The 144,179-nt window shown below is 44.7% G+C and overlaps 1 protein-coding gene across 4 annotated transcripts; it reads right to left on the bottom strand.

Annotated features, from left to right (window-relative positions):
• Positions 1–49,645: 49,645 nt before the first annotated feature.
• CENPC (centromere protein C) lies at positions 49,646–138,731 on the bottom strand. Of its 4 annotated transcripts, none has more exons than XM_066574293.1 (26): positions 138,649–138,731; positions 133,062–133,105; positions 132,087–132,160; positions 125,549–125,640; positions 124,337–124,397; positions 122,783–123,074; positions 119,504–119,683; positions 116,518–116,648; positions 114,482–114,572; positions 113,164–113,282; positions 102,731–102,824; positions 101,985–102,151; positions 99,421–99,514; positions 97,070–97,212; positions 94,517–94,610; positions 91,121–91,263; positions 86,488–86,578; positions 83,196–83,303; positions 80,726–81,420; positions 74,717–75,047; positions 68,562–68,633; positions 67,131–67,213; positions 65,280–65,351; positions 57,818–57,969; positions 53,293–53,383; positions 49,646–51,368 (listed from the first exon to the last, which is right to left on the bottom strand). In XM_066574293.1, the coding sequence occupies exons 1-26, from the start codon at positions 138,667–138,669 to the stop codon at positions 51,280–51,282; spliced, it is 3,624 nt and encodes a 1,207-aa protein (XP_066430390.1). In that variant the 5' UTR covers positions 138,670–138,731; the 3' UTR covers positions 49,646–51,279. The 4 variants fall into 4 exon arrangements, with proteins under 4 accessions (XP_066430390.1, XP_066430392.1, XP_066430391.1 ...); XM_066574295.1 differs by having other exon boundaries at positions 91,142–91,263; XM_066574294.1 differs by having other exon boundaries at positions 101,985–102,148.
• Between the last annotated feature and the right edge of the window lie 5,448 nt (positions 138,732–144,179).

Raw genomic sequence — 144,179 nt, 5'->3', positions numbered from 1 at the left:
AGGGAGAAGCATTTTTGAGACCTCTTGTGCCACTAGTGTCGCCTGCGTCATTTCTGCACTGTTCGTTGGTTGTTCGTTAGTTTGTATAGAAGAAGTGTCCATTGCTTCGTAGTCAGAGCTTGGTGAAACCGCAGCGCGTGGTGGAGTATTTTTTAGAGGGGTTGCAGATTGATGCGCGGTCTTACTCTCTTTTTCCTTGATGTTTTTGACGGGTCTACTTTTTTGTTTTCCACCTGTGGTTGTTTTGTCTATGTCTGACTGGCGGGTTGCTCGTGCTGGGGTGCCTGCACTTCTTTCGTTTAGATATTTGTCCATTTTTCTTTAATGACTTCTCGGTGTCAAGTGTTTTTGCGAGTTTGTTGTATTAGAAGTTGTTTCCTGTATCCGGGTTGTTGGTGTTTTGTTGCGGTTTATTTTTTGTTGTGGATGTGGCTTTTTGTCCTAGATCTATTTATTCATGTCTTTTTTGTTTAGTGTCTTTATGTCAGGTCCCGGCTTTTCCTTTGTTATTTCTGTCTTGTTTTCCTTCTTTCCCACTTTCCCAGTGTTTTTTGTTTTGTTTGGGTATTGTTTGTGCTTAGAGTGGGCTTCGGGTGGGTTTCGGGGGAGGGCTATGTTTTCCTGTAGTTTTTTGTTTGTGTTCCCGGTTTTGGGACCCTTTCTGTTATGCCTGTTATGGTGCTTGGGGTTTTCCCCTACTGTGGCTTCTGTTCGGCTCCTCCCCCTGACTTATGGTGGGCGGGGTTTGTCCCTGACGTCACGGCCACAAATCTAGGCCGCGGCTTCAAGCGCCGCTAGGCCGCAATGTTCCGGCTGTTCCCCTGCAGGGTCGCCGCTGCCGGGATGTCTCTTGGGCCGTTCGGAAGCCTCCCAGGGCTTCACTTCCTGCCTGGCGCTGAGTGGGGGCCTTGTCTGTTGGGGTGTGGGGTCGCGGCCTCTATCGCCGTCTGGCCTCTACCGCCGTCTGGCCCCGGCTCTCTGGCGGCCCCCCGATGTGTCACTTTACCCTCGGTGGGGCTCCCGTGCCTCTCAGCTGCTCCCCAAGGCTCTCACCCTCCTTGCGGCCCGGTCGGCGGTGGTCGCGGCTCTCGCGGCCGGAAATCTAGGCCGCGGTCTCAGGTGCGGCCTATGTCGCGGCGTCACGAGTGCTCCCGGTGCGTCTCTGGAAGAAGTCGGCGGGTCTGCGCGCCTTACCGGATACCTTCCAGGCAGGTAAGGGCCCGGTGGCTTTTGGGGTCGGGATCCCACTGTTCTTCCCGGCCGCGTCCCGCTCCTTCTTTCTTTTCCCCGCGGGTCAGATCGGGTGGTTCGCCGGGGGCTTTCCGAATACCCCTCGGATGTGGGGGTCTTCCGCCTAGCAAGCGGGGGTGAGGTCTGTTCCCCGCAGCTGCTATTTTTCGGGCACTAGAGGGTCCCGATGGCTCTGGGATGTAGTGTCGGCAGGAGCTCTTTGGGGCACGTCCTGCTCCCTCTGTGTCTTGTGCGGAAGTCCAGATTTGAATTTTTTTTTTAAAGTTACTCAGGGGTTCAAAGAAGAGCGACTAAACTAATACATGGAATGACGGGACTGGAATACCCAGAGAGGCTATCCAAACTGGGATTATTTACTCTAGAAAAAAGAAAGTTAAGGGGCGACCAAATAACCACGTATAAGTACATGAGGGGACAATACAAGGATCTCTCCCAAGATCTGTTTATACCCAGGACTACGACGGTAACAAGAGGGCATCCGCTACGTCTAGAGGAAAGCAGGTTTCATCACCAACACAGAAGGGGGTTCTTTACTGTAAGAGCAGTGAGACTGTGGAACTCTCTGCCTGAGGATGTGGTGATGGCAAAATCCATAGAGGAGTTTAAAAAGGGACTTGATATCTTTCTGGAGAGGAAGGATATTATAGGTTATAAATCTTAGGTTAATTGTTAATCCGGGTATACAGGCAGGTAGGAACTATTAGGGGTTGATCCTGGGAACAGTCTGATTGTCATTAGGGAGTTGGGAAGGAATTTTTTTCCCCAAAAGGGCTAATTGGCTTCTGCTCTTGGGGTTTTTTTGCCTTCCTCTGGATCAACAACATAGGAGAATAAACAGGCTGGACCAGATGGACATTGTCTTCATTCGGCCTTACAAACTATGTTACTATGTACCGGTGAATGGGAACGACTGACCGATCACTTTTTATACGTAACTACTTGTAAACGACGGAACAACGGTTTTTATGTCTGCAGAAAATTAACAATGAGCGAATTATCGTTCATCATGCAATCATTGGCCACGATTAGCGTTCAAATTCGCCCGATTCAATGATTTTTTTGAACGATAATCGTTCTGTGTAAAAGGGCCTTAGGACCATGAGACAAGCGTGTACAATAAGCGACACCACAGAATTCATAGACTATAATGCTATTACTGTGAGTTTTCCGATAAAGCAATGCAAAGTAGTTGTACAAGTTTAGTTCACAAATGACCTTGCTGTTTTTCAATGGGCTTCTCCTGTGATCGCAGGATTAGACCATTATTACAGTTCATCTTGGAACAAAAGGTTTCAATGAAATGCTTGGCTGAAGATGCATAGATAAATTATATAGGATTTGGAGCAAGAAATTACTTTGCTGCAGAGTCGTTTCTAGGGTGTATTGCAAAATACGGTCCCATTTTTCAACCTTTGACTGCCTTCGCCCATCTTGAATGCCATCAGTGAGCAGTCCATGAAGCAGCAAAAGTGAGAAAGAAACCATATAAAGGTCATGAGAAGAACATAATTTTCCTTCTTATCGTTTCGGCACTTGACTGCACAGAATATTTACACATCAGTTGGTGGTGCGTGCCAACTTCTGGCAATAAAAATAAATTTTAAACCACTGTAAAGCTTAACAACCTGCTGGATAAACGTTCCAACGAGCTCCTAACTTCTGACCAAGAAACGCATTTTAATCCTTTACTTTTCACAAAGTGCATTTACCATTCTATAAAGTAAAATAAAGATAATAAAATAATAAAAATTACATTAATCTTTAATTCCTGAACAGAATAGACTAACTATATGAATATTTATATGTACGTTATTGCAATGGCAGAGGACACATAAGCTGGAAATATACTTCTAATATTATTACCAATAGCATTTTTGAATGCATTACCTTAAAGGGGTTATCCAGGCAGCACCGACTTTCAGTAATGACAATCACAAAAAACGGCCGTTACTTACTGACTGACTTTCAGTAATGGAATACACCAGGGTTGGAATGGAAGACACTTCTCTGACCCATGTGTAGTGGCCAGCACTTGTAACTGCAACCTGGGGTGCCATTGATTTCAATGATAGCTGCGCCTGCAATTACAAGTGCCAGCCACTGCACAGGGGTCGGAGCAGCATCTTCCGCCCCAAATAAGATGCACCCAATGATTTCAACAATAGCTGCACCTGCAATTATAATGCTGGCCACTACACAGGAGTCGGAGCAGCGGCTTCCACTCTAACCCCGGTGCTCCCACTGATTTTTAATAACAGTCTGCAATTATAATGCCAGACAGTATACAAAGGGTCGGAATAGCGGCTTCTGCTCAGACACCGTTGTATTCTGGGTCTGACAGTGGCTGCTGCTTGGAAAACCCATTTAAAGTGCCAGGATTAGCAGATACTACAGTATTGTTCACTATTCAGATGGACAGTGGCAGCAGTAACTCTCTAGTGGACCCTCATTTTAAATGGGGCGAAGATATTACAGCTTCTTTCATTTACTATGTTGCATGATGCAATCACGTATAGGAGGGCTTCTCTTGAATCCTACATAAAGACTATAGCAGCTACTGAACACATCAGTGACTGACAGGAATGAAACCATTATAATGAAACCATTATAATTATATTGATTTGTATTTTTGAAGTATTAGTATAATTATATATTACAGTAACTACCCTGTTTCCCTGAAAATAAGACATAGCATGATTTTCCAGAATTTTTGAGGATGCAAAAATGATTTTTCAGGCTTTTTGAGGATGCTTGAAATATAAGCCCTACTCCAAAATTAAGCCCTGCTAACAGTTAATTTAAAAAGTCAATTTAAATAGTGTCCAGGCGGCTACACATGTAAAAAAGTTAAACCTTTTTGAACAAAAATTAATATAAGACACTGTCTTATTTTCAGGGAAACACGGTAGTAGTGTGAATTTCTTGTACTCAATTTAACCATTTTTTTCTCTCGGCATATGCATCCTAATATTTTATGGTTTTCTTGCTGCTTGTTCTGACTGTTACTAGCCCCCCCCACCTGTCAAAGTTATAAATGAGATAGAGGTTGTCCTTTAGCATCAAACAATGAAAATGCTTTTGTCTCCATTAACCATAAAGGACTGTATTCATTGTAGCTGTGTTCAGGAACCATACAAGCACTGCTTGGTTTAATGAAACCACTCCGTTATTCACCATACCCACTGTCCTTTCTGCTAGATGAATTAGCGAAAAAGTGACGCAAACACCACTACAGCCATAATCAAAAAGGGGGAATGGCTATTACACATAACACATGTGTAACTCATTACACATCATATAAAAATAACCAACTGATTTTAAAAAAATGTTAAGCATTTTAAACATTTTGGGTGATTTTTTTTTATTTTCGATCCAATCGATATAATTTTTTTAATCCTACAATCCTGCATTTTTCACACTTGGCAAGTAATTTAATACTAGTCTGTCATTTTCTGATCTGTAGAGAAAGTTTTGCAGCAGTTATCTCATTAACAACGCAGGCCAGATTATACTGAAAGGTAACTACTATACGTAGATAACTAAAGATCCACCATTCACAATAGGGGAGCTCTGGGAACCCCAAGTTGGAACTCATTTCATGATATTGGCTCATTGCCAGAAGGGAGGAGGGGCTGGAGCAGAAAGATCAACCTCCCAATCTGACAGGTCTGGAGGAGTAAGATCCAACACTGATTAGAAGGAGCGTAGGCCTGCATAATGTTATCACTTTGCTGAACGACCATTTTTCGAGACAGTGAGGGCGAATGAAATATCCCAACAATAGGTGAAGCTGTGCACATTGAGGGCAGTATGGAGGGGTTTTAAATGTTGGCATTTCTGAAGAGACACCACAAAAAGTCAGAAAACAATTTTATTGGAAGATCCTTTATATTCAAATTGCCGAATCTCTCGGGCTTTCAGCATTATATTTCTTCTTTCAGTACAAAGTCATGGAGAAAGCATATTGATGTCCCTAGGTTGTGGCAAGAACCCTTTAGGACGTAAAGCTCAATGAGCCCTGTCAAATTTAATGTGGTGACAGAAAGGTCTACCCAATATCTGAATATCTGGTTGAAAATAGATTAAAGCACAGCTTTTAAGTCCCCCATTTTGGCCACCTCAGGGAAAGTGCAGAATAATGTTATTCCTGTGGCTCCTATTGTCCATGTCACCTCTGATGTGTTTCATGCAGTGCCTTGGCATAAGTGGAAAGGAAATATTGGTGAATATTGTCGTGAGCTTCCTACAGTAAGCCAACACACTCTGCCAATTATTGTAGATCCTGCCGAACCATGGCTATCTTCTGCAAGAATTTTTGATCTCCCAAATAAGAGCTTCGTAGTCTGCCTTGGAGGGCAAGTGCTATAAGTAACTTCTGTAATGGAAATCCTACCCTGGGGAGTGTATTCGTGGAAACCCCACATCTTGAGACAAATCAGAAGATGAATACCGGGAATCTCCAGGACATGGGTCTCCTGTTAATAAAGCTTCTGAAGTACGGACAAAGGGTTTAGTCCAGTCAACCATGGTGGAGTTGCTAGGAATTATGGTGCTTCTCTGACAGGCTCTGAGTCATTGGGAGTTAATAGGAAGAGGCAGGAAAGATTCAGGCACACTACCAAGAAGTACTGATCTTCATACTCAACAATCAGCCACAGAGTAAGACTCTGCAGGAATTAAAGGAGGGAGCATCTTCTGATAGCTCAGATCATGAGTGTAGGGCATCACTATCCGCAGAACTCACTTGCAGTGAAGAGGTGTGCAGAAGATGGTCACTATGCTAAAGTACAGAGGGGACCAGAATCACTGACAGTGCACCTTCCCCCTCAGCTCTTCAGGCTACCGTGTGGGGAACTCATTGCAAGAGGAGCATCTGGAGGTCACCAGATTTTTGCAGCAGTGATGAGGTATGTTGCCTACCCAATTAGCAGGAGCGGACCAATGTTACGTTCAGAGGAAGCAGGGGCTCTGTGGAAGAGCACAACTACAGAGAAGACTGCACCACCAGGTTTGATAAGAAGCCTCTTAGAGAAGTTTGTTGCAGGGAGGCCTTCACAAGGTCCTAAGGATCTCTGCTGGCTTTTTTCACCCCCCAACTCGCTACTGAGTATGGTAGCTTCTCCTACTTTTGGGTGGAGGCGCACAGGAGTGCTGGGCTTAAGTACTCATCCTGGGTGCAATCCAGGACATGCCCCCATTTACTAAAAATCTAAAACATTTCTAAGTGAAGTGAAATGTAAAAAAACCCCTGCAATTTCAACATCGTTGGGGAGGGAAGGTTTACGGCAAATATGACATGATAACTTTATTCTTAGGGTCAGTAAGATTATGACAATACCAAATAACTGGCAGAGTTATATGGCCAACTTAACGTCATCTCACGATCTTATTCGCAACCCCCAAATTCCAGTCGGGGCATTTAAAGGATTAACAGCCGCAATCAGCAGGAATGCTGATTGCTGCTTTTGCAGTCACATGTCAGCTGTCAAAGCTATCTCAGTACTCGGCCCCCCTCACCGATCAAAACTTCTAACATGTCATTATGACTTGCCAAAAGTTTTTAAAAAGTTTAGTTACTCTTTAAAAATTTGCACTGTAGAAGCATAACATAATTTGCTAACACTGGAATACCACTTTAAGCAGAGTTTGAAGCATTCTTATAATATTGTTTCAGATTTGCAAAGCTAGTTTCCCCATTGTAGTACTGTTTTCTTGTTTATATGAAGTACTCTTTTCCTTGACCTAACTAATGAAGTGCTTTACTCTTTTCATATTTAATGCTGTATAATCAGTGCATAAGAGTCCTACAAAACCTACGATTTAAAACCTCTTATATAAGAACCTCGGTGCTACTGACACTCTGCAATCTCATAAAGTCAACGACTGTTTACATTATTTACACATATGTCCGATGTAATTAAGAAACGCTACAGAACAGATTTATCATTAGTAAGCGTATTTTGCGGGATGTGAATTTTAATAATTGCTGATCCTAGGGTCTAATGAAAATCATAGATATTTGCGATGGAGCAGATATGTGCAAATAGATAGTCATGTGATCTCAGTGCTAGCATCACACAATACTACTACTAAAGCTTTATATACTGTAGCCACATTCTGTAGCGCTTCACATTTCAGAGTGTAGATATATAAAGAAAAGTTGTACATTACAAATTAAACTAGTATTTCAAACAAAGGTCCTACTTGCAAGCTTATGATCTCGAAGAAAATAGGTGATACAATGTAAAAGTCCTTGTTCTGTACAATGGTCCAAACATCTTTAACACTAAATAGGGTAGTACACAAAGTTGTATGATGTGGTTACCAGGGCTGCAAAAAGGCCTATGCGTGCCATATGGTAGTGACTGCGGTGCACGACAGGGTAAGGGAAACACCCTGTGCAGTTCTATAGCTTGTGAAGTTTTGGCCACTAGGCATAATTGATAGAGAGGGACAATGTATGTATAGTAACAGGCCAGACGACCAGGGTTTAGTTTTCCTTTTTATGCACTGTGTTGATGTAAAGTGCCATGGAGAAATGTTTGCTGCTAAGCACAATTTGGCCGCCTGCAGACGAGCGGGTCGGATCCGACGGCGAGAATTCTTGCCGCGGGACCCGACCTGAGCGCCTGCAGAGACGAGCGCGTACTCACCCGCGCCCGGCGGCCCCGACTCTTTCATGCGCAGACCGGAGGCGGCGGCCGGGTGAGTGATGTATCTGTGCGAGGCTCTGCGAGCCCCGCACAAAAATAGGACATGCCGCGCGGCCAAACCGCAGCCGCCTGCATAGGAGTGCGTATTGTAATGCACTCCTATGCAGGCTTTGAGCGGCGGAAATCCTGCGGGAAATCCCGCCGCGGGATTTCCGCCCATGTGCAGGCGGCCTACGGCTGAGAGGAGCCAGATTTGAAAAGACACTTGTGTGGAAGTCAATTACTTTGTGTGTCAACTGACTTATGCAGGAAGAGGGTGATCCCATGAGTGACTAATCCCCCAACTATCACAATACATACACACACAAATACATTATGGAAATCAGCTAGCAGTTTAACAGTTTTCCCATCTCATGTATGTGGTAAGCTTAATATGAAATAATATTCTCACTGATCCAACAGTCCATTATCCATGTCAGAGTAACTTTTACCCCCAATATCAAACTCCATAGGCAGAAATGGTAGTCTGTTACCATTAGAGATAAGCGAGTATACTCGCTAAGGCACATTACTTGAGCGAGTAGTGCCTTAGCCGAGTATCTCCCCGCTCGTCCCTAAAGATTCGGGGGCCAGCGCCGGTGACAGGTGAGTAGCGGCGGTGAGCAGGTGGGGGAGAGGGAGAGAGAGATCTCCCCTCCGTTCCTCCCCGCCCTCCCCTGCCGCTCCCCGAATCTTTAGAGACGAGTGGGAGGATACTCGGCTAAGGCACTACTCGCTAAAATAATGTGCCTTAGCGAGTATACTCGCTCATCTCTAGTTACCATCACTTAATAGTCTGAGACTAGCAGTTCCACAGGCACAGAAAATGTAAGTACACAGCATCCAAGTAGTTTCAAGATACATCTCCATCACTTGGTTGGCCTGGGGCTTGTAGCTCGACAATCAAGAGTTGTTAGAAGTACATCATACCTTATAATATTCCGAGATAGATGTGTTGACTCCAAACAAAAAATTGACATACTGCAACACCATGAAGTTGGTAAACCACAGAAAGCACTTTAATGTTGTACTCTCGATAAAATCCAGTAAAACCATGTAATTGATAAAAAATTATGTGGCCAAACTCATTGCCTGATTCTCGGTTTTGCCTGTCTGGCTTCTCTTGGGCAAAGTAAACACATTCTTACTACACTGATCAGTTGTAGATGAATCCAACTGGTTCTAGACAAACAGATCCACAGAGCCATAAGAATTCCAAGGAGCAGCCTCTTGGATTAGAAGACAGAGAACAGCAGGGTGCCCCTAGTGGTCACAAACAACCCCCAAAGGAGCATCATGAATTGCTGCTGAGCTCAATTTTCCACAAAGTTGAGACTGAAGAAACATCCTCTCATACAAACAGCCTTCCTCATATTATTCTTCTTTTTTTTTTTTAAATACATTACAAGGTTTTTTCCAGTTTGGAACTTTAATTTTGCAGTTCAGTCAGCATATTTCTAGAACATTTTCTTGTTCTAGAACAGTAACTGCTTTACTATAATTTCATTTTAAAAGCAGTATACTAATACATGGCTGAACAACATCAGTTATGTGTCTCGACATAGCCAGAGTCAACAGAATATCGCTAAAGGCAAAAAATAAGTATGATAATGAGAAAAATATTAATATTTACAACACTTGCAAGAGTGAATAGTGCAGATACAAAATGTATTTATATGACATAAACAGCACTATCATTAAAGGGGTTGTCCTGCGGCGAAATCGAAATTTCTTTTTTTCCACTTACCCCCGCATTCTGCCCTGTTAAAAAGAAAGCATTGGTTAGTTTTTAAAAATAACATTTCGCTTTCCTGCATCAGCGTTCTGCAGCTTCTTCTTTTCTTCTTTTAAAGATGGCGCCGCTGGTCTTCTCCCACGGTGCACCGCGGGTCTTCTCCCATGGTGCACCGTGGATTTTCTTCTCCTTCCTTTCGTTCCACTGCCGATACAGCCACCTAATTGGCTGATCGGCACCACGTGACGGAGGCAGAGCTACGATGACGACGCGCAGACCAGCTCTCCCCATTCACCAGGCAGAAGCACGGACTGCGCAAGCGCGTCTAAAAAAGCCAGAAGACACCGAAATTAGACGGAGCCATGGAGACGGGGACGCTAGCAACGGAGTGGGTAAGTGAATAACTTCTGTATGGCTCATAATTAATGCACGATGTATATTACAAAGTGCATTAATATGGCCATACAGAAGTGTATAACCCCACTTGCTGCCGCGAGACAACCCCTTTAACTATATGCTGGCTGAGGTCTGATCTACATGTAATAATAATCTTTATTTATAAAGCGTCAACATATTCTGTAGCGCTTACAAGACAGGGGGAACAGATACAAAACCACAGTTACATGAAGTATTCAGTTTATGAAGACAGTAGGGGTGAGGGTCCTGCTCCAACAAGCTTACATACTACAGATAATGGGGTTATACAGGAGGTAAAGGAGCTGGAGATATGCACAGTATGGTGAGGTGGAGAGTGTGGGAACCTATACACAAAAAGACAATGGTCAGGCCGTATAGTGGCTGAATCGGTGTGACTGCTGGGGGCGGTTGATTGCAGCTAGCAGGGATTGCAGTCCATAGGACAGGGAGCATGTTATCAGGCGGAGTACAGAGGCGTTTGGTTTAGGGGATATGGTATGCCTTCCTAAAGAGGTGCGTTTTTAGAGCACGCCTGAAGTTTTGTGTATCAGTGATTGCCTAGATAGTTTGGGGTAGCGCATTCCAGAGGACTGGTGCTGCTCTGGAGAAGTCTTGGAGTCAGGAATGAGAGGTTTGGGTTAAAGGGGTGCTTAATCTGATTCTGTTAGCGGAGCAGAGGGCCCGGGCTGCGGGGTTGATTGAGATGAGGGATGCAATATAGGGTGGCGCGGTGCTATGGTGGACTTTGTGGATAAAAGTGGTGAGTTTAAATTGAATTCTGTATTTAATGGGCAGCCAGTGCAGTGACTGGCACAGGGCAGAGGCGTCCGAGTAGCGTCTGGACAAGAAGATGAGCCTGGCTGCTGCATTCAAGATAGATTGGAGAGGGGAGAGTCTGGTGCAGGGGAGGCCGATCAGCAGCAGGTTGCAATAATCGAGCCGAGAGTGGATGAGGGCAACAGTGAGCGTTTTTAGTGTGTCCACGGGGACAAAAGGGAAGATTCTTGCGATGTTCTTGAGGTGCAGGTGACATGTTTGGGCAAGAGATTGGATGTAGGGGGTAAAAGAGAGATCAGAGTTGAATATAACCTCAAGATAGCTGGCGTGTTGTTTAGGAGTTATGGTGGTGCCACACACTGAGATGGAGATGTCAGGATGAGGTTGGTTAGCAGAGTACTAAACTATTCAGCATACCAATGCATGCACTACATATAAAAGCATGCAGCTTTTCAGGGGTCGTATTCGATTATTCCCAGCTGAATAATTCAGCCGACCGGTAGAGCAATAGTGGCTTCCATCTTGTTGGTACTGATAATAATTACATATTTTAGTGTACAGCTGAGGTAGGAATAGAGCCGACTATAGAACACAGCATCCCTACAGGGCTGGGGACAGAGGAGCAGCAGGCACATATCCTTGGTGGAAGCAGGCCAGCTGAGATCCACATACTCCCGGACTGATTTTGGACTGATTGATGAGGCCTTTACTTGTGATCATCTTTGGTAATTCCTGACAAAGATGAGTGGTATAGCCAGAAACTTGCATTTCTAACACTTTGAAATGGTCAACTGAAAACATATGAATGAAGCCTTTCCATACTTCTGATTGAGATGAGGAGGAGTTCAGCCTTTTAGTACCTTGAATATCCTTTTCATTGCTATCTCTTGTCTCAGAAAATACTAACTTTTCCACATAGCTGTTGTCGCTTCCACTTTTGTTCTGTGGCTTTACCTTTGTCCATTGGCTATTATTCGTATCTGAAGGTTTGATTTTGCCCATGGAGGCAAAATTCAAGGTGGAGGGGCGGAACCGAGCCTGACCATGGGCCCGCTAACGTGTTTCCCACACAGACCATAGCGGGTCCTGGTCATGGTGTCTTGGCCTTGTAATGCCACCTCCTCCTCTCGCTTGGGGTCAGGGGATCAGCAATGCGCATCATATATTTTCTCTCGTGTTACCATAGCTATGGGAGAAACTAGTTTGGGCTAAAGGAGAGGAGTGTAACTGCATTAATGTTACAGGGGTCTGCCTATACTTCAGCTGCAAAAATGTTACAGGGGTCTGCCAATACTGCTGCTACATAAATGTTTCTGGGGTCTGCGTATACTTCTGCAACTAAAATGTTACTGGGGTCTGTCTATACTGTTACTACTGAAATGTACCTAATACTGGGCTCTGCCTATACTGCTGCTACGGAAATGTTACTGGGGTCTGTCTATACTGTTACTACTGAAATGTTACTGGGCTCTGACTATACTGCTGCAACTGAAATATTACTGGGATCTGTCTATACTGTTACTACTGAAATGTTACTAATACTGGGCTCTCCTTTACTGCTGCTACTGAAATGTAACTGGGCTCTGCCTATACTGTTACTACTGAAATGTAACTGGGCTCTGCCTATACTGTTACTACTGAAATGTTACTAATACTGGGCTATGCCTATATTGCTGCTACGGAAATGTTACTGGGGTCTGTCTATACTGTTACTACTGAAATGTAACTGGGCTCTGCCTATACTGCTGCAACTGAAATGTTACTGGGGTCTGTCTATACTGTTACTACTGAAATGTTACTAATACTGGGCTATGCCTATATTGCTGCTACGGAAATGTTACTGGGGTCTGTCTATACTGTTACTACTGAAATGTAACTGGGCTCTGCCTATACTGCTGCAACTGAAATGTTACTGGGGTCTGTCTATACTGTTACTACTGAAATGTTACTAATACTGGGCTCTGCCTTTAATGCTGCTACTGAAATGTTGCTGGGCTCTGCCTATACTGCTGCAACTGAAATGTTACTGGGGTCTGTCTATACTGTTACTACTGAAATTTTACTAATACTGGGCTCTGCCTATACTGCTGCTACAGAAATGTTACTGGGGTCTGTCTATACGGTTACTACTGAAATGTTACTGGGCTCTGCCTATACTGTTGCAACGGAAATGTTACTGGGGTCTGTCTATACTGTTACTACTGAAATGTTACTGGGCTCTGCCTATACTGCTGCAACTGAAATATTACTGGGGTCTGTCTATACTGTTACTACTGAAATGTTACTAATATTGCGCTCTGCCTATACTGCTGCTACTGAAATGTTACAGGGCTCTGCCTATACTGCTGCTACGGAAATGTTACTGGGGTCTGTCTATACTGTAACTACAGAAATGTTACTGGGGTCTCCCTAAACTTCTGCAACATAACTGTTAGTGAGGTCAGCTTATACCTTTGCTACAGGAATATTACAGGGGTCTGTGCATAGTATGGGTGCACTAAGTTTTCCCATCACGGTGTTCTACGTATCTGGCCCTAAAAAAAAAAACAGACTGACTATGGCATGGAGTGTGGGCCGAAGCCAACCTGTATTTTATCTCACGTTAACTCAGCTGTCCGGGGCACTGCAATGGGATTTATTAATGTACCGTCAGTGGCTTCCTGGGACCTACCCATGCTGTGGGTCCACACAGACTTCCCAGAGCGGAGATGTACCTGCCTGTGACTATTAATGAAAAAAACCCAGTCTGACTCGGGCATGCAGTGTGGGCCAAAGCCCACCTGTATTTTATCTGACATTAGCTCAGCTGTCCGGGGCACTGCAATGTGATTTATTTATGTACCGCCGGTGGGTTCCAGGTAGCCACCCATGCTGTGGGTGCACACAGACTCCCCATAGCGGAGTTGTACTTGCCTGTGACTATAAAAAAAGGCCAGACTGACTCTGGTATGCAGTGTGGGCCGAAGCCAACCTGTATTTTATCTGATGTTAGCTCAGCTGTCCGGGGCACTGCAATGGGATTTATTAATGTACCGTCGGTGGCTTCCTGAGACCCACCCATGCTGTGGGTCCACGCAGACTTCCCAGAGCGGAGTTGTACCTGTCTGTGACTATTAATAAAAAAAAAACAGTCTGACTCGGGCATGAAGTGTGGGCCGAAGCCAACCTGTACTTTGTCTCACGTTAGCTCAGCTATCCGGGGCACTGCATTGGGACAAACAGGAGGAGCGATACAGCGCTAATGAGACGCTCACAGCTACGCTAGCATTGGAGTCCGCTATAGGCCCGCGATTGCTGAGGGTTTGTGCAGAGGCCTATGTCCTGGGTGCATTGAAAGTCCGCTTCCTGCCTACGATTGCTGAAGCTATTGGCCGAGGCCTATATCCCAGGGGAACTGCAACTGCACCAGGTTGGGGCTGTGGAGCTTTTTCCTGGCTAATCCATTCATTGGAGCGGGGAAAGGAAAGGTAACTGATTTAGTGAGCCCGTCGCAGATGAACTAGCATCGAAGTCTGCTTCATGCCCGCGTTTGCTGAGGGTGTGGGCTGAGGCCTATGTCGTCGGCGCGGTGCAAGTCTGCCATGTTTGGCCGCTCTGTTTTATTTATTGTTCATGTCTTGGGTTGTCTAGGACCCACCTATGCTGTTGGTGCTCACTTAGTTCCCATCGCGGTGTTTCACCTGTCTGGCACAAAGACACTGACTGACTTGGGTAGGGGGCAGAGTGCAGATGGCTTTCCCCTTGCGGTGTCGATTGAGCTATGCGACACCTAGACAGAATGAATACTGTGTGGGCACATGGATTCCCCATTGCTATGAAACTCATGCCCACGTTTGCAGCTCCTGACGGAGGTGGCACAGGATTGGAATGAAGATCGAACGTCAATTTCTCATTGCTTCTGTACAGCATTGTGGGCTATCGCCCCGCCCCTCCCTTTTAAAGAGAGTCGCGGCCTGGCCCTGCCAACCCTCTGCAGTGTGTGCCTCCTGTTCCTCCTCATGGCAGACGCATTTATAAATAGACATGAGGGTGGTGTGGCTATGCAGCCAGCATGTGGCATGAGGGCAGCTGAAGGCTGTGCAGGGACACTTTTGTGTGCGCTGCAGACGCAGGGTCGTGCGGGGGGGTTGGGCAGCATGTAACCCAGGAGAAGGGCAGCGGTGTGTCCCGCAGGCAGTGCTTGTGCTTGGTTGGAGGTAGTGTGGTGCTTAGCTAAGGTGTGCCTTGCTAATGAGGGTTTGTCCGAAGTAAAAATTGTTAGGGGGGGGGCTCACTCTTGCCGCTATTGTGGCTTAATAGTGGGACCTGGGAGCCTGAGATGCAGCCCAGCATGTTGCCCCTCGCCTGCCCTATCCATTTCTGTGTCGTTTCCATCACTTTCGTAGGTTTTGCAGATTTGCACAAATAAAAAACTTAGCGAGCATCGGTGATATACAAAAATGCTCGAGTCGCACATTGACTTCAATGGGGTTCGTTACTCGAAACGAACTCTCGAGCATCGCGGAAAGCTGGACTCGAGCAACAAGCACCCGAGCATTTTGGTGCTCGCTCATCTCTAGGAAGGAGTTTCCCTGTGTGCAAGATGTCATGGGGCCACGGAGTATGAGAACTCTTACAGATCTAAAGGGAGAACACAGATTGCCAGTGGGATCCTGGTTACTATACTTACAATTATATAGCTACATCACTGCGCTTGCCCACCATCTCACCTAATAGCAGAACTTCCGTTTGATAGACCATGTATAGTGCATGAGGCACCTACGCACATGATCTCGCTGGTGTATGTGATCCTAATGGATGAGCAGACAGGGAGGTTTGACCCGAGCTAAGTCAGAAAGTGGGAGTAGACCTATTCCCGGAGAGCTGTGGTCTAGATCCCATGCCCTCACGCACAAAATGAATGTGTAACTTAGACTTCAGGAGCTCAAATAATCTCACAATGGTACAGAACACTAGTCAAACTGCACTAAATATACCCCTCAATTTTTGAATAGTGCTGGAGGTGTATGTCCAATATGGGCTCCATGCTGCATATATGCTGGGACTATCCTCTCATGGCCCCTGTGGCAGGATGTATCTTGATTTTATTGAGCTATATGTGTATCTTCCCTCCATTTCACGCTCGAGCAGGCGCTCCTGTCTATTCCCCACCCGGTCCAATATCTCAGCTCAACAGGGTCTGCTCCGCCATTTTATTATGGCAATGAGACACAGCATTCCTAGATACTGGAGACAGAGTGTCATTGCAATCTCGAGAATAGTGTGGTTGGAGGCCATTGGAGTTCAAATGTAGTGAGCTTGACATGGAATACTCAAAATTTTATGCTACCTGGTCTGTATGGGTGGAGTTCTGAGATTTTCCTTCTCTCCAGTCTTGGCTGGAGTGGAACGGTCTCATAAGAAATAAATCAAGTGGCTCTATATGGAAATTTGGAGAAACCTACATAACTAAGTATGGTCGATGATCTCAGGGTACTTTCTCCCCTTTCTCTTCTTTTCAATTTTCAATTTTCTTTTCAATTTATTTAGCTTTCTTAGCTAATCTAATACATTTTTGGGATGTTTTGGGATTGAATAAGTACTTGAAAAGTGATAGTGTCGTATCCACTGGTCGCTGTCCGGAGAGTCCTCACAGCCTGGGAGAGGTTTATTTCTATATATACATATACAGGAAAGTGAAACATTTATTGCGATGAAGAAGATATCAATCCAAGTACTGTTATATATGACTGTAAAATGCTCTTCTGTTGATGCACACGGTTCAATTCAATGTTCTGTAATTTTATTTTTTTGTCTTTCTCTCACGAAATAAATAAAATCCTTTTGACCATAAAGCATGCAGCTGCCACCTTTTATGATGTTCTTTAACCCCTTAGTGGCGTGGCCTATTATGGCCATAAGGACGCAACGATTTTTGGAGGATTTTCATCTCCATACTTCAAAAACCATAACTTTTAAAGATTTCCATCAACATGACGGTATGAGGGCTTGCTTTTTGTGTGGCGAACTGTAGTTTTTATTGGTACCATTTTTGGGTACTAATGTGTGTTTTTTTTTTTTTTCAAAGCAGAGAGAGAGAACACGAGGTCTGCCTTTATTATTTTTTACAGCGTTAATCATACAGCATAAATGACACTATACATTCTTTTTCTGCGGGTCAGTACGATTATGACCGATACAAAATTATAATTTTTATTTAGGATTTTGCACAATAAAACCCCTTTTTCTTGGAAATTATTATTTTTATATTGTTGCATTCAAAGTCCTTCATCTTCTCTCCGTCGCGGCCGGATCTTTTTTCTTCAGGCCGGCCGGCGCCGGCTAAAGCCAGTACTGCATGAGCTGACACGTAGGATAGGCTCCGACAGCAGAGAGGCTGGCAATATACAGTAAGAGAACCCCGACGGACGTCTACCAATAACGGAGCTGTACAGCCTTAAACCCTAATGTCTTCACAGGTCACACAGTGGACTGGAAAGGGTTAATGCAGGTGGGTTTCGGCCCACACTGCATGCCCCAGTCAGACTGGGGTTCTTTACAAGTGGACACATGTAGGTTAAACTCCCTGTGGACCCACTGCCTGGGTGGGTGCCAGGAAGCCACCGGCGGTACATAGAAATATCCCATTGCATTGCCCAACACAGCTGAGGTAGTAATGTCGTGCGTAATACAGGTGGGCTTCGGCCCACACTGCATGCCCCAGTCAGACGGGTTCTTTAGAAGTGTACAGATGTATTAAAAACTCAGTGTGCACCTACAGCATGGGTGGCTCCCTGGAACCCACCGGCGGTACATAAAAATATCCCATTGCATTGCCCAACACAGCTGAGGTAACGTCAGCTGTAATGCAGGTGGGCTAAAAATTAATTTGATTACACTGTAGGCGAGGGCCCACAAAAATTGCTGTATCAACAGTACTAATGTACATCCCAAAAATTGGCCATGGCCAGCCAAGAGGGCAGGTGAAACCCATTAATCGCTTTGGTTAATGTGGCTTAAGTGGTAACTAGGCCTGGAGGCAGCCCAGTGTAACGAAAAATTGGTTCAAGTTAAAGTTCCAATGCTGTTCCAAAATTGTTCTGAAAAATTATTTGAGTGAGCCTTGTGGCCCTAAGAAAAATTGCCCGTTCAGCGTGATTACGTGAGGTTTCAGGAGGAGGAGGAGGAGGAGGAATATTAGACACAGATTGATGAAGCAGAAATGTCCCCGTTTTGGATGGTGAGAGAGAACGTAGCTTCCATCCGCGGGTGCAGCCTACGTATTGCTTACGTATCGCTGCTGTCCGCTGGTGGAGAACAGAAGTCTGGGGAAATCCAGCCTTTGTTCATCTTGATGAGTGTTAGCCTGTCGGCACTGTCGGTTGACAAGCGGCTACGCTTATCTGTGATGATTCCCCCAGCCGCACTAAACACCCTCTCCGACAAGACGCTAGCCGCAGGACAAGCAAGCACCTCCAGGGCATACAGCGCTAGTTCAGGCCACATGTCCAGCTTCGACACCCAGTAGTTGTAGGGGGCAGAGGCGTCACCAAGGATGGTCGTGCGATCCGCTACGTACTCCCTCACCATCCTTTTACAGTGCTCCCGCCGACTCAGCCGTGACTGGGGAGCGGTGACACAGTCTTGGTGGGGAGCCATAAAGCTGGCCAGGCCCTTAAAGACTGTTGCACTGCCTGGGATGTACATGCTGCTCGATCTACGCACATCCCCTGCTACCTTGCCCTCGGTACTGCGCCTTCTGCCACTAGCGCTGTCGGCTGGGAATTTTACCATCAGCTTGTCCGCAAGGGTCCTGTGGTATAGCAACACTCTCGAACCCCTTTCCTCTTCGGGAATCAGAGTGGGCAGGTTCTCCTTATACCGTGGATCGAGCAGTGTGTACACCCAGTAATCCGTCGTGGCCAGAATGCGTGCAACGCGAGGGTCACGAGAAAGGCATCCTAACATGAAGTGAGCCATGTGTGCCAGGGTACCTGTACGCAACACATGGCTGTCTTCACTAGGAAGATCACTATCAGGATCCTCCTCCTCCTCCTCCTCAGGCCATACACGCTGAAAGGATGACAGGCAATCAGCCGGTGTACCGTCAGCAGCGGGCCAAGCTGTCTCTTCCCCCTCCTCCTCATCCTCCTCATGCTCCTCCTCCTCCTCCTGTACGCGCTGAGAAATAGACAGGAGGGTGCCCTGACTATCCAGCGGCATACTGTCTTCCCCCGCCCCCGTTTCCGAGCGCAAAGCAGCTGCCTTTATGGTTTGCAGGGAATTTCTCAAGATGCATAGCAGAGGAATGGTGACGCTAATGATTGTAGCATCACCGCTCACCACCTGGGTAGACTCCTCAAAATTACCAAGGACATGGCAGATGTCTGCCAACCAGGCCCACTCTTCTGAAAGGAATTGAGGAGGCTGACTCCCACTGCGCCGCCCATGTTGGAGTTGGTATTCGACTATAGCTCCACGTTGTTCATAGAGCCTGGCCAACATGTGGAGCGTAGAGTTCCACCGTGTGGGCACGTCGCACAGCAGTCGGTGCACTGGCAGCTTAAAGTGATGTTGCAGGGTGCGCAGGGTGGCAGCGTCCGTGTGGGACTTGCGGAAATGTGCGCAGAGCCGGCGCGCCTTTACGAGCAGGTCTGACAAGCGTGGGTAGCTTTTCAGAAAGCGCTGAACCACCAAATTAAAGACGTGGGCCAGGCATGGCACGTGCGTGAGGCTGCCGAGCTGCAGAGCCGCCACCAGGTTACGCCCGTTGTCACACACGACCATGCCCGGTTGGAGGCTCAGCGGCGCAAGCCAGCGGTCGGTCTGCTCTGTCAGACCCTGCAGCAGTTCGTGGGCTGTGTGCCTCTTATCGCCTAAGCTGAGTAGTTTCAGCACGGCCTGCTGACGCTTGCCCACCGCTGTGCTGCCACACCGCGCGACACCGACTGCTGGCGACATGCTGCTGCTAACACATCTTGATTGCGAGACAGAGGAGGAGGAGGAGGAGGAGGGTGCTTTAGTGGAGGAAGCATACACCTCCGCAGATACCAGCACCGAGCTGGGGCCCGCAATTCTGGGGGTGGGTAGGACGTGAGCGGTCCCAGGCTCTGACTCTGTCCCAGCCTCCACTAAATTCACCCAATGTGCAGTCAGGGAGATGTAGTGGCCCTGCCCGCCTGTGCTTGTCCACGTGTCCGTAGTTAAGTGGACCGTGGCAGTAACCGCGTTGGTGAGGGCGCGCACAATGTTGCGGGAGACGTGGTCGTGCAGGGCTGGGACGGCACATCGGGAAAAGTAGTGGCGACTGGGAACTGAGTAGCGCGGGGCCGCCGCCTCCATGATACTTTTGAAGGACTCAGTTTTCACAACCCTATACGGCAGCATCTCAAGGCTGATGAATTTTGCTATGCGGACGGTTAACGTTTGAGCGTGCGGGTGCGTGGCGGCGTACTTGCGCTTGCGCTCGAACACTTGCGCAAGCGACGGCTGAACGGTGCGCTGAACTACACTGCTGGATGGGGCCGAGGACAGCGGAGATGAGGGTGTGGGTGCAGGCCATGAGGCGGTAGTGCCTGTGTCCTGAGAGGGGGGTTGCATCTCAGTGGCAGGTTGGGGCACAGGGGGAGAGGCAGGGGTGCAAACTGGAGGCGGTGAACGGCCTTCGTCCCACCTTGTGGGGTGCTTGGCCATCATATGTCTGCGCATGGTGGTGGTGGTGAGGCTGTTGGTGTTGGCTCCCCGGCTGAGCTTTGCGCAACAAAGGTTGCACACCACTGTTCGTCGGTCGTCAGGCGTCTCTGTGAAAAACTGCCAGACCTTAGAGCACCTCGGCCTCTGCAGGGTGGCATGGCGCGAGGGGGCGCTTTGGGAAACACTTGGTGGATTATTCGGTCTGGCCCTGCCTCTACCCCTGGCCACCGCACTGCCTCTTGCAACCTGCCCTGCTGATGCCCTTGACTCCCCCTCTGAAGACCTGTCCTCCTGAGTAAGCGTTGCACACCAGGTGGGGTCAGTCACCTCATCGTCCTGCTGCTCTTCCTCCGAATCCTCTGTGCGCTGCTCCCTCGGACTTACTGCCCTTACTACTACCTCACTGCAAGACAACTGTGTCTGATCGTCATCGTCCTCCTCACCCACAGAAAGTTGTTGAGACAGTTGGCGGAAGTCCCCAGCCTCTTCCCCCGGACCCCGGGAACTTTCGAACGGTTGGGCATCAGTGACGATAAACTCCTCTGGTGGGAGAGGAACCGCTGCTGCCCAATCTAAGCAGGGGCCCGAGAACAGTTCCTGGGAGTGTTCCCGCTCCTGAGCAGGTGTTATTGTAGTGGAGTGAGGAGGCTGGGAGGAAGGAGGAGCAGCAGACAGAGGATTCGGATTGGCAGCAGTGGACGGCGCAGAACTGCGGGTAGACGATAGGTTGCTCGAAGCACTTTCTGCCATCCAGGACAGGACCTGCTCACACTGCTCATTTTCTAATAACCGTCTCCCGCGTGGACCCATTAATTGGGCGATGAATGTGGGGACGCCAGAAACGTGCCTCTCTCCTAATCGCGCAGCAGTCGGCTGCGACACACCGGGATCAGGAGCTCGGGCTGTGCCCACACCCTGACTTGGCCCTCCGCGTCCTCGGCCGCGTCCACGTCCTCTAGGCCTACCCCTACCCCTCAGCATGCTGTATTACCAGTGATTTGATTTCACAGGCAGGAAATAAATTGGCGCAAGACTGCAGGCCAAATATAATTTTTGCCCTTTTTGGAAAACGAAAGGCCCCACTGCCTCTAGTGAATGAATTATCTAAGTTTAATAACTGTGCTGTGTCCCTGCTAATGTGTCACAGAACGTGAAGGTAGCAGAGTTATTATAACTCTTGGAGAGCAGGTATTTTTTTCCCAATTAAGGAAAGCAAATGGCGAAGCCAGCAGTAAAGCGTAGCTGGGTGCGTCTGATTTAGCAATGTTGTTCACGCAGCTCACACGTGTCCACCGCCCTTAGGACGGACAGAGGCTGGACAAATAGATTTGTTTTCAGTTTTTTTCCACCAAAAGGCAGCACTGCGTATATTCAATGAACATGAGAAGTTTAATAACTGTGCTGTGTCCCTGCTTATGTGTCACAGAACGTGAGGGTAGCAGAGTTATTATAACTCTTGGAGAGCAGGTATTTTTTTCCCAATTAAGGAAAGCAAATGGCGAAGCCAGCAGTAAAGCGTAGCTGGGTGCGTCTGATTTAGCAATGTTGTTCACGCAGCTCACACGTGTCCACCGCCCTTAGGACGGACAGAGGCTGGACAAATAGATTTGTTTTCAGTTTTTTTCCACCAAAAGGCAGCACTGCGTATATTCTATGAACATGAGAAGTTTAATAACTGTGCTGTGTCCCTGCTTATGTGTCACAGAACGTGACGGTAGCAGAGTTATTATAACTCTTGGAGAGCAGGTATTTTTTTCCCAATTAAGGAAAGCAAATGGCGAAGCCAGCAGTAAAGCGTAGCTGGGTGCGTCTGATTTAGCAATGTTGTTCACGCAGCTCACACGTGTCCACCGCCCTTAGGACGGACAGAGGCTGGACAAATAGATTTGTTTTCAGTTTTTTGGCACCAAAAGGCAGCACTGCGTATATTCAATGAATAACAACTGTGTTGTTGCCCTGCCTATACAATTCTTTCCCTGCAGTATCAATGGAGGGTGCAATGGTCTGCAGAGGCGATTTTGAGAAGCAAAAAAAAATGCAGCACAGCTAACAGCAGCCTGGACAGTACTGCACACGGATAAATATGGCCCTAGAAAGGACCGTTGAGGTTCTTGAAGGCTACACTCACTCCTAACACTCTCCCTGCCTATGCAGCACTTCTGTCCCTAATGCCGGGTGCAACGCTCTGCAGAGGCGATTTTGAGAAAAAAAAATTTGCCACTGCTAACAGCAGCCAACACACAGCTATCAGTGGCCCTAATAAGGACCTTTGGGGGGTCTTGAAGCCTACACTAACTACCAATTCTTTCCCTACAGCAGCTCCGGTACAAACAGCACTGTCCCTCAGCTAACTCACACCGCATCTGAGGCGAACCGCGGGAGGGGCCGACTTTTATATTAGGCGAACACCTGATCTTCCCAGCCACTCACAGCAGGGGGGTGGTATAGGGCTTGAACGTCACAGGGGGAAGTTGTAATGCCTTCCCTGTCTTTCAATTGGCCAGAAAAGCGCGCTAACGTCTCAGGGAAGGAAGTGAAAATAACCAGAACACCGCATGGTGTTCGTTACGAATAACGAACATCCCGAACACCCTAATATTCGCACGAATATCAAGCTCGGAAGAACACGTTCGCTCATCTCTAATAAATACCTCATTCACATGCACTCAGGGTTCACTTACATGTATTCCTTTATACATTTTTTTTCTTTTGGATGGGGGGGTGGAAAGTTGAGCTGTCTCCAGTTTCTTATTTGTATATCCTGTTAGGATCTTTTCATCTTACGTGTCTTCCATAATGATATATTTCTTGATATTTTGGATGTCTTTTGATAACTTGCGTATTATCTACATTTACCACTTGAAGTAAACTTGGTTATTATATTTGGCCTGTGTGTATGTGGACCCATTTATTCTCACTGTGGAACCCGCCATAAAATAGCGGCTCAGACGTTAGTGCCATTGCCTTGCCTTGCAACGCTGGGGTCGTGGGTTCAAATCTGATCCAGGGTAAAAACTAGAGATGAGCGAGCATACTCGTTAAGGACAAATACTCGAGCGAGTATTGTCCTTTTCGAGTATCTGCAAAGATTCGGGTGGCGGCAGGGGGCGGCTGGGGAAAGCGGGGGGGGGGGATCTCTCCCCCCCCCCTTCCCATGCTCACTCCCGAAGACCCACCGCTCACCCCCGCCGGCACCCGAATCTTTGCGGACGAGCTGGCAGATACTCGAAAAGGACCATACTCGCTCATTTGTCCTTAACGAGTATGCTCGCTCATCTCTAGTAAAAACGTAATAGGCAAAAATAGATTACAAGCCTATAATAAATTAAGATAATCTGTGTACTGTACAATACGTATATTTCACTATAAAAATTCTAAAAACTAAAAAAAAAAATTCATTTGCATGAAATTTTCCATAGGAATGTGAAATACTGAACAAGAAGTTCACGATTCCCAACGATAACTTGCCGGTCTGAACAGGTTGCACGAACGCGATATCTGTGACATCACCTGCTCATTCGATCGGACAAACAAGAATTTTGAGGTTCTCGTTCAGTGTTAAAGGGCCATAAGGCCATTCCAGATGCCAGGAAGATGTAGTAAGTTCATTTCCTAGAGTTTTTTGGGATGTTGGGGGTGGGAGCATTCAGCAAGGCTTGTGTTGGATGCCCTCTTCTTTTTAATGTGTTGATTATAAACTTTGTTAGCGGACTTCCAAAAAAAAGCAGTGTTTCCTAAAGAAACCAAACTAGGTAAAGTAATCAATACAAAAATAGACAATATTACATCAGAGGAAAATATTGAGTTGTTAGAAGCTTGGGTAAAGAAATGGGAAACGAAATCTAATGTGGATAAATATGAAGTTAAGCACTTGAAATAAAATAATGTTACAATAACGATAAAATACTGCGTAAAGTGGACCCTGGATGGAACTTTAGAGTATTGATAGACAGTAAGCTACTTTAGCCAGGCACTTGCCAAAACAAATATAACAATATGCGTCAAATTAAGTAATTCTGTTGTTTTCTTTTGTGTATTCAGCCCTTAATTTGAAGGAAGGTGAGGAATTTGTGGAGGGCGGTGTATGTGACATCATGCGACTCCTTCACATAAAGGATATCATCATTAGCAATTCTAGTTCATTCTGGTCCTTCATGTTGAACACTTGTACTTTGCTGAGTTATACTGACACTATGTGGTCAATTTGGGTATTGCATCAAAGTAAGTCTCTTTCTTAGGGATTTGTTCTGCTTTCTTAACTTGTTTTCTACTAGATATTCAGCATTGATTCTGGTCAGATTTCAAAGAAGTGCTCTGGGAGGAAGAAAAGAGGAATCACCCTGCAGAGCTGCGAGACCCAGCTCTCTGATAGCGATGAACCCATATACTGCAAGTACTGAGATTCTGATGAGCTCTGTTTGCTCTCCCTCCACTAGGAATGAGATAATCTTGCTCAGTGATTGCGTTTATGCCCCTCCATGCAAAAGCTTAAGGATCAATTCAGTTTTGTTTTTTTTTCAATCAGATGAGTTGCTGGGGGTCTTCTGTGAGAAATAAGGTAAGTCGAGTGGGATGGAAGTTTTCCTTCTATAAGAAATCCATATCTTGCAGTTCAGATAGGACACAAGGCAGAATTCTCAGACAGATGCAAGCGCTCTCTTGGAGTTGAGGCCACAAAGTTGCATTTCTAATGCTAGAAGGGCTCGATTGGGAGGTTGTGTTCAAAGTTTTCTATGGCTGGCGGATGTACCAGTTGTCTGGATTTTTAATCAAAAACCCCCCAAACTATCAGTTATGCTAGCCAGGTTCTGTATCTTCTTCTAGATGACTGATGGCGAACCTTTGGAGTCTGAATGCCCAAACTGTAACCCAAAACTCACTTATTCATCAAGGCCATTTACACCGGATGATTAGTGCTCAAAATTAGTTCCAATGAATTTAAAGGGGTTGTCCCTCGCCGAAACAGGTTTTTTTTTTTTCCAATAGCCCCCCCGTTCGGCGCGAGACAAACCCGATGCAGGGGTTTAAAAAAAAACGGATAGTACTTACCCGAATCCCCGCGCTCCGGTGACTTCTTACTTACCTTGCGAAGATGGCCGCCGGGATCTTCACCCTCGGTGGACCGCAGGTCTTCTGTGCGGTCCATTGCCGATTCCAGCCTCCTGATTGGCTGGAATCGGCACACGTGACGGGGCGGAGCTACGAGGAGCAGCTCTCTGGCACGAGCGGCCCCATTCAGAAGGGAGAAGACCGGACTGCGCAAGCGCGTCTAATCGGGCGATTAGACGCTGAAAATTAGACGGCACCATGGAGACGAGGACGCTAGCAACGGAGCAGGTAAGTGAATAACTTCTGTATGGCTCATAATTAATGCACGATGTACATTACAAAGTGCATTAATATGGCCATACAGAAGTGTATACCCCAACTTTGTTTCGTGGGACAACCCCTTTAAGCAATAATTGTGCAGTGTAAAAGCAAAAAAAAACAGATGGATGTGAGTTATCGGTTTATTGATGGGCATGCAGAGCAGAGCCACCAAATATATGTGCCCCGGCCCGCTCCACCTCAATCCCGGTAGCGCTTTTAGCGATACTCACTCAGAAGCAAGCATCACAGGGATGCGCTGTAGGGCATTGTTTACTCATCGGCTCATCTGATCTAAAAGTTGGGCAGACCTCTGTCTGTGTAAGCGCTCTACTTGAGCATCGCTGCCCTTAGTGGTAATTTCAGCACTCATGCAGTCGTTTACCTGACTGTTGTCTGTGCTAGGGTGACAGCACACTTGCTATAGGTTCATCCCCACTGCTCTAGGCAATACATAAAAACATTCCTCGCATTAATACTATGAAACAATGTTGCTTAGAGGCCATAGTTCCGGTTCTAATCTCCATAAATGCCTTACAAAATAATGTTTTCCTAGCTGAACAGTTTGGGTGTCTACACCTCATTCTAAAACCATCAATTGAATAATGGATTATTGTTGTTTATTCGTTCAGTCACTTCCAACTCTTCGTGACCTCGTGGACCAGCCCACGCCAGAGCTTCCTGCCGGCTGTCGCCACCCCCAACTCCACCAAGGTCCAGTCCGTCACCTGAAGCATATCATCCATCCATCTTGCCCTTGGTTGGCCCCTCATCTTTTTGCTTTCCACTTTCCCCAACCTCAGCATCTTCTCCAAGGTATCCTATCTTCTCATTATGTGGCCAAAGTATTTCAGTTTTGCCTTTAATATCCTTCCCTCCACTGAGCAGTCTGGCTTTATTTCCTGGAGTATGGACTGGTTTGATCTTCTTGCGGTCCAAGGCACTCTCAGCATTTTCCTCCAACCCCACAGTTCAGAAGCATCTATTTTCCTTCACTCAGCCTTCCTTATGGTCCAGCTCTCACATTCATAGGTTACTATGGGGAATACCATTGCTTTAACTATGCGGACCTTCATTGTCAGTGTGATGTCTCTGCTCTTACCTATTTTATTGAGATTGGTCATTGCTCTCCTCCCAAGACGTAAACATCTTCTGATTTCCTGGCTGCAGTCCGCGTCTGCAGTAATCTTTGCACCTAGAAATATGAAGTCTGTTACCGTCTCCACGTTTTCTCCCTCTACTTGCCAGTTGTCAATCAATCTGGTTGCCATAATCTTGGTTTTTTGATGTTTAACTCCAACCCATCTTTTGCACTTTCTTCTTTTACCTTGGTAATAAGGTTCCTCAGCTCCTCCTCGCTTTCAGCCATCAAAGATGTATCATCTGCATATCTAAGATTGTTAATGATTCTTCCAGCGATTTTAACTCCAACCTTGGATTCATCAAGCCTCGCTCGTCACATGATGTGTTCTGCATATGAGTTGAATAGGTAGGGTGAGAATATACACCCAATCTTAAACCAATTTGTTGTTCTGTGGTCCCTTCTTACTGTTTCTACTTGGTCGTTACACAGATTCCTCAGGAGGCATACAAGGTGACTTGGTATCCCCATACCACCAAGAACTTGCCACAGTTCATTATGATCCACACAGTCAAAGGCTTTAGAATCAATAAAACAGAAATATGATTTTCTGAAAATCCCTGCCTGCCTCCATTATCCAGCGGATATTGGCAATTTGGTCTCTAGTTCCTTTGCCTTTTCTGAACTTGGCTTGTACATCTGGCAACTCTCGCTCCATGAATTGCTGGAGTCTACCTTGTAGGATCTTCTTGAGCATTACTTTACAGGCATGTGAGATAAGCGACATAGTTTTATAACAATCTATTAACTACATTTTCCACAGCGGGGCTTAATGGTGGCCTTGGAGCTCAAAGGCGCTGTTACACTTAAAACAATACACCAATCAAAAAGTTTTGGCAGTTTGAAAAACTTTCTAATAAGGTGTTCAGTCTGATTTTTCTTTTTTTACAGTCCGAGATCCAAGAGCCTGTCATGTGATGCATATAACAGCCGATTCCTGCCCTTCTTGTGATATACCATTCACTTAGTGCCATTAACGTCGGGGCAGAGCACTGTATGCAGCATCACTAGTGATAGAGTTTATTACCTGCTCAGTTGCACACATCTAGTTCCATCTGCACGCATTTGCAGTCCAGAATGGGAGCCACATATGCAGCATCTCAAGTCCCTTGATCACAATATAAATGTGTTGCGCATGCACTCAGCCAGCCGGAACTAAATGAGACTGCACAGTATGGCTGATTTTTGGTGGAGTGGGCGGGCTTAATAGGTAAGGTGGGCAGATGTAGTGCTGGCACAGAAGTCAGCGCTTTTAGAGATGGGTAATGACCTTGTTGGGTGCAGGAAGTGATGCAGCCAGAAGTCCAGGACAACAAGAGATCGATGACTGGAATTGCAGAACAAACAATATGGAGTGAAAGAAAATGGAAAAAGGTACAAAACAATTGTTAGAATTATATTAGGCTCAGTACCAGTGCCGAAAACTTCTTTAAAGGGGTTCTGTCAGCAAAACCCCTTTTTTATCTGTGCCCTGCATACCTGTACACAGTTAATAAAAAACAGTTAATAAACCAAAGTAAACTTACCTAATCCCGTTATATTTGTTCTCTCCTTTGCCATGTGAGGGCTCATCTCCCATCGGTACCTGTGCGCTGACGCTTCAAACTGGCCGGGACTGCCCTGTAATATGAAGCAGAGCCTATGGCAAGTGCGCAAGCGCCGGGAAGGGGGACAATTGCGCCCTCGCCGTCGACTCTCCGAGGACGTCAGAGGTTAGATGCAGCCAGGCCAGTCAGTGGGTGACTGACTTGTGACACATCGCCCACTGACTCAGGCGCCAGTACTTGCCATCAGGCAGTGGTCAAAGCAGTAGAGAAACTGGAACTTTGCCAGCTTCTGCACTGCAATAGAGAGGCTGGTGGAGGGACGTCAGAAGAGCAGCAGGTTCCTGGTAAGGCACTGGGGAGTATAGATTTTTTTATTTTGCTGATAGAACCCCTTTTAAGGATACCTTTTTAAAAAATTCCCCATCAAGTCTCACTACCGAAGGGCTAAGATGTATCATTTTTGTAGGTTTAGAAAATAAAACAACAGATAACATTACATATTCAGCACGTACTTCTAGCCTCTTTATGCTCACAAAGTTGGTAGCATTCATTCCTACCTCCTAGACAGAAAGAAGCATAATAAATGTTACTTGTCTTAATCCCTGGTTTATAAACACACCATTCCAAAGATCTTTTCTATCATCTTTATCCGGCTCTGAAAATCTTGTTATATATGGATCGATAATAAACTGGTAAAGATCCGTGATCCGATGCAAAACTGCTGACAGCGCTATGCAGGGGCAGGGGAGCAAGCGTAAAACATGTGAAGCGTGCTACTATCAGCAACAGTAATAAAATTAACTTTGATTCCACAATGAGCGGAGCTGGAGACATCTGGAGTGAGGCTTTTAATCCTTACCATACACTGCACACTGAATAAAGAGGCCTGTATGGGTGGAAGACCCCAGTGCGTAAGGAAAGGCATTTAAGAAAAAAAAAGCAGCGTGACTAGAGATGAGCGAGCATACTCGTCCGAGCTTGATGCTCGTTCGAGTATTAGGGTGCTCGAGATGCTCGTTACTCGAGACGAGCACCACGCGGTACTCGTCTCGATTAAACGAGCACTGACCATTTAATTCAATGGAGCCGGCAATACAGCCGGCTCCATTGAAAGCAATGGCCTGCCGGCAATCGCGGGATGAATTGTCGGGAAGGGCTTAAATATATAAGCCCTTCCCTGCAATTCATCCAGAAATGTGTAAAAAAAAAATATATATATATACTCACCTTGTCCCGGCAGAACGATGTTAGCCCATTGAATTCAATGGAGCCGGCAATACAGCCGGCTCCATTAAAAGCAATGGGCTGCCGGCGATCGCGGGATGAATTGTCGGGAAGGGGTTAAATATATAAGCCCTTCCCTGCAATTCATCCAGAAATGTGTAAAAAAAATATATATATATACTCACCTGGTCCCGGCAGGCGGAGCTCAGTGCGGCCAGGGGCAGTCCTCCTTAACTGCTCTGAACAGCTGTGAGTAGTATTCAGCAGCCGGGGATTTAAAATCCCCGCCTGCTGAATGAACTGCCTCTAATTGGTCACAGCCTGACCAATCAGAGGCAGATTCCACTCACACACTCATTCATGAATTTATGAATGGGTGTGTGACTGCTGCCTCTGATTGGCTCAGCGGGACCAATCAGATGAGAGGCAGCAGAGGGGGGGGGTCTCACTCTTGCCACCATTGTGGCTTAATAGTCGGACCTGGGAACTTGAGATGCAGCCCAACATGTAGCCCCTCGCCTGCCCTATCCGTTTCTGTGTCGTTCCCATCACTTTCTTGAATTTCCCAGGTTTTCACAAATGAAAACCTTAGCGCGCATCGGCGATATACAAAAATGCTCGAGTCGCCCATTGACTTCAATGGGGTTCGTTACTCGAAACGAACTCTCGAGCATCACTGCAAGTTCGACTCGAGTAACGAGCACCCGAGCATTTTGGTGCTCGCTCATCTCTAAGCGTGACTAAACTTTGCCAAAAATTACATAAATCGCAATTCTTCTGGGCAAATATTCTATGGACAGATGACACCAAACTAGAGCTCTTTGGAAATGTATCACCAGTGTTATTGTTATAGACAACAAAAGGAAGCCAAAAAGGAAAAAGTGTCCCCCATATACAGTGAGACATGGTGGAGAAAATCGACTGTTTTGCAACCGGCCAGCAAGGAATCCTGGTCTCAACCCAATTAATCTTTGGAGAGAGCTGAACTCAGCTATTGGGAAAAAGTAGGGTACAGTCAAATAGAGGGATCCAGCAGTAGATCTCAATATTCGTTTCCTATATGTAAGCAATAACATACTTGAATAGGAAGGCATCGATGTGCTACACGGAGGTACGGCACATGGGCCCCTGAGCGTCCCGGAACATGGATTCCAATTTTGTGTTTTGGCCCCTGTATGAGATGGAGATTAAAATCTAATCGTAAAGTTTAAGAGTATCACGTGAGAATCAATAATTCGCTTTCCGCGTTTTTCTAAATCCCATGGAACTGCCTCTATGACTGAAGTAAGGAAAGCATAGTTAAAGTAGGCGCCTCCTGCTACAATAGAGGCAGATCATCCAGGAAGTCACCCAGCGCCATCTGCAGGAAATTCGGGTACCTATCCGCATTGAGAGCCTCTAGAATGAACACAGGTACAAAGAGGCGACCGTGCCAAATTACAACCCACACGTTCACGCTGAAATCTGCACTGTCTTCCGATTGGGTTGTGCTTACTATTGATTTACATTGCATCTGTGCTGAATCAGATCTTAGCAGTTCACCAACACAATGATAGCATCAGCCCTGTCGAAAGGCTCCATGCATGTATGATAGCAAGAGACCACTCCCAGTACGCTTTCCTTACTTCAGACATAGCAGCGGGACCTAGAGAGACGTGGAAAGCGGATTTCTGCTTCTCACACGCTACTCTTCAACTTTGAAGTTGAGTTTTGCTTTCTCTTGCTGGGGCCATAACACAAAACTATGTTCTAGGGAACCCAGGGGCCCGTGCGTCATACCATCATATAGCATATCCATGCCTTCCTATTCCATGTAGGGCACCAGCATTGAGATATATTGCTGGATTAGTCTTTTTGACTATATCCTCTATATGCATACATATTATGAGGCAGATTCCGCAGCCTTTCCACAATAATGATTGCGGAAGGGCCATGGGACGGGTGGCTTCCATTGACTTCAATGGAAGCTGTCTGCACAGAATCCACTCAAAATAGAGCATGCTGCGATTTTTCTCCTGGAAGCAAGAAATCGCAATTGATTTCCACTCTTGGGCATGGAAACCCACTTTTACATTGCAGGCTATGGCCGGTATTTGCTGGGGAAACCACAGGTGGACGCCCGCTCTGAATTCCGCAATGCAAATCCAGCCATGTGCATTAGACCTTAGCCTCAGCTTCACACGAGCGTACATAGGTGCGCACCCATGTATGTGCAAAAACACGTGTGAATGCAGGTCCGTGCATTGTTTTTAATGGAGCGGCGGCTGCTGCCGGCAGCTCCATTGAAAATAATAGTCTGCCGACACCCCTGCATTCTTTTTCAGGGAAGAGCTTTACATATAAGCCCTTCCCTGAAAAAGAAAAATTTTAGTGTAAAAAAAAAATTATATATATATATACTTGCCTGTCCGCCGCTGCTGTGACAGATGCAGAATTTTTAAGTTTCTCTACTGCAGCTGTCACACATCGGCTGCGGTAGAGGATTCTGCTGCCCGCAACCCCTTCCATTGATTTCAGGGAAGGGCTTTAAATATAAGATCCAGAAAAAGTGGTTTAAAAAACAAACAAAAAAAATACATACTTACCTCCCTTTGGCTGCCGGGGCACAGCCTCGTCTTCTACTGGCTGTCCCCGGCTCTCCAGTGCTGATCTATCAGTATGCCTGGATTTAAAATCCCCGCCTGCTGAAAAAGCTGTTTGTGATTGGCTGACGTGCTCAGCCAACTATGTTCTTGTTATGAGCATCTATGCTCTGATGCATCCCATTATTTTTTTCCCCCTTGCAACAAATGCCTGGCACCGGTGATTAGAGTTAAGTTTACTGTTCCTGGCAATTTTACCCAGTGTTTTACCAATTTAATACAGAATTTACAGAATTTTTTACTTTACATCTTATTTTCTCCACCCAAACTCCGGCTTCCCTAAATCCTTCTATATTATCGTTCTGTTTCGATTACCTTACAGAGCTTAGTATTACACTCAAATATTGAAATTCTACCCTATAAGCCCTCTACAAGGTCATGAATAACCATAATGAAAAGTAAAGGGCACACTACTGACCCCTGGGATACCCCATTGGTAACTGTGATCTAATCTGAGGATGTACCATTAAACGGGTTGTACCACAATCACAAGTTATCCCCTGTCCATAGGATAGGGAACAACGTGCTAAATCGACAGGGGTGTCACGGCTGAGACCTTCGCCTATCTCGGTAATGGGAGTCCTGTGTCCCCATTTTCCTTACTGCACCCCTTGCAGTGGAGGAGAAGATTAAATAGAGCACTGGTCACGCAATCATACTAGCATTCCATTCACTTTCAAAGGGACTATGGCAATAACAGAGCTGCACCCACTTAGGTATTGCATTCAGCCCCTTGGAAATGAACGGAACGCTGACCATGCATGCGCGGCCAGCGCAAGACACAGAAGTCCTGCTCTGGAGATCAGCGGGGGTCTCACTGTGTATAGGGGATAACTTGTAATTGTGGAACAATCCCTTTAAATAATTACCCTCCGTTTCCCATCACTGAGCTAGCTGTAAACCGATTTAAACGTTTTACCCCAACCCCAGCATCCTAATTCTATATACCAACCTCTGGCACCATAGCAAACACCTTTGAAAAGTCTAGATACACAACAGCTACAACCTTGCGCAGGTCCAATCTGGAACTCACCTCCTCATAGGAGATGATCAAATTAGTTTGATCCTTTATACACCCATGCTGATGTTGTGTTACAAAATGATCATCGAGATACTCCAGGATAAGAAAACCTTAAATACTTTACCTACGGAGGTTAAACTCACTGGCTATGTTTTAAGGTTCTCTTTGCACTAGTCCTGTGTGACAGACCCTATAAATATGGAATACTTAAAGTGGTTGGCCCACACAGAATGAAGCTCTCTCCTATCCACAGACTAGGAGATAACTGGCTGATTGTTTGGAGTCCGGCCAATGACTCCCCCTTACAATCACAACAGAGATTCAAAGCGTAGCCGAACGGAGCAATGGTCACACATGCGCACCATTGCTCCATTCATTTCAATAGGCTCATTGGAGATAGTTGAGTGCTTGAACGCAACTGACTCTGGTGGTCCTACTGAAATGGAATGATGGTACAGATGTGTGACCATTGCTCTATTCATTAAGTGACGCTCCCAATCTGTTCGCCCGGTAAGTGGGGGTTCCCACAGATCAGGTTGCCAATGACTAGCGAGTTATCCCATTGTCTGTGGACAGGGAATAACTTCATTCCGTGGGACAACTCCTTTAACCCCTTGAGTGGCACGCCCGGAAAATTTCCGGGGCCGAGCTCCACTGCTCATAGCGATACTGCCCGGAAGATTTCCGGGCTATGTATCACTATGGGAGCTGCAGAGCACAATGCCACAAGCTGTGACAGTGTGCTCTGCCTGCACAGACCCACGGAAAACAAAGCAAGGGCTATGACAGAAGCAGAAGATATTGCCGACATGTCGGCAATGTCCTGCTTTGTTTACAGGTTGCCATAGAGACCATCGGCTTGTCAGAAGCAAGCCGATGGTCTCTGTGGCAGGGAGAGCTGGTTGTTAGCTGTCAGAGGACAGCTAGGTACCAGCTCTTACAGCAGAGATCAGAGAAAACCTCTGATCTCTGCTGTGTTAACCCTTTACATGCTGCAGTCTATGTGACTGCAGCATGTAAAGGGTTGTCACTGCAGCATGTAAAGGGCTGTCACCATCGGACCCCCGGAATGTGATCAGGGGTCCTGATGGGTCCCTGTGGAAGTCCCCTATAGGGACAAAAAAATAAATAAAAAAAAAAAAAAAATTTAAAAAAAAGGAAAAAAATTATTAAAAAAATAAAAAAAACACTTGTCTCCCTTTACTTTGTAAAAAATCAAAAATACAATCACACATGTGGTATCCATGCATCGTAATGACCCAGAGAAGGAAGTTAATACATTATTTAACCCCTTAATGACATGGCCCCTTTTTTTCTTTTTTCCCCATTTCTTTTTTTCCTCCCCCCTGTTTAAAAAATCACAACTTGTCCCGCAAAAAACAAGCCCTCATATGGCCATGTCAATGGAAAAATGAAAAAGTTATGGCTCTTGAGACGCAACTGCAAAACTAGTTGAAATTCAATGATTAGACCATTTTAAAAAACCTGCCCTGGTGGGCACGACAGGGTGATAGGAAACCTGCCACTCAAGGGGTTAAATATGAGAAATTACAGTCTATCGCTCTACTTAATCCCTTCAGAACTTGGGGGTGTATGCCATCCGGACTTGATTTGTCCATTTTAGTATTTTCAAGGAGTAACTGCACTTCTTCCTGCATTAAGCAGATGATGTTTAATTGATAATTTATATTATTCCTAATTAATTATGTAATGTGTCTGAATTTTCCTGTGTCAATACAGAACAGGCATTTAATGGATTGGCCTTTTCTTCATCCTCTACCATTACATCTAAATTATTTTTGAGATGGTCAATAACTCAGTTTTAAGTTTATTACTTATAATGGGCATTTACAGAATTTTAGTTACCCACATTGTTTTTCTCTTGCTTATAACATTTATTCTCATAAGGTATTTATTAGAGACTAGCTTACCCGTTGCGCGTTGCTGCGAAGACAGACAGACATTCATTCGTTTTTATATATCTAGATAACAACTAATCACAGCGCAGCTTTCATGTTACCTCAGTGGTATAATATATAACAACCAATCACAGCGCAGCTTTCATGTTACCTTAGCAGTAAGAGAAATAACAACCAATCACAGCGCAACTTTTATTCTGCCTCAGCAATATAAAAAATAGCAACCAATCACAGCGTAGCTTTCATGTTACCTCAGTGGTATAATATATAACAACGAATCGCAGCACAGCTTTCATGCAACCTCAGTAGTATAAGAAGTAGCCACCAATCACAGCACAGCTTTCATGTTACCTCAGCAGTATAAGAAATAGCAACCAATCACAGCACAGCTTTCATGTTACCTCAGCAGTATAAGAAATAGCCACCAATCACAGCACAGCTTTCATGTTACCTCAGCATTCTCAATATCCAGCAATTGTCTTGCGAAACGTTCGGCGGATGCATCATTTTCTGGTTGAACACGCATCCCATTGCTCGTAATGCCTTTTGCTTTCGTGCTTGAGATGGAAATCAAACGATCTTTGTCTGGGGGGCATAACTGTCGACGATGCTCGCACGCACGCCATTTATCGTAGGATAGTTGTACTATGCCAGTAATCTTCCCAGGAGAGTACTCAGCAACTTCCCAAAGTCTCATGGCAAATGGATGAATGGTGTAGTAATGCATAAAGGACAGACAGACATACATTCATTTATATATATCAGGAAGTGAGAGAATTAGATTCCATACGTAAAATTTGGGCGCTAATTCTTTTGCGCATAGAATTGAATAATCGACTTGGGACCCATTAAATTTTCCTATTTATGGCATAATCAATGCCCGTGCCAAATTTCAAGTTTCTATGTGAGAAAATTACATTCCGTACGTAAAATTTGGACGCTAATTCTTTGGCGCATAGAATTGAATAATCGGGTTGGGACTCATTACCTTTTCCTATTTATGACATAATCATGGCTCGTGCCAAATTTAACGTTTCTATGACATTGGGAAGTGAGAGAATTAGATTCCGTACGTAAAATTTGGACGCTAATTCTTTGGCGCTTAGAATTGAATAATCGAGTTGGGACCCATTAACTTTTCCTATTTATGACATAATCAATGCCCGTGCCAAATTTCAAGTTTCTATGACACCGCGAAGTGAGAGAATTAGTGGTAGTGATGGAAATCGAACGATCTACTTGGGGGGGGGGGGGGCGCAACTGTCGACGATGCTCGCACGCGCGCCATTTATCGTAGGATAGTTGTACTATGCTAGTAATCTTCCCAGGAGTGTACTCAACAACTTCCCAAAGTTTCATGGCGATCGAATGAATGGTGTAGTAGCGCATAAAGGGCAAACACACAGACAGACAGACACGCATACATTCAATTTTATATTTATAGATGAGCGAACGTACTCAGTAAGGCCGATTTCGCAATCGAGCACCACGATTTTCGAGTACTTCACTACTCGGGTGAAAAGTACTTGGGGGCGCTGTGGGTGAGCGGGGGGTTGCAGAGGGGAGTGGGGGGGGGGGGGGAGAGCTCCCACCTGTTCCGTGCCTCCCCCCGCCCCCCGGCGACCCCCGAATCTTTTCACCCGAGTACTGAAGTACTCGAAAATCGCGGTGTTCGATTGCGAAATCGGCCTTACCGAGTACGTTCGCTCATGTCTAGTATTTATCTTTCACAAGACAGATTTAAGACACTTTTAAACAAGCCCCATCTACAGTAGTTTGTATACTTTTATTTTTTAGGACAGTTAGAGTTAGCACCTATCCACAGGTTAGGTGATACGTGTCTGGTGGCCAAGGGCCCATGAGAACGGGAGTCCCTTAGTGCTGTACTCTTTTTTTTCTTTTGACAGTCCACAGAGCTGAATGGAGCAGTAGTGGACATGGTCAAACACCACTCCATGTAAACTGTAGTCTCGAGGACCCTGGTTCTTGTGATTAGTGGAGGTCCAGATGGTCAGACCCTCATACAAGACATCACTTATCCTATGAATAGGTCATAAGTTTTAGTCTTGGGCCAACTCTCTTAACTTTAGCATTTTTGTAGCTCCATATTAAACATCTTGTTACAAGAATAAGAGGCGACTTATGCTGCATTTACCATTACCTAGGTGACTCCAGAACAGTATTTTTGATCTTCCCTGTTCAATCTAATGGTCAGATCCTGCAGGATGTGACAATTCTCCCTCTCCTTTTCCCTTCCCCCTTGTCTGTCACTTTTCTTGGTCTCCTCCCATAGTCCAGGTTCTCCATGTTCTCCGTGCCTCTAACTCTTTCGAAGTTCTCTCTCATAGCCCCATCACCAATGTTGAACCATTATTGAGGAGGTCCAGGCATCATTCTCTTCTCGACAGTGATGGCCAAGTAGAAAAGGTTTGTCATAAAACTGTACACTGGACTGGCTAATAAATAGCAAATCAGCAGCAAAATCTGCATGTGTTACATGTTTATTGTTCTATGATTTTACCTCTTCTACACTGAAAGTAGTGAAATTCAAAGTAAAAATCCACAGCAGAATGAGCATGTTGTAGATTTCAAAATCCACGGCATGCTCGTTTTCCTGCACAGCAAGTCTCTGCAGCATGTCAACGAGATCTGAAAATTTCCATCCAATGGTCTGGTTCCAAACTCCTTAGCAGATTTCACCAGTACAAATCCACACCAAGCCTATGATAAAATTATAAATCAGCTTTTTTAAATAAATCGTAATTTGCAACATTCGAAATCTATTTCTACTGAGCCTCACCATCCAGAACATTGCGATGCCAGGGTCTCACTACTGATCATAGTCAATACCAAAATATTTAAACATTACCTTGGTTTAGTTTAAAAGGGTTGTATAGGAGTTAAAGAAAAAGGCACCATTTGCAGCATGTGAAAAACCCTTCCAAGAATGTAGCTACCAAGACAGGTTGATGAGACTTGAGGATGAAGGGGAATGTCAAAACATAAGATGATTAGTAGTTACATTCTAGGATGGGTTTTTCACAGGCTGCAGATGGCAACAAGGAACAGATAACATAAACCCAAGATTACAGGTGCAGGTTACCATAAATCAACTAAAGAAGGGCTCATGCAACAATAGTACTAATGATACATAAACCAACTTAGCTTACCCAATAGGTGTTTGGGCTCTCCCCATTCTCTTAGCTTTATCCTCTCAGGCTCCTCCCTCTCTGCCTGCTGGTCTATTTCTATCAGACAAGGATCTGCAAGCTAGAGATTGCAATCATAGGGCCTAGCATGTGAGAGGCCGGGGAAATTTGATCAGGTACACCTCCACTAAGTATATATGCCAAACTAGAAGTGCCAATTCCCTGGTGTCTAGCACATTATCTTTGGTGCCTTTAAAGAATATTTGGATGTACTTATTTGGTTTATTTTGCCCTCTGATAAACCAGCTAAAACTAGAGAAATATGTTGGGACATTATATTTTTTTCAGGAAGGACTGAATGGCCCAATAGACATTCTGTTCTTCTCTTTGAATTTTAGAGTGATTTTTGTTGCCATGAAATCCTCGGGCCTCAAATGTGCATTTCTTTGTGCTTGCATCTTGCAAGACTGATTACTGCATTTGACCCAATAATTTCATACTTGGGGAACACTAATGCATTCCAATGTGTATTCCCATAGAGATTGGTGTTATCTTGCAATTAAGAACGATAATTAACTGTTTTAATTGTTTTAAGTAGTAAGTATGATTCACGTCATTGAGTTTTGTGTTTGTTGGAACCATAGGGTGTACTAGGGTCCAATAGGAGGTTCCTGTGCAGGGTCACCCTTTTCAGGATAACTACTCTGCTTTATGTCCCATTTACAAGTAATGAGTGGCGCTCAACATTTGCTCACACCAACAAAAGTGAACGATTATAGAAAATCCGCTACATATCCTTAGTATATCTATAGTTTCTTAATCCCCTATTTAGTTAATTTACTGCATCTGTACCCGCGATCCTGAGTTTGTTAACAACAGTCTTCTTTGTTTTATCCATTATTGATTTATTTCAATGTTCCAAAGTACATTTTAAAATCAACAAAGTAGTATAAATACAGTATTCAATTTTTTTCTAAAGAAATGTTACGTTTCCGTATTGCTTTTTCTGAAAAATGTTTTTTGAAACTTCTGAACAGGAATTTACTAAACATTCAGTGACATCATGTGGCAGAAAGGAGTAATGCTACACCCTAGTACTTGAAGCAAACGAGAGGAAAGCAACTCTTTTTACAAAAGCTTCCAGAGAAAGTATGTAGCACTTCCTCCACAGAAGAGCCAAAAATGTCTACCAGGAAAGAAATTGAAGAGGCCCTTGTGTAAAAGAACAAACACAGAAGTCTGTAGTTTCAGAAACAGACATCCAAAAAAAAAAAAAACCCCACTACTGTCATCTTCTATGAGGAGGCAACTCTGGGATCCTTGCTTTCAAGGCAGAGTTTCAAAGTAAAAAGTCTTATCTGAGATTGCATAACAAGATTGAAATGGGCTAAAAACACAGTCATTAGATAGAGCATAATTGGAGACGTGTCTTATGGCCCTTTTACTTGGGCTAAGACTCTCACCAGCTCATTCATGCTCGGGTAGCCCGGTGAGAATCGGGCAGTCTTCGGGCACTTATCTTTCAGTGTTTAAAACGCACAATAAGTGCCCAATCTGGCGGTGATATTTATGCCCTTTTTTATTGACAGCCAATAGCTTATTGGATTGGAGAATTTACTTGGAAACACCAAGATGATGTCTTACATATTTTATTAAAATTTTGGTACTATCTTCTATTCCCAATGCTGGAACTGTGCAGCACAACCAGATGGACATTTCAACCCTACAGAAAAATATATCAGCCTGTGAGTCCCCTGGATCCAATTGGCCCCTGCTGTACTGGTTTCTGTATTACAAGCATACAGAATTTAGACCTCCTTTTTTCAGCATTCCTATGAACTTGATTAAAGAGAGGATTCCAAAACAAAAAAAAAACATACATCCTTATGACCAGTCTAAATGAAGGTTTTAGCTTAAACTGGAAAGTTAGGAGATTCATAGAAATAGCTTGAAACGCAAGAACTCCCAACTACCATTCAAAATATATGGTCTGACTAGACATTTAAGAGTGTAAGGTCACCTTACGACTACTCCTTCACATAAGGATATGAATTCAGAAAGGATGTTTCTTGTACCAGTTTTCCATAGGAGGGAAACATCCACCTGGCCTTACCCAATGGAACCTCCTCCTTCCTAAAACTGCAGCTCATGTTCTCCTCATATTGTTCTTATGCAACCATCAGAATAGTCTTAGGGTGGTATCACATCTGTGTCTGACCCTCAGTCTTTGTTTTCTGTTTCGTTTTTACTGAAGCAAACTAGAACCATAGAGAGAAATACATTTTTTGCTCTCAGTTTGGGGTCAGCTTGACTCCGTTCCGTTTGCTCATAAGTCTCAGAATGGAAAAATGCAGCGTACAGCGTTATTGTTCCTGTAATTTAAAAAAACGGAAAACGAACGGAGGGCATCGTTTCGTTTTTTGGATTAAAGTCAATGACACAAGGAAGCAAACTGAAGGGATCCTTTTATCAGAACACTGCAAGGCAAAACAATAGGTGACCTCAGAGAGAGGGGGAGAAGCAGAGGGAAAGTAAGGGAGAGGAAAGAGAAGGTAATCAAAGCCCTGGGAAGAGGAGGGGAGGAAGAGGCCCAGCCATCACCCACCAGCCAGGAGTGTGTGCATTGCACTGGCTTGGAGAAAGAACTCTGGCAGACTCCACAGACTGATAGTTGTGGTGTGCGCAACAACCTACATATTTAATCAGCTACTCTACCCCCAATAAAGGGATTTGCATGCATCAGTTCTGCTTCAGTTTGTAATAAGTCCTCATTCAGTTAAAAACTGATCAGTTTAAAAAGGGACTTTAAACGCAAGTATCCTTTAACTGGGGCTTAACTGAAAAGTGCATAATGAAGAAAGAGGCTTCATTCACTGAATTTTCTGCTGAAGACCACAGTTCATAAGCCAGCAGCTGAGGATATAAAGGGACAGGGCCAAAACCCAGAAGCTACAGCACAAGTCAAGCCAAAGCGTAAAGGCTATAGCATCCAGGCCACAAGTAACAGGCAGAGCCCCATCGGATATACACAAATTGCCGAGAGTGGAAAGGCTAATCAGCCGCAGACCATATACGCAGAGGGTATTGAGCTCTAGTGCACAGGCACAGAGTCTATTCAACCATAGGCGCAAAGGCTATATAGCCACTATGGGGGACACTATGACTACTGCGGCCACTATAGGGGTTACTATTAGGGATTCACAAGGGTTTAAGCGCATTTCAGTCGCACAAATATGCAGTGTATTTGCACAACTGAAAATTGCTTACGCCCGCAATTTTCGGCCACTCTGGTACAGTTGTGTGCCCAAATACACTGTGTATTTGTGAACACAAAAAAGAACGAAGACAGGCCCACTGAAATGGTGCACAAATATGCAGGTTTCCTGCATATTCCCTGCAATGGCCATCGGGTTGCATAAGACGCCCAAATAAGTCATTCCGCGTACTTTTTCACGCAATCATACATCATGTGAAAATATACGCTTATATGAACGAACCCAGTGAAATCGATAGGTTCTGTTCACTGAGTATTATGTGCGCAAAAATCGGGTGCATAAAAGTGCTCAAGTGAATAAGCCCTTAGTATACAGTCATCTAATTACAATCGGCCCTTTAAAGGCAGCCATAAGGCTGATGTGGCCCTCGATGAAAAGCAGTTTGACCCCCCAATCCTATACTTTCCAATCTTGTGGGGTTAAGGTGGAATGCAATCCCTAAATTAAAGGGGTTGTCCCGCGGCAGCAAGTGGGTCTATACACTTCTGTATGGCCATATTAATGCACTTTGTTATGTACATTGTGCATTCATTATGAGCCATACAGAAGTTATAAGAAGTTTTTCACTTACCTGTTCCGTTGCTAGCGTCCTCGTTTCCATGGAGCCGACTAATTTTCGCCGTCTAATGGCCAAATTAGCCGCGCTTGCGCAGTCCGGGTCTTCTTCTTTCCTCAATGGGGCCGCTCGTGCTGGATGCCGGCTCCTTGTAGCTCCGCCCCGTCACGTGCCGATTCCAGCCAATCAGGAGGCTGGAATCGTGACGCTCTGTCACAGGTTATTACAAAATCAAGAGTGGTCTGATGGAATGTGTAGTGAGAATGGGTCATGAGATTCCAGTGTAGAAGAGGCTCTGGCAGAACCAGTTCCATACTCCATCATGCAGTCTGGGAACTGTGATCTGAACGTAGCTGGAATAATTCTGCACGCCCTTGGTCCATTAAAAAAATAAATACATAAACCTGCTTGTCTAAATAGCCCTTCTGATTTTAATGGGTCCAAGTTCTGTCGAATACAACTCAGATACAATCGTCCGTGTGAATGGGCCCTTTTAGTATTGTTTGTTTAAAGTGGCAGGTCTAGTCCTCAACCAATGTTTTCGTTTTATTTTTCAAAGATAGTCCATGAAAAATAAATAAATGACAGTATCTCATTTTTGTCCAAATCTTGGGCAGGTTTAGGACAAGCAATGTCCTATGTCCCTCAAAAAATCACCAAAAAGTGCAGTGAGCATTTTGACCCCAAAAGCGTTTGGGTGTACTTTAACATTGGGCTGTAAGAATGAAATATTACTTTTTTTCACAAAGCACATAGGTTTAGCCCCAAATGTATTATTTTCACGAGGGGCCACATGAGTAAATGCATCCAATTTCTCCTGAACACAGAAATGTTGCAGATATGGATGCAAACTGCTGCAGGGTTCATATAGGTTTTTTTTGTTTTTTAAATTTCCATGACAAAATCTTGATTTTTCAATGACACGCGCAAAACTCGAAATACACTCAATCAAAAGGTTTAATTCTGCAAATCAAATCCGCATGCTTTAATTCAGGTGTGGACGCCTCTGCTTCCCTATGGGTAGCTTGAATTGCGAATCTTTCGGGCAGTTGCCCCCCGCAGATTCAGCAAATCAAATTCGCCGTGGACATTTTTTTTTCTTTTTATTGTATACAAAAATAATAAAAGACAGACAGACCCTGCTAAGTCAAGCGATTTCCAGTTAAATTTAAAAAAAAATCCCCAACCATGAGAGGTCGGTTGAGAACACAACTTGCACTTTAAAATCTGAAATATTTTTTTGTATTTTTAACCCTGATTATTGAGATTCTTGTGTTTTTAGTTATGTTTATCCAAAACAATTTCTTCATTCCTTTGGCCTCTAGTCTTAAACACAATACTGGATTGTAAAGGAATAAAGAAATGGTTTTGGACAGTCAATTAAATACAAGAAAAGGTAATCTCTCAGTGATATGGGTGAAAAAAGCACCGATTTGACTCTTAGCAAGGCTCAGAAAAAAAGGTCCATGGCTTTCATCAAACTCCAGGGTTTCCATAACCTGTATGAACCCTGTGCTGTTTGATGCACGGTAGGGCTCAGAAGGGAAATGGCCTTTGAAAATGATTCCAGCAAAATTTGCGCTAGGGCCCCTGACGTACTAATACCCCAATTTAGAAGTTACACTCTTTGTATTCTTCTAGGTATATAACTAATATTGAAGCAAAAGTCAGCTCACCCAATCCTGTAGTTCTTGATTGCAACTGGTTTCCAATTTTTCATTAAACCTTTTCTTGTATCGCCATATTCAGAGACCCAACTTACTTTTAGTCTAGGGAGCTGTGAGAAGCCTAGTTTCTTTTCAGGATAATCTGACATTCTCATTGGTCCCATTTTGAGGTGATGTGACTTTTTGATCTTTTATTGGATGGCTGGCTGTCCACGGGCGATAGGTCATAGCGTGATATTCATAGGATAACTATGGAAAGCACAGCCCGATGTACACGAGCAGAAAATCCATCATTTTCCCCTTGTGCCTAAAAATTGCTGCATGCCGTGACAAAACCTATCATATGTTCATCGCGGTGACTTTAAATTATGTCTCACGGCGGAAATCAGCTGGCAAGAATCCGCCTCGCCTGTGGACAGGCAGCCTATGTTGTTTTTGGAAGTTGTACTAATCAAAACACCAATTCTGACATTTTTTATTTTTAGTAAAGTATGAATGACCGGTTGAGTTTATTCCATGGGTTGATATAATTACGCTGGTGGGCAGCTTATATACTTTGTTTTGCTTTTGTTACTAAAAGCTACAAAACAAACTTTTCTAAATAACTTTTTGTACTGTATTTTTCCATCTACCGTATATACCGGCGTATAAGACGACTTTTGAACCCCGAAAAATCTGCTCTGAAGTCGGGGGTCGTCTTATACGCCGGTAATACAAAAAAAATAAAGTGTCAAAAAAAAAAAAATAAATCATTACTCACCTCCCCCCGGCGTTCTGCTGCAGGCTGTCGCTCCCTCCTGGTCCCCGGCAGAGCATTGCTTTCTGGACGCAGGGCTTGAAATCCCCGCCTGCAGAAAGCTAATACTGTGATTGGCTAACACACGCTGTCAGCCAATCACAGCCATTCAATGACATCATTGAATGACTGTGATTGGCTGAAGGCGCACGTGTGTTAGCCAATCACAGCCATTCAATGATGTCATTGAATGGCTGTGATTGGCTGACGGCCCTGCGTCCAGAAAGCAATGCTCTGCCGGGGACCAGAAGGGAGCGACAGCCTGCAGCAGCGCCGCAGAACGCCGGGGGAGGTGAGTAATTTTTTTTTTTTGCTCCACTGTATTCCCGGCGTATAAGGTGACAGTTGGGGGGTCGTCTTATACGCCCCGTCGCCTTATACGCCGGAATATACGGTACATAGCTGCACTCAGGCTTGTTTTTTGCAGGATGAGTTTATACTTTCACTGGTACCATTCTGGGTACAGTTGACTTTTTAATTGCTTTTTATTGCATGCTTTGGGAGCGGAGGTGTAAAAAAAACAAAAAAACCGACACTGTTTTGTTCATTTGCAAGCTCTTCATCATGCTGTATAATTGACATTGAGTGTATTCTATAGGACTGTAGGATTACGTTAGTACAAAAGTTAGTGTTGTTTTTGTTTTTTTTGTTTTTTAAGACTTCATTACTTTTCTTCTGTGAAAAACTTTTACAATGCAAACATTTGCATCAACATATTCAGTGAGCAATATCTATTTTTCCATCGATGAAGCTCGATGAGGGTTAGGTTTCTTTTGCGGGACAAGTTGACATTTTCCTTAGTACCACTTTGGGGTGCATACATTTGATTTTTTTTTTTAGAGGCAGAACGATCAAAAACACCAATTCTGGGACTTTTTAATTTTTTTTTTTTTTTTAAGGTGACCACCAGAGCAGATGAAGGGGATTTTTCGGGGCTTTAATATTGCTAAGTCATCTAAACGAATGCCAAGGCCTCTTTGCTGCACAGCACAGTACATTTCGTAGTGGCGGTGCAGGTATAGCAGCTGAAGGTCATTCACTTTAACCCCTTAGTGACCAAGCCTGTTTACGCCTTATTGACCAGGCCAAATTTTGGAAATCTGACATGTGTCACTTTAACATAGAATAGCTCCGTATCTGACATTGTTTTTTCGCCACATGTTATACTTCATTTAGCTGGTGAAAATAGTCCGATATAATTTGTGTATATTTATTAAAAGTGCCAAAATTGGGAAAATTTTTTTCCATTTTTTCACATTTTCAATTGTAATATATCAAATATGTCCAATATACTGTACAAACTTTTGATAAGATATATATTTCCATCTATTTACTTTATTCTGAACGCACATTTGAAAAACGTTTGCTTTTTTAACCATTTAGGAGACGTACAAATTTAACATTACTTTTCAGCTTTTTGAGGAACACTTTATTTCGCTGCACCAAGCCAAGATAGCAAAGGCGCATAGGTGTCAGAATAATAGATACCCCCACAAATGACACGGTTTTAAAAACTACACCCCTTAATGTATTCACTGAGGGGGTCAGGAGGATTTTAACCCCACAGTGTTTTCAGGAATTAATTCAATTTAGAGGAGAAAAATTAAAATTTCATAATTTTGCAAATATGTCATTTTAAAGACTTTTTTTTAATAGTTTACATGAAAATGAGGATTTACACCCCAAAATGGACGCCCTGTTTGTCCTGTGTTCAAAAATATACCCAATGTGGCCCTAATCTTATATCTGAGTGCACAACGGGGCCCAAAATGAAAGGAGTAGTCAGTGTCTTTCAGAACAGAAATTTTGCTTGAAGGCGTTTTAGGCCCCATAGCACACATGTAGAGTTCTTGAGCGCCCAAAACCATAGAAAACCCCCACAAATGACCCCATTTTGAAAACTAGACCCCTTAATGAATTTATCTAGGGGTGTACTGCCCATTTTGACCCCATGGTTTTTGAATGAATTCAAGCAAAGCAAAAGGAAAAAATTGTGATTTTCGTTGTTTTGGCAATTCTGTCATTTTAAAAACAGCTTTTTTTGTACAGCACACATATGAAGGAAGACTTTCACCCCAAAATGGATACCCGTTTGTGCTGTTTTCAGAAATATACCCATTGTGGCCCTAATCTTATGTCCGCATGCACAATGGGTCCCAAAATGAAAGGAGTAGTCGGTGGTTTTCAGAACATAAATTTTGCTTGAAGACATTTTAGGCCCCATAGCACACTTGTAGAGTTCTTGAGCGCCCAAAACAATAGAGAACCCCCACAAATGACCCCATTTTGAAAACTAGACCCCTTTACGAATTTATCTAGGGGTGTACTACCTATTTTGATGCCACAGTTTTTGAATGAATTCAAGCAAAGCAAAAGGAAAAAAATTGTGTTTTTCATTTTTTTGGCAATTCTGTCATTTTAAAAACAGCTTTTTTTGTACCGCACACATATAAATGAAGACTTTCACCCCAAAATGGATACCCCTGTTTGTCCCGTGTTCAGAAACATACCCATTGTGGCCCTAATCTACTTACAGGACACATGGCTAGGCCTATGATGAAAGGAACACTCGTTGGATTTCAGGGTACAACTGAATAAATTCCAGGTCCCATCGCCCACTTATAGAGCCATTGAGCGGCTAAAACGATAAGGAACCCTCTCAAATGACCCCATTTTAAAAACTAGACCCCTTAACAAATTCATCTAGGGGTGTACTGCGTATTTTGACCCCACAGTATTTGACTGAATCTTATCAAAGCAGAAGAAAAAAATTACAATTTTCAATTTTTTTGAGAAATGTTTCAATTTAAAAACAGTTTTTTGTACAGGGTACATAGGAATGAAGACATTCACCCCCAAATGGATCCCCCCATTTGTCCCGAGTTCAAAAACATACCCATTGTGGCCCTAATCTACTTACAGGGCCCATGGCAAGGTCTATAATGGAGGGAACACCCATTGGATTGCAGGGCACAACTGAAGACATTCCAGGCCCCATTGCCCACTTGTACGTAATAAAAATTGACTCCCTAAAAATATCACACACACACACACGCGCACCCACACCCCGCCCTTTTCGGCTTTCCCCAAATCTTAGATAAAAGTAATAATGTGAACTGTGTGGTATTACCGAACACAGGCATAATTACGCAGGCTCGTTGGGATGAGTACATGGGGCAAGAAAACCAGTATCCCCCCTCCTATGCTTTTGGGGGTCATTTCTTGACCGCAGTGGCGGGTATGGGGAGTAAAAAGTGGCGTTTCGTGAGTCTTCGTAAGCTCGCCGAGGTGCGGCGGTCTCACACAGAAGACGCTCAACAAGCTGCTCCTGGAACTGCATGAAGGCGAGCGTTCCCGGGGCTTCTTGTAAATTGCGTATTACAGGTAGCGGTCTGGATAACACCGGGCTCACGCAGCCGTAGGTGGAATCCGCTTGCGAAGGCCCGCAGCGGATCCCAGCTGTGAGCCGGCCGTGACCCTGCATACAGCCGCGTAATGTACTGCACATAACTGCCTACTCACAGAGGCGGTCATTCACAGTACAAATTATTTTTTTTCGTTTGTATTTCCCGCACCGCCGGCTACCGATGACGCGCGTACACGCAGCCCGTACACAACGTAGTGGCGTATGGGCTGCGGGTATATCCCCGACCACGGAGCACAATAGGCTCTATGCTGTGGATAGCTGCAGTAAAATAGAACCTGCTGCGTTCTCTTTTCTGCAAGTGGATTGCACAATTCCAACCCGCTAATGTGAGCGGAATTGTGTAATCCAATGCGATTGATCTGCGTAATACCGCGGATCAGATGCATGTGGAATCCGTAATTCCTATCCGGTCATGCGAGACCGACCTATGTTAGATCGCTACTTTTTAATTACGTGATCGGGGACCGCTCAACGAGGCCACCCGTCACTGCACCGCAGCCCAGGATGACAGCTCCATGCTGTCGGCTACCTCCAGGCACCGACAGCATGGAGCTGTCACGTCCATAGCCCACGGGGCTTTATTTTCTGTAGGACGCATGTTTTTACGTTCCTCAGAGAATAAAGCCCACTTGGGCAGGACGTAAAAAGACTATGGGCTGGTCGTTAAGGGGTTAAAGGAATTGAACTGCTATCAGGAAGGGTGACATCACTGGCCTGAGAAAAGAATGCAGCCCTCAGAGCTTGCAGTTTCTGAAGCTGAGCTCAGGAAAAGTTTATTTAGAAATTAAGCCTACACAGGCATATAAAACACCCATAAGGATAATACTGTAGTCATAGTTATTTGTCAATATCTTAGGCCTCATGGCCACGGGAGCCCGCAGCGGAATCAGACCCTCCCCACAGCCGGTGACCTTGCTTACCCATCCGTTTTTTGTTTTTTTTTCCTCTACTGCAGATGTGTGCGGAAGCGACGGCGCAGTAAAGGTTTTTCTCCAAACTTCTGCTTTCCTGTAGAAACCGCATCCCGTCCGCAATGTCAATTGTAGACGTGGCGCCGATCAGACGGCTTCCACTGACTTCAACGGAAGGACTGTGGGTGGAAACCGCACAGAAATGGAGCATGCTGTGATTTGATTTCTGCATCCAATAATCTTCAAATCAAATCCGCAGGCTTTATTTCAGTTGCGGAAGCCCATGTTTCCCTATGTGCATCCACAATTCCAAGCTGCCCGTGGACATTGGGCTATTCTAATAATTACTAGTTATCTTTTTTTCTTCCTTGTTATAAACATATCTCACCTTCCTAAGCAGACACATACTGTATGCACAGCTGAGTTCTATCGCTATATACAACACCAAGGCACATCATCTTTAGAAAGTAAAACCAACACAGAAAAGATTTATTTAACAGTACAAATATTACTATTAATTTAAATTGAAAATAGTGAGTTTGCACTAAATTTACATAGCATACATTTATACAACTGTACAGTGCATCACGGCCTTACTTTGTTTTTGGAAGGTTACAAAGAGATGAGATTAGGCCTTTATTGATCAAAAACAGAGCGACCGAGGCACACAGAGGAGATATACGTAGGAGAAGAAAAAAAAGTCCCTAATGACAGAAAATAACAAAGAATCTTACGCTCGCCTGTCGGAGCTCCGCCCTGCAACTCCCACTCTGGCAGCTCCAGCTCTCCGCTACGAGTGCGGAGGTCTCCGACTGGCTGCAGCAGCCTGGATATAGAGGATGCAGCTGTGTCTCTGAAGAGGCGGGGACTTGGGAGAGGCGAATATAAGCTTGTTTATTATTTCCTGCCAAGGGGGTATGTTTTTGAAAATAAAATAAATAAATTGCCTCTCAGCCAACATCTTAAAGTGAATTTATAGGAAGAAAACAACATTTTCAAAGCTGGTCACTGTGGTTACAAAAAGACAAAACATACTCGCCTCACCCGATCTTCCACTGCTCAGTAATTGCTGCTGCAGCAGTGATGACATCATGGACACCAAACACATGTGAATGCTGTAGCCCATTACTGGCTGCCCATGTCGGGGCATCATCAGCAGGAAGTAGAGAGCAGCGGTGGACTGCACATAGATGGCATAGAAGCAGCAAGGGATCGGGTAAGGCGAATTATATGGCGATTTTTAATGTTTTGCCACCACAGTGACCAGCTTTAAAACCTCTTAAAGACAACCCAAAAACCGAGACTATTTTTTATTTTGAATACGGCAATGAAAGAAAACTGGTTGCAAAGGAGTAACTTAAAATGTGAAACAAAATAACTGCAATATTCTCACCTTACTGATTTTGCTCCATTCCCAGTCCTCACGGCTTCCAGGGCTATCAAAATGTAAGGTCATATGACGCAGTCAAACAGTGCCTGTTAGGGTGCCTTTAGTAGAGCCGATTGTTTGAATGAGCATGTGACGTCATCGCCGGCTCGTTTGCTGCCGTTCCGCCTGTTTACACAGGCAGATTCATCGTTGGCTCATTCAGTCTTTCACATTGGTGCATAAACGAATGAGAAGAACTGAACAATCGCCGTTTTAAATGAACCATAAGTGAATGAGCCAACGATGATTTTTAGGCCCGCATAAAATGTACGAATGAAGCGTGAAAGATTATCTCTCATTTGCGCGCCTCTTTAAGACTGAATGATTATCGTTCGCCTGTTTGAGCGATTTTCTGAACAAATCATTCCATGTAAAAGCACCCTTACTGTGAATTTCTGCCCATGATGATTACTGGTCACACCGGCATTCTGCCATCACCTAGCCTTGGAAGCCAAGAGGATGGGGACCCTGCAGGGAGTCACAGAATAAGGTAGGTACATTACATTATTTTTTCTTACTCATTTTGAGACTCTTTCATATTGTTTAGAATATGGTACATGTTGTTAATTTAAGTGCAACATCTTTATATTAACATTACTGAGAAGACATATTATCAACACTGTCCCTTCTCTGCAACACAGAACAAAAACTGTAGAAAATTACTTTAACCTTCAGTGCATGTTGGAATTTTTAAGTAGCTGTAGACCAGCAGCGCTTCCTCGTCCTGAAGATTGGTCATAGTGCAGAGATTGCCTGAGAAGCAAATATGTTACAGTAAATTAAATACTCTTGTACAATCAAAGTATATTACATAAATCGCCCAAAAAGGCTCCGTCTCGCCATGTGGACACCAAGCCACAGGTAAACTCCAAAGATCATGGTAAAACGATCCAACACCCTACGAAATCTCATGAATTCAGACTACCCAAGCCATATAAAACAAGGTTGTTTCACTGGATGACGGAGACGTTTCAAGGCTCTTACTCATTGCCAACAATTTTCCATGTTAAACAGGTTTTAAAAACAGGAACAACCAATAATGATTCCCATTTAAATCGCGTGCTCTATTCCTCGTGAATACCTCATATCCTTATAATCGGTACATGCAGAGATTGTTGTTGAAAATATTCATTTCGAGGCGTTTTTGATACTAATGTAGGTTAGTGATTATCTTGTCTATTTATGGGTCTCTATATTCTCAAGTGTCTTTTTTTGTTGTTTTTTTTCTTGATTTTTAATAAACCATCCTGTTTTTTTTATTGCAGACCCCCAGACGCAGGGTGACAGCCCCGTACCAGTATTTTCCTGTTAAAGGACTGCAGCATGTGGACCTGGAACTAGAATAGTCTTTATAATGGCTACTCCATATGCTCTGGTTTTTGACTAATCAATCATTGATTCATGCAGTCTATATTTTTCTATAAGCTATTGTGTTGTGCATGTGATCTAGATTAAAAATTGTTGAGCAGCATCATTGTACTAGTTTTTTTTATGATCAATTGTCTCTTTTGGTGTTTGATTTTACTGCCTCTAGTACAGCTTTTTGATCAGGGCTGCTCAACATTGTCAATTCAGACAATAAGGGGTTAAGGCACCCGTGTGTGTGTCAGCACTGAATTGCATAGTGGAATCTCTAGGTCTCCGGTTCTTATGCATTCATGCCCTGTGCATGCTCTGTGATGAATAGGGATTTGTTCCTCCATATTGAATGTGGGCGGCAGCTTCACATCCGTATGTGGTTTGGGTGTGTGCCCATACAGCCAGCTAGGGTGGCTGATCGGATCATGCGCAATATCACGGCAGGCCCTAAATGTCGCGTATGCGCCATCAAAGAATGAAACATCTTTTATGGGACTGTGAGCATTTTACTACTTGTCTACCCCGGATGCCGTTTAATCTCTGGATATACTTGTTGGGTCAAAACAGAAAACAAAAACCTCTACTACGCATGTGCGGCAATGTGACGGCCGACACTTTCGCACATATCCGCAGTGAGGAAGAGAGAAGACTCGGACGGGTAAGTAGAAGTCCTGCAGTGTCTTCTGACACTGGCAGGGTCGGATTCCACTGCGGACTCCCGCATGTGTAATCCAAACCACTTGTGGACATGAGGTCTAAAACTAGTAGATGAGCAGAAGTTTCTGAAAAGTTAGTACCCCTTTAAGATTGAAGCTTGCTGCTGTATTAAAAGAACTAGTTAAATAACACTGCAGGGTCTCCAGAGATATCAATGATAAAATCTGACCATACGTGAGATTTCACTTCTGGGGGTCCCAAAGTTCCTTTTTTCAAGAAATTTTGTGGCTTAGTCCCTTCTAGCTTTCAGGCTTGGCTGCATATATTATAGGGCAAGTGTCTCTAAGGCTTGAGGGCCTGCTTTTCACTTGGGGTCTCACTACATGGTTAGCGAGGGTCTCCCAGTGGGTTAAGACCCCCGCACGAGGTTATTGGTTGTGCTTAGGCGCCTTTTAAAAGGTTACAGAGCAGCGGTTTCTGGGAAGCAGCTCTTTAGCCCCAGGGTTTGTGCTTCCCACTTTGTGGTGAGTAGGGCGCTCCATGGCCTGGCCCTGGCGGTCTGTGTGGCTAAGGGTGCTGTATGGGGTCTTTTCTCCCTTAGAGTGCCCTATAAGTGATCAGAAGCACCCGGGGTGAAGAGTGATTTTTTTTTTAAACTTACCTGGAGGAACGAAAAAGAAGTCTCCCTTCTTTAAAATACGCTCCGATTTGTATATATTCACTTGCACAACTCCTTGTTCAACATAGTAAATCTACAAATAATGAAGACACAGAATCTTACAATATTTCTAAAACATACAGTCATTACAAGTTAAGCAAGGACTGATTATTTGAAAAGTAAAGATTTGCTTTTGCGCTGTCGCATTCCAAGTGCAGCGGCATTTATTTTCATTGACAGCTCTAGGAGGTCTTGTTTTCTGTGGGATGCAATCTAGTCCCCATTTATCCCATTTCTGGGAACATTTAATATTTTGATTGCTTTTTCATTCCATTTTTTTTCTAGAGGCAAGGTTAATAAAATCTGCAATTCTAGCGTGAGTTTTTACAGCACTCATCATGCAGTATATGTTAAATTCATTCTGCAGACCAGTACCAGTATGTCAAAACCAAATTTATAGCTTGGTTTTTTGCAACTTTTTAAAAACCTGTGTTTTTGTTTTTCTGCATACAAAGACCCCTAACATTTTCCTTTTCTTTGTCAACGAAGCTGTGCAAGGGTTTATTTTGCGGGAGGAGTCGTACTTTGTTTCTAAAATATTTTATTGAATCATAGTGGTACCTCAGGATGCGAGTGCCTCAGCTTGCGAGTTTTTTGACTTGCGGGCAGGCTCTCTCCCAAATTTTTGCTCTGATTTATGAGTAAAAAGTTGGGGTACGAGCCTGCTTGCAAGTCAAAAAACTCGCAACCTGAGGCTCAGGGGGGTCTATACTCACCTATCGCCAGCATTTCATCCTCGCGATGGTCTGCGGCGCTGCTGCAGGCTGTCGCAACCTCCTCCACGCCGATAGAGCATTGCTTTCTGGATGCCGGGCTTGAATGCCCCGCCTCCAGCAAGTTAATGCTCTGAGTGGTTAACTCAGCGCCATGTCAGCCAATGAAAACCGGCGCTGGGTTAACCACTCACAGCCATTCAATGGCATCATGGCTTTCAGAACAGACATTTAGCTTGAAGGTGTTTTAGGCCCCATTGCACACTTGTAGAGCCCTTGAGCAGCCAAAACGACAGAGAACCCCCACAAATGATCCCATTTTGAAAACTAGACCCCTTAACAAATTCATCTAGGGGTGTACTGTGTATTTTGACCCCACAAGTCTTAAATGAATCTAAGCAAAGCAGAAGGAAAAAGTATGATTTTCGTTTTTTTTGCAATTGTGTCATTTTAAATAGTTTTTTTTTTTTTTTTTTGTACAGCACACATATGAATGAAGACTTTCACCTCAAAATGGATACCTGTTTGTCCCGTTTTCAGAAGAATACCCGTTGTGACCCTAATATTATGTCCTTATGCACAACAGGGCCCAAACCAAAAGGAGCATTAAACTGCAACCGTTTAACTTTTACGTGATCGCCATTAACCATTGGATAACAGCGATCATGTGACCGGAGACCGCCCACTCTGGCCCTCGATCATTGCTCCAGGCTCTTGGCTACCTTTAGTAGCCTGGAGCAAGGACTTTTAAAATTTTAATTTCCCAGGTCCTCCCCAGCTTTCCAAGCCCTTCGGTGCACATGCCCAACATGTGACTTCTGTCGCGCATGCGCAGAAAGTGACATAGGGTCCTGGAAGGACCAGAATGTCGCGGGACATCAGAGGACGGGGTGAGAACTTTCAATTCCCTTTATGGATCCGTTCCATGAGGGGAGCTGAATCTTTAACTTTTATTTGCTTTTTTTTTTTACACTTTTATGCGATCTCCCTTTATACATACCCAGACGCTGCAGAACGTGAATGTACATCCTATAACGTTAAAGGGTTAAAGCCGAGAGGCTTGTCTGCCAAGAGGCAAGTAGACATGGTAAGGGGGAACAGTTTACCCAAAACCATAGCGAAAAGATTGATTACCTGCCTCCAGGAGAGACCTCACCCCGGAGCACGTCCCACCACGTATGAGATGTCGATCCTAAGATATTGCATCCCCTGAAACAGTTTGGAGGGGTGTTTGGATAATATTTAGCCATAATCGAGGGGACTGGCTCGGTTCTATGTCGAATTTTAAATGAGTATTCGAGTACTTGGTGACTACCTTTTGAGATGAATGTACAACAATGCTGCCATCAGGGTAGGGAGAGAGAAATATTTAGGTCCGATTCCCAGCGCTGCATGAATAGAAGTTTAGCTCCCGATGGGGATTGGTTCATGTTGAGCGATATCGTGGCACGTTTGCAGTGGGGACCACATACAGATTCTCTCGAAGGCCGTAGTGGTAGTAGGGTCCACCAAGGATCAGAGGAAGCTGTATATCTGCCACATTTCAAACCAAAGATGTTCTGGGATTGACTATTTTCTGACGATTGTTGTGGTGTGAGGAGTTTGCAATGTGGCATAAAATAGTATAGTAAGGTCATGCCTCTAGTCCGCCTCCATGGGAAACTGTCTTTCTGGGAGCTCAGGGAAAATGCTTGCTTAGAGATAACCCGTAGCAGGGGAAGGAGAGATGACATCATAGAGTATTTAAACCTATTTCTCCTCCAAATCAAAAAAAGGTGGTGGGTTAGCGCTGATAGATGTTGAACAGTTGTGGGTTTCATATTTTTGTTCCAAAAGACTGCCCCAAGTTCAACAGGAGCCAGAAGGGAAGCCTCCAGATCTACCCGTAAAGGTCTCCTTGGACCTGCAAATATGGGACGGATTTGTGACAGCTGAGCTGCCGAAAAATATTTTCTCAGGTTTGGGACTGATGGTCCTCCAACTTGCTTATGGTAATGCATAACTCTGGTTATGGTTTTTTTGTTCCTCCATATAAAATGGTAGATGATTTGCTGCATTTCCTTCAGATCAGTTGTGGGGACATCGATGCGTAAACATCTAAAAAGATATAGCAGGTGGAGCAGTACTGTCATTTTTACTGAATGAATGCATCCTATCCATAAAAGGGTAGGTTGATACCATCTCTTCATTTCTGACTTAAGGGAGGCAAATAATGAGGGAGGGGGGGGGGGGGGGGGTTCCATTTATATAGTGCATCTAAGGAGGAGGTAAGGTTATTGTGCAGGTAGGTAATGTAATGTGAGGAGGATTTAAATCCAAAATTGAACTCTATGCGTTTCTGCATGTGTGGGAGAAAATTATAGAAGAGGGCTTCTGTTTTATTCATATTTACTATTAGGTCCAAGGCTTATATTTCAAGCCCTACAACCACCCAAAAACAGGGTGGGGCTTATTTTCGGGGGAAACAGGGTATGGGTGACCATCGGTGCTGACAGTGTGCTGCTCCATAGCAAAGGCAAGACTGAGGTGCTCACCCCTAGGTTTTCAAACACTAACACGGCTGTCATCAGTGCCAAAACTAAACTATTCATTGCTGAAGATAACCCCCATTCCACTCTGTAGCGTCTAGCTTCGTTATTCATGACATCACTGCAAACAGAGGCGATGGTTGGTGCCTATTGCATGTACTGCCTTAGACACCATGAGACCAAATCTCCTTCAGCCAAGCGACTGCAAATGGATCCAACGAACACAGAGGCTTGTATTGATGGTGCCATTTGTCTCTTGATGACGGACAACAAAACTGCTGGTGCTGCACGTGCTCCCTAATGGCGGTCTGTCAAAAGAGTCCTGAGCTCAGTCACCTTGTGTGCTTGCCTTCATGCATCCACTGGTCGCAACAACATCCTGGTCAGAAAAGGCCAAGGGGGCGGGCAATTTGTCAATACATCCATCCAGCTGCTTGCATTCCATTAATGCACCCTCTCCCAAACTCTGTCAACCAGGAGAAATCTCTTGGATGGTACTGTAGAGGCGTCTAGTGGTCAACAAGCGGAAGAAGAGGTCACTACACAAAGGGAGCCTCCGAGAGCCTTTTATAGGCCAAGGGGGAAACCACTTTTAGGGCCTCCGATGACAAGATCGTTCATCTAATCACACAGTTCTAATTTGCAAATCCGTTTGAGATGTAACTACATGCTGGGTGTAGTAGCAAAACGACAACTCCTTGTTTTGTTTACAAACTATATTTAATTCAGCTCACAACTACCGTATCTGCCAAGCTATAGGCTGGGTTCACACGGGGCGGATTCCTGCTGGAAATCCCGCGGTTTGGCCGCAGCAAAAACCGCAAGATTTCCGCCGGGAGAACCGCCGCGGAAAAACCCATGGCGGCTTTGAAGCGGCCCAGCCGCTCGCTCTTCCGCTGCGGCCAGCGCTCCCACAGAGGAGAGCGCGGCCGCGGCGGAAATATAAAACAAAAATAGACATGCTGCATATTCTGAAACCGCGGCTGCGATCGCCGCAGCCGCGGTTCCAGCCTGACTTACCGCAGCAGATTGGCCGTCCCGTGTGGACGAGATTTCTGAGAAATCTCGTTCACGTGGCTGGCTAATCCCGAGATTAGTGGCCGCAGGCGGAATTTCCGCGGCAAATCCGCCCTGTGTGAACCCAGCCTTACTGTGAATAACTATAAGACGTTGTTAAACAATGTATTAGCTGTTCACACTTCTCTACTTACTTTTTTCTTTACCCACCTTAATTTCATAAAAGTAATTGCACGCTTCACTCTTTCTTTTCGGGGCAATTCTTAACCTCCCAGTGGTAAAGATACCATTGTTGAAACTATTCCAGTATGAGCAGCAATCATTGCCAACAAACTTGCTGCTGTCACTTTGGGCAATACATTCTGTAAAAAGACAAAATAAACAAAGTAAGCAAACTTTAAAATTAGAGTTGTGTTAGGGGTCCTGCTCACGGAGCCTGCGTTCGCACCGCGAATCCGCAGCAAATATCGCCCAATATTTACTATGGAGATCTGCTGCTTCCTCCACACGAGTGTGAATTAATTGTGATTTCTACTCATTAAGAAAAAATTGCAGCATGCTCCATTTTTGTGTAGATTTCACACAGACTGCTTCCTTTGAAGACAATGGAAGCCATTCGACCCACGCCCAGTCAGCAATATTGCGGACAGGTAGTAGATTTTGCGTTGTCGCCTGACGGCACGGGGTAAAAGAAAAAATCTATATTGCGTATGTGCGACGGCGAGCTGCCCGGTCCGTCCGCAGTACAGATTCTTCAGCGACAGAGCAGGTATGTGGGGACACCGCTATTGCCAGAGCTGGATGTTGCAAGAGTGAAAAAAGGATCGCCCCACTCCTATCCATCAAGAATTCAGCAGGCAGGCTCACTACACAGATGCCTTCACCCTGTACTAGTCATCCCTACTCTAAAGGATACAAGAAACTCCATACTTTCATTATAAAGCTGTGCACCACCATACATTGCTTCCCTCATTTCTGCCCACCATTCCACCAATGCTGTCTGCAAGTTCCTCCAAACCTTCCACTGCTGTCTTCCAGGCTTCTCTTGAGCTACATCAGTTCTCCAATATGTGTTACCCCAAAATAATTAAGCGAAATCACAAATGCCCACAGTTTTAGAAACACATCTCTTTAGGGAGACCCATCACATCCCCTAATCGCTTCTACATTCTAGCAGTATCATTAATTGGGATGATGTCCTCATAAATTACAGTACAGACGACAAATGGGAAAAGCTTAAAAACATCCTAACCACCTCATGTGAGCATTTCATACCCTTTAAAAAAAAAAAAGAACTAAAAGTAGAAGGAAACCAATGTGGCTCCACAAGACTGTTAGGGGGCAATAAACGAAAAAAAGAAAAGCTTTTAAATTACTAAAACAAGAAGGCAGCAAAGAAGCACTAAAATCATACAGGGAAAAAAAACAAATCATGTAAAGCAAAGATCAAAATTGCTAAGGAGGAGGCAGAAAGACTGATCGCCAAAGAGAGCAAAAACAATTCAATTATAATAGTAAAGGATTTGCACTGAAAGCACTGGCCCTTCAACAAATTATGCAGGGGAAACCATAGAAGACGATGCGGAGAGGGGGAATAAGTCGTTTTTTTTTTTTTCGTGTATTCACGAAAAAAAAAAAAAAGAAATGTCACATGAGATGCAGGGAAATAAAACGAACCCTCCGTTACATATTGCATACCTAACACAGGAGGAAGTGCAGAGCCGGTTAAAGAGGATTAAAAAAAAAATATTCGAAAAAACAGCCGGGCCCAGGTGGAATACACCCAAGGGTTCTAAGGGAACTAAGTGACGTGATAGCTAGACTGCTATTTCTTATATTTATGGACACTATTGAGACCGGGGTTGTACCACTGGATTGCACATTGCCAATGTGCTTCCAATATACAAAGAGGGGACTAAAAGAGAGCCTGGTAACTACTTCCACTTCAATAATTGGAAAAATATTCGAGGGATTTCTGAGAGACGCTATCCTAGAATACCTCAAGGAGAACAACAGTATAACTCCTCACCAGCATGAGTTCATGAGGCGTCGATCATGTCAGACCAATCTGATCAGCTTCTACGATGAAGTAAGCTCTAAGCTGGACCTGGGAGAGTCTATTGATCTCGTATATCTGGATTTCTCTAAAGCATTTGATACCGTGCCGCATAATAGGCTAATATATAAAAGGAGACAGCTCGGACTGGCCGAAAACGTATGTATCTGGGTAAAGAATTGGCTCAAAGATAGAAAGCAGAGGGGGGTAATAAATGGTTTATACTCTGATTGGGCCACCGTTGCTAGTGGGGTGCCACAGGGCTCAGTACTAGGCCCTATTCTGTTTAATATATTTATCAATGACCTGATAGAGGGGCTGCACAGCAAAATATCAATATTTGCAGATGATACAAAATTATACAAGATAATTAATACAACATAGGACAATGTACGGCTAGAAATGGACCGAGATAAGCTAGGGGCTTGGGCAGAAAAATGGTAAATGAAGTTCAATGTTGATAAATGTAAGGTTTTGCACATGGGCAGGAGGAACGGATGTCACCAATATACACTAAATGGGGTACGGCTAGGGAAAAGTGATATGGAAAAATACGGGGGCTGGTACTAGTTGACTGTAGACTTACCTGGAGCAATCAATGCCAGTCAGCTGCTGCAAAAGCAAATAAAGTCATGGGGTGCATTAAAAGAGGCATAAGGGCGAGGGGCGAGAACATTATCCTCCCACTATATAAGGCCCTTGTCAGGCATCACATGGAATACTGCACACAGTTCTGGTCACCGCTGCTCAGGAAAGATGTTACAGTGCTGGAGGGGGTTCAAAGAAGGGTAACTAAATTAATAAACAAATTGGGAGGACTGGAATAGCCAGAGAGGCATCAAAACTGTGATTATTCACCCTGGGAAAAAGACGGCTAAGTGGCGATCCAATAACTATGTAGAAATACATGAGGGGACGATACAAGGATCTCTCCCATGATCTGTTTATACCAAGGACTGCGACGGTAACAAGAGGGCATCCGCTACGTCTAGAAGAAAGCAGGTTTCATCACCAACACAGAAGGGGGTTCTTTACTGTAAGAGCAGTGAGCCTGTGGAACTCTCTGCCTGAGGATGTGGTGATGGCAAAATCCATAAAGGAGTTTAAGAGGGAACTAGATGCCTTTCTAGAGCGCTACGCTATTACAGGATATAAACATTAGGTGACCAGCGGGGTTGCTGACCTCAAATGTTGATCCAGGATTACTCTGGCTGCCATTATGGAGTCAGGAAGGAATTTTTTTCCCTCCAAATGAGCTAAATTGACTCGTTGAATTTTTTTTTTTTTGCTGTCCTCTGGACCAATAAGGGGGGGTTGAAACTGGCTAAACTAGATGGACATTGTCTTGAAATTCAGTCTAACATTACAGTCAAATTGTTTACTAGTTTTTTATTTGTACCCCCTGATTTGTGGAGTGCTGTGGACTACGTTGCCGCTATATAAAGATTATTATGGATCACTGCCCATCCCCAATATTAATGCGATAAGGCTGCGGGTCAGATGCTACTGTAAGCGAGACAATCCGAGCTCAACTGAATATACACACAGAACACATTCATGTTTAGAAGGCATTTTAAAACAAGACAAAGGTTTGTTCTGTATGTAGGTAGAGCTACGATACTAGCGTTCGTGTAAAGCTCAATAGCAAAAGCGTAAAACAGTTTAACCCCTTAAGGACCTGGACCTTTTTTTCCTCCCCAATTTAAAACAAAAAAAAAACACAGCTTTTTTTATCCATCGATGTAGCGGTCTGAGGGCTGTTTATTGGGGGCGAGTTGTATTTTTCTGTGGCATTATATAATGTGCTGAAAAACATTTTAAAAATTCTAAATGGAGGGAAATTGAAAAAAAAACGAAATTCCACCATCTTTGGGTGCGTCTTGTTTCTACGGCATACATATTGCAGCACAAATGACATTACTATTCTATGGGTCCGTACAATTACTACGATACCAATGTTTAGATAGTATTTTTTTTAGTGCTACTTTTAAAATATAAAACAGCTTTGGAAAAATTAAAAAATTTTCTGCCGCCATCTTCTGCCATCTAATTATTTTTCTGTCGACAAGGTTGTGCGAAGGCTCACTTTTTGTGGGACGTACTGTAGTCTATATTGCCACCATTTTGGAGTACTAATTACTTTTTGATCACTTATTACTAGAGATGAGCGAACGTACTCGGTAAGGGCGATTTCGCAATTGAGCACCGGGATTTTCGAGTACTTCACTACTCGGGTGAAAAGTACTCGGGTGCGCTGTGGGTTGCAGCGGGGAGTGGGGGGGGGGGGGGGGGGAGAGGGCTCCCCCTCTGTTCCCCGCTGCTACCCCCCACTCCCCTCTGCAACCCCCCGCCCCACAGCGCACCCGAGTACTTTTCACCCGAGTAGTGAAGTACTCGAAAATCGCGGTGCTCGATTGCGAAATCGCCCTTACCGAGTACGTTCGCTCATCTCTACTTATTACATTTTTTTTCTTGGAGTCGGGGTGACAGAAAAACAAAAACAAACAAAAAAAACAACGAATTGCAATTCTGGCACTTTTCTGATGACATTCACTGTGCTGGCTAAAAAATGCGTTTGTTTAAGGCCTCCTTCACATTGCTACAAATCGCATGTATGTGAAACCCATGGTTTCCTATGCTACAAAACGACACACAAACCTCGCAGGTCCGGCGATATGCCCACGACACGCGAGGTTTTGTAGCCCATGTTTCCCTATGGAGCCTTCCTCTCTGTTGCATTGTATCGCACGAAAATGCGATTTGCATGCGATGCAACTTTGACAGTAGCAAATGCTACTGTCAAAGCTATAATCTAAGTCCTAACTACCGGTAAAAAAAATACACATACATCACCTTAGACGAGCTGTCAGCCTGGCCACAGCTTCTCCCCAGGTCCCAGCACTGATCATCTTCTCTTTTGGCCGGGGATTCAAAAATCCCTGCCTCCTGGGAGCGCTGGCTGTGATTGGCTGACACTTAGCCAATCACAGCAAGTACTCGGTGAATGGCAGGGATTGAACCACTCACAGCCATTCTTCGAGCACTGGCTGTGATTGGCTAAGTGTCAGCCAATCACAACCAGCGGTTACAGCAGTCAGGGATTTTTCAATCCCTGGCCAGAAGATGAAGATCAGTGCCAGGACCTGGGGAGAAGCTGCGGCGGCGCCCCAGACAGCGTAGAAGAGGTGATGTATAATTTTCTTTTTTTTTCTCATTTAGTTACAGCTTATTTTCGGAGTAGGGCTTATATTTCAAGCCCCCCTGAAAATCCTTGCACGTGATGCTACAAAGTCGCACGATTTTGTAGCGTCATATGCGACTTTGTAGCACTACAAAATCGCAGTATTGTTGCGAGAAAATCGCAGCGATATTGCATGGTGCAGCGATGCGACATCGCTGCAATTTTCTAGCAGCGATGCGGTGTCGCCCGTGTGAAGGAGGCCTTAGAGATCGGACTTTTATGGACGCAACGATTTTAAAAATTATAAATAAGGAAGAAGTTGTTTGTTTTAACTTATTACCTTTTATTTTTTTCTATTAACCCTTTCCAATCCACTGTCTGACGTCTAAAGACATCCTGATTGAAGGCTGCACAGCTCCGATGTTGGAAGACGTCCGGCAGGGTATTCTTACTGTAGATTACTGGCCACTCTGTTGTCGGGGGCTTCTCCAGCATGTCACATACCGCAATACTGGCTCTAGCCAGCAGATGGTGCCATTGCATAATGGAAGAAAGAGAAAACCCCCTAGGAAACCCTGAATCCAAAATTGGATTGCAAAGGGTTAAAATGTTTTAAAATTAACTTTCACATTTTTAATTTTCTTGATTTTTTTTTAGTCCCCATAAGGGACATGAACTTGCAAAGGTTTGATCGCTCCTGCAGTAGATGTAATGCCATAATCTTTACGTAATACCGCAATCGGACAGGCAGTCTATCAAGCCACGCCACAGGCCCCCAGCCTGAAATGGCAACCCCACAGCACCCTGCCATCTCATCTCGGGGGGCCGTCTGGAACCCCGAAACATTGATCGGGGGTATTTAAATAATCCTTGTCAATCTTGACAGCAGTAACAGCTCCAATCAGCGGTGGTACTTATCTGAGCTCTTATGGGTGGGTGTCAGCTGTAAGAAACAGCCAGCACCTGCATTGTATGGAGTGGGATCGATGCCCCTCCCCCACCGCAGATTCCCAAACTATACTAACCCCAAACCTCTATGACGTAAATGTACGAGGGGAGCGATAAGGAGTTAAGTACACAGTACCTCCACAGTGAAATTAGAGGAAGTTCACAAAAACACATACAAATCAACGAGCACCAGCAGTGGCTTCAGCCTACATAACTTACACTTACTGGAGGTACAATTACATCAGGGCTTCTCAGAAACTACTAAAGAGGGGAGCAAGTCTGAGTCAGTAACAGTACCCAGAGAAGATAAAAGGCAGATCCCCATTGGGAAGGGGATCCTTAGACAAAAAAAAAAAAGAAATCAGACATGAACGCGATTTCAAACTGCGCCGTCCAGCGACGCAATTGAACGAACGTCTGCGATGCCCCATTGATTTCAGGGGTAAAAGCACCTGTATGAGAGAGGCCTTAGAATGGAGACTGTCCCAGAGGAACCAAGGATAATGAAGGAAGATCCTCAGGGTGAGGATCCTGAAATATTAGAGCTCACTTCTGGTGTAGGGCACTGTCCAGCAAAAATTTGGATAGTCTCCAGACATTCTTGTACAGTTTAGTAGGTGGAAAATTGGTGTCCCTCTGGTCGTTTTAAGGCTACTACTGCCTTGCTTACCAGTGGATCATGGGGTCCCTTCTCCACCAAACCTCTGAGCTGGATGCCGCAGGGTCAAAGTTAAAGTTATCATGTGATCAAACATTTTTTTAATGAAAAGTATGCTCCATTAGATTCAAAACAAGTCCAAGATGAACGTTCTACCATAAGTAGAAGCAAAGAATTTTGGTTTTTTTTTTTACCTGGCGAGCATTAATCTCACATTTTTCAACCCTCGTTGTATGAATACTATGTATCACTGAGGGCTACAGCTCCACATCTGAAAGTCACTTTATGCCCTCTACCATCCTACGAAATTTCATGTATATCTGAGATGCTTGGCTGGGGCGCTGTAATGATTTGGCATAGAATGACCCATGAGTATGCAAACTGTATGGGAAGGAACGATCATTAACACGATTGCTTGTCTCCATACAGTCCACATCACAGTTGGAATCACACCAGTTTACAAGAGAGGATGTGCTGCCAACAAAGGATGGGTTTTATGTTTACATAAAGGAAGTGATCAGCCAAGAAAGCATTTGCTGGACGATCGCTGGGATACTTACACGGGGCAGTGATCGGGAACGTTCGTTCAGCCAAGCATCAGCCTGTTGTCCATCACCAAACAAATAGATTTAAATATCTAAAAAAAACAATCCCCCTGATTGCACTGGTTTTCCAAGGACAGAAGGTTGCATCACCCACAGCTCATCAGGCATCAAGCAGACTATAACCAGCTTTAGTCAATATACAGAAGAATGATCACTAACTTCTATGCAATGTACTCAGTCATTAACAGTAGCTGCCGTTATGTATACTAAAAGCAGTTACATACCGAGAAGTGCATCACTTTTTGTATCAGGGTCAAAGACAATCAAATAGCGCTTCAATAACTCTTCATGCTTCTCTATGGAAAACAGATAAAAAAAATCATATATTATTTCTACACAGTTAGTATAAGCCATGTTTTAGAATAATAAATTAGCTTAAAAAAAGTTGACTTCTGTCTTGTGCTACAATAAATATTTAAAAAGAGATATGAAACCGATATGCAGTCACTAACTACTCAATAGTTAGACTAACTACCCTAATATTAACATAAATATTCACCAAATACCGCAGCCAGCTAAGAGCAATTTACATTTTAAGTTCCCACAATCTGCACTGTGGGTAGTTCAGTGCACGAGGAATTGTTACAGACGTCCACCCTAATGGTACATTCATACAAAGCACATGTGTTGCAGAAATTACTGCCATGGTTTCATTCATCTGAATAGGGCTAGCTACAAACCATGCAATAGGCTGCAGAAATAATACAATTCAGTTGCATTGGATATACACTTGTGGGAAAAAACAATCAAGCACCTAGGAAAGAGTTGAAGTTCAGATATGTAAATGATGAGAGTCGTGATGATTAGATGAACAGTCTTACCATCGGAGGCCCTAAAAGTGGTTCCCCCCTTGGCCTATAGGAGGCTCTCAGAGGCTCCTTGTGTGTAGTGACCTCTTCTTCCGATTGTGTAGAGCTTGTTGACCACTAGACGCCTCTATGACTCCAAGAGACTTCGCCCAGTTAACTGTGGAATGTGAGCAGCTGGATGGTCGTATCGACAACTTGCCTGCCACCGGGTCCGTTCTGACCAGACTGTTAGCAGGTGTTGGGACCAGTGGATATGAGAGGGCACACAAGGTGACCGGGCTTAGGACGCGCCCTGCAAACTACCGGTAGAGAGGATCGCCTGGTGGTCCGACAAGTACGAGCAGCTCCAACTGTTTCACCATCCAGAGACTGGTGGCACCATCGTTACAGCCCTCTCTGTTGGATCCAGTTCCTGGTGATTAGCTGAAGGAAATGGTGTCTCACAATGCCCATTATGTGTCGGGTGTTTGACACCCACCCACCGTCACCTCAGCTTGCAGTGGTGTCGTGAATGACGACATTGGACTGCTATGGAGTTAAACCAGGCTGTCTACAGCAACGAATCCAGGTTTAGTTTGGGCACTGACAACAGTTGCGTTCATGTCTGGAAACCGCACACACAAGGGTATCACAGGCCTCTAAACATGCAACACTTCCACGCTCTGCCCGGTCACCACATTTATCACCAATGGAACATTTATGGGAAGCAAACTTCGACAGCTTACAAAGTTGCTGCAATTGAGCCTCTAGATCATGCAAACTTGTATCGATATGACATAGAATTATGCTACTAAAACACCTACTGAACTACCTTCATGCAACAAGTAACAGTGATTTGCACCAAAAATGCAGGACTGCTTAGATCTGTGCTGCAGTCACCCGTCTATCAGCATCTACCATGGGCACAATTTGGTGGTCTTCGTGTGGCGGCGTCCTTCTGCGTGAACCTGTGCCAGGTCTGCGGGGAAGGGAGCCTTCCTGCGAGAGTAACCATTCTTTATACTGACATCGCATTAGAGCCAGTCCTTCGGGAGATTTCACAATACAATGCTCCCTTTTTGAGCTTGTAATTTATCCGACCGCCTTTAAAGTCAAACGTTTCGGTGCATGGCGTTCAAACTCAAACAATTTGGCATGCCTAGTCACCAACAATCTATATCTACTGCTATACTGAATGTATGCAAATTAGATATTTTTGTATTTTGGATTGTGTATGTATGTATGTATGTATGTATGTATGTATGTATGTATGTATTTATTTCATACCTAGGTAATCCAAATTGATCGCAAGTGGCTCCACTGGTTCAGCAAACGAAATTGCTTTTTGGCGTGTCACAGGCCCGCTTTGACTGTTGATACATTTAACGCAATTGTTTATTACATGGTAAAAAGGAGGAAGAAACTACAATTAGAAAACACTGCTGACCAAAATAGTTAATTTTTAGAGTTTAAAAGAATGGTATTGAAAGTTACAGCAAGAAAAGGTGGGAAAAAGTTAGTATAGCTGCATCTTAGTACACAAACACTCAGCTGTAATGCTCTACTGAGAGCGCCTAGATAATCTAAACACATTTTTACCAACCACGGCTAAGGCCTTATGCACGCGGCCGTGACAGTTAAGGAGCAGAATCCGCAGTTTTCTCTGTCCACAGGGTATAGAACACAGCTTAACAGATGAGACTCCTCCCAGCAATTCAGAGAAAATGCGAAATCCCAGACAGCCTGCAGAGCGGAAAAATAGTAGAGGAGCGCGCACACACAAACAGAAACCTCCTGCTCTGTACCACTTACTTTTCAGCACGACTAGTCTCATTATGGTCATTAAAGGGGTTATTGGACTTTAAAAAATAAATTAAGAACAGTTTGAATGAAACAAAAAAAAAAAAAAAGGGACCAGTACTCATTTCTGCAGTACCCTGTTGTACCGTTACTAGCTTGGATACAAGATTTGATACGGTTGGGAATGGAATTTCTAATACCCTGTTGTACCCCCTTTAGCTTGGATACAAGATGTGATATGGACAGGCATGGAGGCTCTAGTACTCTGTTGTACCCACTTTATTTACAAGTGACAAGCATGCGAGCGCGGCAATCAATCAATGAGGGCAGTGGCCCCATACTGATACTACGGACATCACCAGTGATAGAAACCATGATACCAAGAGTATGGCATGTGACTCCTATGACCATCCAGTGTATACTGCTTGTACTTTTCCTCCAGTGTACATGACACAGGACAGTGATTTTTTTATATCATTGTTTTCTGGTGGGTGAATATTGACTATAGGTGCTTTAATACTGAAGGTTTACTTTAAGTATTATATTTGAAAACATCAAATCTTTTCAATTCTATTGTTCTTATGTAGAGATGAGCGAGCGTACTCGGAAAAGCACTACTCGCTCGAGTAATTGGCTTTATCCGAGTATCGCTGTGCTCGTCCCTGAAGATTCGGGTGCCGGCACGGAGCGGGGAGCTGCAGGGGAGAGCGGGGAGGAACGGAAGGGAGATCTTTCTCTCCCTCTCTCCCGCCCGCTCTCCCCTGCTCCCCGCTGCGACTCACCTGTCAGCCGCAGCGGCACCCGAATCTTCAGGGACGAGCACAGCGCTACTCGGATAAAGCACATTACTCGAGCGAGTAGTGCTTTTCCGAGTACGCTCGCTCATCTCTATTCTTATGCCATCATACAATTACTTACAAGACTGAGTCTTCGTTGCTGTGGTCAGCAGGACACGGTGTGTTAATATTCTTCATCTTAGACTTCCTTTTTCTGTAGAAAAGAGAGACAATAGGGTCATTTTTATTGTTAAAAGAAAAAAGGTCAACATAATTGCAGTTGTGAAGAAGATTATGAAGGCCAAACATATTTGTCTGAGCACTAGAACAAACCATATGACTACAACATTATCCCCTTAGTGACCAGCCCATATTTTGGGATCAAGCAATTGTCTTCGTCACATTACAAGAGATACAACTTGTTGACATAACTATGTTTCGGGTTTTTTCCCCATACCAACTGTATGTTGCATACCTTATTATGGGTGGGCAGAAGCCGAGGGGAGCCGCTCGGCAGACATTTCTCCCTATGGCCAACAACTTTTAAAACTCTGTCTCAGTGTTGCAAGGTAAGAATCTACTGGCAATTCCCTTTAACCCCTTGAGTGGCGGGTTTCTTACCACCCTGTAGAGCCCACCAGGGCAGGTTTTTTAAATGGGCCAATCATTTAATTTCAACTAATTTTGCAGTCGCGTTCCAAGAGCCATAACTTTTTCATTTTTTCATTGACACAGCCATATGAGGGCTTGTTCTTTGTGGGACAAGTTGTAATTGTGCATTTTTGGGTATATATAATGTATTGCATAACTTTTGTTATAAAAAAATATAGGGAGATTGAGGGGGGGGGGGGGAAATTCTGCCAGTTTTTTGGATTTCATTTTTACGGCATTCAGCGTGCAGAATAAATGTGATAACATTATTCTCTGAGTCACACGATTCCGGCGATACCAAGTTTATACAGTTTTTTAATGTTTTGCTATTTTTGTACATTTAAAACATTTTTTTTTCTTGAAGGTTTGCTTTTGTGTCGCCACATTCCAAGAGCCGTATTATTTTTTTTTTCCATTGCCAGCGCTCTAGAAGGCCTTGTTTTTTTGCAGGATGATCTCCAGTCTTCATTTATCTATTTTTTAGGAACATGTAAAATTTTGATCGCTTTTTATTTGGCAAGATTAACAAAATCTGTAATTCTGGCCTATTTTTTTATTTTTTTTCACTGCATTGTCTGAGCAGTATAAATTATATATTAAAGTAATTCTACAGGCCAGTACGGTTATGCCAATACCAAATTGTAATAGTTTTTTTTTTTCCTTTTTCACGACTTTTCACAGTTTAAAAAAAGAAAAAGTAATAAAAAGTTTAAAATCCCCCCCCTTTTGTCATATGTATAATAAAAAAAATCTAAACCATAAAAGAAAAATACATATTTGGTATCACCGCGTCCGTAAATGTCCGATCTATCAAAGTAGTGCATTATTTACCCCGCATGGTGAACGTCGTCTGAAAAAAAATAAAGAATGCCACAAATGCACTTTTTCTGTCTCCCAGAAAAAATTAAATAAAAAGCAATCAAGAAGTCGTATGTATTCCGAATTAGCACTAATGTAAACTACAGGACATCTCGGTAAAATTAGCCCTTGCTGAACTACGTCGACAGAAAAATAAAAAAGTTATTGCACGCAGAAAATGCAGCAAAAATAATTTAAAAAAATTAAATGCCTTTGAAAAAAATACAAGTACTACAGCAAAAAAAAAAAAAACTATACAAGTTTGGTATCGTAGTAATCATACTGACCCATAGAATAAAGTTATCAGGTCATTATTGTTGCAGTTTGTGTGCCGTAGAAACAAAACGCACTGAAAGATGGTGGAATGTCATTTTTTTTTTTCATTTTACTCCACTTAGAATTTTGTAAATGTTTTTCAGTACATTATATTATACATTAAATAGCACCATTGAAAAATGCAACTCGTCCTGTAAAAAACAAGCCCTCATACAGCGACGTAGAGGGATATATATAAAAGAGTTAGGATTTGATAAACGGGGGGAGGGAAAAAAAAAAGGGGGCAAAAGAGAAAAAAAGGAGCCGTGTCATTAACCCCTTGCCGCTCCATGACGTACCGGTACTGACCTCGCGCTATCCCGCAACGGGAGCCGGCTGTCAGTGACAGCCAGCGTCCCGCTGCAACAGCGGGGGGGCATCGGAGATGCACGCCCCCGCTGTTAACCCCTTCCCTACCGCCATCTAAGTAGATCGCGGCAGGGAAAGAGTTCACAGAGGGATCGCGCTCCCTCTGCGTCTCCGGCCGGCACTCGATGTCATCCCGAGAGCCCGGCCTGTCACCATGGCAACAGTATTGCCTATGCCTATGATCGCTGTATAAGGCTCTGCCATGCCTTATTACAGCGATCATCGGTACAGTGATGTAAGTCCCTCAGAGGGACTCAAATACTGTAAAAAAAAAAAGAAAAAAAAATGTAAAACAAAAATGTTAAAAAACCCCTTTTTTATGCTTTTTCTAATATCAGCATAAAAAAAGGTAAAAAAAATTTAAAACCCCACATATTGGGTATTGACGCGTCCGTAACGACGTGTACAAAAAGTTGAACATGCTTTTTATTTTGTACAACAAAAAGCGTTAAAAAAACCCGCTAAAAAACAGAGGCAAAATGCTAATTTTTAGCGTTTTGCCTCACAAAAAATGCAATAAAAGTCATCAAAAAAGCCGTACATTCCCCAAAATGGTAGCAATAAAAACTACAGCTCGTCTTGTAAAAAATAAGCCCTTATAGAGCTCTGTACATAGAAAAATAAAAAAGTTACAGGACTTTGAATACAGCTATAGAGAAAAAAAAAAGATTTCCAAAAAAAAGGCTTTTTATTGCAAAAAAGTGTAAAAATCCCCCCAAAAATATAAGAATTTTGGTATCGTTGTAACCGTACCGACCCGCAGAAAAAATTTTGTGTGTCATTTATGCTGCATGATTAACGCTGTAAAAAAAAAAAAAATCTATGTCAAAATTGATGCGTTTTCTCTCCCTGTTATAAAACAAAAATAATAAAAGTTTTACGATATTTACTATGTACCCAAAAGTGGCACCGATAAAAACTACAGCTCGCCACGCAAAAAACAAGCCCTTATAAGGCCGTGTTGACGGAAAAATAAAAAAGGTATGGCTTTTGAAAAATGGAGATGGAAAAATACCAAAAATCGCTTGGTCCTCAATGCCAAAATAGGCCATGTCATTAACGGGTTAAATAATGTACTAACTTCCTCCTCTGGGTCATTAAGACGCAGGGATACCACATGCGTAACTTTGTTTTTCTTTTTTTTTACAAAGTAAAGGGAGACAAGTGTTTTTATTTTAACTTTTTTTTATTTTTGTCCCTTTAGGGGACTTGCACAGAGACCCATCCGGACCCCCTGATCACATTCCGGGGGTCTGATGGTGGCAGCTCTTTACATGCTGCAGTCGCATAGACCGCAGCATGTAAAGGGTTAACACAGCAAAAATCGGAGTTTTTCTCCATTCTCTGCTGTGTAAGAGCTGGTGCCTGGCTGTCCTCTGACAAGCCAAGCACCAGCTCTCCCTGCCACAGAGACCATAAACTGGCTTCTGACAAGCCGGTGGTCTCTATGGCAACCTGTAAACAAATCAGTGCAGGACTTTGAAAATAGAAGCGGGAGATTGACGGCAGATTGAAAAACAGAAGCGGGAAGATATTGCCAAAGTCCTGCACTGCTCTGTGTGGGTCTGCACAGCAGAGCACACTGCCACAGCTTATGGCAGTGTGCTCTGCAGCTCCCATAGTGAAACATAGCCCGGAAAACTTCAGGCCTATATCGCTATGGGCAGTGGAGCTTGTCCCGGAAGATTTTCGGGCGTGCCACTCAAGGGGTTAAAAAAGTATAACAAGAAGGTAATGGTAAGCTATTAAATCCTTATTGAAGAGACCTAACTCGGGCCTCATGGTAACAGCGATGTCGTTTGCTTTCTAATCTCGACATGCTGAAAGCAATACTTTAGTTTTTTTGTTTGTTTTCTTTGATGTAACCGAAGTAGTGAGGGCTTGTTTTTCCCAAAATGACTTTGATTTTCTAATGACACTAATTTGGGCTGTACATAATGCATTGGATGATTTTTCTTCTGGCACGGTGGGGTTGTAAAAAAAGGTGTAAATACCAACTAAAAGAATTATTCACACTGGATGATTATCGCGCAAGATTCGTTCCAGTGAACAAAAATGCATGATAATCGTTAAGTCTACATCCAAAGCCATCATTTACTATTAGTTTGTCACTCACTTTCAACCAATATAACAATCATCGCTGATTTACCGCTGAGTGCAAACGCTCCACATAGAATGTGAAGCGCTGAGTGACAAGTCTGCGAGAATTGAGTGATGGTCAGCGACGATCAGCCTGTCTAAACACTCTGCATGAGCGCTAACCAGCAGTGACGTCAGCCGCCCGTGCAGATACTTTAGCTGACAGTCATTCTGTGTAAGGCCAGCTGCACACAAACGGACTTGCATTGTGGCGCACCACGGTTCCACAGTAAACACTGTTCATTGCATGCTATGGAAAAATCGATTCTTCCTGCACATTCAGGGAAACGAATTGCAATTTCTGCGAGCGGAGGGAAAAAAAACGCAGCATGCTCTATTTTTCTGCGGTGTCCGCACGGACAGCTTCCATTGAAGGTCGTGGATTCTGCTTCATCACCTAGCGATGGCGTGGATAAAATAAACAATTTTTTAAAAAATTAAATTTGTACTGCACAAATCCGACGGCAAGCCACTGGGTCCATTCGCAGTACAGATACAGAAGAAAGGTACGTGTGAGCACAGGGCTGGATTCCGCTGCGGGCTTCCGCATGCGAAATCCGTCCTGTTTCTGTGCACCCAGCCTAAATGTAGCAGTATTCTAGATGACCATTTTGATGACTGCGGCAATACCAAATTTATGGTGTATATTTTTTTCAACTTTTGCATAATAAAAAAATAATTCTTTTTTTTTATCACTGCATTTCAAGACCCACAATTTTTATTTCTTTAATTTTTTTAAATTCTTGCTTATGGAGCTTTGTGAGGCTTGCTTTTTGTGGGACAACTTGTAGCTTTTTTTTGTATTATTTTGGGATACATAGGTCTTCGATTACTTTTTATTCTAGTTTCGGGAGATGGGATGAAAATAAAGCAATGATAAGATATTTTTTTTTCCCATTTACGTCAATCTGTGTGGCATAAGTATTACATTAATATTACCGTACAGGTCGGTGAAGGTATTTTTTTTCCATAGTAAAACAGTGTGTGAGGGGAAATTTTTATTCATTTCTTTATTTTTCCACACGTTTTTTACATTTTTCGTAGTCCCACTAGAAGACTTGACCATGCGATTCACGCTCCTTGTATTGTAGCATATAAAGCCTGATGGGCTATCATATATGGCAGACCTAGGAAGCTTTGGTAAGGCCCCCGGCTGCTACAGCAACCTATTGGTACCACACGATTGAATTATGGGGCTGCCAATGGGCTTACAGTCCCAGCTGTATGTTAGAGCTGACACCCATGTGCATAGTGCAGGCACAGCTTCTTAATAGTGCTGCGCAGGAACCACATTGCAACAGAACCTACTGTATATTTATACCAGTTAGGCCGCCTGCACATAGGCGGAAATCCCACGGCGGATTTCCGCCACTGAAAGCCTGCATAGGAGTGCATTACAATACGCACTCCTATGCAGACGGCCGCGGTTTGGCCGTGCGAAATCTCGCGCGGCAAACAAACCGCGGCATGTCCTATTTTTGTGCGGGGATCATCACTCACCCGGCCTCCGGCTCCGGTCTGCGCATGCGCCGGCTGCCGGCACATGAAAGAGCCGGGGCCGCCGGGCGCGGGTGAGTACGCGCTCGTCTCTGCAGGCGCTCGGGTAGGGTCCCGCGGCGAGAATTCTCGCCGCCGGATCCGACCCGCTCGTCTGCAGCCGGCCTAATATAGATTTACACAAATATGCCCGTGTGCAGCCGGCCATAGTTCAGTGGTTCCTAATCAGTGGCTCACGAGTCACTCATATTTGGTGACCCTTTACTGGTTGGCCAACTATGGAAGTCCTGAGTTATGACCATATGCTATATATTAATACAGACATATCCTATATACAGGGAGAAAAGCGCCATACCCTTTCATTTAATCTTAACCAACTCATTCAATGTACAGCATAGAAAAAGACTGGAGGAGACAGTGTGTTGCATCAATGCCACGTATTGTATAACAGTGATATCAAGTACTTACTTTGGCAGATACACGTCTGTCCCTGTCTGTTCTTCCTCACAGTTATCAATTTCCAAATTTCCATTGTGAAACTGTCCGCCAAGAGTTGCCTCTATGTTCTCCTTCATGCCTTCTTCCCTGGAAGCACATTTCTCAAGGATCTCCCCTGACATACAAGCTTCTGCAGGTTCCACTTCATTTCTAGGCTTTGAAGACTTTCTTTGCTTGTTAGATTTCTGTCTCTCAGACTTCTTTCTTGCTACATTCTTCTGTGTTTTCTTCCTTTTCACTAGGTGTTCTTCCTGCTTCTCTTCTGCTGGTTTTGACCTAGTCTTTTTGGCAGCAGCCTTTCCTAAAATATAAACCAAAGCAAACTAGGAATGTTATCAGCATCTGGCGTGTTTTCTAACGCTGCGATATCGCTGCGTTCTTTTAACGCGATTCTCAATGGGACTTTCTAAATGTTAAAAATGCATTGCAAGCTTTGCGATTTGTTTTTAACATTAGAAAGTTCCATTGACAATGGCGAGAAGAAAAAAAAAGCAGCGATATCGCAGTGTTAAAAACACACAAATGGGTAAGAGCCCTAACACATACGGTGGTTTCACACCTGCATCAGTACAGTTGGGTGGCGGTTATGTCGCAGGTCCGGCACAAAGTACCAGAAGAAAAAGGTGTTGCATGCAGGGCTGTTTCTTTTAGCAAAAAGCTGGGCAGCTGAGTGGAAAGTGAATGGACCCAATTATATAGTCTATGGAGTCCGTCTTGAGCTATTTGTTTCCACCATAAGACGAAGCCTTCGACCACAGGGATTCCCCTTTCCTGCTCCCCGAGTGGAGCAGGAAGCTGGAACGCCGAGTGCAGATGCAAAAACACCCTTACCACTGGAAGAAGAGACGAACACATTGATAAGTCAAAGCAAGCATTACATAACCCTGCATCATAATTGCACAAACACACGAGAGTAGACAGGCTTATCAAAAGGATGCAAAGAAAGAAGATCCAGCAGGAATACCAGAACCGACAATGCTGAGAGGTGTTTAGACATGCACGCCTGGGGAGCGGACCAGGACCCTCGATCCAAATGTATCAAGCAAAGTGAAAAGAAGTCCAGGCACCATCAAACGGTGCATTTAAAAGGTCATCCAGGCAGGATGAAATCTTTATTGCACAACCCAGTCTGCAGCAACATTTCGACTCTAATGTGGCAGGGTCTATGTTAAGCACCGTTTGATGCTGCCTGGACTTCTTTTTCCTTTGCTTATCAAAAAGTTGCAACAGGAAACACCTAGGCCTTTGTTCCTCAGGATACTGTAATACAGGATGTGCAGAAACTGTTCACCCCATTAAGGAAAAAAAAATATTAAAAAAAAAAAAAAAAAAAAGCAGGTTTGCAACATTGACATTCCCAGTATTTACTGCAATAAAATGGCAACACCCACAGAAAAGGCGATTGTGCGTGCTTTGGCTGTGGTAAACCAATAGTTCAGTGACAGAGACAGACAGGATGCTGCTCAAGCCCCAGCGGTGCCCATGTTAAACCGTAGCATGGCAATAAACAAAAATGTTGGAGTTGCTCTATAAGCATTTTGTTTCTTCATCTCTGAGGATTAAGTTTTGTATTTATTTTTTATGTTTCATCATTCTTTAACTAGTTTTATTAAAGGGAACCTGTCATGGACTTTATGCCTTCCCCACAGAGGGCAGCAGTGAGTCGTGCAGATTTCTGCGATCTGTCACTTATGGGGTAATGTGCAGTGGTGAAGAACTTAGAGCTCATTTCTGTAGCTGTCAGCAAGAGAGGATTCCAGTTTATTCCTGAGGCCCTAATATCCTGACTGATAGTTCCCTAATATACAGTATAACAGACCATTAATGAGGGTGAGTGGGGTTACCAGACACTCAGGAATAAAGGACTCCTCTTGCTAGAAACTTTCCGAAACAAGCTATAAGTTTTTAACCCCTTAAAATCATGGCCTATATTAGGCTTAGGGCTTATTTACACGAGCGTATATCGGCCGGTGTCCGTCTGATACACGTTTCCATCTGAGCATTCCCTCCCCCTCACTGACTCTCTCCTCTGAGCAGTTTGCAATGGGAGTGGGCGGGATGGGTGGGGTTAAGCTCCTGTAAATAAGCCCTTAACCCCTTAATGACACGGCCTATTTTGGGCTTAAGGACGCAACAATTTTTGGCGGATTTTCTTCTCCGTTTATCAAAAGTCATAACTTTTTTATTTTCCCGTCGACGCGGCCGTATGAGGGCTTGTTTTTTGCGTGGCGAACTGTAGTTTTTATCGGTGCTTGGGTACATAGACTATATTGTAAAACTTTTTTTTTTTTTTTTTTTAATGATAGCAGGGAGAGAAAACGCATCAATTCTGCCATTGTTTTTTTTTTTTTTTACAGCGGTACTCATGCAGCATAAATGAAACATTCCATTTTTTCTGCAGGTCGGTACGGTTACAACGATACCAAAATTTTTACATTTTTTTTAGGTTTTCCCACTTTTCTGCAATAAAAACCCTTTTTCTGGGTAATCTTTTTTTTTTTTTTCTAAATTGCTGCATTCAAAGTCCTGTAACTTTTTTATTTTTTGATGTACGGCACTCTATGAGGGCTTATTTTTTGCGAGACGAGCTGTAGATTTTATTGGTACCATTTTGGGGTACATACGGCTTTTTTGATCACTTTTATTGCGTTTTTAGTGAGGCAAAATGCTAAAAATTAGCATTTTGCCTCAGTTTTTTAGTGTTTTTTTTTTGCGTTTTTTTCCGTGCACAGTCAAAAGCATGTGCAACTTATTGTACGCGTCGTTACGGACGCGACAATACCAAATATGTGGGGTTTTATTTATTTTTTACCTTTTTTTATGCTAATCTGAGAAAAAGCATTAAAAAATGGTTTTTTTAACTCTTTTTTTTACATTTTTTTAAATTCTTTTTTTAATCTTTGTTTTTTTTACACTGTTTGTGTCCCTCTGAGGGACTTTAACCACTGCCCTGATGATCGCTGGTATAAGGCATGGCAGAGCTACTGCTCTGCCATGCCTTATCGCTTTTACTGCGATTATAGGCACAGGCAATACAGGACGCCAGTGTCTGGCGTCCTGTTGCCATGGAGCCGCGCTCCCTCTGTGAACTCTTTCCCTGCCACGATCTACTTAGATCGCGGCAGGGAAGGGGTTAACAGCGGGGGCGCATCTCCGATGCCCCCCCCGCTGTTGCAGCGGGACGCCGGCTGTGACTGACAGCTGGCTCCCGCTGCGAGAGAGCGCGGGATCTTATGTGATCCCGCGCTATCTCCAGGACGTAAGTTTACGCCCTGTTGCGGGAAGTACCAGGCTGCCAGGACGTAAACTTACGCCCTGCAGCGGGAAGGGGTTAAAGGGGTTGTCTCGCGGCAGCAAGTGGGGTTATACACTTCTGTATGGCCATATTAATGCACTTTTTAATATACATCGTGCATTAATTATGAGCCATACAGAAGTTATTCACTTACCTGCTCCGTTGCTGGCGTCCCCGTCGCCATGGATCCGTCTAAATTCGCTGTCTTCTGGCGTTTTTAGACGCGCTTGCGCAGTCCGGTCTTTTGCCTGGTGAATGGGGCCGCTCGTGCCGGAGAGCTGGTCCCGCGTCGTCATCGTAGCTCCGCCCCGTCACGTGTGCCGATTCCAGCCAATCAGGAGGCTGGAATTGGCAATGGACCGCACAGAGCCCACAGTGCACCATGGGAGAAGACCCGCGGTGCATCGTGGGTGAAGATCCCGGCGGCCATCTTGGAGAAGGAAGAAAGAAGTCGTCGCAGAGCGGGGATTCGGGTAAGTAATATATATATATATATATTTTTTTTTTAACCCATCCCTTGGGTTTGTCTCGCACCGATCGGGGGCCTATTGAAAAAAAAAAAACGTTTCGGCGCGAGACAACCCCTTTAAGGACGAGACTGTTTTTTGGGGCATTTTAATCTCCCCTTTTAAAAAGCCATAACTTTTTTTTCCATCGACATGGCCATATTAGGGCTTTTTTTGCATGAATACTAGTTTGTATTGGTACAGTTTTCTGGGTACGTAACACGCATTGGATAACTTTTGATAATTTGTTTTGGAGGGCAGGGAGAGAATACTCCTCAACTCTGCCATTGGTGTTTTATTTATAGCATGAATCAGGCCGCCTTAAAAACACACGTTTTCTGGGTTGGTACGACTGCAATACCAAAATGTATATTTATTTAGGTTTTTCGAATTTTGCACCATAAACCACTGTATTCAAAGTCCCACAACGATTTTATTTTTCCATCAACAAAGCTCTGAGAGCTTGTTTTTTGCTACAGTTTTCATTGAAACCATTTTGGGGTACATACAGAAAGTGCTTATGCAACACAGAAATCAGCAGACAGCTACTGTATAGGGTAGTACACTCTGGTCTAAGAGAACATTGGACATGAAACTTTGGCATTCATCCCCTCTAGCGCCTAGCAGTCGTCGCAATTAATATATCGCTCCTATATTTTCACACAGGATTAGAGATGAGCGAGTATACTCGCTAAAGGCAATTGCTCGAGCGAGCATTGCCTTTAGCGAGTATCTCCCCCGCTCGAGACTGCAGGTTCGGGTGCCGGCGCGGGGGAGCGGTGAGTAGCGGCTGTCAGCAGGAGGGAGTGGGGGGGAGAGAGGGAGAGAGAGATCTCCCCTCCGTTCCGCCCCGCTCTCCCCTGCAGCTCCCTGCCCGCTGCCGGCACCCGAACCTTCCGTCTCGAGCGGGGGAGATACTCGCTAAAGGCAATGCTCGCTCGAGCAACTGTCTTTAGCGAGTATACTCGCTCATCTATACACAGGATCAATAATCACTTGGGAAATGCAGGCTGAGCGCGCTGTAGATTACTTTCGGCCATCCACCTCCATTTACAGTAGACAGGTAGTTATTCATAGATGAACAACTGCCTGTTTACAGCGGCCGATCGTCCTTGGATTTTTATTCCTGCCTAAAGTGAATGACGAATGATTTCATGAAAGTCCTCAAGCTGACACAAAGAACAAGAGAGCCGCAAAACTTATGCACAAGCAGGATTTGCACCAAAAGTTTCTACTTTTCTATACTAGTATTTCTGGTGTACAGCGCTTAGTAAAATTCCCCTATAGTCTTTAAAACCGCTGGGCTCAGGGAGTAGAGGTCTACTAGTTGGGCTCCCGCACGGCTTATCAATAAGCAAATAGGAAGAGACCAGTCGGTTCAGTCAAGCTAGGTAGGCAGAAAGCAGATGGGAGCCACTCAGCGGGACACTGAAAAGTTTTTCAACACCATAGCGTTACAGAGTAAAATGCATTCCATGGTTATCAGGATGCCCTCGTCCGTTTCATGGTGGTCACCATTGGGGCATCATGTCTCTACCGACCTCGATAAATAATGTACTGGGGGTGGGGGATTATAGACACGAAGTAATGTCCCTTTTAAAGTAAAATCATGCTGAAAAGTAAGAAGCACTTGATAACAATGGAGTCAGTAACAAAGTATAAAAATATACATACAGATGCAGCAAAGTTTAAACCCGCTGCGATAACGTTCCGATAAGATAATTTTTGTAGAAAAGGTAAATCGAAAAATATTGAAAAGAAACTGTGGCAAACAACTTTCCTTAAGAGCTCATGCCCACGAGTGACGTGCGATACGCCCGCGGATTTACACCAGGGGAGTACAGCAATTAAAAACAAACAAGTGTCTGCGAGTGATCGCGGATTTCCGCGGTCTTCATTAATGGAGACCTCCCGTGGCGTAAATCTGCAGAAAATAGAATATGCCGCCTTTTTTTTCCCCGCTGCGGAAATCTGCGGTAGAATTCCACATGTGAGCACTGGCAGGCAGAAAGCTATTAGGTTCAATAGAACCCAATAGCTGCGGAATTCACGCATGTTTTTCCGCAGCAGGAATCGCTACGCGATTCCATCTGTGAGCATTCACCCTAAAGCGTTACGAGTCAAGTTAAGCTTTGCTGCATCAGTACACCTTCATGTAAACACACTAACACATCTTACCTTTCCTAATTCTTATGTTGAATGTCTCTTCTAAATCATCAGCAATAATCCAATCGCTCTTTCTTCTGGGACTGGATCTAATTGTCTGCATCTGTTGTACTTGTTTGGTAGGATTCAAAAGGCCATTCTCTATATGATCACAATAATCTTCTTGGTTTTCAACCGGCAAAACATCCTGGTTAACACTTTCAATGCCTTCTATATCTCGTGTCAAATTAGCATCTTGAGACGAAGCCACTTGCTTTTCAATGCCTTCCGCAACCGGCTGCGATGCAGCATTCTGAGATAAAGGTCTGAGCTGTTCAGTGCCTTCCACAACTCGTAGCAGAGCAGGTTCCTGAGGTACACAAGCATCTGCTTCTGTATCACTGGGTGTAGAAGCATTACTGGACTCCAGATTTACATCCCTGGCGAAGTGAATCTGCGCAACTGCAGTATTATCTATTTTGAATGATGCGAGATCCTGCGTTCTATTCAGCTTTATCACAGTCGGCTCTGATTCAAAGTTCTCATCGTCATCGTGTAGAGCAGATTTCTCCCTCTTACCAACATGACCGGTTTGTATAGATTTTTTCTTCACAGGATTTATTAAAAGGTTTGATTTATTCATGTCTGACACGTCTTCGATTTCAAACTCTTCCTCAGTAATGGCAGCTGCGGGTAAAGTGTTCGGAGCTTTGGAGACCGCAGGTGACCTGATTAAAAGTATAAAAACAAAAGTTAACGTGAAAACTAGTGACCATAGGAAGTATAACTACTTGGAGGCTACACAATAACACTTTCCGAAACTAGCTTTTTTTTTTATCAACTTAGTGGTATAGAAGCATGCTTTCTGCAATAGGAGTTGTAATGTTCAATGCCAATATTTTGGGGTACCTTTAACATATTAACAGTTAGTAACTCTCTTTTGAATGGAACTGGAAAAAAATAAAATCACAACAAAAATTCAACCATTGTTTTTTACATTTAAATTTTGGGCTGTTCATTGGGCAGCATAAATGTTACCTTAAAGGGGTTGTCCCGCGAAAGCAAGTGGGGTTATATACTTCTGTATGGCCATATTAATGCACTTTGTAATGTACATTGTGCATTAAATATGAGCCAAACAGAAGTTATTCACTTACCTGTTCTGTTGCTAGCGTCCTCGTCTCCATGGTGCCGTCTAATTTTCAGCGTCTAATCGCCCGATTAGACGCGCTTGCGAAGTCCGGTCGTCTTCTTTTCTGAATGGGGGCGCTCGTGCCGGAGAGCGGCTCCTCGTAGCTCCGCCCCGTCACGTGCCGATTCCAGCCAATCAGGAGGCTGGAATCGGCAATGGACCGCACAGAAGACCTGCGGTCCACCGAGGAAGAAGATCCCGGCGGCCATCTTCACAAGGTAAGTAAGAAGTCACCGGAGCGCGGGGATTCAGGTAAGCACTGTCCGGGTTTTTTTTTTTTTAACCCCTGCATCGGGTTTGTCTCGCGCACCGAACGGGGGGGCTATTGAAAAAAAAACAAAAACGTTTCGGCGCAGGACAACCCCTTTAAGGCCTCATGTTCATGGGGAAAATCAGGCCCGCCGCGGATTCTTCATGCAGAATCCCACAGCGGGTCCCTCCTTTCCTGGGCACATGAGGCTAAAAAGAAGAATTTACTCACCTGTCAGGCGCGGCCGGATCTTCTTTCTTCGGCCCAGCTGATATGCTCAGCACACCAGCAGTGTGCCGCGCGCATGCGCCGGGCACTCCATTTTTGTAAAAAAAACTCCTGGTCTCCCGCGCGCGGAGAGCAGAAATTCAGGCGCGGGTGTGCCGTGGATCCAGACGGCTTCCATAAGCTTCAATAGAAGCCTGTGGGAGCCGTCCCCGCAGGAGACCCGCACTAAAAATGGAGCATGCCGTGTTTTTTTTTCCCGCACACGCAATCCGCGCCTCAAGGGGAAAATGACATCCGCAGGTATTTAACTATCTGTGGGTGTTCAATGCATCCCTATGGGGCGCGGATCCGCGTGCGGGAAAAACGCTGCGGATTTTAAATCTTATTTTCACCGTGGACATGAGGCCTTAGTCCGTCAGTCAGTACAATTACAGCAATGCTAAAGGCCCTTTTACACGCTACGATTATCGCTTTGACAACTGCACGACTGAACGAATTGTGAACGAACTGCCGACATCTTTGAATAAAATTACTCGCACCTAATAATCTGTATTTTCCCTCATTAGCTTATGTAAACTCAGTAGCAGCTGGGCGTGGGTCTGTCACGTTTCTGCCATGCTGCCTGGCATTATGGTGGATATAATAGTGCAGGGTACCACGCTTGGGTATTTTCTCAGGTGTTTTGGACTAGATCTTCGACTGAAGCTACAAAATACTGCTTGACGGATTTGACTCCTACATTTGCGCTGTTAGATGCATCAAAAGATTACATAGTTTAAGAGCAAATCATTTTTTATTTTAAGTCAGGTATGCTTAGACAAAGGCAAACTTACCCTATTTTTCTGTCACCTAGAACTCCAGCTGCTGCAATCTTAAAGAAAACACTTGAAAGACTTCTTTTCCGTGTTTTCTGATCATTGGTCTTTTCTGCGTTTACCACCCTGAAGAATTGAAATAGAAAAAGATTATTCCTTCATACAAAGATACAAATGCATGTAATGGTATATTAGAGTGTATTCACACCACCATTTTTTTTTAACCCCTTAAAAATGTGGTCTTTCAAACTAAAGGCACATTTACACAGAGGGATGATTGCTCAAAGATCGCTAAAAAGTGATCGCTTGAGCAATAATTGTCGCGTCTAAACGCGCGGCCATCGTGCACTTTTCGGGCACTGCTAGCTGATCGTTAAATTCAGATCAACCTAAAAATCGTCCTTCAGCCTTATCAGCAGTTCTCCGCGGGGAGTGCTGATAGCATTTTTTCCCGTCCGAGAACAAAAGAACTGAAAGCAGATAAGAGCCCTCGAGCTATTAACTACCTTCAGCTAAAGGATTCATTTGCACACTAATAAGCTATTAAGTAGCTGAGTAGCTACTTAATAGTTTATGCAAAATGATCGCTCAAAGCTGTCACTCAAACTGTCGTTTGAGCGATCATCGCTCCGTGTAAATGGGCCTTTAATAGTGCAGGACTATTTTACAAGTCTGACAAATCTGATATGGTAATATTGTTGGAATACTTTTACTTATTCAAGTAATTCGGAAACTTTCATGTGAGACATCGCACTTTATATTAGCAGTAAAATTTGGTTGACAGGTTTTGCATTTATTAAAATAAATTTTTTTTGACAGAAAACTTGATTTTGTATGCAAAACTTTCATGTGTTCTATGTTGTCTCAAAGTTCTTCTATTTAAAAGCAACTTCAGATCACAAAGCCACAGAAGAATTTGGGAGTTCAAACTTATAACAACTTTTGACACTAACAACAGAGGGTTAAATTCCTCAATAAGATTCATGTGTGAATGGGAAGTATAAGAAATCTCTAGTACAGATAACACTGCTGGCCTGGTGACCCTCTAACACTCTAATACGCCATTTACACTGACAGCTGATCACTCAAACGATATAGTTTGAGTAACAGTTTTGAGAGATCAACTTTGCATACTTTATAGTAGTTACCGTATATACCGGCGTATAAGACGACTTTTGAACCCCGAAAAATCTGCTCTGAAGTCGGGGGTCGTCTTATACAAAAAAAAGAAAGTGTCAAAAAAAAAAGTCATTACTCACCTCCCCCGGCGTTCTGCAGCGCTGCTGCAGGCTGTCGCTCCCTCCCGGTCCCCGGCAGAGCATTGCTTTCTGAATGCGGGGCTTGAAATCCCCGCCTCCAGAAAGCTAATACTGTGATTGGCTAACTCACGCCGTCAGCCAATCACAGCCATTTAATGACATCATTGAATGGCTGTGATTGGCTGACGGCCCTGCGTCCAGAAAGCAATGCTCTGCCGGGGACCAGGAGGGAGCGACAGCCTGCAGCAGCGCCGCAGAACGCCGGGGGAGGCGAGTAATGATTTTTTTTTTTTTGCTCCGCTGTATTCCCGGCGTATAAGGTGACTGTTGGGGGGGTCGTCTTACACGCCCCATCGCCTTATACGCCGGAATATACGGTAAGTAGTTACTATAGAGTTATGTAGGCGCAGCTTGACACCACTGCTATCTCTTGCCAAACAATAGAGCCGTTTTGCATAAGCAAACAGCTGTAGTGTTCTCAGCGCTTGCAGAACACAGGCAGAGAGAATTTTGTCAACGCAGCCGGCTATGAAAACAGCCTGCTCCGCTGATAGAAGCTGATCGCTCAATTCAAGAAAACTTGAAGTGAGCGATCAACGACTCGGGCACGAAAACTGCACAATGTCAGTGCATTTAGACAGAACGAGAATCGCTCAAAAGATTTTGAGCAAATTTTGAGCGATTCTCGTTGTAATCACATCCATGCCTGTGCCTTGTCATAAATATGTGTGGGTCCTTCCTCAGACAAAATGAATTCTATCCATCTATTTCAATATTCCTGAGGAAGGATCCTGAGAGGTCCGAAAGCTCGCTGTAACGTCATGTATTTTTGTTAGCCATTAAAAGGTGTCATATCTACAAAATTACTTGGTTTCTCTTGCTGGGAACAATCACATTCAGATATATATTTGCATGTATACATATATGCTCTCAGTTATTTCCCACCTGTGTGCACTATTTTAAATTGTTAAAATATTGCGTTTTTACTTTTTTGTCTATATACACAATAAAAATGAAAAATGTAATTCTTATCAAGTCCTGCACTTCATTCCTTTTGTTTGTTTTTGAAGTATATATCTGAGGAAGTGTTTGATTACTGGATGTAGGTTATAGGTAATAGATAATCTCTACCATAACATGATTTAATATGATGTCCAGTCATTTTATTGAATTGCTACAAATATCACAATATGCATTTTTTCGGGGGGATTTTGTCTGTATTTTTTCGTATAATAAATCAGGGATTTAATGGAATTCTTCTTACTTAAAATTAAACATTAGATTTAATAGGGTTTTGTAAATGGCAGAGGTACAGTTTGACCTACAGTTACCATGGCAGCCATCAAACCCCCACAAATCACAGCTTGTGCACCCACCCTCTCCTAACTATTGGACGTCAGTGTCATCTTTGACCACATCGAGAGGTTAAATGGCAGGGATTGGCATTACCTCTGATCCCGGTAGCTCAACTGGAACCACAGCTGCCACAGACAGCTTCACTGTGGTGGTGCAGGCTCAGCTCCCGAGCCTTTAATAGGTCGTAAATACATAGCTTTTGGCATTTAGGTCCACCCACTCATTAAATAAATATATTTTATGGGGCAAGGAGGAGTTAAAACATTCAGTCAAGTATGACTAATATTGTCATTCAGTAGAATTTCTTGACAGACTGTACTGGAAATCACGTAATGCAGAGCTGCACAACCATTGTGGTCAGAGTAACCCCAAAACTTATAAAGGGTATTCCAATTTGCGACATTTATTGCATATAGATTGCAATCCTTGTCGATCAGCTGATCGTTCAAGTCTGTTGTCAGTGAAGTGCAGGGGAATACCCCTTTAAGAAAGCAAAAGCAAGATGCCCATGGATCTGGGCCATAACGCCTGGAACCCTTTTATCAAAATTTTTCTTGCTAAAAACACTCTTATAAATCAAAAATTTAAGTATTTGCCAAGTTTTTATTTATTTTTTTAAATGTGTTACTTTTTAAAATATTATATTCTGCTAAAACCAGGGGTTTACACGAATTATAAGGTGACAAAGTACAAACCTTTCGGCTGTGGCGTTACTGTTCAGCGATGACTTCACATTCTCAGATTTCTTCTTTAAACTACTGGGAGCTTCCAATGAAATAGTTTTTTCTTAAAAAAAGACAAATCCAGAAATCATATTGCAATCAACTGTTGTAACCGCAGTTTATATAATATGCAAATCTTGAAGTAATGGAAAAAAAATGCAAGAATATATACTGATCATAATGCAAGAGGCTGTCACGTTAAAAGAAAAATGGCAGAACCATTAACCCTTAAGTGCCCAATGACTTACAAGTACATCATGGGAGGGAGGAGGATAACCTTGAAATGCCATACATTAACAGCATGTAGATTGTGTGGGCTCAAGAGCTGAGCCCCTGCCATCCGCAAGAGCTGTCTGTGACCTACAGCCGATGCCCCACAGCTCGATAACAACCTTCTTCTGCTGACAAGACACTTCCACCCGATAGCGTTTCCTACTTAGAAGAGAAATGAGTAGGCAATGCAAGCTGGACTTGACGTCAGCACCAACGGAGCTGATACGTCAAAGTACGGAGGTCCTTCTAGCTGTCGTCCTAGATGAACGGCATGGTCTGCTGAAAATCAGACTGTAGACACCCAGCTAAGCAGGCTACTGGTAATGACAACACCGCTGTTGAAGGGTTAGATGAAGACTCCCAGGCGAATGCGTAGTAACTACAGCTACCATAACGAATGGGAGATGGAGACACAAGGCTCACAAATCTCATCAGTACCAGCCTTCTGAGACTGACAATGACCACTGCCTTCCCTTTCTGCCTGAAGCCCGTGGTCTTTGAAGAAGTCTAGTCCTGGAGATGGCATCTGAATGCGGGAGCGACAAACGCTAAGGATTGAAATCAGCATCAGAATATACTGTTTCATGGTCTCCTGCAAGCAATAGTGTAGAAGAAATGGCACCGGAAGACCGCAGTGCTCCCTCTGGATCCATCTAGTGTAAACACATGTGACAAGCCAAAAAAACGTCTTACCACTGGCAAATCTCCGCCATACTGGTTTCGGGGTGCCTGCGCAAACGAGAGAACCCTGAAAAATGTCATTTGTGAAATTGCTGAGAAGCCCCAGCAAAAGCTCTGCCGACACCAATTCCCACGTCTAAAGGGGCACGCCGGCCATAGAGCGAGTTGACTCATCAAACAAGCACAATGAGATGCATGACATCCCACTCTGGGGGTTAGGGAAGCAGTTGTCGGACAGGCTCCAGGTTGGACCAGCACCTTACACATTGTACCTGTGTAGGAAAAAAAACAAAACAAAAAAAAAAACGCTCAAGGAACGAAGTTGGAGATTGCTCTGAAGTACAGAGTACTCCTTATGGTAACAGCCTCGTCATCCACATAGAGGAGAATTTGTAGTCCGTTCTGCAAGTAAATCAGGGTCAGCAGGATCATTCATGCATCACAGATCACGAGTGACCCCTGTCCGCAGGACACGGATGACTAACTTAGCAGTCCAGTCTTCCTAGAAAAACTAGATGCCTGTTTGGTTCTGGGACCGCCTCTAGAGGGAGCGGACCCATAGTGGTTCAGCGAGTTCTAGAGCTGACCGGAGGGGAGCTGGTAGACTGATCTACAGCCCCCTAGGCTCCCTGTCAGAGAGTGAACCCACGGACTACCACTGAACTTTGATGGAACAAGACTGTTCGTAAGAGGAGCTATTCTTTGACTGACTGGGCTCTGGGAGGCTCCAGCAGGCGTCTCATCCTGTAATTAGAACTCGCACTAAGCCGCCTGCAAGAGCACTGCAGCGGCCACCATAGGGAAGCTAGCCATTAGGTAAGGCTCCCCTGTTCCAGAGAGCGGTATGTCTGCAGATCTCTATACAGTACTCTTACCATATGGAAGGCCCACAGATGTCAGCAATACCGGAATAACACTATTGTCTGTACGGCAAGATATGCCCCTGCTGGATGCAATCTCGTGCTACATAGAAAGCGCACATGATATGTGGCTCTGGCCGGCCCTGTCCGTGTGTCATCTGGACACTGTGCTAAGGCTGCCCGCAAGAACTGCAGGAGGAACAGCAGAGGAGCTACCGATAGGCCAGGGTCAGCCTGGTCTGGAGCAGACATGAAGAGCGACGCCTCCCGAGACTCCCTGCGCAATAAGCTCTGCGGTATTGTTATCCGTAATACGAGAGAAGCTCTGCTGGGTGTAAATCTCGCATCATAGAGAGAGCATACATAGTATGTAACTCTGGCCGGCCCCTTGGCGCGTGTCATTCTGGACTCGGACACTACGCTAGGCTGGCTGCAGGAAAACTACAGGAGGGGCAGCAGGAGAACCACCGATAGGCAAGGCTCAACCGGCTGCGGCGCTGACGTAAAGAGCCTTTAGATCCAGCATACCATGTGCAAGTATTCTGTCCATATGAAAATCACAGGGGCAGAGGGAACTACTTTATAAAGCCCTAGTCACAGAAGAACCCTAAAATAATCTTTATTGATATACGTTAAAAACGTTGGGCTTAAATGACTGGGGGGGGGGGGGGGTGTATTGACGCCCACTCCTAGATATTAGGGTGGAGATCTGATATATGTTTCCCCACCTAAATAGAGCCGTAAGTGACTAGATGATAATGGTATGATATGTTTTAGCATCCAAAAAGTTGCTTTCCACGTCTCAAATATTGAGACTGGGTAGATGTTTCAGAGTGTAGTGGAAGGTAGTGCTCAATTCTGATATATATTTATTTACAGCATATTCCGTACCTTGCACACACTCACATCTATGGCTCTCTCCAAGCCAGTATGGAGACGTTAATCTTAGACTATACATGCCCTGTAAGCAGACAACAGAACAGGGTCTAACCTGTTTGATATTACGTCTAGCCAAGACCTAGGTCAATTAATATGACCAGATTAGTGCACACTCCGAGCTAAGAAAGGACGCTGAGAAGGGGACAATACCCCCATAGGCTAAGGATAGATAGAACATATGTTTTAGCGTCCAAATAGTTGCTTCCCAAGTCCTATCTTGAGACTGGGTAGATGGTTCAGAGTGCAGTGGAAGGTAGTGCTCAACTCTGATATATATTTATTTAGATGCCAAACAGGCATCTAGTTTTTCTAGGAAGACTGGACTGCTAAGTCAATCAGCCGTATCCTGCGGACAGGGGTCACTCGTGATCTGATGATTTTAGGGTTCTTCTATTCTGTCCATATGGAAGGTACCACAGGTCTCCGCAAACCAGGAGTACATCTGACCACAGTCCGAACACTCTTGTCTGTAAGACGCGACAATCTCGACTGGATGTAATCTTGCACTGTAGCGAGAGCGCACTTTGCATGTGGCTCTGGCCGCCCCTGTACATGTGTCATCCTGGACTCGGACATTGCGCCAAGGCTGCCCTTTAGAAAACTGCAGGAGAGGCAACAGGGGTGCCATCGATAAGTCTCCGTCCGCCACAGGAAACACTAAAAATGCCACTGCAGCACAGTGGAGATGAGGGTCTAACAGGCCCAAAAGCCGGAACCTACAGTTACTGCCGCAGCCGAAACAAACAGCTGTGTAGCGGCCCTGCTTAGATGCCGTGTACTGGTCAAACAACCATGACGAGCGGCGACAACACCAGCCGCTGTAGAAATACATGCGGCGCTGCTGCAATACATGCGGTCATCGCAGCAAGAACACGTGGCGCCGCAGCAGTGGCGACGATACATGCGGCATACAAGCGCCTACCGTAATGGCGGCAAATACATGCAGACGCTACTAAAAGAAACGGCCGACGTAATGGCGGCTAATACCAGCAACCGCGCTAAACAAGAGAACTGCCGCATGACAGCAAATCAAGAAACCGCCGCATGCGGATAGTACGCATATATTAGCAAAATAAATATCAGTACACAAGACGCAGACGGCGCAACAAGTTCGGTCTGCACGGCGGCGGACTAACAAAATAAAACCACATACTTACCTCTTGACCGAGGTAGGGTGGCTTCCCGGCTCCAGCAGAGCTTCTCCCTACCATCGCCTGCCTTTAGGAAAAGAGGGGATGCTGGACCGCAAGAAGGGGGGGGGGGCTCTATGGCTGGCGAGTCACATCCAGGTTATGGCCTGAATGGTGCCTCCTTGTCTTCTAAGGGATCGGAGCAGACAACAGAAGGTTAGCTCCATTCTGTTCGCCCTCGTCGGCGGGTTAACAAGAAGAGTACTGGCTCCGTGTTATTCCCTGTTCTTTTGGAGAAAAACGAAACATAAAAGATGAAAAAAAATAGTCTCTGTAGGGAAGACAGTCTGCCTCCTACGATACTAAGCTAAAAACTGAGCTAGCATGATGCTGGCAGGGGGGGGGGGGGGTGTAGCTAGTGGGAGGAGTTAACACTTTTATGCTTCTTAGGTCTTTGCTGGGTCCCCCAATGATACAGACGAGTAATTTCCTCACCGCTACTGACATCTGTTCCCAATCACTCTCAAAAGTGATACCGTCAGGTTTCCTTTACCACCCAATCGATTGAAGTGCAGAATAGAATACAGGCGTTTGTGTGCATGATATATGTTTTCTGATATATTTGAATGAGGTTGTCGCTGAGGAGACAACCTTTTTTGATTTTTTTCCCCTTTAGTTTTAAGAGAGGTTGTCCAGTAACATTAGTTATACATGAATACATACCAGAGCTATTATTTCTCTTACTAGGAGTTGCTGTAGGTTTATCTTCCTTTGATCTAGTAGATAAAGGGGAAGCTTTTTTCATTTTAAAAGGAGACATCCATTCAGAGTTGCTTTCTTCCTCTATCACAAACTCATCTTCCAGTCTGTTTTCAAGAGAGAAATGTATAGTTAAAGGACTGCCTAAAATCTGCGGAATGACAAATCATGTACAGAGTTATCTGTAACTTACCTTTCTCTCTCTTTGGTTTTCGGCCAGGAAAAAAAATATCAGCAACTTAATCATACCAACTTAAGCCCCCTACAGTTTAGGACGGGCTCTGTTCGTTCCGCAGGAATGGTTTTGGACGAATGGAGCTTGTTCTGCTTCAGACAGCTGTAGCTCCGGTTTTATCAGTGCTGCAGACATGCTTGTGATCTAATTTTACAGCCAAGATTCTCAGCTCATCCCTAACACTGACAGAATCAGAACTGCAGTCATCTGAAGTGGGGTCAGAAATACTGAAATTAAAGTGTGACTGTAGAGCGGAGAAAGGGGAGTATTGGGGCACAGCGAGACAGGAGCAGAGAACAAAACATTCTCCTACCGGTCACAGCGGAAGAGTGACAAGGACTTCTGTTCATCCCCACCCCTATCAATCACAGAGCATATTTTGACTGAAACTGAAAAGATTAAAGGCCTCTGAACAGACGGCAGCCATCAGAACCCGACAACTTCGGCAGGACATGGGGATTGTCGCATGCATATGAAGGCCTCCCAAACTTTTCCACAACAGATGATGTCAGGGTAAAGAAGGGTCCTGGACAAGGAATTTCAAAACATCTGAGCATTTTGTCTTCATGGAGATGACCAACAAGCTGTCTGGGGCTTTCGTCACTGCCCCAAAGGGCTGAACAGTGTGTTCATGAGTTCGGTAAGTAAAGAAAAACAGCTGTTGGCTCAAACGGACAGCTATTGAAGGTGTATGGGCACCCTCATAATGTAAAGGGATTGTTTTTGATTACAACGGAGTCTTTGACCCTCTCACCTTTTCAAAGTTCCTTAATTTCAATTTTTTAAAAGGAGTTATTTACCTATACTGCTAAAACCGTATAATTATATATATATATATATAATATACACACACACATATATATATTGTATATACATACACATTTTTTAATACTATACGGTTTTAGCAATATACATTTCTAAAACCGTATATATTAAAAAAAATATATATATGTGTGTGTGTGTATATATATTATACAGTTTTAGCAATATATATCTGCTAAAACCGTATATTATAAAAAAAATAATTATATATCACATACATATAAATACATACATACATACATACACAGTATATACTCGAGTATAAGCCTACTTTTTCAGCCGACTCACCCTGCAGCCACGATGGTCTCCCCAGTGGTTCGGCAAGCTGCTCTGTAATCCTCTCCGCTGTCATCTCTCTCTGCTAAACGGGGCTCTGAATTCCCCCGCCATCAGCAAATAAGCACCGTGATTGGATCGAGCGTCAGCCAATCACAGCCGGCACCCGATCATTCACAGCCAGTAAATGACATCACCTTTTTTTTTTTTTTTACCTAGTCTAGCTAGGCTTATACTCGAGGCACCTAATTTTCCCATTTTCGTTGTGGTAAAATTAGGTGTCTCGGCTCAGACTCAGGTCGGCTTATGCTCAAGTATATAAGAGATAAAATATATACACTACCGTTCAAAAGTTTGGGGTCACCCAAACAATTTTGTGTTTTCCATGAAAAGTCACACTTATTCACCACCATGCGTTGTGAAATGAATAGAAAATAGAGTCAAGACATTGACAAGGTTAGAAATAATGATTTGTATTTGAAATAACATTGTTTTTACATCAAACTTTGCTTTCGTCAAAGAATCCTCCTTTTGCAGCAATTACAGCATTGCACACCTTTGACATTCTAGCTGTTAATTTGTTGAGGTAAGCTTGTGAAATTGCACCCCACGCTTCTAGAAGCATCTCCCACAAGTTGGATTGGTTGGATGGGCACTTCTGGCGTACCATACGGTCAAGCTGCTCCCACAACAGCTCAATGGGGTTCAGATCTGGTGACTGCGCTGGCCACTCCATTACCGATAGAATACCAGCTGCCTGCTTCTGCTGTAAATAGTTCTTGCACAATTTGGAGGTGTGTTTAGGGTCATTGTCCTGTTGTAGGACGAAATTGGTTCCAATCAAGCGCTGTCCACTGGATATGGCATGGCGTTGCAAAAAGGAGTGATAGCCTTCCTTATTCAGAATCCCCTTTACCCTGTACAAATCTCCCACCTTACCAGCACCAAAGCAACCCCAGACCATCACATTACCTCCACCATGCTTAACAGATGGCGTCAGGCATTCTTCCAGCATCTTTTCATTTGTTCTGCGTCTCACAAACGTTCTTCTTTGTGATCCAAACACCTCAAACTTGGATTCATCCGTCCACAACACTTTTTTCCAGTCTTCCTCTGTCCAATGTCTGTGTTCTTTTGGCCATCTTAATCTTTTTCTTTTATTGGCCAGTCTCAGATATGGCTTTTTCTTTGCCACTCTGCCCTGAAGCCCCAAATCCCGCAGCCGCCTCTTCACTGTAGATGTTGACACTGGTGTTTTGCGGGTACTATTTAATGAAGATGCCAGTTGGGTACCTGTGAGGCGTCTGTTTCTCAAACTAGAGACTCTAATGTGCTTATCTTCTTGCTTAGTTGTGCAACGCGGCCTCCCACTTCTTTTTCTACTCTGGTTAGAGCCTGTTTGTGCTGTCCTCTGAAGGGAGTAGTACACACCGTTGTAGGAAATCTTCAATTTCTTAGCAATTTCTCGCATGGAATAGCCTTCATTTCTAAGAACAAGAATAGACTGTCGAGTTTCAGATGAAAGTTCTCTTTTTCTGGCTATTTTGAGCGTTTAATTGACCCCACAAATGTGATGCTCCAGAAACTCAATCTGCTCACAGGAAGGTCAGTTTTGTAGCTTCTGTAACGAGCTAGACTGTTTTCAGATGTGTGAACATGATTGCACAAGGGTTCTAATCATCAATTAGCCTTCTGAGCCAATGAGCAAACACATTGTACCATTAGAACACTGGAGTGATAGTTGCTGGAAATGGGCCTCTATTCACCTTTGTAGATTTTGCACAAAAAACCAGGCATTTGCAGCTAGAATAGTCATTTACCACATTAGCAATGTATAGAGTGCATTTGTTTAAAGTTAGGACTAGTTTAAAGTTATCTTCATTGAAAAGTACAGTGCTTTTCCTTCAAAAATAAGGACATTTCAATGTGACCCCAAACTTTTGAACGGTAGTGTATATATATTTTTTTTTATTTTTATTTTATTTATTTTTAAAATACAAATTACAAGTTTGCAACATAATACAAACCTTCCAGATGGGGCGCTATTAGCGGGACGTGATTCCTTTACCTTCTCAAATTTGTTCTTCAAACTACTGGGCGCTTCCAATGAATTTGTTTTTGCTTGAAAGACATAATCAAGAAACCATATTGTAGTCAACTCTTGTAACCTCAGCCCATTTAATATACAAACCCTAAAAACAGGTTTATGGGGGGGGAATCTAAAAAGCAGATGCAGATCACTATGTATAAGGCATGCCACAAAAGCCACAAGGAATGCATACAGAAAGTATATTGGGAAATTGTAATATTTTTCATTATGTACAGAAAAGACCTTATTTTCTAAAACTGGAATGTCCTTTTAACCTTTAATGTAAAGAATTTCAGGGAGCGTGAACTTGCTGAAACAACTTCTATAGACGCCCACTCCTAGATATTAGGGTGGAGATCTGATATATGTTTCCCCACCTAAATAGAGCCGTAAGTGACTAGATGATAATGGTATGATATGTTTTAGCATCCAAATAGTTGCTTTCCACGTCTCAAATATTGAGACTGGGTAGATGTTTCAGAGTGTAGTGGAAGGTAGTGCTCAATTCTGATATATATTTATTTACAGCATATTCCGTACCTTGCACACACTCACATCTATGGCTCTCTCCAAGCCAGTATGGAGACGGTTAATCTTAGACTATACATACATGCCCTGTTAGCAGACAACAGAACAGGGTCTAACCTGTTTGATATTACGTCTAGCCAAGACCTAGGTCAATTAATATGACCAGATTAGTGCACACTCTGAGCTAAGCAACGACGCTGAGAAGGGGACAATACCCCCATAGGCTAAGTATAGATAGAACATATGTTTTAGCGCCCAAATAGTTGCTTCCCAAGTCTTATCTTGAGACTGGGTAGATGGTTCAGAGTGCAGTGGAAGGTAGTGCTCAATTCTGATATATATTTATTTAGATGCCAAACAGGCATCTAGTTTTTCTAGGAAGACTGGACTGCTAAGTCAATCAGCAGTGTCCTGCGGACAGGGGTCACCCGTGATCTGATGATTTTAGGGTTCTTCTATTCTGTCCATATGGAAGGTACCACAGGTCTCCGCAAACCAGGAGTACATCTGACCACAGTCCGAACACGCTTGTCTGCAAGACGCGACAATCTCGACTGGATGTAATCTTGTACTGTAGCGAGAGCGCACTTTGCATGTGGCTCTGGCCGCCCCTGTACATGTGTCATCCTGGACTCGGACATTGCGCCAAGGCTGCCCTTTAGACAACTGCAGGAGAGGCAACAGGGGTGCTATCGATAAGTCTCCATCCGCCACAGGACACACTAAAAATGCCACTGCAGCCCAGTGAAGATGAGGGTCTAGCAGGCCCAAAAGCCGGAACCTACAGTTACTGCCGCGGCCGAACCCGCAGCCGAAACAAACAGCTGTGTAGCGGCCCTGCTTAAATGCCCTGTACTGGTCAAACAACCATGACGAGCGGCGACCACACCAGCCGCTGTAGAAATACGTGCGGCGCTGCTGCAATACATGCGGTCATCGCAGCAAGAACACGTGGCGCCGCAGCAGTGACGACGATATATGCGGCATACAAGCGCCTACCGTAATGGCGGCAAATACATGCAGACGCTACTAAAGGAAACGGCCGATGTAATGGTGGCTAATACCAGCAACCGCGCTAAACAAGGCAACTGCCGCATGACAGCAAATCAAGAAACCGCCGCATGCGGATAGTACGCATATATTAGCAAAATAAATATCAGTACACAAGACGCAGGCGGCGCAACAAGTTCGGTCTGCACGGCGGCGGACTAACAAAATAAAACCACATACTTACCTCTTGACCGAGGTAGAGTGGCTTCCCGGCTCCAGCAGAGCTTCTCCCTACCATCGCCTGCCTTTAGGAAAAGAGGGGATGCTGGACCGCAAGAAAGGGGGTAGGGGGGGCTCTATGGCTGGCGAGTCACATCCAGGTTATGGCCTGAATGGTGCCTCCTTGTCTTCTAAGGGACCGGGCAGACAACAGAAGGTTAGCTCCATTCTGTTCGCCCTCGTTGGCGGGTTAACAAGAAGAGTACTGGCTCCCTGTTATTCCCCGTTCTTTTGGAGAAAAACGAAACATAAAAGATGAAAAAAAATAGTCTCTGTAGGGAAGACAGTCTGCCTCCTACGACACTAAGCTAAAAACTGAGCTAGCATGATGCTGCAAGGGGGGGGGGGGTGTGGCTAGTGGGAGGAGTTAACACTTTTATGCTTAGTGTCGCCACCTAGTGGCAGAAGCTATACCCCAAGGTCTTTGCTGGGTCCCCCAATGATACAGACGACTAATTTCCTCACTGCTACTGACATCTGTTCCCAATCACTCTCAAAAGTGATACCGTCAGGTTTCCTTTACCACCCAATCGATTGAAGTGCAGAATAGAATACAGGCGTTTGTGTGCATGATATGTGTTTTCTGATATATTTGAATGAGGTTGTCGCTGAGGAGACAACCTTTTTTGATTTTGTTTTCCCTTTAGTTTTAAGAGAGGTTGTCCAGTAACATTAGTTATACATGAATACATACCAGAGCTATTATTTCTCTTACTAGGAGTTGCTGTAGGTTTATCTTCCTTTGATCTAGTAGATAAAGGGGAAGCTTTTTTCATTTTAAAAGGAGACATCCATTCAGAGTTGCTTTCTTCCTCTATCACAAACTCATCTTCCAGTCTGTTTTCAAGAGAGAAATGTATAGTTAAAGGACTGCCTAAAATCTGCGGAATGACAAATCATGTACAGAGTTATCTGTAACTTACCTTTCTCTCTCTTTGGTTTTCGGCCAGGAAAAAAATATCAGCAACTTAAAGGGGTTGTCCCGCGCCGAAACGGGTTTTTTTTTTTTTCAATAGCCCCCCCGTTCGGCGCGAGACAAACCCGATGTAGGAATAAAAAAAAAAAAAACGGCCAGTACTTACCCGAATCCCCGCGCTCCGGCGACTTCTTACTTACCTAAGTAAGATGGCCACCGGGATCTTCACCCACGGTGCACCATGCGGTGCACCGTGCTGTCCATTGCCGATTCCAGCCTCCTGATTGGCTGGAATCGGCACACGTGACGGGGCGGAGCTACGAGGAGCCGCTCTCCGGCACGAGCGGCCCCATTCAGAAAGGAAGAAGACCGGACTGCGCAAGCGCGTCTAATCGGGCGATTAGACGCTGAAATTAGACGGCACCATGGAGACGGGGACGCCAGCAACGGAACAGGTAAGTGAATAACTTCTGTATGGCTCATAATTAATGCACAATGTACATTACAAAGTGCATTAATATGGCCATACAGAAGTGTATACCCCCACTTTGTTTCGCGGGACAACCCCTTTAATCATACCAACTTAAGCCCCCTACAGTTTAGGACGGGCTCTGTTCGTTCCGCAGGAATGGTTTTGGACGAATGGAGCTTGTTCTGCTGCAGACAGCTGTAGCTCCGGTTTTATCAGTGCTGCAGACATGCTTGTGATCTAATTTTACAGCCAAGATTCTCAGCTCATCCCTAACACTGACAGAATCAGAACTGCAGTCATCTGAAGTGGGGTCAGAAATACTGAAATTAAAGTGTGACTGTAGAGCGGAGAAAGGGGAGTATTGGGGCACAGCGAGACAGGAGCAGAGAACAAAACATTCTCCTACCGGTCACAGCGGAAGAGTGACAAGGACCTCTGTTCATCCACACCCCTATCAATCACAGAGCATATTTTGACTGAAACTGAAAAGATTAAAGGCCTCTGAACAGACGGCAGTCATCAGAACCCGACAACTTCGGCAGGACATGGGGATTGTCGCATGCACATGAAGGCCTCCCCAACTTTTCCACAACAGATGATGTCAGGGTAAAGAAGGGTCCTGGACAAGGAATTTCAAAACATCTGAGCATTTTGTCTTCATGGAGATGACCAACAAGCTGTCTGGGGCTTTCTACACTGCCCCAAAGGGCTGAACAGTGTGTTCATGAGTTCGGTAAGTAAAGAAAAACAGCTGTTGGCTCAAACGGACAGCTATTGAAGCTGTATGGGCACCCTCATAATGTAAAGGGGTTGTTTTTGATTACAACGGAGTCTTTGACCCTCTCACCTTCTCAAAGTTCCGTAATTTCAATTTTTTAAAAGGAGTTATTTACCTATACTGCTAAAACCGTATAATATACATATAAATATATATATATATATATATATATATATATACACATACACACACACACATATATATATTATATATACATACATATGCACATACATACACACATTTTTTAATACTATACGGTTTTAGCAATATACATTTCTAAAACTGTATATTATTAAAAATATATGTGTGTGTATATATATATATATATATATATATATATATATATATGTGTGTGTATATATTATACAGTTTTAGCAATATATATCTGCTAAAACCGTATATTATAAAAAATAAAAATTATATATCACATACATATAAATACATACATACATACACACACACAGTATATACTCGAGTATAAGCCTACTTTTTCAGCCGACTCACCTCGCAGCCACGATGGTCTCCCCAGTGGTTCGGCAAGCTGCTCTGTAATCCTCTCCGCTGTCATCTCTCTCTGCTAAACGGGGCTCTGAATTCCCCCGCCATCAGCAAATAAGCACCGTGATTGGATCGAGCGTCAGCCAATCACAGCCGGCGCTCGATCATTCACAGCCAGTAAATGACATCACCTTTTTTTTTTTTTTTTTACCTAGTCTAGCTAGGCTTATACTCGAGGCACCCAATTTTCCCATTTTCGTTGTGGTAAAATTAGGTGTCTCGGCTCAGACTCAGGTCGGCTTATGCTCAAGTATATAAGAGATAAAATATATATATTTTTTTTTTTTAATACAAATTACAAGTTTGCAACATAATACAAACCTTCCAGATGGGGCGCTATTAGCGGGAGGTGATTCCTTTACCTTCTCAAGTTTGTTCTTCAAACTACTGGGCGCTTCCAATGAATTTGTTTTTGCTTGAAAGACATAATCAAGAAACCATATTGTAGTCAACTCTTGTAACCTCAGCCCATTTAATATACAAACCCTAAAAACAGGTTTATGGGGGGGGGGGGGGGGGGGGGAGGGAATCTAAAAAGCAGATGCAGATCACTATGTAAAAGGCATGCCACAAAAGCCACAAGGAATGCATACAGAAAGTATATTGGGAAATTGTAATATTTTTCATTATATACAGAATAGACCTTATTTTCTAAAACTGGAACGTCCTTTTAACCTTTAATGTAAAGAATTTCAGGGAGCGTGAACTTGCTGAAACAACTTCTATAGACGCCCACTCCTAGATATTAGGGTGGAGATCTGATATATGTTTCCCCACCTAAATAGAGCCGTAAGTGACTAGATGATAATGGAGATATGTTTTAGCGTCCAAATAGTTGCTTTCCACGTCTCAAATATTGAGACTGGGTAGACGGTTCGGAGTGCAGTGGAAGGTAGTGCTCAATTCTGATATATATTTATTTAGAGCATATTCCGTACCTTGCACACACTCACATCTATGGCTCTCTCCAAGCCAGTATGGAGACGGTTAATCTTAGACTATACATACATGCCCTGTTAGCAGACAACAGAACAGGGTCTAACCTGTTTGATATTACGTCTAGCCAAGACCTAGGTCAATCAATATGACCAGATTAGTGCACACTCTGAGCTAAGCAACCACGCTGAGAAGGGGACAATACCCCCATAGGCTAAGTATAGATAGAACATATGTTTTAGCGTCCAAATAGTTGCTTCCCAAGTCTTATCTTGAGACTGGGTAGATGGTTCAGAGTGCAGTGGAAGGTAGTGCTCAACTCTGATATATATTTATTTAGATGCCAAACAGGCATCTAGTTTTTCTAGGAAGACTGGACTGCTAAGTCAATCAGCAGTGTCCTGCGGACAGGGGTCACTCGTGATCTGATGATTTTAGGGTTCTTCTATTCTGTCCATATGGAAGGTACCACAGGTCTCCGCAAACCAGGAGTACATCTGACCACAGTCCGAACACGCTTGTCTGTAAGACGCGACAATCTCGACTGGATGTAATCTTGTACTGTAGCGAGAGCGCACTTTGCATGTGGCTCTGGCCGCCCCTGTACATGTGTCATCCTGGACTCGGACATTGCGCCAAGGCTGCCCTTTAGAAAACTGCAGGAGAGGCAACAGGGGTGCCATCGATAAGTCTCCGTCCGCCACAGGAAACACTAAAAATGCCACTGCAGCACAGTGGAGATGAGGGTTCAACAGGCCCAAAAGCCGGAACCTACAGTTACTGCCGCGGCCGAACCCGCAGCGGAAACAAACAGCTGTGTAGCGGCCCTGCTTAGATGCCCTGTACTGGTCAAACAACCATGACGAGCGGCGACCACACCAGCCGCCGTAGAAATACATGCGGCGCTGCTGCAATACATGCGGTCATCGCAGCAAGAACACGTGGCGCCGCAGCAGTGACGACGATATATGCGGCATACAAGCGCCTACCGTAATAGCGGCAAATACATGCAGACGCTACTAAAGGAAACGGCCGACGTAATGGCGGCTAATACCAGCAACGGCGCTAAACAAGGCAACTGCCGCATGACAGCAAATCAAGAAACCGCCGCATGCTGATAGTACGCATATATTAGCAAAATAAATATCAGTACACAAGACGCAGGCGGCGCAACAAGTTCGGTCTGCACGGCGGCGGACTAACAAAATAAAACCACATACTTACCTCTTGACCGAGGTAGGGTGGCTTCCCGGCTCCAGCAGAGCTTCTCCCTACCATCGCCTGCCTTTAGGAAAAGAGGGGATGCTGGACCGCAAGAAAGGGGGAAGGGGGGGCTTTATGGCTGGCGAGTCACATCCAGGTTATGGCCTGAATGGTGCCTCCTTGTCTTCTAAGGGACCGGAGCAGACAACAGAAGGTTAGCTCCATTCTGTTCGCCCTCGTCGGCGGGTTAACAAGAAGAGTACTGGCTCCGTGTTATTCCCTGTTCTTTTGGAGAAAAACGAAACATAAAAGATGAAAAAAAATAGTCTCTGTAGGGAAGACAGCCTGCCTCCTACGACACTAAGCTAAAAACTGAGCTAGCATGATGCTGGCGGGGGGGGGGGTGTAGCTAGTGGGAGGAGTTAACACTTATGCTTAGTGTCGCCTCCTAGTGGCAGAAGCTATACCCCAAGGTCTTTGCTGGGTCCCCCAATGATACAGACGAGTAATTTCCTCACCGCTACCGACATCTGTTCCCAATCACTATCAAAAGTAATACCGTCAGGTTTCCTTTACCACCCAATCGATTGAAGTGCAGAATAGAATACAGGCGTTTGTGTGCATGATATATGTTTTCTGATATATTTGAATGAGGTTGTCGCTGAGGAGACAACCTTTTTTGATTTTTTTCCCCTTTAGTTTTAAGAGAGGTTGTCCAGTAACATTAGTTATACATGAATACATACCAGAGCTATTATTTCTCTTACTAGGAGTTGCTGTAGGTTTATCTTCCTTTGATCTAGTAGATAAAGGGGAAGCTTTTTTCATTTTAAAAGGAGACATCCATTCAGAGTTGCTTTCTTCCTCTATCACAAACTCATCTTCCAGTCTTCCATCTTCCAATATATATCTGCTAAAACCGTATATTATGAAAAAAAAAAAATTATATATGACATACATATAAATACATACATACATACATACAGACACACACACACAGTATATACTCGAGTATAAGCCTACTTTTTCAGCCGACTCACCTTGCAGCCACGATGGTCTCCCCAGTGGTTCGGCAAGCTGCTCTGTAATCCTCTCCGCTGTCATCTCTCTTTGCTAAACGGGGCTCTGAATTCCCCCGCCATCAGCAAATAAGCACCGCGATTGGATCGAGCGCCAGCCAATCACAGCCGGTGCTCAATCATTCACAGCCATTCAGTGAATGACATCACCTTTTTTTTTTTTGTTTTTACCTAGTCTAGCTAGGCTTATACTTGAGGCACCTAATTTTCCCCATTCTCGTTGTGGTAAAATTAGGTGTCTCGGCTCAGACTCAGGTCGGCTTATGCTCAAGTATATAAGAGATAAAATATATATATATATATATATATATATATATATATATATATATATATATATATATATATATATATATATATATATATATATTTTTTTTTTTTAAATACAAATCACAAGTTTGCAACATAATACAAACCTTCCAGATGGGGCGCTATTAGCGGGAGGCGATTCCTTTACCTTCTCAAGTTTGTTCTTCAAACTACTGGGCGCTTCCAATGAATTTGTTTTTGCTTGAAAGACATAATCAAGAAACCATATTGTAGTCAACTGTTGTAACCTCAGCCCATTTAATATACAAACCCTAAAAACAGGTTTATGGGGGGGGGGGGGGAATCTAAAAAGCAGATGCAGTTCACTATGTAAAAGGCATGCCACAAAAGCCACAAGGAATGCATACAGAAAGTATATTGGGAAATTGTAATATTTTTCATTATATACAGAATAGACCTTATTTTCTAAAACTGGAATGTCCTTTTAACCTTTAATGTAAAGAATTTCAGGGAGCGTGAACTTGCTGAAACAACTTCTATACTTTATTAAATACAGCTCAATACATCACGGCAGGGAGATGAGCAAGATCTGAAGTGAAGATCGAAACGCGTCCTTTGTGGGCACATCCCTGCCGTGAAGTATTGAGCTGTGTGTAATAAAGTATAGAAGCTAAAGAACCACCCACGCTGGGAGAATTCAAAAACAAGGTCAACCAAATTTTACCGTGGGAAAGGAGCATATATACTAAGCGCAAGGTCAGCCAAAAATACCAGGACATTTGGCTGAGATGGATACACGCCCAGAGTAACAGTGCTGGACCAAATGCATAAGTGGAGTGGTGAGCCGTGTGGGGAAGCACCAGTAAACCGAGGATCTAATAGGACATAACAAAGCATGTAATTGATATATACAGAGTTTATTAGGAAACGTAGAATAACTTACAGACTCGCTACATAATAAAATAAAGCGGTAAGGATCAACGAGATAGGATGGGAAGGGAGGGATGGGAGAGAGAGAGACCAGACAAGGGGCAAAGGATATGGCGCCGCCCCGTGCGGGTATGTAACAAAAAAATACCCCTGAACCAGTAAAAGAAAACAGCAAGAGGACAAGCAACAAAAAGACCAAAGAAGAAAACAAACAAGCAATACAAGAACTGTTACTATTGGCTACGATAAAGCACATTGTTTAATTAGAGACATTTTACCCAAAGAACTGAACACAGAGAGAGATCTTAGGGGGGGAGGGAGAGGGGGAGGGGGGAGGGAAGGGGGGGAAACCAAAGTTATGTAAGAAATGTTTTAATAATATGTAAAAGGTGAAAAAAGTTTAATAAAAAACACTTTAATTAAAAAAAAAAAAGTATAGAAGCTTTTTCAGCAAGTTCAAGCTGCCTGAAATTCTTTACATTGTTGGACAAATAGCCATCTAGATCAAATAGCCATGAACTGAGGACACTTCTACACCATACGGAGATCAATCAGTGCTAAGGAAAAATTGGAAAAGCAAAAACAAGACGTCAGATGTGGAGGTGAGCTTTGACTTTAGGTCTTTACTTTTAACCTTTAGCCACTCCGCACAAGAGAGAAACAGTGGCAGCAGGAAGAGATGTCATATACGGCCGGATTCGCATGGCCGAGCGTGATGTAGGATCAAGAAGCTCTGTCCGATATTGCGCTTGCCAACGTGCGTTTTGCATTCCAAAACTCCTTGCATCAATTCTGCGAAACTGAGATCCCCAAGTGCGTGTTCCACACGCGTTAAGAGGATTGCAAGGGTTTCCAATAGATTTCAAAAGGCAAACATCACATCGCTGGTCCCATTGAAAACAAACAATGGGCGAGAACTCCAAAAGACAGAACATGCTGTGGGAAGGAGGGGGGTCTGGAGGGGGGTCTCCCCCCCCCCCCCCCCCCCAAAAGGCCGCTCATGTGAATAACCCAATTCAAAAGAATGGAGTTCATATTCGTGCGAGTTTTGTGAGTCACACAATGCCCAAGAGTCGCACAAGATTCTCGCCCGTAAGAAAAAGTAAAGCATTCGGCATCTGTGAAAAATCCATGGCTTTTTAGAGAGTCCATCAAGTCCCAGACAGAGATACACAGCATATCTTCGTACAAGCTTCAAGCTAAGGACTCATTCACACGGGCGTATTGTCACCGCATATTACGCACGCGCATTTCCCGTGTGTAACATGCAGTGAATGGGGGCAATAAAAGTCAATGGACTTTCATTCTTCCTTTCACACCTGCATGTGGAAACTGCATATCGATATGCAGGAGAAACAAATCGCAGCATGCACTATGTCTCTGCGTATCATACGAAGCCCTTGTATAGGCTGCACATCAAACACTGTGCATACACATGCATTGTGTATGGGCAGCATCTTCTAAACAGAGCGGAGAATTAAGAAAATAAATGAACACACTGCGCATGTCTGTGATCACGTCATTCCCGGGCATGCGCATTTCTGCTCCGTGCCTAGCTAATGTCCTTATCAAAGGAGAGTTTTATATTGGGGATTATGGGTCAACCCAAAAAGTCTCCAGCTCAACGTTGGGTACGTTTTCAGAACCAGGAGGACACTGCAGACCTGACGCAGTTACTCCTGCCACTATGCAACCCCCAGAACCTCCTATAGGCATAGTCTATCATCTCTTCCCTACCATATTTAATATTAGGAATTTATCTATCCATAGGAGGTTAAACATGAAAGCCATATCTTCCCCATTGGAGCGCCTCCCGGGGAAGTATGGCAGAAATATTAAAATCGGGGTTTCCTATACATGAGCCACGCATATAATCAACCCGCCCTTGTCAGAAAAAGGTTTGCGGGGGTGTGGTTCTGAGGAAGTATTAAAAAAACAAGTGGGTTCTTTACGATTCATGGGGTGACACCGCTCGTCGGCTCATCATCTTCCTGCGATACCGCTCGCATATCAGGACTGTTGGAAACAACGTAGACTGGTATTTTCTCTCATTTTGTCCCTTTTTGTTTTATACTGTTTGTATGTTTTGTATATACTACCTCTTTTGTAGAATAAAGAGAAAACACTAGTAAAGTTTAAATAACAAAGAAAAACATCCAAGCCCGGACTATTGGACAGACTGTATTACTGCCCTAAAAAGACACGCAATTACTCAGTGGGCTCATGCCCAGGGCCGTGAAGGGCTCCACAAGCGGAATACCGCAGCGGAGTCCGTCACAGCGCCTCCCCAAAGACCCCATACTCGCTTCCGGATCTGCTGCGTAGCTCCCACATGACACGCCGGCCACGTGTTCATGCGGAAGTATAGCAAGGCGGATGGCTTCCATTGACTACAATGGAAGCCGTCCGCGCGTATTCCCATTGCAAATAGGACATGCCGCGGGTAATTTCACACTGCGGGATTCCACAGCGTGTACATTGAACTACTAGGTTCAATAGAACCTAATAGCTGCGGTGAAACACAGCAGATTTCCGCCGTGTTTCATGCGGAAGAAATCCAGCCATGGGCAGTAGCCCTGAGAGGAGGACTTAAACAAAAAAATCTGCAAGCCAAACATTAACCACTTCAGTGGCACGCCCGGAAATTTTCCAGGACGAGCTGCACTGCCTATAGTGATATAGCCCGGAAGATTTCCGGACTGTTTCACAATGGGAACTGCAGAGCACAATGCCATAAGCTGTGGCAGTGTGCTCTGCCTGCACAGTCCCTCACCGAGCAGTGCAGGACTTTAAAAAATGAAGCAGGAAGATAGAACCGATCTGCTGGCAACTTCCCGCTTCTTTTTTTCCAACTCCTGCACATCTTTGTTTACAGGTTGCCACGGAGACCATCGGCTTTTCAGAAGCCAGCCATTTGTCCCTGTGGCAGGGAGAGCTGGTGCTTGGCTGTCAGAGGATAGCCAAGTACCAGCTCTTACAGCAGAGAACGGAGAAAACCTCCGACCTCTGCTGTGTTAACCATTTACATGCCACGGTCTGTACGACAGCAGCATGTAAAGTGCTGACAGAGGAGGCTCCCTCTGTCAGAGGATAGTCGAGCATCAGCTCTTACAGCAGAGAACAGAGAAAACCTCCGATATCTGCTGTTTAACCCCTTACATGCCGCGGTCTATGCCACTCCAGCATGTAAAGGGCTGTCACAATCTGACTCCCGCAATGTGATCAGGGGGTCCTCATGGGTCCCTGTGGAAGTCCCCTAAAGGGACAAAAATTTTAAAAAAGGTTAATAGTAAAAAAAAAAAAATTCGAAAAAAAAGGCAAAATACTACCTTTCTCCATTTACTTTGTAAAAAATAAACAAATTAGACTGTTTCACGGTCTCCTGTCAGCAATAATGCAGGGAGAACAATGCAAGAGGATCGCAGCGTGCGCCTGGAGCCGTCCACCTTAACTCCGTTGAACTGTTAACTTCCCTATACGATTCGTCTCGCAAGGGAATAGCATGACTAGTTTTTCTGAGGATCAGCGCCCCACATCCGATCCGCAATTAGAGACTGCTCTGGTTACAGAGTACTCCTTACGACCACTGTTTCTCCATCCACAATATAGGAAAAAACGTGGCCTGTTCCGCACCCAGCAGGGAAATCTGTCTCAAGCGGTATCATGCCCGCAGGCTACCCACGTCCTACGGACATGGCTGCTAGAACTAAGAGTCCAGGTTCCTAAGAAGCCCCAGATGTCTCGTAGTTCCGAGACCACCCGAAAGGAAGCGGACTCACAGTGGGTCAGCATGTCATAGCCATCCGTGGCGGGAGCGCACATAGTATACCGCCCCAGCCTGTGGCTCTCCTGTAATCAGAGATCACCCTAAAGTTGCCTGCTGGGGGCCATCCCCGGGGAGCTAGCAATCAGGTAAAGATCTGGTGCGCAAGCTCACTCGCTACAGAGCGGAGATGAGGCGTGAAGTGTTCGTAGAATTCCTGTGATAGTACTCTTTCCATCTGGAAGGTTCCAAAGAGGCCTCAGCAAGGCCGGAGAAAACACCCACAGGCATTCGACAATCTTGTTCATAGTACGACTTATTCTGGGTGGATGTAAATCTCGTGTCATAGCGAGATCACCCACTGTACGCGACTTTGGCTGGCCCGTCCACGTGTCATGCTGGCCTCGGATTCTGCGGTAGGCTGACTGCAGGTGACAGCAGGAGAGGTAAAAACAAGGCAGCTAGCCGTTAGGCTAGGCTCAAACCGGTCCAGCCCGCCATCAAGGCCGGAGTACTGTCGCGATGAGCGCACATGATCTGTGGCTCAGTCCGACCCCTTTCCGCATGTAATCTTGGACACGGACACTGGATGCAGGGAACTGCAGGAGGAGAGTTACCGAGGGGAATCCTCAGACCAGTGCATGCGCTCCTTCAGGCATGGAAGGTACCACAAGTCTCAGCATGCCGGGAGTACTGCCGACAATCAGCTTGACCCCGGTCATCCATAAAATGAGATATTCTCCGTCTGGATATAATCTTGTACTGCAGCGAGAGCGCACTTAGTATGTGGCTCTAGCCGGTCCGCGTGTCATCCTGGACAAGGACACTGCAGTACGTTTGCTTGCAGGGAACTGTACGAGGGCAGCAGAAGAGCTACTAAGGGGCATGGCTCAATCCAGTGCAGGGAGCGATGAGTCCAGAGACTCCCTGTGCCAGTACTGACTAGAGATCGCATAGTATTGTCTGTAAGACGAGATCTTCTCTGCTGGATGTAATCTCATATGTAGCGAAAGCGCACATAATATGTGGCTCTAGCCACCCCTGTCAGTGTGTCCTTCTAGACGCGGACCCTGCGGTACGTCTGGCTGCAGGAACTGCAGGGGATTACTGACAGGCAAAACTCAACCCGATGTTTGCCAGACATGGGAAGCAAGGAGTCCAGAGAATCCCTGCGCAAAAGTGCTCTTGCCAGTATGGAAGGTACCACAGGTCCCAGCAAGCCTCAGAGTAATGCTGAGAAGAGTTCACGTACTTGGGCCGTAAAAAGAGATCTTCTCTGCTGGAAGTAATCTCGTATGTAGCGAGAGGGCACTTAGTATGTGGCTCTGGCCGGCCCCGTCCACGTGTCACCCTGGACAGACACTGCGGTACGCCTGGCTGCAGGGAATTGCAGGAGGTGCAACAGGGAGCTACCGATAGGGTAGGCTCAACCCAGTCCGAAATGGACATGGGGAGCGATGAGTCCGGAAAATCCCTGTGCGAGTACTCTATCCAATATGGGAGGTACCACAGGTTTCAGCAACCCCAGGTGGAAGGATGGGAGGTGCTAGGCACATTTGGAGTGGAGTGGTCAGCATAGCCATGAACCGCCGCATGACGGCGAAACGGACCGCACAATAGCAATATACACTAGCCTATGGCGGACCTAAACACAAGCTGTATGTGTCGAACTACACAAGCTGTTCAATGGCAAATTACACCACAAACCCGCCTGGCGGCCCTGCACTCCAAGCCTGGCGGCGGCAAAACACGCGAGTCATACACCAGTCTATCCTGCCTTGCAGCGATGTACGCGGGACATGTGTCCCAGACAGCGCTACAGGCTGCACAGCAAATAAAAACAGCGACCGCGCAGCAGAGACAGGCACCCATCTCGTGCAGCGACACAAGGTCGCATGCCGGCAAATAGGATGGCTGTGCCAGGAACCTGGCAGAGCTGATGCCAGAGACATGGCAACACTGTGGGGCATATGGCAGCGCTGAGTCCCATGGCATGCTGTGACACCTGCCAGCGCTGTGACATCACATGGGCGCGGCGCCAGATTTAAAACGGCCGCACGGCGCCAACTTCAAAGGGCAGGTAACTTTTACGGCCGTGCGGCGGCCAGCCCACACCGGTGGGGGAGAAAGGAGGAGCACGAGGTTCACATGACCGCGTGGCGGTGCGCGGTGACATGTGCTGTGGTCCAAGCCGCCGGCGGGGGCTAGGACGTCGCGGCGCTGTTAACATGGCAGCGCTGGGTGACCGGCGACCGCGTGGTTGCGCTGAGGAGAGAGAGAGGAGGCAGCCCCACACTGCCGCCATAACACCTGAGCCGCATGGCGTCTCAATCCATCCGCCAGTATGGCGGCTAATTACAGCCCTGCTGCGGGCGGCACAACACAAGCCGCGGCCCGCACCAGCATAAGCTGCAGCATCGGCATCAACGAAAACCAGCAGCAGGACACTAGTACCTGCCACGGTCGGCACAACATAAGCCGCGGGCGGTCACCACCAGCTGCGAGCAGAGCAACCACCAGCTGCGAGTAGAGCAACCACAAGCCGCAGGCGGCGCAACACAAGCCGCACAACACAAGTTACTACACAAACGGGGGAGGCTTCCCAGCTCCAGCAGAGCTTCTCCCCACCATCGCCTGCCTTTAGGAAGGGAGGGAATACCGGACCGTAGGAAAGGGTATCCCCTCCCTTCCTAAAGGGAGGGGATACCCTTCAGGTTAGGGCCTGAACGTGCCTCCTTGTCTTCTGAGGGACGGGGCAGACAACAGAAGGTTAGTTCTCCTCTGTTCACCCTCCTCGGCCTGTTAACAGGGAGAGTCCTGCCTCCCCATTAGTCCCTGGTCATCTGGAAAAAACTTCACGTAAAAAATACGACACTAAGCTAAAAACTGAACTAGCATGATGCTTGCAGGGGAGGTATAGCTAGTGGAAGGAGTTAACACTTTTATGCTTAGTGTCGCCTCCTAGTGGCAGAAGCTATACCCCAAGGTCAGAGCTGTGTCCCCCAATGATACAGACGAGAGAAAATAATCTCTTTTTTTTTCCTTTTTTAAACTGTTAAAAAGTAGCGAAAAAGAAAAAAAACTAACAATTTGGTATTGGCATAATCGTACCGGCCTGAAGAACTACTTTAGTATATTATTTATACTGCTCAGAGAATGCAATGAAAAATAAAAAACATGCCAGAATTAGAGATTTTGTTAATCTTGCCACTAGAAAAAAATGGAATAAAAAGCAATCAAAATTTTACATGTTCCTAAAAATTTATATAACTGAAGACTAGAGTTCATCCCGCAAAAAACAAGGCCTTCTAGAGCTCTGGCAATGGGAAAATAAAATGAATACGGCTCTTGGAATGTGGTGACACAAAAGCAAACCTTCAAGAAAAAAAAAATGTTTTAAATGCACAAAAATAGCGAAACAAAAAAAACACGGTATAAACTAGGTATCGCCGGAATCTAGAGTAATGTTATCACACTATTTATTCTGCACGCTCTAAAAGTGAAATCCAAAAAACAAAACGGCAGAATTTCTTTTTTTCCCCCAATCTCCCTACAATTTATTTTACAAAAGTTATGCAACACATTATATACACCCAAAAATGATGCCATCAAAAAGTACAGCTTGTCCCGCAAAAAACAAGCCGTCATATGGCCGTGTCAATGGAAAAATGAAAAAAAGTTATGTCTCTTGGAACTCAACTGGAAAATAAGTTCAAATTAAATGATTGTCCCATTTAAAAAACCTGCCCTGGTGGGTCTGACAGGGGGGTAAGAAACCCACCACTGAAGGGGTTAAATCATTCATAGCATTATTACTTTGTTTTATTCAATAAGTTTACTGATGCTCAATATGGTTCTTTGCGAGTACAACTCCTATAGCCGGCGCCTGCGGGTACGTGCTTTGTCAAAGACACAGTTTGCCACAAGATTGCAGCCTGAGCTAGTGTGGCCTGATCCCAGCCACGAAGGCCTTCCAGCTCCACCGGCCACCTACATGGGCCGGGACACCCTGGGTCCTCTCACTACCGAAGGGGTCCCCAAGGCTCGGAAACACTGAACTAGAGCGAGCAAAGTCGTAAGCTGCCGAAGCTGTCATCCCAGATGGTCCCATACATGTTCTACTGACGATAACCTGGCAGGCCACAGAAGTGTGGCAATGTTGTGGAGGCATTCCTGTGATGTCAAGTGTGCAGAGAAGCATTATCCTGCTGGAAAAGGTCTCTTGGAAGCCGCCATGAGAATCAACACATGTGGCTGCTGAATGTCCTGAACACATTGCAGAGCTGTCAATGTCCCTCATACAACTACTAGGGGTGACCGACTGTCATATGTGATGGTGCCCAGACCATCACACCAGCAGTGGGGGCAGTGTGCCGCTCTACAGCAGAGGTAGGATTGAAGGGCTCACCCCAGAAACGAACACAGACGTAGTCAGTATCCAAACTAAACCTGGATTTGTCGCAGTCCAGTTCAGCCATTCATGACACCACTGCATTCGTAGGCGATGGTGGGTGTCAAAAGCAGCACACGTAATAAGCACCTTGAGACCAAATGTCCTTCAGCCAAGTACCCGGAAGTGGTTCCAACAAACACAGGGGCCTGTAATGATGGTGCCACCTGTCTCTGGACGGCTGACAACAAAATAGTTGGAGGCACTCAAGCTTGTCAGATGTTCGGACAATCCGCTCTACTGGTGGTCCGTTGAGGGCAGTTCACCTTGTGTGTTGTCATGCATCCACGGGTCCTAACACCTCCTAACAGTCTGATCAGAACGGTGGTGGGCAATTTGTCAGTACAACCATCCAGCTTCTTGCATTCCAACAAGCCCCCTTCTCAAACTGCTAAATGGGCGAACTCTCTTTGTATTGTAGAGGAGTCTAGTGGTCAACAAGATCTACACAAGTGGAAAAAGAGGTCACTACACACAAGGAGCCTCAGAGTCTTCTTTTTAATGCCAAGGGTGGCACCACGTTCAGGGCCTCTGGTCATCACACCACAACTCTAATCATTTGCATATCTGCCCGATATGTAACTGCATGCTGGAATTTGTTGACAAAGAATGTATGTATCAGTCATTGAGAAGTTGTGAAAGTTCTTTTTTTTGTTTGTAAATTTCTGCTATGTGTGCCTCAATTATAGAAAATTAAATAGTCGCCTCTCCCAGGTCCCCACAGCTCCAGCGCCACATATGTGGTCTTCTCTTTGATGTGGTGTTTAACAGCTGTAGTCAGACCGTGTACAGGACTTCACAGGCTGCTACGGTCAATTACAGTATTCGAGCGCTAAAATCAATGATTGGCTGCAGCAGCCTGTGAAGTCCTATCCATGAACAGGCTGAATGCTGCCTATAAACAGAGTAGGTGGATGGAGCCGCACTGCTGGAGCTGCAGGCTGCCGGCAGAGAAGAGTATACAAGTATCATTTTTACACATGGGAAGTATTACTTAGAGAAAAGCAGAAAAAAAAATATTAACTTGGAAAACTCATGACTAGAGTTGAGCGAACATACTCTGCTGAGCTTGATGCTCGTTCGAGTATTAGCGTACTCGATGGTGCTCATTACTCGAACGAGCATTAAGCTGTGTTCGACCCCGCCCCAGTTTTTGGCTCCTCCCTGCTGCGGGGGGGGGGGGGGGGAGGAGGGATTGAAAGAAACCTAGGGAAAAAAAAAAAAAAGCTACGCACTCGGCATCCCACATGCAAAAATGCTCGAGTCTCCCATTGTAGTCAATGGGGTTCGTTACTCGAGTAGAGCTCTCGAATTTTACGAAAAGCTGGACTCGAATAACGCGGACCCGAGCATTTGGGTGCTCGCTCATCTCTACTCATGATGTATAAATTCCTCATAGAGCAGGATGGAATTAATACATGATTTCATAGTCTTACTTGGGGTTGTTCTTAGTTTATCGTCCTTTGATCTAGTAGATAACAGAGAAACCCTTTTCTTTGGAAGAGAAGTCCAAGCACTGCTGCTTTCTCCTTCTGTCAGAAATACATCTTCCACCCTGCGTTTGAGAAAGTAAACTGTAGTTAAAGCTCCACACTATGGGATGATAAGCCATGCACACAGTTATTTTGTCAACCTCTTTAGCGTTTGTGCTAGATTTACTACCAATAAAAATACACATTGTTTAGCCAGTTTTAGGCTCAAGGGGCAAACTGTAGTATTTGTTGGCACCACAGTGGGGGTGTATAGTCAATTATATACGGTATATTGTGCAGTAGATGACCTGTTATCAGTTAACTTTAGGCGATACAAGTCTGATTGGTAGGGGGGCAGGGATCTTCCTGCTAAAAAACCTCCCCCAAACCTGAGAATAGGGATTCCACCCTCCTTCCTTACCATGGGCCAGTGGTTAACTATATGGGATGCAGTTGCACCCGGGCCCAGGACCCTTAGGGGCCCATAAGGCCTCCCTTCTCCATATAGGAAGCCCAGTACTATAAATAATGCATTATAGTTGGAGGGCTCTGTTACAGATTTTTGCATTGGGGCCCTAAATCTTCCAAGTTACACCTCTGGTTATGGGTACAGATGGAGGGGGGGGGGGGGGAGGGGCAACTGTACTTTTGTACCTGGGCCCCTGAAACTTTAGTCGTGGGCTTGCTGCACCCCCACCTTTTGCCGTGGGCTTTCTGCAACCCCACAGTAACATGAAAATTGAGCGAAGTGGCAGTCACGTATGTGCGGTGCCACTCCATACGGCATCAATGCGGCTGACTGAAGTGGCCAAGCGCTTGTACTAGGCCATTTCTGTCTGCCCCATTGAAATAAATGCAGAATGTGGCACAACCTCTCCAATAAGTCTGAGATCACTGCTGGTGAGCTAACAGTGACAAGAAGTGGGGGACATGGGGCCAACTCCCCAACCTTTCTGGTACTGTACCATGATGCAGATTTTCTACACGCAAAAAAAAAAAAAAATCTGCAGCATATAAACCGCAAATGAACAAACTGTAATTACATAAAAGTATTCTCCTGGCTGTGTTTATTGCCAGTTCTTTTAAGCGGTGTTCACACACGGTGGTAGAGTGCTGTGCAACCAATTAACGCAATGACTGCATGGTAGTCAGTCGCAGTTACCCGCGTCCAGTTTTGCAGCACAGGACACTACCACGATGTAATATCCCAGCCTTAAAATGTGGTACCTTCAACATACTGCTAAAATCAGAGTTTATATGAATTACAAGTTAAAAAACAAACCTTTTGGGTGTGTCGTTACTGTTCAGCGATGACTTCACATTCTCAGATTTCCTCTTCAAACTACTGGCAGCTTCCAGTGAATTTGTTTTTTCTTAAAAGACACAATACAGAAATCATATTGTAGTCGAGTGTTGTAACCGCACGGCCGTAAAAGTTACCCGTCCTTTGAAGTTGGCGCCGTGCGGCCGTTTTAAATCTGGCGCCGCGCCCATGTGATGTCACAGCGCTGGCAGGTGTCACAGCATGCCATGGGACTCAGTGCTGCCATATGCCCCACAGTGTTGCCATGTCTCTGGCATCAGCGCTGTCAGGTTCATGCCGCGGCTATCGTATTTGCCGGCATGCGACCTTGTGTCGCTGCACGAGATGGGTGCCTGTCTCTGCTGCGCGGCCTTGGTTTTTTAGCTGCTGCGTGGGCCTATACTTTTGCTATGTGACGCACGGCTACGGCTCAGAACAGCAGCGCAGTCGCTGTTTTTAGTTGCTGTGCAGCCTGTAGCGCTGTCTGGGGCACATGTCATGCGTACATCGCTGCAAGGCAGGATAGACTGGTGTATGACTCAGTGGCTTGATAGACTGCCTGTCAGATTGCAGTATGATGTAATGCTGTGGAGCGATCATACTGCAGGAGCGATCAAAACATCACATGTTGTGGTCCCCTACGCCCCCTAACCACAAAACATAAGATAAATAAAGTTTTACTTATTGCTAAAAGTGATAAAAATTTAAAATCACCTCCCTTTTGCCAAATTTTAATCCTAAAACAAAAACACATATTTGGTATCGCCTCGTCCGATCTATCAAAGTAGCGCATTATTTACCCTGCATAGGTGAATATCGTCCGAAAAAAGAACGCTAGAAATACGCTTTTTCAGTCACCCGGTCTCCCAGAAAAAAGGCATTTAAAAGCTATCAAAAAGTCATATGGATTCCGAAATCGGTAGCAACGTAAACTACAGGACATCCCGCAAAAAAATGAGCCCTCACACAACTACGTCAACAGAAAAATAAAAAAGTTATTGCACGCAAAAGATGGCGGCAGAAAATAAATTTTAAAAAATTAAGTGTATGGAAAAAAAAAAAAATATATACAAGTTTGGAATCATAGTAATCATACTGACCCGTAGAATCAAGTTATCATGTCATTTCTGTTGCAGTTTGTGTGCCGTAGAAACAAGATGCACTAAAAGATGTCGGAATGTCTTTTTTTTTTTTCATTTTACTCCACTTAGAATTTTGTAAAAGTTTTTCAGTAAATTATACGGTACATTAAATATTACCATTGAAAAATACAACTCGTCCCGCAAAAAACAAGCCCTCATACAGCGACGTCAATGGATAAATAAAGGAGATATGATTTTTTTTTTTAATTGGGGGGGGTGACAAATACATACAAAAAAAGAAAAAAAGCGCATCATTAAAGGGGTTGTCTCGCGGCATCAAGTGGGGTTATACACTTCTGTATGTCCATATTAATGCACTTTGTAATATACATCATGCATTAATTATGAGCCATACAGAAGTTATTCACTTACCTGCTCCGTTGCTAGCGTCCCCGTCGCCATGGATCCGTCTAATTCTGATGTCTTCTTGCTTTTTTAGACGCGCTTGCGCTGTGCGGTCTTCTTCCTGGTGAATGGGGCCGCTCGTGCCGGAGAGCTGGTCCTCGTAGCTCCGCCCCGTCACGTGTGCCGATTCCAGCCAATCAGGAGGCTGGAATCGGCAATGGACCGCACAGAGCCCACGGTGCACCATGGGAGAAGATCCGCGGTGCATCGTGGGTGAAGATCCCGGCGGCCATCTTGGTGAAGAAAGAAGAAGGAAGACGTCGCAGAGCGGGGATTCGGGAAAGTAATAAAAAATTATTTTTTTTTAACACATCCATTGGGGGCCTATGGAAAAAAAAAAACCCGTTTCGGCGCGAGACAACCCCTTTAAGGGATTACTATATTACGATGATGATCTTTACAGCGCAGTGGAATATGTACACAATATATAAAATAGCAATATAAATAAAAAGGCACAATTTCTCTTACTAGGAGTTGCTCTTGGTTTATCTTCCTTTGGTCTAGTAGATAACGGAGGATCCTTTTTCTTTTTAAATGGATTAATCCAAGCCTGCACATTCCCGCCACTTTCCTCCTCTATCACAAATTCATCATTTGGTCTGTGTTTAAGAAAGACATGTATAGGTAAAGCTTTGCGTTACTCTCTACACCCCCCCACCCCCAGGAAACACGCTGCGTATTTACGCACAAAATCAATGGGATTTGTTTTAAAAAGTGTACAAGTTTGTCATAGCATATTTAGTCCCATGTATACTTGGCGTATTTATGGACTGAAATACGCATACGCCCGTGAGAATGCACCTTTAAAGGCGTTTTCTAAATCTTAAAAAATGGTGCTCTCTCCAAAGGATAGGTCATCAAAAGCTGATCGGTGGGTGTCCATCAACTGGGACCCAACACTGTTTAGTTCAGCTGTTCACTAGTTTGCTCCTAAGGACACTGTATAAAATGGCACCAACATCTGCCATGCATTTATGGTTGATGTCAGAAAGGGGTTAACTACATCATCAATTGTATAGTAAAAATTAAAAAGGTATTTTTTCTTTAAAAAGGGCCACTTTGGGGATTTTTTTCCCATTCATTATGCAACTAGCCCCCCCAGTATATACATGTGAGCTAGTGTTATCTTGGTTAGTTATTTCTTTCTAGCTAAAACTCCTGTCTTTCTCCTCAGATGGTCATGTGATCTCAACTTTGACCAGCTCAGATCTACTTGGGTTTATGCTGTCTGAAACTAGTCAGTTTATCAATGTGTGTGATAGCTGTTGCAGGAATCCTAACACTGAAACTGCCTAGAGGGGAGGAGAGACACTACGGTCACACTCAGACCTCCGACAGACGTGCATCGGACACCTACCCGTGTGCTGTCAGATACACACACTGCCCACGCATTGACATGCATGTGTCCCAATTCCCATCCATGATTTACTCAAGAATAGGACATACGATGTGCGATTCATGCAGTCCGCGTCTGCATAAAATAAGACGCGGTATTGTGTACTGCTTCATTGAGTATTACAGGTATGCATCTGTTTTTTTTTCTACTTACGACACTAGGATGAGAAAAGCACTAGTGTGTTGGAGGCCAAACGTATGATGATCATAAAGTAGCAGAGCACAACCTGTCCCCCTGACTGGATATGGTAGCTCATTTAGGTGAATATAGAAGGTAATGATAATTAAACTATCCCTCCAACAGGCGAAATGGCACAGCCTATAGCTACCGCATCATGGGATACATCTGATAGTAAAAGTTTAAAAAATAAAATAAAAATCTCACAATCAAAATAGTGGCTGATATGCATCAGAAAGGGGGCTGCACTGCACGGAAGTGGATGTAGTACACAGAGGAGACATCAAGAGTGTGACAGGCAATCAGGTGAGGAGGCAGAGATGGAAAAAGGACTTTTAATCGAAGTGGCCCTTTAAAATGAATGGCCTACCGTTGGAACAGGCCATCAACAGCAGACCTGTAGAACAAAGATGCAATATCCAAGAACTAAATGTGTGATGTAAGAGCAGTTTAAACAATGTTGGGGCCCCTTCCAACAGCTTATCAGCAGGGGTGCAGAGTCAGACCCCCAAAAATGTCATCTGATATAGATGAAGACAAGATAGGCCATCAATTAACCCGTTCCCGCTGCAGGGCGTAAGTTTACGTCCTGGCAGCCTGGTACTTCCCGCAACAGGGCGTAAACTTAAGTAGATCGCGGCAGGGAAAGAGTTCACAGAGGGAGCGCGGCTCCCTCTGTGTCTCCGGCCGGAACTCGCGATGTCATCGCGAGAGCCTGGCCTGTCACCATGGCAACAGGACGCAAGACACTGGCGTCCTGTATTGCCTATGCCTATAATCGCTGTACAAGCGATAAGGCATGGCAGAGCAGTAGCTCTGCCATGCCTTATACCAGCGATCATCAGGGCAGTGGTTAAAGTCCCTCAGAGGGACACAAACAGTGTAAGAAAAACAAAGATTAAAAAAAGAATTTAAAAAAATGTAAAAAAAAAAAAGTAAAAAAAACATTTTTTAATGCTTTTTCTCAGATTAGCATTAAAAAAGGTAAAAAAAAAAATAAAATCCCACATATTTGGTATTGTCGCGTCCGTAACGATGCGTACAATAAGTTGCACATGCTTTTGACTGTGCACGGAAAAAAAGGCTAAAAAAAACGCTAAAAAACTGAGGCAAAATGCTAATTTTTAGCATTTTGCCTCACTAAAAACGCAATAAAAGTGATCAAAAAAGCCGTATGTACCCCAAAATGGTACCAATAAAATCTACAGCTCGTCTCGCAAAAAATAAGCCCTCATAGAGTGCCATACATCAAAAAATAAAAAAGTTACAGGACTTTGAATGCAGCAATTTAGAAAAAAAAAAAAAAGATTACCCAGAAAAAGGGTTTTTATTGCAGAAAAGTGGGAAAACCTAAAAAAAAAATGTAAGAATTTTGGTATCGTTGTAACCGTACCGGTCCGCAGAAAAAATGGAATGTCTCATTTATGCTGCATGAGTACCGCTGTAAAAAAAAAAAAAAAATCTATGGCAGAATTGATGCGTTTTCTCTCCCTGCTATCATTAAAAAAAAAAAAAGTTTTACAATATAGTCTATGTACCCAAAAGTGGCACCGATAAAAACTACAGTTCGCCACGCAAAAAACAAGCCCTCATACGGGCGCGTCGACGGAAAAATAAAAAAGTTATGACTTTTGATAAACGGAGAAGAAAATCCGCCAAAAATTGTTGCGTCCTTAAGCCCAAAATAGGCCATGTCATGAAGGGGTTAAAGGAAAAAAAACACACATACGCACGTGGACACACAGGAGAATCCCCTCAAGAGTAAATTCAGAAGGAAAAACACAGGATTTTATATGTTTATATGGTATTAAGAATTCCCATCATTCCCACAAACCACATGCTTTTACACTGTACTGTAAACCAACATTAATGTCCATTTACCCAATGGTTTCTGTATGCAAGTCATACGTCAGATCTGCAGAGTCTGGCTTCTTGTTAGAATGTACAGCATTCTGCAGGTTAAATTGTTTGGCATGATTTGTGAACTTTCCAGATGTTCTTGACAGTGTGCGAGTGAAACCGCCGTCATCTGCTGCAAGCGCTGAATCGTTGAATCTCAACCTGTTAGTAATATAAGATAAGATTATAGACCTTAATATAAAAGAGCTCTATATACATTTCACAAAGTACAAACTGGGACAACAGAGATCATTGGAGACTTTTGTTTTACTAAGAAGATAAAGCAGTAGATTACAATCCCGTTATCAGTCCAACCTCATATCAGGACTTATGCAGATAACATCTAAATTAAAGGGGTTGTCCCGCGAAAGCAAGTGGGGGTATACACTTCTGTATGGCCATATTAATGCACTTTGTAATGTACATTGTGCATTAATTATGAGCCATACAGAAGTTATTCACTTACCTGTTCCGTTGCTGGCGTCCTCGTCTCCATGGCTCCGTCTAATTTTCAGCGTCTAATCGCCGGATTAGACGCGCTTGCGCAGTCCGGTCTTCTCCCTGGTGAATGGGGCCGCTCGTGCCGGAGAGCGGCTCCTCGTAGCTCCGCCCCGTCACGTGCCGATTCCAGCCAATCAGGAGGCTGGAATCGGCAATGGACCGCACAGAAGACCTGCGGTCCACCGAGGGTGAAGATCCCGGCGGCCATCTTAGCAAGGTAAGTACGAAGTCGCAGCAGCGCCGGGATTCGGGTAAGTACCGGACGTTTTTTTTTTTTACCCCTGCATCGGGTTTGTCTCGCGCCGAACGGGGGGGGCTATTGAAAAAAAAAAAACCCGTTTCGGCGCGGGACAACCCCTTTAATGATATAAAAGCACAGCAAAATTATTTTTGTCCAGACTTACTGGCCCTTTAAAATCCAGTGCTGGATTGTCATATACTCTGTGTTATTACACAGTCAGAGTATATAGAGCATTTATGGCCTTAACGAACCTTAAAAGGGGTTGTGCCAAGTAACAATGTTAACACCTATCCTATGGACAAAGGACAATTGTATGATCTGTGGGAGTCCGGCCACTGGGACCCTCACCACTTTCAAGGTTTGAAGGTCCCTGTATGAATTAAACCGCAGTCATAGATACGTGCCTCTGCTCAAATTATTCCAATGACATAAATGGAGTTGCAGCACGCATGCATGACCACCACTTCATTCACGCGGGGACCTTCCGAGCCCCTGTTTTCGGGATCAGTGGGGATCATTAAAACAAAACCTCATGCCCTATATAGTCCCTGCCTAAAATAAAGTACTTACTTGCATTCTCCTGGTGTTCCCGGGACACAGCTGACGGCCAGCGCTTGCAACAGCAGTGGCTTCCAGGTAGACAAGCTGGGAGGAAGCATGCAACTGCTGTGGCCAATCAGAGGACACAGTGTCACCGTTAGTTTGTGCTGCTGTGACCTGTTGTTCTACGGGTTTCCAGAAGCACACCTTCACTGATGTAGGATAATTGAACTGGCTGGGCTTGGAGTTTCTCCAGCCAGCCAATCACCACAGGTCTGTTACATATAAATAAAGGCAAGAGGGACCTGGTTTCCTCATTCCCCCTGCCGCCTGCATTCATGCATGTAGTTCTATTAGTGTGAACAGTGATGTGTGATTTGTGTCTGCGCAGGGTGATCAGTCCTGTTCGGCTGGATCGTTTAACATCTTTGGGCGAGCTAGGTCCTTAGGTTTCAGCGTGGAGCTGTCCCTATTGGGACCATCACCCTGAATGCAGGTCGGTGAGGTTGTCTTGTCAGAGTAGGGACCTGTGAGACGAGGACCCGTGACGTGGGCTTGCGGGCTTAAATGTCTTGGCCAATTCAAGAACTAATACCTCGTACTTTTATAACTATTTGATCTGGTTATGTGTGCAGGTATGTAAGGTGCGTGTTTTGGTCGTCAGTTCAGTCCTTATGTCTGCCCATGAGTCCAGTACATAGTTCACTGTTCCTTGGTGTTCCATGTGTGCGTTTGTGTAGTATCAAAGGTTACGCAGCTAGTAAGTCTTGTGTTGATGCGACAGTCACATCCCCAAACTTCTGTCATCATGGCGGCCAAGAAATGACCGCTAATGCCAAAAGCGCTAGTGACACTGCAGCCTCTGATTGACTGTAGCAGTCACATGCTTCCACCCGACCCATTTACCCAAAAGCCACCGCTGATGCCAATACCAGCTGTCAGCAGTGTCCTAGAGACCAAGGAGAGGAGAGTATGCCCTCTTTTTATTTTAGGCAGGGCACAGCTGAGGGATGGGGTTTTGTTTTAATGACAAGACCCCTTTAAGGGAGAAAGACCAAATTAGAACTTAAACACAAATCTGAGATTTTGTGTTGTAATTAGAAGAAGCTCTAAATTGACCATTTCTACTTATTCTTGTTATGCTAATCTAATAAACTGTATGGCAGATTGTGTGTTTATGTGACAGAGAACAGTGCACAAGTCTCTATGGAAAATTATCTGTTACAACACTGATGACACTTTTGTTTTTCGCGGGACAAATTGTATTTTTCAATGGTACTATTTAATGTACCATATAATATACTGGGAAAAAAAAAAAAAAAAAAAAAATTTACAAAAATTCTAGGTGGAGTGAAATTGGGGTGGGGGGGGGGGGGGGGGGGGACAAAATTCCACCACTTTTGGGATGGGTATGTTCTTGTTTCTATGGTCTTGACACTGCAGCAAAAAATACATAACGGTATTCTGTGGGTCAGCACAATTACTACAATACCAACTTTTATTTTTTTTGCTGTTCTAAAATATAAAAGATCTTTGGAATAAAAATTTTTCTGGCCCCATCTTCTGACCGTCATAACTTTATTTTTGTCAACATAGTTGTGCGAGGGCTCATCTTTTGCGGGATGTTCTATAGTTTCTTACTATTAAATTTTTTCTTGGAGAAGAGGGTGACCAAAACGCAATTCTGACAGTGTGTATTTTTTTTTTTTTTTGCCACGTTTGTTGCGCGGGGTAAATAATGCATTACTTAGATGGATCGGACTTTGATGGACACAGCGATACTAAATAAGTTTGCAAGTTTTTTTTTCTTGTTTTTTTTTTTTAATATACATATGCACCATTCCTTTACACCCACATGAAGAATCAAGACAGGGCAACGTGAAATGTAAACACCACAAAATCTCTGTCTCTGCATCAAGGCTGCATTAGGAGAATAAAAAGGAAACACTGTAATAAACTGTACAAGACGCAAACCTTACCATTTCTTTGCATGAATATTGGAAGTTGGACTGGGCGGTTGCTGCAAGACAGAAGTGTTTGAACTATATAATTGTTTTGCAGGCTCTTCAGAATTCTTCCCTACTTTGTCGTCCACTATATCTTCACCCTCAGGCAAACTTTCCTCTATCAGCTTTGCTACCATATAAGTCTTTTCATTATCAGACTCCTCATCGGAAAATAGATTCTCAGAGATTTCAGATTGCTTTCCATTCTTTTTTAAAAAATTAGGGATTGTCGGAAGATCACGGTTCATCGTCAAATGCCCATTACCTGCCAACGATAAAACCCAGCCATATTAATTCAATAACCAATAAAGCAGCATATATATAGTAGAAAAAAAAACAACATATAATTACAAACATAGTCAAGCGAAAAAGGATAAACGCATATACAGTTCAGCTGCAGGCGTTTAATTGATCTTAAAGGGGTTGTCCCGCGAAAGAAAGTGGGGTTCAGCACTTCTGTATGGCCATATTAATGCACTTTATAATATACATCGTGCATTAATTATGAGCCATACAGAAGTTATTCACTTACCTGTTCCGTTGCTAGCGTCCCCGTCGCCATGGTGCCGTCTAATTTCAGCGTCTAATCGCCCGATTAGACGCGCTTGCGCAGTCCGGTCTTCTCCGTGGTGAATGGGGCCGCTCGTGCCGGAGAGCTGGTCCTCGTAGCTCTGCCCCGTCACGTGTGCCGATTCCAGCCAATCAGGAGGCTGGAATCGGCAATGGACCGCACAGAGCCCACGGTGCACCATGGGAGAAGACCCGCGGTGCATCGTGGGTGAAGATCCCGGCAGCCATCTTGGTAAGATAAGTAAGAAGTCGCCGCAGAGCGGGGATTCGGGTAAGTACTAAACTGTTTTTTTTTTTAACCCATCGCTTGTGTTTGTCTCGCGCCGAACGGGGGGCCTATTGAAAAAAAAACAAACCCATTTCGGCGCGGGACAACCCCTTTAAATGCTCTAGACAACTTCGGTGGGCAATTTGTTTCCCACGTATGTATTTTGGGCAGACAATTATTTTTTCCATAAGGTTTAATTAAAAATGTTGCACTGCTAGTCTTCTGTGGCTTCTACATATCACTGAACATAGATGCTGCAGTCTAAGTCTCCGTGTCAGCGGTGCTTAGTTTTCTGCCCTTTCAGGGGCGATAATATATTTACCGATATCTTCACTGATGAAAAGGACGCTGCAGTCCGGACCACTGTCTTCTCACATCATCAACGGCGTGTCTTGCTGAATTCTCCAGCTGACCGGAAGTTACTGTCTCTATTCATTCCTATGAGACTAACTTTGCAGCTCTAATCATAAAAATGAATAGAGAAAATTGCTTCCAATGTATGCGTTATAGGACTCAACTGGTAATACTGAAAGTGTGGTGGGACAATGGGAGGCCAGAGCAGAGATGACCTCTCTGCAAGGAAGCAATCCGTAAACAGATTATTTACCCCAATATGCACTATATGCCAACTGCACCCCAGAGAAACAAAGAGTACCTCCAGAGTGAACCTTTAACAGATCAATAGATACCTTGAGAATACCGAGGTGTGTTGTTTACATGAGATTTCGCTGGAGAATCTTGAGCTTCCTTCTACAAAAAATATAAAACAATACATTCATCATCTCAAATTTACAATTCATAAGACACAGACTAACCCTATACAAACTGCAACCTAACATGAACAAGACCGATTCACTCATAGTCCTTGTACTCTTGTTTTTGAGAAGGAAGATTTTCTATTTCGCCAATGAGTGAATGAAGCTAATGTCTGGGCAAAGCAGATTATTGGACTTACATGTTGCGTTACAAGCACTTTCCCCAAGCTTCATGAGAACTGACTGATGCAACATGAGCATGGAGGAAGAAGAAAGCAATGTACTATGATACCTCCAGCAGTACCATAGAGATGAATGGGGTGGCAGCACTCAAGTGTGACTGCTGTTCCATTCATATGGGAAGTCTTGGGACAACCAGCCTCATTATCGGTGGAAAGTCCCAGCAGTCAAAGCCACCACCCAACTTAGACCCCATTCACATCTGTGTTTGGGCTTTGTTACGGCTCTCCATTTCTCTGCTCAGTTTTTGGAACAGAGAAGCTGAGATTGCAAAAAAATAAAAAACAAATCTGTTTAAATTCAGTTTAACTTCAGTTACTCTGGTCCAAAAACGGAGCAGAGAAATGGAAAACCCTAAAAGAGCCCAAACGCAGATGTGAATGTGGTCTTACACACAAGTGATTGTGTCACACACCAGTCCTGTCAGATTCTGAGATGGACAGAACTCACACAGGAAAAGAACCCATCCTCTTGAATGAGTTAATTCACATGTGATTTTTTTTCCCCCTTGGACTAGAAGTTGCAGCATGTTCTATCTTCTGACTTTCCCTCGGAACGGCTCAGGCATGTTTTCAATGCTACGTTTAAAGACAATACATGGCACTCGCATCAATGGGAAACACTTGTGATCCTCTTGATGCACGAGCCTGAGGATCGCAATTTCACAGAAGCGATGAGAGGTGTTTTTTTGAATGAAAAACTCCATGTAATACTGACTGTAAATCACTCACAATGTATAAAACACAATTTTTTTTTCCAAAAATCACTCAACAATTCAATCTTTGGCTTTTATATGTATTTTCATTTTTGAAATTTTACTATCGAATCATACACGGTCAAAATTTCAAAGAACCAAACCCCACCGATGCATAACGACAGCCACTGCGGATCATGTATTTGTCTCACCTCTTTGCTTTGCTGAATTCTCGAACGAACCGACACACGTGCACGGCGTGAAAGTTCAATAGTGACCGAGTCTTCAGAATCTGAATTGCTTTCTGAACCAGAAAAAAAAAAAAAAGATATTATATATTTACTAATAACACACTTAGGATTATGGTACCTTCCTCACACGGGCCATCTGTTAGGTGCACGAACGACTGCCCGTTTACACTGGACAATAGTTGCTCAGTTTTTAGGTGAGGTAAAAACCAAGCGACTCCAATAAGTGAGCGATTTGCCGCTCAGCACCCTGTAGGTGGCCACGTGTACTTGGGACAACCATCGCCTCAATCAGCAATAAATCACCCCATGGAAAAGGTATTTAGTGATTACACTCAATAACGTGAACTTGATGATTTCCAGGTGCCAACATAGCTCATTATTCAACTAACAGGGGGCTTTATTACATGACCCGTTTCCCTGAAAATAAGCCCTACTTTGATTTTTCAAGATTTTTGGGGAGGCTTGAAATATAAGCCTTACCCTGAAAATAAGCCTTAGCTGCACTACTAAAAAAGAAATATATTACCTTGCAGGTACAGACCAGGTACCTCCCACTGCACTCCGGAGCTCTGGCGCGGTTCTTGCAGTCCTCAGCCACACACAGAAGATCCTTTCCTGGGTACAGAATTCATAAATGCCACCTCCAGGAAGCGATGGCTCTGATTTGATTCATCGAGCACTGCTTTAATTGGCTAAGCAGTGGTCGAAGAACTTAATCACAGCTATCGCATTGTGGAGGCAGGATTTATGAATTGGTCAATCAATGTCGCGGCTCAGCACGTCTGAGCTCCGGAGAGCAGCAGGAGGGACCTGAACCGAGCTAGCTAGGCAAGTATAATAAGACATCACCTAAAAATAAGACCTAGCGCCTCTTTTGTGTCAAAAATGAACATAAAGACAGGGTCTTATTTTTGGGGAAACCCGGTATCACCCTAAAAACGGCTTAGCATTGCATTACACAAAAGGAACATCGAAAATCTGAAAGTGTAAATAGTTAAACTAAAGGCCCACCTGTATTTTGCCTGCGTATTACGCACATTCTTTTTTGTAACACACGTGTTATACACAGTGCTAGAAGCCCAACTGATTTATATTGGGCCATTCAGACCTACGTTTTTCACACAAGTAAAAAAAAAAGCCGCAGCATGTTTCATTTGGATGCATAACATGCCCGTTATGAGTGCTTCAATTAGGCAGTAAATACGTATTACATTCATATGTGCTGCATACTGCGTATTACATGGGTAAAAAACATGCGAACACGCAAACAACATATGCCCATGTAAGTCAGCCCTAACAACAACATCTACAGCGATTGTCAACAAAACTTCTCTGCCAACACTACCTATTGGTATCTATAGGAGAGGTCCCCACTTTCTGTAGGTTACAAGTTGCACTGATTATTTCAACAGACACGCTAAAAAAAAAAAAAAAAAAAAACCTTCCATAAAAAGTCTTTTAGGAGCTGTTCACTTCACATCTTAGCTGTCAGCAAAGTGTATAAGCCCTGGGGCCTTTCAGAGGACGGGACCCCCGAATATCAGTCGGGGCATTTAAATGGTGGCATTTAGAGGGTTAACAGCTCTAATGAGCGGTGCAGCTTATCAGAGCTGTTGGGGCACGTGTCGGCTGTAATAAACACCCCGCATCACACAAAGACCTCCCTCCATACATACCCCACAGCTGCAGGACGTAACTGTACCTCCTGTAGCGTTAAGGGGTTAAGACTTCAAAGATGGGGAAGCAACTATTGGTAGAGAACACCAAAAATACTATTAGAGGCAGGAATAAATACTACAGGTCTAAAAGAAAAGAAGACAAGAGGTCTGTACAGGATGAGATATTTGCAAGGGTAGGCTCAAAAAGAAGAAAGTCTTTCCAGTACATAACATTATCAATCCAAGCTGAACGGAAAGATCCAGAGCGAGTTTCAGTTTCAATATCACTAAATAGATTTAAAAAAAAAAAACAAACAAAAAAAAATGTCTCTCTTTGATGAGGAAATGTGGGGAAAAAGTGTCCGAGGTAGAAATACATGTTGCAAAAAAAAGATGGCTCTTCTCTTTAAATCCCCCACTCAACTAAGAGACCCCATGAATTAAAAAAGGAAATAAAGTCTCCTTAAAAGACATGGGAATCCTCCACGACTTCCCTTAAAATGAATCTTTCCACTACACATGTGGTAAGACTCATGTACATAGGGCTATCCCAGCTTCAGAGTCACCTTAAGAATGGCGCCTCCAGGGAAACGGTAAAGTCATTAGCCAGATCTGCTTCCTATCCAGTCCAGCTAGGAGAGCACTCCGTTTACAAATCCTGGACGGCAGATACAGTATGCAGGTCCTAACTTACTCTCTATCGCATGCAAAGGAAAATATGTTCTTTGGGCCTGGGCTTGATAAAATTCTTGAAAAAGCAGGGAATAAAAACAAGGCCCTTCCACGAAGGGAAATACAGCCATTTCGGAGTCAGAGACCCTAAAATGAAGAATACAAGAGGAAAGGTAAAATAGGCAGGTGGTCATAACCTAAGGGGGAAAAGACAGGGGTCCCAGTTTTCCCTAGTCCAACAGACAGCCCGGTAAGTAACGACACCTTGAAGATATGGGTAGACTATAAATGAAAAAATAAATAAAAAAACTTCAATCCAGTGGGGAAAAGTTTCTTCAAATCCTTGGTGTTTAAATACTATCAGAGACTGTTACAAAATCCAGATTACCCCTTAACCCCTTCCCGCTCCATGACATACCGGTATGTCATGGCAGGCTGGTACTTTGCGCAAAATGACGTACCGGTATGTCATCAGGATAGCGCGAGATCACGACTGATCCTGCGCTATCCCGCAGCGGGAGCCGGCTGTCACTCACAGCCGGCGTCCCGCTGTTAACCCCTTCCCTGCCGCGATCTAAGTAGATCGCGGCAGGGAAAGAGTTCACAGAGGGAGCGCGCTCCCTCTGTGTCTCCAGCCGGCTCTGACGATGTTATCGCGAGAGCCTGGCCTGTCACCATGGCAACAGGACCCCAGACACCGGCGTCCTGTATTGCCTATGCCTATGATCGCTGTATAAGCGATAAGGCATGGCAGAGCAGTAGCTCTGCCATGCCTTATGACAGCGATCATAGGCACAGTGCTGCAAGTCCCTCAGAGGGACTCAAATAGTGGGAAAAAAAGACAATAAATATGTAAAAAAAGAAAAAAAATGTCAAAAAACCCTTTTTTATGCTTTTTCTAATATTAACATAAAAAAAGTGGGAAAAAAATGAAAACCCCACATATTGGGTATTGACGCGTCCGTAACGACGTGTACAAAAAGCTGAACACGCTTTTTATTTTGTACGACAAAAAGCGTAAGAAAAACCCCACTAAAAAACAGAGGCAAAATGCTTCACAAAAAATGCAATAAAAGTGATCAAAAAAGCCGTATATTCCCCAAAATGGTACAAATAAAAACTACAGCTCGTCTCGCAAAAAATAAGCCCTTGTAGAGCTCCGTACATAGAAAAATTAAACAGTTACAGGACTTTGAATGCAGCTATAGAGAAAAAAAAAAAGATTTCCAAAAAAAAGGCTTTTTATTGCAAAAAAGTATAAAAACCTAAAAAAAAATATAAGAATTTTGGTATCGTTGTAACCGCACCGACCCGCAGAAAAAATTGTGTGTGTCATTTATGCTGCATGATTAACGCTGTAAAAAAAAAAAAAAAAATCTATGTCAGAATTGATGCGTTTTCTCTCCCTATCATAAAAAAAAAAAAAAATTTTTACGATATTGTCTATGTACCCAAAAGTGGCACCGATAAAAACTACAGCTCGCCACGCAAAAAACAAGCCTTTATACGGCCGCGTCGACAGAAAAATAAAAAAAGTTATGGCTTTTGAAAAATGGAGATTGAAAAATACCAAAGATCGCTTGGTCCTCAACGCCAAAATAGGCCGTGTCATTAAGGGGTTTAAAAAAAAAAATTCATAACCACCTCGCATCCTTCTAAAAGATCTGGAAGGAAGAGCACTAAACCGGTTACAAGTGGGATGCGAGTAGAAGTTCCGGTAAATGTGGGAGAAAAACTCAGGGGTCAATGCTCTCATTTGTTTCTACTGAAAAAAAAAAAAATCAAAAGAAAAACGTACCAGACAAAAAAAAAAAAACAAGAGAAATTTAACCCCTTGAGTGGCGGGTTTCCTACCACCCTGTCGTGCCCACCAGGGCAGGTTTTTTAAAATGGTCTAATCATTGAATTTCAACTAATTTTGCAGTTGCGTCTCAAGAGCCATAACTTTTTCATTTTTCCATTGACATGGCCATATGAGGGCTTGTTTTTTACGGGAACAAGTTGTGATTTTTTAAACAGGGGGGAGGAAAAACAGAAATGGGGAAAAAAGAAAAAAAGAGGCCATGTCATTAAGGGGTTAAATAATGCATTAACTTCCTTCTCTGGGTCATTACGACGCATGGATACCACATGTGTGATTGTATTTTTGTTTTTTTTTACAAAGTAAAGGGCGACAAGTGTTTTTATAATTTTTTTTATCATTTTTTTATTTTATTTTTTTTTGTCCCTTTAGGGGACTTCCACAGGGACCCATCAGGACCCCTGATCACATTCCGGGGGTCCGATGGTGACAGCCCTTTACATGCTGCAGTGACAGCCCTTTACATGCTGCAGTCACATAGACTGCAGCATGTAAGGGGTTAACACAGCAGAGATCGGAGGTTTTCTCTGATCTCTGCTGTAAGAGCTGGTGCCTGCTTGTCCTCTGACTGCCAAGCACCAGCTCTCCCTGCCACAGAGATCATCGGCTTGCTTCTGACAAGCCGATGGTCTCTATGGCAACCTGTAAACAAAGCAGGAGATTGCCGACATATCGGCAATATCTTCTGCTGGTTTTTCAAAGCCCTTGCTTTGTTCTCTGTGGGACTGTGCAGGCAGAGCACACTGTCACAGCTTGTGGCATTGTGCTCTGCAGCTCCCATAGTGATACATAGCCCGGAAATCTTCCGGGCTATGTTGCTATGAGCAGTGGAGCTCGTCCCGGAAATTTTCCGGGCGTGCCACTCAATGGGTTAAAGGAGTTTTTCAAGTTAAAGCTCTTGCGTAAAATCCATTCACCAAGCAGTAACATAAATAAGCCTATAATCACCTCTTCCCGATCACAGGATTTTCTCCAAAACAATGGAAGACGAAGTGGCCGACCTAGGGGCCCTTTTACACAGACCGATAAATCATTTAGATTCCCACATAATCTGAGCATGTAAACACACGCCCCGAATGACCGACGATAAAGAATTCATTCGCTTTTCGTTCAGTTTCTGCATGCAGAAAACTGAATGATGGATCGGCACCTGTAAACAGACAGTCGTTCATTTATAAAACTACCACCTATTTAGGCCGGCTGTCCATGGGCGATGCGGTACCCCGCCGCGGGAGCAGGAGCCGCTGCCGAATCTCTGCCAGTCAGCCCTACCTAATAGTTAGGCTGACCATGGAGAATTGGGGCAATTCGCAGCATGCTGCGAATCGCCCGCCGCAAGCGGAGAATCGCAAAGATTCTCAGCTTATGGACAGGTGCCGGCGCTTTCCATAGCAATGCTATGAGAAGCGTCGGCCGGCGAATACACTGCCGTGGACAGGGGGCCTTACTGTGAATGGAGACAGGTGGGCCGAAACAATTCCTGGCCTGCTCAGCCTCCATTCACTAACAATGACTGTTCTACATCATCTGGATTAGACGATAAACCGTCAGAAATCAGACTTTGTTCCTGTGATACTTAAAAAAGAAAAAAAAAAAAACACCTTTCTGGGTATTGTCCTGGATTTGGTATCCCAAAGATCAGTGCTACCTCCAAAATAAATAGTTTATTCTGCAGAGAAATCAAATATCCAATCAAATATCCCGGGCTCACAGCAACGGGTCGGCTTCCGCATTTGGGAGGCCCGCGGCAGAATCTGCTTCGAGCCTGGCCACTTACCCTGCGTACCTCCATTAACAGTACTTCGCATGACCGCAGAGGCTTGCAGGCGGACATGCTCAATGAAGTGTTTGTTTGCATATTCCGTGTCATCGCTCGGTGATGATGCGGGTGCCTGCAGCCCACACACAATTAACGCTGTGCCTGTCGGATGCTTCTATTGGCATCAATGGAATCTATTGGCGCAAATTTTTCAGCAAAATACAGCATGCTGCGTTTTTTTTCTTCCGTTCGTTTCCACGAGTGTGAAGGAAAAGTAAAAAAATACATGCCTTTCAAGTCCGCACAGACGCCAATTGCGGAATCAACAATATAGATCCGGTCGTGTGAGACCAGCCTTACTAAACAGTGAACTCGGAGCGCAGATGGAGAAAGGCAGTCCATAGGACCCATAACCAATGTGGTATAAAGCTTATCTGTAAGGGCCAGCATGAAAATATGAATAAGCCCCATCACATCACAAGCTCCAAAGATCAGCTAACATTATAGCATCCTTCGTGTAGAATATGCCTGTAACAGATGTGAACTTACCTCTTAATTTCAAATAATTATCTATGAAGGCCACAGCATTCTCCCGGGGTCCCAAGTCAGGTAAATCTCCACTTCTAGTAGCAAGAAAAATATTTTAATTTAAAAAGCATAATGAAACCAGAGTGAAAGGGTGGTTTTACATCTGGGTTCCGCTTTGCTGCTCCTTTCATGGAGCAGAAAAGGGGTATCCCAGCGGTGAAATGGTTCCATCTGGATGAAACCAAACAGCGCCGGATGTTAAGAAAATTGTAGATCAATGTATCAGTTAATTGTTCTTTTATTGCATTGTAGGCTAGAAATATATAGCATGCTACTAGTATAAGTAGTGAAGGGGTTAAACGAAACCCTTCTATAGGCTTGCATGTCTTCTGAGGTAGACAGATGAGATAAGACAGTCTGCTATACCACCCATGTATGTATGTTTACAGATGAGGCCCACAGGAAGTAGGACAGACTTCTGGTATCTTTTGCATTCCTTTCTCCTGAATTCATAACGGTTTTATTGTATGTAATAGATACACCTTAAGAGGTGTAACTTATGTTAATCATTTTTGTTTTAGCCTATCATGTATTCTTATTCATCTTGGAGGTATATACTTTTGCTGTGATGTCATTTATGGTACATAAGCTTCAAACACCTTAGAATAAATTAGAAATCATCTGATACCGCACAGGCTGGTGTGATTTGTATTTCTCCTGGGCCCAGACTTCTGCACGAGATCTGGGATCGTCTTCTCTTTGATAAACACATAAATTCTCCTTACACCGGACAGCCCTCATTAACTATAATAGGGTCCGCCCGCTTTCCGCCCAGCTTCTAGATGGAAGAAAAAGCGCTGCATGCAGCACTTTTTCTTCCGGTATTTTCAGCTGCATCGGTGATAGAAACCCCAGCAGGAGGTTCCAATGCAGATGTGAAACCACCCAATGAACTGCTTCTTACTATTTAAAATGGGAAAGCTCAACAATACTTACGGATTTCCACGATATCTTGCCCTGTAGGTTCGTTTAAGCCGTTCCTGTGGGGGGGGAAGAAAAAAAAACGTTATTAGAACTAAGGTAAAATACGTATTTCGCAAAGCCTATTCTCGTATGAAGCAGAATAGCTTATCTACTTCACCAATCGTTAAAAAACGCTCCCGCATTCCCCAGTGATGGTAGCAGGGACACTCTTAGCCGGCGGTGACAACAAGCCGTCCTGGTGGACACATCCTCCTCCTCCTATGAGCACACTCATCTGGTTGATGACTGTAGCCTCCTGCATCAGACCATAGAATACTGCCGGCAGTGCGCAGCATACTATTGTATCACAGTGCCTGCGCTCTTTCTTGCCAAGTCATTTGATTTCGATACGTGCCCCAAACCACGCCTCCCTGGCTTTATAGGTTTACGCACAAAAAATAAAGGCTGGATACTTTTTGAACACACCTGCAGCATTCGTTTCTTGAAACGCCGTGCTAAGACGCTTGTCTGAAATCAATGGAGGCTCAGTACAGCATTTTTAGGAGGCACTTGAAACACCCGCTAAACAGCTGTACGGACGCCTGCGTGAGAGCGGCTTTTGGCATGGATTTTCTCGCAAAAAATTTCCACCATGCGTGCCGACCACCAACCAGAACGCCGGGCATCATAAGACTCTCGGTGACCGGCAGTCAGGCCAGAACACGTTATAATGACAGATGCATAAATGTGGCAGGAAGGCATTTGTGTGTAACCGACCTAAGGAGCAACTCCAAAGTTGTGTAGGCGTTTACCATTCCTCAGCCCACCCGGAGTATATCACAGAAGACATTACCACCCACCCATGTACAGAGCAACGGTGCCCATGTGTGCTTATTGCCTCTGACTAGAATTGCCCATGCAAACAGACAAGCGACACTGGCAGATATCACAGCCACATACAATGCAGGAAGACCCCGGCTTTCTTTAACTTCCATAAGACATTGGAACAGAAGACCCACCAGAATGCCTCTATTAAAGGGGTTATCCCGCGAAAGCAAGTGGGGGTATACACTTCTGTATGGCCATATTAATGCACTTTGTAATATACATCGTGCATTAATTATGAGCCATACAGAAGTTATTCACTTACCTGTTCCGTTGCTGGCGTCCTCGTCTCCATGGTGCCGTCTAATTTCAGCGTCTAATCGCCCGATTAGACGCGCTTGCGCAGTCCCGTCTTCTCCCTGGTGAATGGGGCCGCTCGTGCCGGAGAGCTGGTCCTCGTAGCTCCGCCCCGTCACGTGTGCCGATTCCAGCCAATCAGGAGGCTGGAATCGGCAATGGACCGCACAGAGCCCACGGTGCACCATGGGAGAAGACCCGCGGTGCATCGTGGGTGAACATCCCGGCGGCCATCTTGCTAAGGTAAGGAAGAAGTCGCCGCAGCGCGGGGATTCGGGTACGTACTAAACGTTTTGTTTTTTTTAACACATGCATTGGGTTTGTCTCGCGCCGAACGGGGGGCCTATTGAATAAAAAAAAAACCCGTTTCGGCGCGGGACAACCCCTTTAACACAAGGCCACCGGACACAGCGCCTCATCTTGGCTCGGTGAGGTTGGCAACATGTGGCATAGTTCCATGTGTAACGAACAGTACCAACTGTTTTAAGCTGATGATAGGGTTCACGTGTGAGTCCATAAAGCTATAGACCCCAGTTGTAAACAAGGCACTGTGCAGGCTGCTGGTAGTTCAATCCTGGTATGGGGTATATTCTTTTGGCATGAGTTGGATCCACTGGTATGCCTCAACAAGTCACTGAGCGATGCCCACTACAATTCACTACTTGGCAGCCCTTCATGGACATCATGTACCACCACAATGATGGCATATTCCAGCAAGAACTTGTACTATGCGATAAAGGCCAAGCTGTCCAGAATTGGTTCGAGGAGCATTCTGGCAAGTTCCAACGAATGGCGTGGCCTGCATGTTCGCCCAACATGACCTCAAACATTTACAGGATGTGGCAGAGATCCTGCGCCTACAAATACCACTGAAATTTGGGTGGCTATCCAGACAGCATTACTCAACATTTCTCCAAACCTCTTCCATCCACTTTTAGAACAGATAGAACATCGACTTACTGCACTCAGCTGGGCTAGAAGGCATCCTACACCATATTAGTTCCTGTCCCATGAATTTTGGCATAACATAAAAAAAAAAAAAATCTAATGCAGGGATTTTTATTATTTCATTTTGTTGTGTTTCGGCGATCGAGGTCTCCATCCTGTGGGTTTGCCCCTTCATGCTCTCCCGATGCTTGAAGATATCTCCAGGGATTTGTGCATTGGATATCTAACAAGGTTCCCTTGGACTGGTGGTGTGGACGCCCGTCACCCGATGGGAGTTCCACACCAGGCATCCCCCCCCCCCCTCTTTTTTTCTATTTTTTTTTTCATATTAAATATTAACGATTTCAATAGCCATTGATTGGAGCCCTTATCTGCCAACCCATTTGATTACTTTTGGCATGTGATTGCTTTTTTTTCATAAAATTCATATTAATGGCTAAAATGTGACCCAAGCAGAAAATTAAAAGCACAATAACACCAAAAAATAAAAGTTTTGCATGTACATAGACCTCACATAACTTCATTAAATCAGCAGAACTGGAAAGGCCCAAAATCTGGTTTAACTCCTTTGTGACGGTCGTATAGTGTTTTTACTTCCTGCAGACGCAGAACACGTATGATGGGAGACCGCGGAGCAACCTCTCTTCATACATCCCGGGTGCTGGCTATTTCTTACATCCGACACCCAGTGGCAACTGCTGCGATGAGCCGCGTGGCTCATCGGGACTTTTAAACCATTTAAATGCTACTGTCAATTCTGGTAGTGGCGTTTAAATCCCATGAACGACATTCGTGGTTCTCGTACGGCCCCCTGCGATGAGATTGCAGTGAGCTGTGCAGGTGTCATGGCAGCCAGGGGCCTGCGTAAAAAGGCCCCAGGGCTGTCATGGCAGAATGCCTATCAAGCTGTCCCAGTGGGGTTGGCTTGATAGACTTGCCTGCCCAATAGCATTACATCATACTGCAGGAGTGATCAAAACACTGCAAGCTGTGGTTTCCTAGGGGGATTTAAAAAAAAAAAAAAAAGCGTACCAAAAAAAACTTTGTCCGATCTACGCATTATTCACCCTTCACAATGAACGTTGTTAGAAAAAATAAATAACAGAAATGCGTTGTTTTGGTCACCCTGTTTTCAAGAAAAAAAACTCAATAAAAAGCAATCAAAAAGTCGTATATATTCCAAAACGATACAACCCAATACAGGACATTCCGCAAAAAATGAGGCCTGGCACAACTACGCTGACGGGAAAAAAAAAAGCTATTGTTCGCAAAGGATGGCGGCAGAAAATATCTTTGAAAAAAATACAAGTAGTACATCAAAAAGAAGAAAAAAAAACTATGAAAGTTTGGTATCGTAGCAATCGTACCGACCCGTAGAGTAAAGTCACCATGTCGTTTTTGTTGCAGTTTGTGCGCCGCAAAAACGAGACGCACTGAAGGATGGCGGAATGTACATTTTTTTTCCCATTTCTCTCTACTTAGAATGTTTTAAAACTTTTTCAGTACATTATATGGTACATTAAATAGCACCATTGAAAAAATGCAACTCGTCCCGCAAAAAACAAGCCCTCATACATGGATAAATAAAGGAGTTACGATTTTTTTTTTTTTAAGGGGGGGGAGGGGAACATGAATGGAAGTAAACAAAAAAGCTCCATCACCAAGGGGTTAAAGCTGGAATCTTTTTTTAAAGTGAAGTAAAGCTATAAAATACAAAAGTTACGCAGCATGAAGAATAAGCGCACCCCTGGACCGTTTATTTCCTGCTGAGTGCAGTTATTTTGGCAACGTCTGTCTTCTTGTAACTTGCTTGTAGTTTTCCCCCCTAGCGCTTCCTGGTCAGTGGTTCAAAAGCCCCGCCTCCAGGAAGCACTGGCTCAGCCAATCACTACAGCGCTCCATGAACCAATCACAGCCATCTCTCATCCAAATCGGAGCCAGCGCTTCCTGGAGGCGGGGTTTTTGAGCCCGTAACCAGGAAGCACTAGGGGAAAACTACAAGCAAGTGTGTCGGGGACCTGCGGTGGAGCGGTCAGCGCCTCTTAGGTGATGTATTGTTTCCTTTTTAATGTAGCCAGGGCTTATTTTTGCGATAGGGCTTATATTTGAGGTCCCCTCCCCCACCCCGAAAATCCCAGACAAAGTCGTGCGACACAAGATCGCGTAATCGCTGCCAGAAACCGCAGCGATATCACGGTCGCCCGTGTGAAAGTGGCCTAGAAGTAGTTGACAGATCCCCTGTGATGGAGTCGTACCAAGATTGCCCTGTACCCCTTAATGCATAGGATAGGTGATAAAAGCGATCGCGGGGGGCTCGTTGCCCAAATCCCCACTGATCTTGAGAAAGGGGGGTTTTGTTATAGAACGGCGCTTAGCGATGATGTGTACACCCAACGCCCATGCGCAATACAATTTGGGCGCGTGTTTATATATGCGCCCATACAATCCAATGGGCTCTATCTCGGTAAAATAGAACACGCGGCGCTCTTTTTTGTGCTCACGTATTACGCAATTCCGACGCGCTAATGTGGGTGGAACTGCGTAAGGCAATCCAATTGATTGTGAGTTACCGCGTCTCACACGGGCGTACAGCGCACGCGTAATACGCAATAAACACACAGGGTCTGACCGCCACATCGTCACACCGCCGCAGACTGTGCCCAGTGTCCTCATCGGAGGAGCAGGGCACGCGGCGCAGGGTGGCGAGTCCATTCAGAGGAGGAGCGGCGCAGAACACAGGAGGTGGGCATTGCTGTCAGCCGCTGTGTGCGCTTCACTGACCCGCTGTCTGCCACCCGATCGCTGCCGCTGTCTACGCTTCTGCCGATGCCCCTGACTGCTGTATCTCGACAGCCAATGGTAACCTAGGGCTGTGACAGGGGCGGTCACTCCTGGTGACAGCTATCACACCCCTAGCTTACGGTGGAGTCAAGATACACCAGTACCAGCTACATCTACGCGCCGGCGCCAAAATAGAAAAAAAAAAAAACCTACGTATTTTTTTGGATGCCAAACCTTTCACTTGTAGTCCGCCGCGGGGATCGCTGACAAGAGCCTAAATACGCTGCGCATGCCACACGCAATGTTTGGGCACGTAATATGCTGCGAATAGAGCCATAGATGTTAATGGGTTCGTTTACAATAATTAAAAAAATACACCTGTGACCGTAGAAGCTTACGAGAAATCAAGAGGCGCAGAAAATACCTAAACCGCGAGCGTTTACACGGAAAATCAATGGGCGGTTTGTTTACATGCGTGTAAATACGCCGTTTGTGCACAAAAAAGACTGGCGATGGGCAAAATACTGTAAGACGGCGGCGTATTCGCGGACCACAATACGCATTCACCTTACGGACACAACTACAAACGGGACGACCGGCGGTGGGCAGCAGACGCCATCTGCAATAACACTGCCGGTAGGACGCAAAGTACCGCAGGACGGAGGGATGAAGGAAAGGTCTTCTTCCTGCCTCCTCTCCGGTAACTTACCAGACTCGGGAGGTTCGCCATGACAGTCCCGGTACCGGCCGCCACCGGCGCAGCTTCTCCACAACTACTTTGGATTCCGCGCTTCCGCCGACCTGAATGCGAGCTGCGCATGCGCCGTACGCCTCTAGCCCCGGCTGAAAAGAGGCGGGTAAATGCAGAGCGCGCTCCCGCTCTGCTGTCCGCCGCTAGTGACCCCACACAGACATGGACGGCGGTCTGCTCAGTGCTCGGGCCGCCTCGTAGTACCGTGTGAGACCCTACAGAGGATCTCCTCAGTGCTAAGAGGCTGCTATGGAGCTACGTGTAAAGTTCGACATCTTCCCGCCATATCATCTCCTCATAACTTGTTGCTATCAGGCTGTGAGGAGACGCCATGTCAGTTCACACTTCACTCCTCAAGGCTTGTTCACATTGCCCAAGGATGGTTTTTCACAGCGCAAATCATTTCCAGGCGCCCGCCACGAAATCCGCAGCAATGTCCGTCCATAGACATGCTAGGCTGAAAAATCCTCCCCTGCCCACAAGCGCAGCATGTTCTAATCTGTGCCCCAAATCCCGCGGACGGCTTCCATTGCAGTCAATGGAAGCCGTCCGTCCCGCAGTCAGCACTGCAGAAGTATCGTGGGAATCCGCATCATAGCCCAGCGCCGGCCAAGACATGGCGGAAACGGACACATGACTATGGGTCACTGCCGGGGCACAAGGTCTGAGTCCGCTGCCAGGTTTGGCAGCCGTGGGCATGAGGCCTATGGCAGGACTCACAGAAGCGTGTGGTAAAACATGGCATATATAACACCGCTGTGTGAGCCGGCGTAAGGCTGCCTGTCCACGGGCGTTTGGGCATTGCGTTCCTCGCGGCGATAATCCAGCCGCGGGGAACGCAGTGAAAGCTCTCCATAGCGCCGCTATGGAAAGCGCAGCCCCCTTCTACGAGCGGAGAATCATAGCGATGCTCGCGGGTGGCAAACCGCAGCACGCTGCGAATTGCCGCAGTGACCCTATCTGTCAGATAGGCTCACCATGGAGATCCGTCAGATAGGCTCACCATGGAGATCCGTCAGCTGGCTGCTGCGGCGGAGATCCGCCGCAGGATATCACAATGCCCGTGGACAGGCAGCCTATGGCAACATATATCACGTACGCTGTCCTGCGCCATCTTATATTTGCCCACTCAGACGCTCAGCAACGTTGCATGTAACTGCCACACAACCGCAAGATAATGGCGCATGTACAGCATTTATTACACATCATAGGCCGCCTGCACACGGGCGGAAATCCCGCGGCGATATTTCGCGCGGGATTTCCGCCACTGAAAGTTTGCATAGGAGTGCATTACAATACGCACTCCTATGCAGACGGCCGCGGTTTGGCCGCGCGAAATCTCGCGCGGCAAACAAACCGCGGCATGTCCTATTTTTCTGCGGGGCTCGCACTCACCCGGCCGCCGGCTCCGGTCTGCGCATGCGCCGGCTGCGCGGCAGCCGGCACATGAAAGAGCCGGGGCCGCCAGGCGCGGGTGAGTACGCGCTCGTCCCTGCAGGCTCTCGGGTCGGGTCCCACGGCGAGAATTCTCGCTGCCGGATCCGACCCGCTCGTCTTCAGGCGGCCATAGAGAACGATAGGGCTCTATCTGGCGTAATATGCAGTAAAATAGACCATACTGAGTTCTTTTTTATCATATGCAATATATATATATATACGCAAATGTGAATGGATGTGTGACAATCGATGTAGTCTCATTCAGACAGGCTATAGAGCGTCTTTGCGCATGAACCAATCAAAAGTCTTTTTTTTTTTTCTTAGCATCTAAACGTCACGTTATTGCGCACGGTAAAAAAAGAAAAAAGCTGAAAGATAAGTCTTGCCCTGTGTTTTCTTGCATGTATAAAAACTACGGGCTATTTTCTCACGCATGCGCACAAATCACGCTAGTGAAAACAAAACCATTGAAATGGTTACTGTAGATCACGCCTGCAAAATGTCGCACGATCGTGATCGTCTGTTTAAGCCCTGAGGCCCGGGCTCACTCGGGGCTGTTGCAAAACGTTCATTCACACTGCGAATCTTGTAGCGTTGTACTCATCGCAGCCCCTACACACTGCTGGCAGAGATCACGTACGGGCTGCAATAGGCACTGGATTATGGCGTCACGAACATGCGCAGTGTGACTTTTTTTTTCTTTAAATTCCCGACTCCATGCAGAGTGGGGTTTCGTTTTAACCCTTTCCAATCCACCGTCTGACGTCTGAAGACATTCTGATTAAAGGCTGTACAGCTCCGATGTCGGAGGACGTCCGCCAGGGTATTCTTACTGTATATTACTGGTCACTCTGTTGTTGGGGGGGGGCCTCTCCAGCATGTCCTATACCGCAGTACTGGCTGTAGCCAGCAGGTGGCAGTATTGTGAAATGGCAGAAAGAGAAAGCCCCTCTAAAAAACACGCAAGCATCTTCTCATTCTTTATAATGGGCAATTAAGTCAATTAGTTCAGTATGTGCAATTATCGTGTGCAAATGCATAGGAGAATAGAGCATGCTGAACGAAATGCACACGCAATAAACGCGCATGTAAATTAACCCATTGAAATCAATAGGTTCTATTCACTGCGTATTGCGTGTGCAAATACACTCTGTTTGTTCATATAACTTTATTTTGTGCGCACATTTCCTTCACGCCAAAACAATATGCTGCACGTCCCACTTTCCTGCGCATCCGCGCCGGTACAGACCGCACATATTGATCTAATTAACTTAATTTGCCATTTGAATAAATAGGAGCATGTTTGCGGGTTTTTCTTGGATACGCATCGCCCATTGCGCAAATGCACGGGTTATTGCGCTTACGCCGGTGTGAGAACGGCCTAAGGGTGCGTTCACACGGGAGTATGTGCATTTTGGTTTGTTGCCTTGCGGTTTTCTGCCCGCCGGCAGTCTTTTTATGCGTGTAAATATTCAGTGCATTTGCGTGCATAAAAATAAAAAACAACTTTGATTTTGTGCATAAATATACATTGAACACGCAGGTGTCCTACGTATTTACACGCACCCATAGATTTCAACAGGCTATTACAGTGCTCAGTTCGCACTTTAGGTGACCGTGCAGGGGATAGTACAGGCGATGGAGGACAGCTATAACTCCTTTCCTTTGTCTTCCACAGCAGGAGCAGCGGAGCTTTGTAACATCGGCGCTCGTGGTCCTAAAGGAGTAAGGTGATTGGTGGAGGCGCGGAAGCAGCAGTAGTTCCACCGGCACTCCCCACCAGTCAGCGGTATGTATCGGCGGCAGTGTAAAGGAGAAAGAACTGCTCTCTTCCCTTGCTATGGAGCAGATACGGCCGGATGTGCAAACGTTATGGTAATAAGACAGGGGTGTCGAACTCATTTTCACCGAGGGCCACATCAGGCTTATGGCGACCTTCAAAGGGACAATTGTAAGGCCGCCTGCAGACGGCCGGGTCGGATCCTTCTGTGAGAATTCTCACAGCGGAACCCGACCCGAGCCCCTGCAGGAACCAGCGCGGCACTCGCCTGCTCCCGCGGCTCTGGCTCTGTGATGTGCCGGCTGCCCGCACAGTAATAGAGCATGCCGCGATTTGTTTTCCATGCGCGATTTAGCGCAGACAAATCGCAGCCGTCTGCATAGGATTGCATTTTCTAATGCAATCCTATGGCAGCTTCCACGGGCGGAAATCCTGCGGGAAATCCCGTCGCGGAATTTCCGCCCTTGTGCAGGAGGCCTAAGACAGTACAGTAAGGGCTCGTTCACACAAGCGTATTTGCGTACATAATATGCAGTGAATATAAGCCATTGATTTCAATGAGTTCATTCACATGATGTACCGTATTTTTCGCTCTATAAGACGCACCTGATGATAAGACGCACCTGGGTTTTAGAGGAGGAAAATAGGAGAAAAATATTTTGAACTCCTCAGACCAGGCAGTGAGGGAGGTATTACAGGAGAAATAAACAGCAGTAGTACCGCCTCGGAATGAAGTATATACCACTAGGTCAACCTGTCATTCAGGATCCAGGAAAGCTGAGTATAAATGTAATGGTGATCTCACTACTTGTCATCCAGCTTTCCAGGAGCCCTGAATCCCACGTTGAATAGTTATGACAATGTATGGGGTATGCATGCTTGCATAACTCTGCAGTTGGCATTCAGGATCCTGGAAGAGCTGAGTGACAATGTAATGATTCCATTAGTTGTCACCCAACTTTCTAGGAACCCTGCATGGCATGTATCATTATGGTTATGCATAACTAGGCACAAATATATACACAATACAGGCAGCTCTTTCTCCCTCTGCCCCTCCCTCTCCTATGTAGCTGGCAAATGTGAGAGTGTCTGTACATACAGCTGACTGCTGAGCAGGGGGAGCAGCAGCTCCCTCTCACTAATCATCTGTTGTATGGGTGCTGGTGTGGAGCGGACCTGCTATCTTTATCACACTGTCAGCAATATAGCAGGAATTGCCTGTCTGTATAATAGCTTCCTGCTCCTCCGGCAGCCCTCAGCAATCAGCTGTTGTACTGTCCGCTCTGCTCCCTGCTCCTCCCCAGCAATCAGCTGTTGTGCGGCCGCTCTGCTCCCTGCTCCTCCCCCGCCCCCAGCAATCAGCTGTTGTGCGGCCGCTCTGCTCCCTGCTCCTCCCCAGCAGTCAGCTGTTGTGTGGCCGCTCTGCTCCTCCCCCGCCCCCAGCAATCAGCTGTTGTGTGGCAGCTCTGCTCCCTGCTCCTCCCCCGCCCCCAGCAATCAGCTGTTGTGGCCACTCTGCTCCCTGCTCCTCCCCCGCCCCCAGCAATCAGCTGTTGTGTGGCCACTCTGCTCCCTGCTCCTCCCCCGCCCCCAGCAATCAGCTGTTGTGTGGCCACTCTGCTCCCTGCTCCTCCCCCGCCCCCAGCAATCAGCTGTTGTGTGGCTACTCTGCTCCCTGCTCCTCCCCCGCCCCCAGCAATCAGCTGCTGTACGAGCTGGCCGCGCTGCTCCCTGCTCCTCCCCAGCCCCCAGCAATCAGCTGTTGTGTGGCCGCTCTGCTCCCTGCTCCTCCCCCGCCCCCAGCAATCAGCTGTTGTGTGGCCACTCTGCTCCCTGCTCCTCCCCCGCCCCCAGCAATCAGCTGCTGTACGAGCGCTGCTCCCTGCTCCTCCCCCGCCCCCAGCAATCAGCTGTTGTGTGGCCGCTCTGCTCCCTGCTCCTCCCCCGCCCCCAGCAATCAGCTCTTGTGCGGCCGCTCTGCTCTACTGCTATGCCGGCTTTGTATGCAAATGGCCGGCAGCTCAGTAAGAAGGATTTGCGATCCTTTTCAGCTCCGGCCTGATCTCGGCACGTTCGGTCTATAAGACGCACTGACTTTTTCACTCAACTTTGGAGGGGAAAAAAGTGCGTCTTATAGAGCGAAAAATACGGTATATTATCACACAGCAGGACCTATTTTGTTACACACTACGCATTCCGATTGAAGTTAATGGACCGCGCAAATACGTGGTGAATGTGCAGGAAAACTGTGTATTCACTGCATATTTGCGCA

The sequence above is a fragment of the Eleutherodactylus coqui genome, chromosome 7 (genome assembly GCF_035609145.1).
Source record: "Eleutherodactylus coqui strain aEleCoq1 chromosome 7, aEleCoq1.hap1, whole genome shotgun sequence".
Taxonomy (NCBI): domain Eukaryota; kingdom Metazoa; phylum Chordata; class Amphibia; order Anura; family Eleutherodactylidae; genus Eleutherodactylus; species Eleutherodactylus coqui.
Note: the sequence above shows the minus strand (reverse complement) of the source record. Positions and strands in the feature narration are given on the sequence as shown.

Excerpts from the sequence above, each read along its gene's own strand:
- CENPC (XM_066574293.1), bottom strand. The coding sequence starts at position 138,669 with ATGGCGAACCTCCCGAGTCTG. Across the intron at positions 124,398-125,548 it reads GAATTCAGCAAAGCAAAGAG|AAGGAAGCTCAAGATTCTCC; the intron begins GTGAGACAAATA and ends TATTTTTTGTAG. Across the intron at positions 57,970-65,279 it reads AAAAAGTGATGCACTTCTCG|AATGTATTGCCCAAAGTGAC; the intron begins GTATGTAACTGC and ends GTCTTTTTACAG.